General features: G+C 50.6%; 2 protein-coding genes, 1 long non-coding RNA gene and 1 other non-coding gene across 19 annotated transcripts in view; 1 reads left to right on the forward strand and 3 right to left on the reverse strand.

The window, feature by feature from the left end:
• Positions 1-990: 990 nt before the first annotated feature.
• Positions 991-28,312, reverse strand: Epha8 (Eph receptor A8). The gene is given in 17 exon segments (NM_001419265.2): positions 991-2,688; positions 2,820-2,993; positions 3,160-3,350; positions 3,436-3,585; positions 3,816-4,025; positions 4,566-4,627; positions 4,880-5,065; positions 5,234-5,398; positions 6,138-6,205; positions 6,597-6,690; positions 7,556-7,718; positions 7,818-7,942; positions 9,939-10,274; positions 11,810-11,965; positions 17,422-18,085; positions 23,521-23,585; positions 28,106-28,312. Coding segments are annotated over 17 exon segments (3,015 nt in total). The 5' UTR covers positions 28,197-28,312; the 3' UTR covers positions 991-2,573.
• A 23,163-nt stretch (positions 28,313-51,475) lies between these two features.
• Positions 51,476-118,711, reverse strand: Zbtb40 (zinc finger and BTB domain containing 40). Of its 16 annotated transcripts, none has more exons than XM_087550105.1 (21): positions 118,557-118,711; positions 107,478-107,585; positions 90,853-91,061; positions 88,612-89,361; positions 87,833-87,966; positions 78,558-78,714; positions 77,867-78,009; positions 72,095-72,287; positions 71,788-71,868; positions 70,375-70,511; positions 69,406-69,607; positions 68,759-68,892; positions 66,940-67,108; positions 66,173-66,631; positions 65,319-65,525; positions 62,476-62,640; positions 60,749-60,963; positions 59,696-59,858; positions 59,009-59,095; positions 56,539-56,765; positions 51,490-55,007 (listed from the first exon to the last, which is right to left on the reverse strand). In XM_087550105.1, exons 4-21 carry the CDS (start codon positions 89,306-89,308, stop codon positions 54,813-54,815), a joined length of 3,765 nt encoding a protein of 1,254 aa, XP_087406231.1. In that variant the 5' UTR covers positions 89,309-89,361; positions 90,853-91,061; positions 107,478-107,585; positions 118,557-118,711; the 3' UTR covers positions 51,490-54,812.
• On the forward strand, positions 96,701-96,830 carry LOC120103324 (small nucleolar RNA SNORA17). Its single transcript, XR_015621606.1, has one exon. It is a non-coding gene; the product is annotated as a small nucleolar RNA SNORA17 (small nucleolar RNA).
• A 23,197-nt stretch (positions 118,712-141,908) lies between the features above and the next one.
• LOC102552931 (uncharacterized) overlaps positions 141,909-142,623 on the reverse strand; it is a 2,841-nt gene continuing 2,126 nt past the window's right edge. The window contains exon 3 of the long non-coding RNA XR_015620508.1: positions 141,909-142,623. This exon is cut by the window's right edge and continues 513 nt beyond it. This is a non-coding gene — a long non-coding RNA (uncharacterized LOC102552931).

Consider the following 142,623-nt stretch of genomic DNA (forward strand, 5'->3'; position numbering starts at 1 on the left):
ACGGGCACAACCAACTCTGCCTTTGCAAGCTTCCCCACCCACCCCCCGTCCCCACCTTGCTCCCTACCACCACTTGCCCAGAAAACCAACCATCCAGCCCTTCTCGGCATTTAATGCCAATCAAAATGCTTCTTTCTGCAGGAACCCCTCCCCCTCGGTGGCAGCCCCAGACATCCTTCTCTCTGGCCTCCTCTAACTCTTTTGAGCCCATTTCTGGGATGCTCAGCGTGGCAGAAATTCTTCAAAGCTCCACTCCGTTTGTGGCTCGTGAGGGAATCATTATAGCCTGATGGTTGTCGTGTAAGGGTGAAGTCTGGGTCTTTTCCTTCCAGAGAACAGCAGAAGCCACAGGGAGGGGTCTGGGGCTGGGTTTGGAGTTTCCATCGGGTCTGGTTTCACATGAGACTTTTGCTGCATAGGACACAGGCCCCTCCGAGCATACTAGCCAATACTGACTCCTTTGTTCCAACTTTCTCAATGAGAGGGAGCCGAAGAGCATCCTCTCCCCATCCTCTGTTGGAGAGCCTTTACTCATTCATCTCTATGAACGTGGAGGCGTCTTCCCCAGGAGCCCAAGCCATTGGCTCAAATGGACAGCCTTGCTATGGCCCCCTGCCTTGTCTTACCATCCCAGCAGGTTGTTCCCAAGAACCTTTCTTTCCTCCCCTCTTTCTCCACTAGGTGGCGTGTTTCTTGCCTACCGGGAGTCAAGCAAGAACATCAAATGGCTGTGTGAACTGGGCTGGGAGCTGAACGCTGGCCGTAGCTTTGGGGTCAGCACCCAGCCTAGGGGAGGTGTGTACCTCCCAGTGCGTGGGGTTCAGTCCATTGGCATCCCAGACTTCGCTTTGGGAGGGCCGTTCTCTCCAGACCAGCTTCTCCTGGAAGAGAGAGCTGGAAGGGGTCTTGTTTGGTGTGAAATACACATTGCTGGTGCCTAGTGGAAGCAGATATGGGGGGAGGGGGGAGAAGAAAACCAGGATGCGCAGGCAAAGATGAGACAATTTATTCTCATCGCAAGTAATTCCAGACTCAGGATGGGAACCACAGAGAGGCCCCAGGAGCCCCAAGGGGGACCCACCCCAGGGGCCTCGCCTGAGGATCCTAAGCCCAGACACTGGGTGAGTGGGGGTGGTGGAAGACAAGGTGTCCCCACCCCTCGTGTCCTGACCATGTTTCCCACTTCCATAGGAAGGAAGGGCAGCTCGGCTACATAGTACTATAATATATAGAAGCGCAGGAGCTGGCCGCGGCACCTGGGTGGGGCTGAGGCCCCCGATTATTGCAGAAGGGAGGGGGCTCAGTGCTGGTGTCACGCGGGGTGCTGTGCTGGCTGTGGGCAGGGATGGGCAGGGGAGGGGGCCGCCCTGTCCTCTGGGCCGGGGCTCTTTGGGCCCTGCCTCCCCTAGGATGGGGCGTTCTCACCCGGGGTGCTTTGTATGTGCTTTGAAGACCATTTTTGCATTGTCAGGAGTGAGGGAAAAAAATATTCTGACATGGTAGAAAAAAAGACATTTACATACCCTGGTGGGCCGTAGGGGGGGGGAGGGGTATCAGCCTGTGGTGATGAGTCTCCCAGGCCCCTCCCGTCCTAGCTGTCTTGGGTGGGGTTGGGGAGAACAGACCATGGTTGGGGGGGGGAAGAGGGTCCCAACTCTGAAATTTGGTTGTCATGTGACATCAGACAAGGCATCCTTTTCTCTGGGCATACCTATCTGGTACAGGAAGGGGTGGGTTTGGGGCTCCTGTTCCCAGCATGGGCAGGGGGGCAGCAGGAATGGGCAGTGAGACATTGGAAAGAGGCATCACAGCCATGAGAGCGACGGTCAGGCAGTCACGGCCCACCGAGGGCATCTCACACTCTGCTGTGATCCTCTACGGAAGGCGGCCAGAGGGACTGGCCAGGAACCCTGTTTTCCTATTGAGTAGCAGGAGGAGCCAGGCAGAGCCCCCAAAGTAGGAAGGCGTCCCGGACCTGAGATACAGCCATGGTGGGTTCACCCAGGCTGGACGGTGGGCCTGGTGCTGGTATGATTCGGAAGCAGCCTGGGCTCCAGCCGCCAGGCACTGTGCGTTCCCCCACAGGTCCTGGGAACTGGGCAGTGTCGCTCACACTCTGTCACGCCTCCTCATTCATGACGTGTTATCTGTGGCCATACACACGTGGCTCCTGCCCTAGTAGACAAGCACACGCGTGGTAACCTGCACACATCTGTGCTGGGGCCTAATGGGGGAACAGAGACATGGTTACGCATTGTTTTCATCAACCGCCAGGGCCTCGAGGGGCACGCCCACACCGTCACCCGTATGCATGCACGCATGCACCCACAGCTAGGCGAGTGATGTCACCATTGGCGTCTGGTGTTGGAGCCCCAGGCTCTAGAAGACACAAGGTCCTGTGCCTTCCTCCAGAGGGCAGGTGTCCTCTCTACTTAAAGCACCAAGGTCCTTGTCCCAGGTGCCTGACCTCTGTCACTCTCCTGTGGCAGAGCTCAGGGGCTACCCTGACTGCTGGGGGCCCCCCCCCGCAGAGCCCCTGACAGTTGGTATGACCAGTGCCAAGTGGCCATGGGTCAGAGGTGCCGGCGTGGCCCCTGAGTGCAGCTCAGCTGGGACCTCATTGTCTGGATGCTTCCAAGGATTTTCTTCTGGTGGCCCATGAGGGTGATGCCGAGGGCACGAACATCCCTGTGAAGGAAGTGAGGCCCGCCCGTTTGGCTCTAGGAGTCTGGGAGCTGGGAAGAGAGCCCGCTGCCCACCCCTGCACTGCTGTGGGGTTTCCCCTGGCCCTGCACCCTCTTCCCCTCCCTGTCACTCACTGGGCGTTCATGTGAAGCACCATGCCAAGGGAGGAGTACCCGCCCGCTGCAAAGTGGTCCCGGTACCGGCCCATTCGGATGGAATCCAGCCAATCTCCCACAGTGAGGTCCCCGTTCCCATTTCCGCCTGCTCGGAGGTCAAAGCAGCTCCTGGCAAAGGCAGGGGCTGGGCACCTGGGAACAGAGAGTTCAGTAAGTAGCTTGCCAGGACTCCGCCTTTGCTAAGGACATGGGCGATGGCCACTCTCTCTCCCGATCCCAGCCCTAGGTAAGGTAGAGGATTTGCAAAGCTGGACTCGGAAGAGGGGGGGCAGCAGGGCTGGTACAGGGGTTCTGGTACCTGCTGACTGTAGCTGTGGCCCTAAGGCTCTCGGGGCTGTGGACCAGGGCCTCCAGAACGCTCACGACGTGAGAGAAGCGAGGCCGCTGGGCACGGTCCTTGTGCCAGCAGTCTAGCATGAGTTGGTGCAGGGCACGTGGGCAGCCCATGGGCGCTGGAAGCCTATAACCCTCTTCCACAGAGCTGATGACCTTGGTGAGGACACATCGCCCGGCTCAGGCTGGGTTCCCTGTTGAGGACCCACAGCTGCACCCCACCCCTGGGCCCCAGACTCACATCCTGATTGGTCATGTTCCAGTAGGGCCGTTCACCATAGGCCAGCACCTCCCACATGACCACACCAAAGCTCCACACATCACTGGCTGAGGAGAAAGTGCGGAAGGCAATGGCCTCTGGTGCTGTCCATCGGATAGGGATCTTCCCTCCCTGGGGTGGATAGGAAAATGTTGAGGGAATGGCTGGATTTGTCCCATAGTCCAAGTCAGAGTCCCACTCCCCAGCTCCCATCCAAGAGCACATGTTCTAGGGGAACCCACCTCCCTGAGCCATTAGAAAAAAATAAGCAAGACAAGTGTGCGGCACCCTGAGAGTACAAACGCCTTAGAACATGGCTGGCTGCCCACGCCCCTGCTCACAGGAGGACGTTCCCAACGCACCGCAGTGGTGTAGGCGGCCTCAGGGTCGTCCTCCAGAGCCCTTGAGAGCCCAAAGTCTGACACCTTGCACACCAGACGGCCATCTACCAGGATGTTGCGGGCGGCCAGGTCACGGTGAATGTAGCCCAGGTCCGAGAGGTAGCGCATGCCAGCGCCCACCCCTTTGAGCATGCCCACTAGCTGCAGGATGGTGAACTGACCATCGTGGGTCTGCAAGGGGACACAGAGTGGTGTGTGGGCTTTGGGACAGTGCCTGGCCCAGGGCTTGGAGATCTCCTGAGATGCCTTAGAGATCAGAGGTGACTGCGGTGGACAAAAGGAAGTGACTGGCTGCTTACACGGGCTCCTGGAAGTGTCTTCCCGTTGGGGAATGGAGGCCTAGGAAGGTCACGTTCTAGGTCTGACAGCCTCCCAGTGAATACCCAGAAGTGTGGGCTGAAAATGTAATCACCTCCCCCGAAATGGTAGAGCTGATGGCAGGGGACCCCTCTGCGTGAAGTAGGGCAGTAGGGGCCCTCGCAACCCCAGGAACTTCATGGGGTTCCAGAAAGCAATGTGATTAACTGGTTCTTGAGATTTCCCCTCACACCTGCCTCTTCCCCATGAACATGAGAAGCTAGCTCCAGAGGGGTGAGGGGTGAACTCTCAATAGAATGAACTCCCACGTGTGGACAGCAAGTGAGCATCCCCCCACCTGTGTGGCTGGTGGTGATGGACGTGCACCCTTTCCCTACGTGGGGACAGACATACCCTGAGGAAGGCATCCAGAGAGCCATTTTCCATGTACTCAGTCACAATCATTGCCAGGCGGCCTGGGCAGGAAAGGGAAGATGAAGGTGTGGTGTGTGGGTGGCCAGGGCTGCGGATCAGGGACGGTAACATACGCCCACTCAGGACTCAGGTCAGCCTTCAGGGCCCCACTGGGGTCCTGAGCTCTGAGCACTCTGGGGTCATCTAGAGACCTGAGGCACAGTGACAGGGACAGGGTGGCCCAAGGGATAGACCTAGTCCCTCTCTGGATAAGAGTGTCCCATCGGGGGAAGCTGACCTTTGCTGGCACCTACCACGGGTGACCACACCCTCCAGGCGGATGATGTTAGGATGATCGAATTGTCCCATGATGGCTGCCTCTCTCAAGAAGTCTTGGCGCTGCCTCTCCGTGTAGCCAGCTTTGAGAGCCTTGATGGCCACGGGCACATCCCGCTGTCCTGGCACCTGCAGCCTCCCATAGCATACTTCTCCTGACTCCCCTGCAGGACCCAGAAGGAACAAGCATTAACAGTGGGACACAGTTTCCACTTGGGGGCCCAGGAGCTGAACCTCCAGCACCAGGAGTTCTAGGCTGCTCCTATCTCCCTACCCTTCTGGCCAGGGTCCCCTCCCATACCACCTCCTTCCTCCTAGCCTCTGGGGCTCACCCGAGCCTATGATCTTCTCAATGTGGATCCTGGAGGCCTCGATCTCTCTGGTAAAGCTTCGGCCTGCACGGCCCGGTTCCTCATAGTTGTGGGGCTCTGCCGAGAACTGGGTTTCTGGGAGCTTCCCCGGGGGGTGGTTCAAGGGCAAGAAGACAGGCGGGGGTGCTGAGGAGTCAAGGAGAAGGGCCCTCAATCGGGATGGGACAAAGTTCCCTCTCCCAGTGTTCCCTAGGGCATATAGGGTGTCACTACAAATCCCTAGATATGATGCCAAACAGCAGGGACCCCACAGTGCTTATCCCATAGGCATAAATAGGTAGCCTATGGCGTGGCTCTGGTTCTGTGTTCCGGGTGTCTGGTTAATTCTGGCATGTACACTGTTCTCTGAACCCCAGACCCCCATGTGTCTGTGACTTTAACATTGCTCTTACGGGGTTAATGCCATCAAGAAAAGGAGTTCACATGTACGTGCCAGCTCTGCCTGAAGGCAGGTCACTAGAAAATGGCTAAACACCCAGGGCTGCACTGAGCCTAGCAGGAATGAGTATTCCCACTGACGTTAGTGGGCACAGTGCCAGGATGTAGAAGGAGATCCTCCCCATGTCTCCCTTGCTTCCTGGAATCTCTACAGGATCCTGGAAAGCTCACTGTAGCAGGGGATATTGTTTAAGATAACCCAATCGCCCACCAGAGAAATCGCGCGTGAACTATGTGTGAATGGACAAGGCTGTGCTTTTCCCTGCCCAAAGCCCCTTTGGCGTCCCCTGGGGGCTGTCAGCTGGCAAGTGGGGGTGATCTCTGTAATGGCTAGCCTTGGCATCTGGGCCCCGCCTGGCCTTTCCTGTAGACACCTGGACAAGCCAGCCCTGCACTGGGCCCTGCTGAGGCGAGGCCGGGTACCCACCTTGGCCATTCTGGTAATGCATTTTCTCTTCATCAGAGTCCTGGAATGCCTTGCTATAGCCGCAGTGCCTGCATGGGGGTGAGACAGTCACCACCCCGCCAGGGCCAGGCCACCCGAGACCCAGTCAGAAGGTGGATCAGAGTGCCTTTCTCCCAACAGGTTGGCTCTTGTCCCTCAGTAAGTCTGCATGGGAGCGGCCTTGTTCTTAGACTCAGAGTCCTCAGTTTTTGATTAATAATCTACAAAATGTCCCCAGTGCAACTGACCATCACACAGGCCATGCTTGCAAAGGCATGGCTCCCTGGCCTCAGTGTGGGGCAGTGTGGTTAGGGTAGGGAGGGTTGGGTGGGACCGGGTTGTGGCTAGGCACTTTTATGTGTGGTCCGGCATGGCTGGATGGTGGCTGAGGAGACCACTGGTGCCTGGGCTGTGGCTGGGCTGAGGCAGAGGATTATCTACCTCTTCTTGCAGATGAGAAGCAGGAGGAGTACCACCAGGCCTGTGATGAGTGTCAGGCAGATCCAGACGATGGTCCGAGTGTCATAGCGGGGCCCTGCAGGAAGGCCCAGCCCTTTGCCGCCACCAGCCAGCTCTGATCCCACCCCAGCCTGCACTAGGCTTCCCTTAGAGTCCCCTCGGAGGCTGCTGGTTTTCAAGGGACCGTGCAAGCCGAACATTCCGCTGACGATCACTTGCCCTCTCCTGACCCAAATGAAGAAGAGCTGAAAACCACCTGTGCTGTCTGTCAATCTCACAGCACCAGGAGTGTGTTGAGAGATGTGAGTGCTGGCCTCAGGGGACCCTCTCCTCAGCCCTCTACGGTAGGGCCCAGCCCTATCTGCAGCTTCCCAGGGAGGAAGGGATCTCTGAAATCTCTTACTGGAGGCCACAGGATAAACAGAATGGGAAGGACAGGATTGCCATGCTCAGTCTCAAGGGGCCTATAAATACTTAGGACACACAGGTGACAAAGGAATGCCAGGTGGGCACTTAACCCTTCAGCAGTGGGGGAGGCTGGCTGGCTGGAGCTGGAGAAAGGCAAATAGATCAGCCTTTAACTGCTAGGTTTCTGATTTTTAGCTTCTCAGGGTTCCTGCTGCAGGGCACCGACCCAAGGACTAGTGTTTCCTGCAAGGCCCCAGTGATGTGGATGCTGTGGACAGTATGAGCTTCTAAGAGATGTCACTGGGTCACCTATAAAAGTCACCTGGCAAAGGCCTCACTCAGACTCAGGGGAGGCCCGAAGGTGACAGGACCGAGCTTCACTTCCTGTCTGTAAAGATGCTACTCCACTGCATGCGATACTGAGACCAGGGATCTCCAGGGCCCAGCCAGGTAAAGCTACTGGCTTTCCCCTGCTTGCCCTCCTCCTGGTCTTACCAGTGGGGCTCCCTAGCCCTCCCCATCCTTGCACTCACTGGGTTTCCCGGTCTCCACCTCCATGGCCTGGCTGAAGCGTCCACAGCCTGCTGAGGTGCGGGCCCGGACCTGGAACATGTAGCGAGTGCCTGGTTTGAGGCCCGACACGGTGGCGCGGGTGGTGACAGCCTTGAGGGTAGAGTAGCTTTGCATCTCCTTATCCTGCCCGGAGAAGAAAGGCCGTGGGACTTTGAGGCACTCCTCACGGCCCGCAGCTCCCTGTTGGCTCCTCACCCACCCACCTCCGGAACGTTCTCGAACCTTCTCGTAGTACTTGATCTCGTACTCCAGTATGATGCCGTTGGGTTGCTCTGGCTCCTGCCACAGGAGTGACACGCTGGTCTGCCCAGCCCGCTCCTGCCGGATCACCACCACCTGGGACGGGGCTGGGGCGGCAGCTACCCATCAGGCCCAGCGTGGGCCACACCCAGGCCTCTGCCCAGTCTTTCCCAGGCTCTTCCAGGACCACAGGCTCAGTTTGTTGACCCTCCTGCTTCTACACCAAGACAGTCTGCAGCCCCATACCCTGGAGAGGCACTGGCTGCTTCCCGGGTCACTCTTTGGGGCCAGTTTCAGGTCTGGTTACATTCAGGGCCTCCACCCTAAGTAGAGGCCGGGATGTAGCAGGGCCTCAGCTATTCCTGAGGAAGGACTCAGGGCTGGAGTCCGGGCTGGGACAGCTCTTAAGAGCAAGGAGCAGGAGCTGAGCAGGCCTATGTATGTTCAGGGATTCTTTGGTCACAGGAGGTGCCCTTTCCCCTACCCCTGGCTTTATCTGCAGGTACTGTGCTCTCCCAAGTATGCTTGAAGGTCACATATAGTTATACCCAAGACCAAACAATGAAGCAATCTGGGGATGATGGCCCCCACCTGCAATCCCAATGCTCGGGGTGGAGGCAAGACAACCAACATGAACTCAAGGCCAATCTGGACTACAGAGCAAGACTCTAACAGGCCAGTTCTTCCGGAGTCTAGGAGTCCTGTTGCTCCAGCATGCCTGGATGCTCACTGAAGGCAGGGACTGCATACAGTGGTGCCCAATACATGCTGCTGCTACTAGAGACTCTGACACGAAGAGTCAAGAAGCCCCTACAGGGAAGCTGGAAGGACCTGATACGGGGGAGTCGGGTGTGGGAGCTCGCAGCTCTGCGGTGGCTTTCCCTCTTACTACTCAGGGCCTGCTAAGTCACTTACAGCAGTCTCTGCAGGCTGCTCTAAGGAGACCGGGGCTGGCAGGCAGATGGGCGGGGATACAGAACAGAGAGGGGCGTCTGCTGCATGTGGCCATGGTGCCAAGGTGGGGATGAGACTGGTGGGTGCTGTTGAGGTAGCTCTGTGAGGAGAGCCTTGTGACGGGGAAGGTCTTCGGACCGGGACAACTCGTGAGAGACCGGGTGGGTGGGGTGATGGGGTGTCTCTCTCTAATGTGGGTGCTGTCCAGAGGCTCCCGGGTTGTCTGCTCTTCCCTCACCATGGGCTAGGGAGCCTCCTGCTTCCATGCTCCTGCAGACGGGAGGCAGGGCAGGACTGCAAACCCAGGCACAGGTTGGTTGCTCTTGAATACTGCTGGCCAGGAGGATTGAACGATGTGGAGAGAGGGTGTGGCCCTGGATAGATGTCACTGAGCCACTGGAAGAATGAGTGCTGAACTCCCCTGCAGGCTGATCACTGGGTCCTGACCTCTACTTCCTATGCAGTAACAGGGGGCTTCTGAGCCATGCCTGTATATCCTTGGGAGAAGATGGCGGGGGAGGAGCTGAGGGTTCTGGGAATGTTCCAGAGGGAGTAGTCATAGAAAGATGCTCCTGGCTGCTCTTCAGGACCAGGCTACCACTCGATAGGCCCTCAGAGTTCAGGAAGAAAGAACCTTTGTGGGATGACCGCGGTCTGAGTGACCAGAAATACATGAATGGGTGTGGTCCCAATACGGCCAAACCCACCTGACTCTGGACACAGGCACTGAAGCGATGACGTCTGGGGCTGGGGACATGGCTTAGCTGGCAGGGTGTTTGCGTGGCATGCGTGCGTGAAACAGTGGGTTCAATTCTCAGCTCTGCATAAGCTGGGAGTGGTGGCTCACATCTGCTGCTCCGTTGACAGCTGCTGGACTGAGTACTCTCCCCTCTCTAAACCTCCACAGTATGGAAGGCAGGTAGTGTCACTTCCATTGCACAAGAGAAAAGGCAGGGAAAGTTCTAGAATCCAGGCTTATGACCCATAACTGAAGACTGCCTCTGTGTTTTCTGGGGTTCTCCCAGTCTCGGGCTAAGTTCCTATAGGCAAAAAAACGATCCCCTGCTCAGGTCCTGGTGGGAAGGGAGAACCAAAAGAAACAACAGCTGGGGGAGGGTGGATGGGGGTCCCTGGGGCTGCTCCGCCTACCTGCCTGGTTTGTGGTGATGTTGACCACAGCAGCGTTGCGGGGCTCGGGGCTCAGGTTGGAGACACCGTTGACTGCCTCGATCCAGAAGGAGTAGTTCATGTGGGCCAGGAGGTTGGCCACCAGCAGGCTGGCCTGCGCCAGGCTTGTCTGTTGCGGGACAAAGCGAGTTCCACTCCCACAAGCCTCACAGTGGCTCAGGGCCCAGGGGCAGCGGCGGCACACCGCGTTGTAGGTGATGTCACTGCGGCCGCCTGGGTCCAGAGGAGGGGCCCACTCCAGGGTCACAGAAGTTCCGTTCACGCTGGAGATCAGGTTCACCGGTGCTGAGGGTGGCCCTGAGGAAAGACAGCAACAATGGGGGTAGAGCTGGCCCAGGATCCCCATTGTATCTGATGCCTCTTAACGAAGAAATCACATCTCTTACGTCCTCCAGAAGTTCCAGGGCAACCTGAGTTCCCACGCCACAGAGTGAGTGTGTGTGTGTGTGTGTGTGTGTGTGTGTGTGTGTGTGTGTGTGTGTGTGTGTGTGTGTTTCTACACTTCCCACCTATAGTCGAAGGAACGCTGCACAGTGCTGGGGTGCCCGCAGGACCCACACTATGCGTAAACTGCCTGGTCATGTCCACCCTCTTCTATTCCTGCACGCTTTTGCCACTAAAAATGTCACTGGGCATTCTCTGTGGCATGAGAAGCCTGCTATGTAGCCACCAGGCTGTGGGGCATCACACACACCTGCCTATTCAGGCCCAGGCCGGCCAGCACAGATTCTGGAGAGAGACTCTTGGTTAGGCTGATTGTAGGGCTGGGTAGCAGTGTCATGGGGGTTGAACTGGAAAAGCACAGGGTCAGGCAGAGGACCCCAAGACTCAGAATTCCAGGCTAGGAATCTTGGCTTTGAGAGACTCGAAGCACACGCTCTCAGAACCATTCTTCAACCATTCTCAGGCTCTTGAACTATGCAAAGACTTCCCAAGCCAAAGGTACCAGACACCAAAAGTGCCGACCCTGACTTACGGGCGTAGGCTGCCAGGCAGCTTTGAGCCCTGTATTATGGTCTTGAGGAGAAGCCAGTCTAGCCAGATGTGGGTGGGTACATGTCTGGGACTGATAGCTAGGTTCACCTCGTGAGGAGAAATTCTTTCTGTCCCAGTAGGTCCCACATCAGGACAAAGCTCAAGTCTGGGCAGGAACCTCTAAGGAGGGAAGCTGGCACATGTAGGCACGGTACCCACGGGGATGAGCGATCTCATGGGTTGGCCTGCCTGTGCAGGGAGCCTGAGGCTGGGTGGCCATGAGAAGATCAAGAGAGAAGGGATCTGGGCAGCAACTTCAGGGCAAAACAGTTCAGGCTCCTCTGTAGCAGGCACTGAGAGCAGGGCCCCTGCTGAGGCCCTGGCCAAGAGAGGATGGGGGCCAGGGTCAAGAAACAGTAGCAGGCTCTCACTCTTCTTCCTCACTCTCACTCTTCTTCCTCACTCTCACTCTTCCTTCCTCCCTCCCCCCCCCCTCTCTCTCTCCCTCTCTTCCTCTCCTGGCTTGACACGGAAAAAAAAAAAAAAAAAGCAACAGCAGCAGTGCCAGGAGTTTCCTACGCTCCTCAGAGTCACCTCAGGCACACGGGGTGTGTGCACCTAGAAATACGCCCTCGCCAGGCACCAGACACCCCTGAAAGACTGAGGAAAGTATGCAAAGGGCCTCTTGGGTGTCCCTGAAGAGATGGCGGAGAACCACCAGACTCCAGGATGTCAAGCTTCCTGCTGTAGTCACAGACAACGGCCTCTCCCCTACACACCAGCCCACCCTTACTTCATAGACTCCTAGCTCCAGAGCACTGGGAGTCCGATCAGGAGAGCTTCGAGGCGGTACTCACGGGTGCAGGCTGCCGATGGTGGGTCCAAGGCCGCACGGTAGTAGCTGAGGTCACAACGGCAGGTCTGGGCCGCAGGGGTGGCAGAATGGCTGTGGGGTGGGCATCGGGCACACAGCTGGTCCCCGGGGGCTGACTTGTAGAAGCCCAGCTCACAGGCTGTGGAGGAAAAGGCAGCTACAGGCAAGCTAGGGGCCCACCAAAGAGCTTCAGGGTGGGACTCCCCCTGAGCTTTCTAACGTATGTGTGTCTGTCTGTCTGTCCACCCGTCCATCCTGGAGGGACGGAGCTTCCACTGTAACACAATACTGTTTTCCTCCCCATCAGATGGGATGGAGGTAGAGCATAGATAGGGGCGTTTGTCTTCCATAGGGTTGCACGGAGCTGAGCTAGGTCCTTGATATGAGTTCCAAACCCAAAGTGGACACCCCAAAGCCCCACATCTGAGCTTCTCAAATCACCCACTCTCCTTGGCCACAGATTCTGACAGGGCCCAAGCAGCTGCCAATCGCAGGGAGTGTGACTAAAGCCATGGCTGTGTGATGTGGACGAGTGAGAGACCCATGCACGACTTGGTGCCAGGCCTGGACAAACAGGGACCCTCTCCCATGAAAGTCAGATCCCCAGCCTCACCACAAACCCTGAGGTAGTAAAGCCTTTGGTGGGGTCTGATGCTTCACAAGTTCCCCCAGTTAACCTGGCACCAAGACCCACCACCCTGTCACCTCTGACAGCTGCTTGTCTCCTGGATACCTTTTTATCCTGCCAGACCTGCCACCTGCTCCACCTCATCTGAGTGACTTCCAACGGGACCTCTGGCCTGCCTGCCTTCTCACAGTCAGTCGATGGCTAGATCACTTAGGAGCAGGACCCAGGACCAGGCCCTTTTCAGAGCCAGGGGACATTGTCATGAACTGAACTGCCCAGCCCGCCTTCCAGGGCCACCATGTTGGGGAAGGAGATGCTGGCAAACATGATCAAATCATACTCAGGAGGGCAAGAGGGTCCTGGAGAGCAGTGGCAGAAGCCCCCTCCACAAGGATAAACATCTGAAGGGTAAGAGATCAAGTCAGATAGTCTCAGGGATCCCTGCTGACTCTCTACCTTAGCCTCCCATCCTCAGGCCAGACTGGGCTCCAGTCGTTCTCACATGCTACAGGCCCCAGGGCCTTTGCACATGCTGGGCTTTCTTCTCAGGGTGTCTTTTCCTATCCATGTGCTAAACTCCTCTCTCTGGATCCCTCTCAATTGGTCCTCTGTGACAGCATTGCTGGCCCTCCATGTAACACACAGAAATGACTGTGCCTGTCACTCTATCTCCCATCCCCCATCAGTCTCTCCTGGACTGGGCGGTCCTCATGGGCAGACCCTTGGTTAGTAAGGATTAGTCTGTGTGACTGCTTAGGAGGGTCAGGCGGACCCAGTGCCACCCAGCCAGGCTGCTTCCAGGTCTGTCTTAGTGGAACCTCTCTGTCACAGGGACAACCGCAGGCAGGATTCTCTCCATGCTAAATCCAGTTCTGGAAAAGCCAGTCCCCCAGCGAAGTTTTATTTAAGAATGTCATTTCGGGGGGCTGGGGATTTAGCTCAGTGGTAGAGCGCTTACCTAGGAAGCACAAGGCCCTGGGTTCGGTCCCCAGCTCCGAAAAAAAGAACCAAAAAAAAAAAAAAAAAAAAAAAAAAAAGAGAATGTCATTTCGGAGCACGGCAACCGTGGATGCCAGTCGGATCTCTTTATTATTCAAGCAAAAGCCAAGCAGATTTCTAAAATTCTATAAACTGGTGAGAAAGTGAGCCAGGGGGAAGGACGACCCTCAAGTGGTTTTGGGGGCACAGGACTGCAGCACTGGAGGGGTTTAGCAGCTGTTAGGTGAGGGGACAATACCCCTGTGCTCCGAAGCAACTGTCTCGTTCTAAGGGTCCCCAAGAAGGTTCAGACTTAATTCCATTTGGGAATCTGTCTTGGGATGCAGCCGGGACAAAGTCTCCCAAGGCAGGAGAGGATGGAGACAGCACTGTCAGCAGGGGGGCTGGCATTTCTATGCTGGACCTGCGGTTCTGCTGAGTAACAATGCCCTCACTGCGGTGAGTAGACCCCTGTGATGGGTTGGCACCCCTTTACCCATTCCCCACTCCCCTGCCCCTCCACTACAAACTAGATCAGAGGAGCTGGCTCTGCCCAGAGAACCTTTGGAGCAACAAGGGACAGACAAGTAATTCCGTGGGACATCTTGGTGTGGCAGGGCAAGAAGCGTATGTCACAGTATGACAGCCATCCGTAAAGTCCTTGGCTGTCAACAGCTCATAGCAGGGGAGGGTGGGCACTGGAGATCGACTGGCTCTCTTTCTGGCATCACTCCTTACTTGGGTTTAGTGATTTAGGGTACATCATTAGGTCCTAGTTTCTTCATCTGTAAAATGGGGACAGCAATAGTGGTAGTGTGCGGCTGCAGTGTAGGTCACCTGAGCATCAGGATGTGGCAGCACCTGGCACTGGTAGCTATAACTAGATGTATTTGGTAACTGTTAGTACAATGTTTCACCTGTGTGTGAGCCTCTGTCTGTGCTGGGGAAAGAAGGTTGGGGGGCATCGGGAGGCTGAGTAAGTGCACTGTCACTGCATTGTACCTCAGCCCACAGGACCCTTTGGCAAAAGAAGAAACACCCTCAGAGAGCTGCACCCTTTAGTCCTAAATTCTCAGCCCAGGGGTGATGCAAAGCCAGTTGGGGGGGACCTTCCATCTGGGCCCCTATCCAGCTTTCCTCACAGTGTAGAGCTTAGAGGTGGCTGTGTCTTTCTGTCACTCCCAGTTCCCTCTTGAGCCGCTAATACCCAATATGGCTATCACGTGTCAAGGCCAGATTAATCCACGCCTCGAAAATAAAATCATCTTTAATAAGAATACTAATCACTGGGCCTCAGGGAGTCCTGGATCCTGGAGGTAGGGCTACGAATTAGTGGCTAGGACAGATGGAGGCACTCCGGGCTGCAGTCTGGTTCTGCCCCGTGACCCAGGAGGCTTCCGGAGTGGTCCAGGCCCTGAGCTGCAGGCTGTGGGCCAGGAGAGGCCGCTGCCCTGCCGAGGGCACCTTGCCCAGGCTGCCTGTCAGGCCGGCAGCTGCCTGCAGCCTCAGCCACCTTTCTGCTCCCCCTGCACGGAGCCCGAGATTTGACAAATAAGGTGCCCGCCCGTGGTCGACCAAAGGAAATTAATTCTAAATCAGATTTTAAACACAGGCAGGAAGGCAAAAGCGCTCGTCGTCGTCCCTGCTCCCCTCCGAATGAGCCTCTGATATTTATAGAAAGATGATTAGGGCCCCCCGAGGGTGATTTACATTCGCATCCAGGTGATAGGAAGGACAGCAACCAGGACTGAAGAGTTTCAGACTCTCCCTGCAGCTCCTGGGGCGGGGAGATTCTCCAAGGCCCCTCTGCTTGCTGGAGGAGTTGTGGGAGGGGAGGCGTGCAGGCAAGGGACTAAGGAGGTCACCGAGTACTTCCTGCTCAGGGGATGTCAGAGATGGGACCCCTGCCAATCTGTCTTTCCTGTGTGTCCCTGGGTCAGTAAGTTTACCTCTCTGGGCCTCTTTCTTTCAGTGGTAAACTGGACCAGCTTTATAGGGCTCTGGTAGTTCCCCCATAAGTTTCTGAAGCAGGAAAGAAATCTCACCTCGTCACCTGAGGAGCCAAGTGACATGGTAGTTTACTTAGAGTCTCCAGACAGATACCCAGATAAGGCTGCTGGCCTGGCTCCCTCTGTGAAGGTCTCAGTGTGGAACCCTTGTGGCTCCTTCCAGATTCGGTGACACGGACAAACACAGATGCCACCATCAGGGGAGTGCTGGGGAATGTCCCTCTACATGGGACTCAAACCCATACCCCGCCCCCATCTCTCTGCCTGCAGTGCACTGTGAATTGATATTTTTTATAAAACCTGTAATTATCTTGCAACTGGCGTAATTATGTTGCATTATGATTTAAATGTAAAACTCAAAACACACTGCGGTTCCCTAACCCTGCCCCGTGTGTCTTTGTTATTTTTTATTAATGGGCTGGCAGCAGCAGGCAGTAAGCTTGGCCTCGGCTTCTCCCAGCCTCTGAGGAATCCTCACCAAGAGCCCTGCCCCGTTCCCCACCTCTGCCAACCAAGGGATCTGCCTAGTCTTTCCCGCAAGCCAGCCTGTCTCGGTGCACGTGGGACTCACTGGCTTATTTGTAAGGTTGCTCTAAGCATCTAAAGTTTAGAGCTGGGGCAGCGCTGAGCAGGTGCCACCGTTCGGTCTGCCTGGTCGTTATGGCATAGTTGCACCTGTCACCAGTTGTCTGAGTGTGACAGGAGGATTCTGAGGATGGCAGAGCGGCCGGCTTAGGGCCAGGTGGCCTGGGATCACATCCACTCTGCCACTCATGCCGGAGGGCTTCAGGGTGTCCCATCTGCAAAGTGGGAATGTGGCACCTCACTCAGAAGGCTATCGTAAGGATGGGGACTTCCCAAAGACAGGGTCCTCCTGCCCTGATCTCTGTGCCCTGAGCACACAGATGACTTATTAAAGTCCCCAGATTTGGCAAACATTGGAAAACCGTCAGGGAGCTAGTGTGCTCTACCGGTCTACAGGAGGTGTCTGATGCATGCGTCTCCGTGATTCCTACACAGGAAGGGCTCTCCCTGGGCCCTCTGCAGCCAGAACCAAGGTTCTCCATAGCCAGGTTTCCCTGTGCCCTGATGGCAGAGGGCCCATGTGTCCAGCCCCTAGGGGATCCAAGGGCACAAGGAAACCAGACCGAGCCCTGCACCAGCTGGTACCCCAGCTGGTGCCTATGGAGCTCCCCTAGGCACTTATGCTCAGCATGGTGGGCTGCAGTGCCCCACATTGGTCCTCAGACCACATATATGCACACACAGGCACACATATGTGCACACACACAAATGTGCATGCACACGTATGTGCAACACAATGCCTGGGCCTCCCTTAGCAATTATGACTAACTTTGGTGCGCCCAGGTACTCAGCTGGCCCCAGCAGGACTTTGCAAGCTCACTCAAATACAGACAGCCGGGTTCTGGGACCGTATGACAAGTCCGTCCAAGCCTGCTCTCCTTGGGTGGTCCTGCTCATGGCTTTGCAATGTCCCCTCCCTATGTGTCTTTACCCAGAGCACTAAGTCTACCTCTCTCTACTCCCCACATTGGAAGGCTGGCGATTTTCAGCTTAGAGGCCGGAGCCAAGAGCCCAGAGCCTATCTTTCTACTCCCTGGCTGTGTCATTTTGGGCAAGCTGCTTCTCCCCTGTAACTCTTCAAAACCAGGACAACGACAGCCCTGCTTCATTTGGTGGTGATGGGGACTGAGTGAGTTAATACCTCACTCAGTAAAGTATATTCTTTTCTGAAGCCCCTAGAACTACAGGCAGTGTCATTTCCTAACCTAGGGACGTGCCTGCAGGCCACTTCGACAACGTCACAGGACGGGCCACCTGGCTCTTACCCGGTCCCCAGATGCCCTGTGCATCTGCTTGAAAGGGAGCCAGATGGTGGGGCTGACATCTTGCACACCAGCAGCCCCACCCATACAGAGACACCTGCAGCCCAGCCAGTCCGCCTTGAGTTTTACTCACCCATACAGGCATCGCGCCGCTCCTCATAGCCGGCACTGCACACGCACTTGCCGATGGGCACCAGCCATTCGCCCTCGGCACTGCAGTACATCTTGGGTGTGTCGCGCTCCTCTGAGTGTCGCACACACTGGCCTCGAACCTCTACCAGCGAGGACGAGTCAGCCCCGGTTACCGCCTCCGAGAAGGCCGCCAGGTTGCGTACCATGGCGGGACACTTCTTGTAGTAGATTCTGAGTGAGAGGATGGCGAGGCAGGCACCTATGTCCTGGAAGGCCAGGTAGAAGCCGCGCTTGCTGAGCGGGCCCACGCCACGCACCTCCGTGTTCAGCTTGAGCCTCCGCACGCCCAGATCTGCGCCGGTGAAGCTCTCATCCGCTGCGATGGTGTCAATCTTGAGGAACTGGCTCTCTTGTGTGCTGGCCCCCAGATCCCGGTCAGACTCTAGGTAGTGAAGGTTGAAGGTCTCCTTGCAGGTGCCCAACACCCCAGGAATGCTATTGCAGTCACGCAGGGTGAATTTGATCTCGGCGTAGACACGCCTGGCGCCGTCACGGGGCACCCAGCTTGTACGCAGCCAGTTGTTCTGGTTGGGACTCATGACGTTGCACACCTGATACGTGTGGATGGGCCGAAAGGACTCGTCCACCTCGTTGATGGAGTCCCACTGTGGCAAAGAGAACGCAATCTGCTAAGTTGGGAGCCACGCCTGGTGTTCTCCCGGCAGCCCCCTGCATAGACAGACACTAGGAGAAACACAGGAGAAGATGTCTCTCGGGGAAGGCAGTCACCACCAAGGTCAGGCACCTGCAAATGAATCCTTAAGCAATGCGGATGGAAGTGTTATTGACTCACAGATGTGAGGCAGAGCCGATGTATGCCACCAAGGGATAAGGCTGGTTTCAGCCAGAGCCTAGGAGGAACCAAGCCTGCCATCCAGGCTCTGACTGCTGTGGCTTTTCCCATCACTCCCACGGTGGGGGGGGGGGGTCTTGCTCGGAGAAGCGGATGAGTGCAGTTTCCTATTAAGCTATTAAAGGGACCCCTCCCTTTAGTGTAAGAAGTGGTGGTCCCGGGTTATACCCCACGTGAAATCCCTCTCTAGCTGCCCCACCTTTGTGGCTGCTTGCCGAATGAATATCTGATCAACTGGTCAGACTACCCTGTTGTTTTCTGGCTTATTGTTTGGGGTAAGGGTCTCTTGTGGCTCAGGCTGGCCTCCCACTCACTAGTCAAAACCAACCTTGCTGGGGACAGACTCAGGGTTCGGTGTGTGCTTCTGGGGTATTCTAGCGAATGAGCTTCTGCCATTCTTGGCTTGGGTCCCCGGGGCTGGCCTGGGCTCCCTCCCTTCAGGTCAGAACAAGGCTCTGGGAAAGTTAAGCATTACTGTTTCCATCTGGCCCTACCCGAGTGAAGGAAACAGAGGTAAAGCAAACACCCCACAGAGCTGAAAGAAAGGAAGTGGGGGAAGTCTGCTAACCACGTATCAGAGGAGGCATTAATATCCACAACAAATAAAGAAATACATCCCAACCACAGAAAACTAACACTCCAATTAAAAGAAAAAAAAAAGGGAGCGAAGGACTTGAAAAGATGTTTCTCTGAAGAAGATACACAGATGGCCAAACAGCACAGGAAAAGATACTGCACGTCGCTAACCACTGGGGAAATCCGAATCAAGCCCACAGCCAGAGCCCACTACACAGCCGTTAGATATTTAAACAGAAGAGAGGTGCGGCGAGGGATGAAGGAGCTGGTGCATCGCTGGGGGGACTCGAACCGTGCAGCCGTGACCAGCAGATCTCAAAAAACCGAATTACACGAGGCAGCGGCTCTAAGAGTGTATCGCCTTGACGAGATAGATGCCTGCGTACCCATGCTCAGGATGAGGACTGGCAGCCCACGTGTTGCTGAGTGTGGTCCACTGCTTGCCCAGAACACAGCATCCCCTGGGTCTGAGCCCCGCCACAGAAAACACATAAAAATCTCAAGTAGATGGGGAAAAAAAACCTGCCTACCAACAGACAACAGACAGAGAAAATAGCACATACAGACAGTAGGATACTAGTCACGCTTAAAAAGGAATGGGAGTCTGATACTGTGTTAGGATATGGGTAAGCATGTAATGTGCATGTACATGTGTGTATGTGCATGTGTGTGTGTGAATGTGCCTATGGTGGCATGCACACCCATGTGTATGGAGAGAGATCAAAATATGCCGAACGTCACCTGCTTTCACCCTCTACCCTCGAGACAGGGTCTCTCACTGAAGCTGGACCTCACTGTTTTTCCGCTGGTGGCCAACAGGTCCAGTAGTCCTGTCCCCTCTGTCACCACCACCACAGTGCTAGAGTGTCAGGTGTACACTTAACCATGTTAGGCTTCTTCTGCATGTGCCGGAAAATTCTAACTCAGGTCTTAAGAGCTTACACAATACGCACTCTTTCTTATTTCACACACAAAAATCTCCCACCATCACCACTCTTACCACGCCGTTCGACAATAGGAAACACGCTCCCATGGCTCTGTGACATCACGTCACCACCTTCTGTCCTGCCCTTCTCTAGGACACCTTTTATCTTCCCAAGCCAGGATGCTGTACCCATGGAGGGTAACACGTCCCCCCTCCCAGCCCCTAGAAGGCATCACTGTTTCTCATCTCCACAGATCAGACTGACCTGGGGCCTGATGCCAGTACTAACGGCACACTTAACCAAAGACGCCACAGAGAGACGGACCAATGCTGCCTTATCTCATCCCAACCAACGGCATGATAAGAAAGAGGGGGGGGTGTAGCTCGGTGGCACAGCACTTGCTTGCTCTGCATGTTTGAAGGTCTGGGTTCAATCCCGATCCCTAGTATCATGGCCGCCACCACACCCTGCCCACAAGTAGGTTCCTGACCCTCCCAGCACTGTGTGTGGTGTGGTGTGGTGTGTGTGTGTGTGTGTGTGTGTGTGTGTGTGTGTGTGTGTGTGAGAGAGAGAGAGAGAGAGAGAGAGAGAGAGAGAGAGAGAGAGAGAGGTGAGGGGTGGGGAGAGACCTGAGCCCTCCTGATGTGGCACTTGCCAGCAACACCCTGGATAAAGCAAGGACTCCATGTAGGTGCAGAGAGGGAAGAGCCCTGGCTCCCTCAACCACACCGCTACCTAGCCCCAGCTAGGGACAGGCACGGGGCTGAGTCCAGAGGACCTCAAGGAATAGCAAGGACAGATGGCCTTGTCCAGATCTGTGACTTTCTCTCTGCTCTGTAGGAACTAAGGATCTTCTTACTTCGGAACTGGCGGAGGGGGCTTGAAGACCCCTCCTCCTGAGCTCCATTAAACCGAGGGGTCGAGCTTGATCTATGTGTGGTACAGCAGGGGTCCTGGGTGTCCCAACCCCCTTCCTGCCTGTCACAAGCCCCTCCATCTGGCCTCATTTCTGCCGGCTGTGTGGTCTCCACCCCAGGCAGCCACCCTCGGGCAGGCCTATCTCCACTAGGCTGGGAGGACGCCAGGGGAAAATGCCTAGAGTGCTGAGCTCAGGCCTGGCACAGGAAGGCACTCAAAGAGCAGGGCACCAGTGCACCACTGCCCTGCCAGCACACCCCTGATCTGCTGCATGCCTGCAGGACCAACGGACGGAGGGTCCCACCCACAGGCCTTCTGAGAGTCTGGCCTCACTTGTAAGAGCTTATGCTTGCTGCCCCGTGCCCCACGCTGCAACCCCAGCCCTAGGCAGTAGTGTCACATCTGGGGCTAAAGTTATTGTCACAATTAATGGAACACCAAAGAGCCTGCCAGACGCTCCCTGTCTGTTTCCTGCCAGGGGCCCAGATAAATCAACCAGCTTGATCAGAGTTCGTTCCAGCTGTCCCCACCGGTGCCAATGGCCTGGCCCTACCCTGCCAGCCCCAGAGTGAGGGCAGATGCCTGCGGTGGCCGGGTTCCTGGAAATAAATGGAAGGGCAAAATCCACTCAGTCTCCACTCAGGGCTACTCCCGCCCAAGCGGCCTCTGCAACTGACTCCCTCATGCTGTCCCCCACCTGGTTCTCTACCTGGGACAGGGCAGGGCAAAGCAACTGTGCAACCCTGGGTTTGTTACACTCCTTCTCTGAACCATGAGTGCTTCATCGGTGAGTGCTTGCTCTTTCCAGCCACTCCAGTGCATGGTGAGGGTCAAAGGTGATACAGACAATAATATGCTCCCTCTCTAGGGCAGTCTGGACTACAGCTGTTCGTTGCCAGTCAAGATACGGGACACCCAGTGGGTGTAGAAGGAAGATGCAGCCTGGTTAAGTACATAGGGTCTGGGTCTAAGCAGAGTAGCTTAACCTCTCCGATGCTTCTGGCTTCTCATTGGCCAAAGGCCCTTTCTATGCATTGCCTGATGTCACTGCACCGAGCATGCTCTACGATCATCTAAATGAGGAGGTGAGTGGCCTGAGCCATCCCACTGGCAGAGAAGGCAGAGTCCCCCATCTTGGAGCCCAGCACCCCTGCCTTTGGCTGTGTTCTGTCCAAGAGAGATAGCCCCTCTCATGCTACGCACAGCCCAGAGGAGAGTTGAGCAAGCTGCAGAATGAGAATGCTGGACCGATCCTCATGAACCAGCTCTAAAGGCTCTCTGTGCTGGGCAGGAGAACCAACAGAAGGTCCCTGGAGAGGAGTGTGTGCGCACTCCCTCCAACCCCCTGCTCGACCTGCTCAGGTCCGAGATTTGGACCCATGTAGTTCATTTCCTCTCTGGGAAGCGCCCGGCTCCAGATAGAGCACATCCTTGACTCAGTGGACAATACCGTCGCCCCTTACAGGGAGGTCAGACAAGCCCTCAGCACCTGGGGTACATGTAGGCTCCACACAGGCTCTAGTCCTAGAGAGACCTGGGTTCGTGTCTTGCTCACCACCAGAGAGCACTGAGCCTCAGTAGTCTCACCTGTGGAATGGGCTACGATCCTGCAAGGACTTGCTCCCAAGGTGATGTGAACACGTTTAATCATTGTTTTCTTTCTTTTTTTTTTCCTTCCCCTCGGAGCAGAGGACTGAACCCAGGGCCTTGCACTGAGCCAAATCCCCAACCCTTATTATTTTCTAAATCTCAAAAGAATAGGTATCTGGTGTGCTGTGAAAAGCAGAGCCTTCTGAGACCAGGTATGAGCCTCCCCAAACCAAATCCAGGTTCTTTTGTCTTTTTTTTTTTTCTCGGAGCTGAGGACCGAACCCAGGGCCTTGCGCTTGCTAGGCAAGCGCTCTACCACTGATCTAAATCCCCAACCCCCCAAATCCAGGTTCTTATTAACTGAATGGCCAAGTCCCTGATTCCAGGTAAGCCAGAGCATACCTGGGGCCAAGGCTGCCCCTTAACTGTTAAGAAGCAAGAGGGCAGACCCACTACAGGCCCTTCCCAAGGACAGCCAGGTCAAGCTGCGTTTCTTGGGTGCCTGGCCTGTGCCCTCAGAAGTGGCCATGCAGGCTACAGCTCTGGGCCTGGAGAATTACAGCATTCAGGCTTGGCCCTGCCAGTTCCCAGAATGCTGTGCTGAGGAGCTGATATTGCTCAGCCCACTGCTGCCTGTGATGAGACCCCAGAGGGGCAGAGTGGAGATTCATCCTGATTCCTAAGATAAAAACCTCCCTCAAGGTGAAAAGCGAGACCTTTCCCAGGCCTGAGCTGGTGTCACTGTCATCACTAGGATGAGCTAGGCCCATCCCCAGGGCCATGGAAGTCTGCCTAGACCTTGTCGTGCATGTCTCTGTTACCATGGTTCCAGATACCCTGGGCCTAGCCTTGGCAAGCTGTGAATATGCAGGCCCAGGGCACAGATATGAAGATCCTCAAACCAAGGGTCAGACAGACATCGGGGGCCCATGCCAGTGCGGGCTCTGTGATCCCAAGGGTCCCAGTGAGCTAAACTGTTAAGAACTATCCGTTCTATCTTCCACTTCTCTGTGCCCTTGAATGAATGAATGAATGAGTGAGTGAATGAATGAGTGAGTGAATGAATGAATGAGTGAATGAATGAATGAATGAACTTCTCGAAGCCTTTGCTTCCTTTTGATCTGTGCGATGCTGAGATTCAGAACTCCAACCACTACTCCCTCGTTCCATCACTCACCCCATGAGCAGGATATGTGAGCCAGCCCCAGTCTCCGTGGATGGTCGATGTGTCCAACAGGTTCACTGTAAAACACAAGACAAGAGGGCATTAGGCCCCTGTGACCCTTTCCCTAGCCAGAACCAGCTGCATTGGTGACTCTTAGCTGCCCCTTCCCAGGAGCTCACAGTCCCCAGCCATGCTTGCCCTATCTGGTCTGGAGTCTAAGTCCCGCCTCTCTCTTGACAGTGTCCTTCAACCCTCAGCCAACTGCCCGGTCACTATGTCACTCCTGGGGCTCATACTGCCAATGCTCTGGGATGCCTGGAGTAGCTGGACATACAGAGCCGGGTCTGGAGGCTCCTGCAAGCATAGGCTAGCGTCCTGGTTCTGCCTCTTCACCTCTCGAAGCCCTGGCTTCCTCCTTTGTGGAATGGGGGTGGTGGTGTTCACTCCCAGTGTTCCCTGAGGAGGTGACAGCATTCACATTTATAACATTAAGTCCCACCATTTACCTACACCATTAAGTACTGCTGTTCACCCGAGGACAGGCACGGTTTTAAGGTCCTCATGGTTTTAAGGTCCTCGGTGTGCCCAGGATGGAGCCTGGTGCCTGCCAGACCACTAAAGACAGTGATGGGAAGGCTGTGCATGGACAAGCGCTGCTGGCTGATGCCACCTACTATGTGCTCCCAGGGGAGCCTTAGATGCCACCTTGCCTACGGAAGTGTTTCGTAACAGACAGCAGTCCAGAGGAGTGAGTGGCATCAGTTCCCCGGGCCTTGTCACATCCCAGGTGGTCCCCACTTCTTTGAATCTCAATTTCTCTGTCTTTAAATGGATCAGTAAGACCTGGGGGTTCAGATGGCGGCAAGGAAGCCACCTGTAAAGTGTGGGGCCAACGCCAGTCCCTGCTGACACATCCTACACCCTTGCTTCCTCACTCTGTCCTGCGCAGAGCAGAACTCTAGTCCCGACTCTCTGTTCCTGCTGTGTGTCCCAAGGTAAGTTCCCTCCTGTCTCTGGGTCCTAGCTTTTTATTGCTATGGCAATGGCTGTACAAGGGGCCTTTAGTACAGAGCCCCACAGGCTGCCATGTTTTTGGTTGCTTGCTTGCTTGCTTGCTTTTGTATTTTTTCTCCATGGGTCTCCTTCCCCAGCCAACCACCAATGGCTTCCACCTACCAGGGTGGAATATGCCCTGGCCAGGTCGCAGATGGCCAAAGCTGGGCCTCTGGAACTTTCCCCCAGGGAGGTGGGGTATATCCTTCTGCTTGCTGTTTGCATAGCTCCAATTTGGCCCTCTCTGGCCCTCAAAGGTGGAGACAAGTGTTATCAGGGACTGCAGAGAGAGGATGCTCTTACAGATTCATTTTCTCCTTCCTTCCACCCTCCCACTCCAACGTCAGGAACCCGGCTGAACCAGAGAAGGCATCTCTGCACTCCTTCCTGGGTCCCTAGGGACTGGGGTGGGGGGATCAGAACCGGAACAAATGTCCACCGAGGAAGGTCCCCTCTCTTGAGCCAGCCCTACGCCAGGGCCACAGGCAGAGAGAGAGCCTCCCGTCTCCCTCCCTCCTTTGCTCTCAGGCAATAGAGAGAAAAGTGGGTCAGGCAAGCTCTTTCCTCCTGCCGGCTGGGGGGAGGGAAGGGGGGGCTGTATTGCAGCTCCCCCCAAGGCCAGTGGGGCCCCATGAGGAGAGAGGGTGGGGAAAGGGCAGTCAGGGGTGTCCCCACACTAGCCAGTATCCTGTATGTGGGTCTCAGGCCTGAGGTCCCTTCTCTAGGCACGGAACAGCCTAATTCAGACCTGTCCCTACATTGGAGGACCCTGAACAAACATCCATCTCTACAGAGGCTCCCCCTGGACACTCTGACTTCAGGACCACCTTCTGGGACTGTCTGTCCCCACGAAGTCCCCATCGCATCATCCAGTCTTCAGATAATCCACAGATAAGTCAAAAGTCAATTCTATCAGATTCACAACAGGGTACGAGAAGCTAGGGCTGTTTGCTCCGACTCCTTCCAGACCCTTCTCTGCCCTCCTCCACAACCCCCCGCCACCCTGTACCCCGTCCTTTCCCTCTGGAACGTTGCCAGCTTCTATACCTCACATTGTCATCCATGCGGGTGTTGAGGAGCGTGGGGTGAACCTCAAGGGACAGCCCATACCAACCCAGGAGGCTTGGGTGGAATCCAGTTCTGGGCCTGCCTGGTCTGGTCTGAGGCCCTTTGGAAACGTAGACCTGGTCATGCAGCTGGCTGATTTCCTCTCCTGCCAGACCGTGAGATTGATTTCCCCCTCTGGACTCATCCCCTATTCAGAAGACAGGAGACCTGGACTCCAAGGCTTCTTCCCAAACCCCTCAGGCCTCAGTTTCCTCGGCTGGAAATGCCCACAGGCGGTCCTCCTGGGGCTCCCTGAGCAGGTCATTCTGGGGACCACATAGGCCATCAGGTGCTGAACAGCACAGAATTCCTTGGCGGCTCCCGCCTGATCACGGAAGGCATTATACGATTCTTTTTCTCTCCAGTACTGTCACCTTCCCCCATTCCATTTCACTGAGACTAATACTTAAATTGATTCACATTCCCCGAGGACACAGTGCGTGATGGGGAGGCCAGAGAACCCGGGTGGCCAAGGGACATCAGGCAGGACACGCAGACTGCCTTAGAGACCACCCTGAAGTGGAGGCAGATTCACCCACAAAGACCTGGCGCCTGGTGTGGCTTGAGGAATCTGTAGGTGACTGCCCAGCAGCCATGGTAAGCAATGGGCAGATAGCCAGGCCGGGCACTGTTTCCTGGGTTTGGCCCCAACTAGGAAGATTGCCTCTTCCCTGAGTCCCAGGGGTCTCCCCAGCATATTCTGGCTCCTGTACCACTGCAAGATCCATGTCATAAGGGATTCCTGGGTGTTCCACATCCACACCAGGCCCAGGTCTCCGTCATCTGGCCATCTGTGTTGTGCAAATCACCCTAGCTTGTCTGGGCACTCTGCAAACACACCCTTGGCCATACCCCTGACTGCAGGTAGGTTTCTCCCCCTTTCCCAGGCCTGTCTTTTCTCCCGCTGTGGCTTCTCTGTTACACACATCCCCCTCTAATATCTGTCTGCAGCATGAGAGCCTGGGTAAAGTCACTACCGTGGGGGCTCTGGGACTCTGGAAGGCGCTGGCTACTCCACAGAACAGTTGAGGCAAGGATGTGTGTGGTGCAGCACTGAACTCCTGGAGGCTGGCGGAAGACCTCCTTAGAAACCCCAGCTCCACCCCAACCCTAACCCACCACAATCCACCCCACGCCACTTGGCCTAGCTCTAGGAAAACTTCTCTCAGGACACCGTTCTTCTGACCCTGACTCTTCCCTACTCAGAACACCCCCCCAATTATGTCTCATAACTAGAGAGACAGCCAGCTCTGCCTGTCCACTTGCCCCTTAGCCACCCTGCAACACCCCTCCCCCCACCCCGGGCTTTGCTTTCCTTGGGGATAGTACTTTACCTACATCGGAGTTTCACTGGGCATGAATGCAAGTCCGAGGGCCTGTTTGTGTCTGTGCTGCGTGTGTCTGTTTGTGCTGTGGCACCCTCATGCATAGGGGGTGTCACACAAGTGCATGTGCAATGGTTGCCCTGCTGTGTGCATGATGGGGGGTGGGGGATGCCGTCCAAGCATCTGAGGTTCTGCCAACCCGGGTCTGTGTGGATGAACCTGTGGGCTGAGTGGTCCCCCTGAGCTAAGTATTGGGATTCCAGAAGCTCTCTGAGCAAATAGTCCAGCTTGCTTGGGAGCAGTGGACACTGTAAAAATCCAGCCTGCCTCGTGAGATGAGCTTTAGCCCTGAACAGTGGTCTTGCACAGCATGGTGAGTCCACATGTGGGGCAGAACCCCTTGGTCTGATTGCAGTGTCGAGTGGGACCCAAGGAAGGGTGTGGGTGGGCAGGGCTGGAGCCAATCTCAGCTCTGGGCTTCCTTCCTTCACCAGAAGTCATTTCCCAGAGTCTTTTGGTCCTCAGGGCTCGGTGCCCCTCCCACCTGCCTGGGGCCCCCGAGTGAAGGGTCCACCTGGCTTTCACCCAGAAAAGACTCTGTTCTCTGAGCCACCCTGTGTCTGTCTCTCCGAGTCCATTCCTCTTTGCACCTCCTGCCACTGGTGCTTCTGGATGTAGGCGACCCTTTCCCTTGGCCAGCCTACGCCCCCACCCCACTCTCAAGACACCCATCATCCCGGTGTTTCTAAACCCCTGCTCTCTGTCTGGCCCCAGCCAGTTCTTGGCCTTGTGCTCAAAGCCATCTTCAGCCCCTTTTCCTTCAGTCCTCTGTACCTTGTCCCCGATTCTTGGGTTCTTTCGTCTCCCTGTCCGCCCGGTGCCTTCTAGTCCGTTCGGTCCTCAGTCCCCATCCCTTACCCTCTCTCCTCCATACCTCTTCTGTTTTCTGTCCAGTCCTGTCCCCTTGTCCCCAGCCTCCGATTCTCAGTCCCCAGGGCATTCTCCCTCCGCCCCTGCCCGTGCCATCCTGCGCCCAGGCCGGCTAGGGTCGAGGCGGGGAAGTTGCGCCCCGGGCAGCACCGCCCCCGCCCCCGCCCCGCCGCGCCGCTCACCTTCGCCGCGCCCCGCGGACACGCAGGTGGCCGCCGCCGCGGCCGTGACGACCCAGAGAGCGGGGGACAGGCGGGCCCGGGCGGGGGCCATGGCCGGGCGGCGCCGCGCTCCTCGGGCTCGGCCCGGCGGCCGCGCGTGGCGCGCTCCTGCCTCTCCCGCACCCCGGCCGGCGCACACGCGGCTCAGCCGCACGCGGGCACCCGCGCCCGCCACCGCCCCGGGCGGGGCCGCCCCCGCGCTCAGCCAATCAGCGCCCGGGCGGGCGGGACGCAGAGCCCGCACCGCGGCCACCGGCCGGCAGCACGTGCACACGCCCGCCCGGGCCCGCTCGTGCCTGGGGGCGTTGGCCCCGTGCCACTCGTGGACCGCACCGCACGCATGCGACCTCGCCAACGAGTCGGGCCCGGGGATGTCCCGGAGGACACACGCGGGACGCACCGCCGGCTCTCCCTCTCCTGCCCACGCAATACCTCGCGGGGGACCGCGCGTGCATGCTTTCTAGTTCACGGGCCCATAGACAACTCAGTGGTACTTGCAGTTTACACATCGCTCTGCCTCCCCACCTCCAGGACTGGGTGGTCACCGTGGTTCAGATGGACCAGACAGATCAGTGTTCCAGAGAGCTGGGCACCCTGGCTGTGTGGGCCCAGGCAAGTTTCTTACCCTGGCTGAGCAAATCAGGAATCCCTGTATTTGTGCCCCCAGGGCTGTGGTGAGAGTTCCTTGAAAGGGACCAGATAAGCTCTCAGCATCCTTTAAGGCACACAGCCAGTGGTTGAGGTTTACTTCCTGCTCCTTCCTTACATGATTCCCCTAACGCCCATCTATCCTGGGAGGGTTGCAGGCTAGAGGTGTCAGGTGGTGCAATGTCTCCTGGGGAGGACCGACCGCCATTCAACCCTCTGAGCAGCCTTTGGAAACCAGCCCGAAATGTGAGTACCAGGGAGAATGGGACCTACCAGTTCCTGATTGGCACAACCTTCGGCCGAGGTCACACAGAGTGGCAAAGACCACTTGGGGAACGCATACATATGTGCCCCATGGGTTAGCCCTTTCTTTTGGGGCATTCTAAATGCACCCGCTCTAGTTTAAGTCCCTCACACGCAGGCAGGGAGGAGGAAGGAAGGAAACTAACCCTCAAAAGACCACCATGAGTCTTCCGTCCCCCAGTTAGAAGCTAGAGAGGGATCCAGACCATTTCCCTCTGAAGCTCATTTCTTCGCTCTGTATCTTGATCTCAGAAGGGGCGGGGCAGTTCCATTTCAGAACTCTTTCCAGAAGATTGAACTGACTACCTCAAAATTGTAGTGAGCCACCTGTCACCAGAGACATTCAAACAGATACTAAACTAAAGATTGTCAAGGGGTTTGGGGTAGAAGGGGCAAATTTAACTAGACCCAGGGCGGTGAACTCAAGTACCCATGTGACACCAGCAGGCATCCTCCTGGTGACGTTGGCAGAGTGACTGGCTCCAGCCCCAGGGCCACCAGCCACATGAGCTGGGTTTCATGTCTTTCCAAAAGCACGTGTGTCTTGGAATTAGTTTCTTGACTTTGAAGGCTGGAAGATGCTACCTTAAAACCCAAGGGTGAGCAATCTTGTGAGGAGGGACAGCCTTAACCTAGCAGAGTGACTAGCTGGACAGTGATTGGGGACAGCTGGGAACACCTGAGGAGCTAGAAGAGTGCTAGGGCCATTCTTAGCCAGAATCTGCTTCATAACCTGAGTCCTCCTTAGTCTTCCCTGGGTTAAGACTAGCAGAGAGCCTGAGACGTGGGCAATCCAATGTCCCCAGCTGTCCCTGAGATACTAGAGCCCCTGAGAAGCGCTCAGGTGTGCCCTTGTTTAGGAGTCTCTCCTCCCTGAACTCTGCTGTTCAAAGGCTGTGGAGGGAGAAAGAAAGGCAATGAGTGTGCTCCTGAGGGCCCTGGGGTGAGGGTCGAGCAGCCATGGGCACTGGAAGGTCCTTAGATGGGGTGGGGGTGGGGGTTCCAGGCATTGAGCACACTCAGGCTGTGCTCTCACTCTTCTCACGGAACCTGTGCACGCAGACTCTTACCCTGACACAGGCAAGCACAATGGGAGTCTAGCAAGGGCCAGTGACAGAAGAGGAGCTCCGAGAGAGACGTGTGTGATCTGACAACTGAAGTCCTGTCTCCTCCCCTGATGTTTGCCGACCTATGGGAAGGCAGGATCTATGGGGGGGGGTCTTCCTAATACGCCACAGATGCACAGGGAGAGTTGTTGAATGAGTGTGGCTTCCAGAACCCTCGGAGAGGAGAGCCAAGCACTAGCTCTCTTACCAGCCTGTGAAACCTTCCTCTGCCGAGCTGGCAGGTGAAGAGGTGGCGGGGGGATAGAAGCCTGGGCTGAACTGGGGCAACCTCTGCAGTGGTCCCATCCCTTAGACCCACCTCCAGCCTGGTTCACCTAGGCAGGGCCGGAGGGGGTGGGCACTCCATAATCCGCACGCAAATCTCTTCCATGCCTGAGAGGAGCCTCAGATCTAGAAAGAGCTTCCTCGGGCCGGGCCTCAGTTTCCATTTTGTAACAGCCTCCTGGGTTGTTTTTAGAGTTGCAAAGGGCATGGAGGAGCCTGGCATGGAGCTTCCTCTGGGAAGGTGTCTAGTTCCCCATAATAAGACGTGACTTTGCCCTTGAAGTGTACAGAACTAGAAGGGAGGCAAGCCCGTATATGAAAGTTCCCCAGCGGACAGAGCCTGCTCTGCAGGAGACTCAAGCTGGCTTCATCCTCCACTTCAGTCCAGCAAGAGTGTTTAAAGCAATGAATACCATGTATTTGATTCAAACTATCCAAATATCATATTTAAAAAGTAAGACAAAAGAGGGAAACATAAGAATATATATACACAATATATATACTATATATACTATAATATATATATATATATACTATATATATGGTATAGAATGTTAACTAAGGAATCAGTTCACTTATTCAGCCAGCCAGCCAGGCACACGCCTGTGACCCCAGCCTTTTCGAAGCGGTAGTAAGAGGATCAGGGGTTTAAGGTCATCTTAAACTACAGAATGAATTTGAGGCCAGCCTGGGCTACATGAAACCAGGCTTCAAAACAATAACAACAACAAAACCAATTCGAGTCATGACCTTAGCAATTGTGTTTGGGCCCTTTTCTGAGGTGGTACCAGGTCTGGCCTAACTAAGCTGATTGGCCACCCAGACCCGGCTTCTATTCTCACTGAGAAGCTGTGTAACCATGAAATGGATAAACAGGCAGGCCACCGCACTCCCTCCTAACGTAGGGGATATCACAGAAGCTATAGGCACCAAAACTTAAAACCAAATTTACAATTTAAAAATACATACCTCTAAGAATCCCCTTTAAGCATGAATGTTGCATGTAATTAAGTCTTTCTCTCTTTATTTTGTTTCTCTTTGTTGATGGCTCAGAGTCACTCTGTGAGCAAAGAGTCCTTGGCTTTGATGTGGAAACTGATGCAGAGATTAACTAGTCTGAGCCATTGCATGGGGGTTGGGGGGGCAGTCTAGGACAGGTGTCCTTGGGGACACTGAGGTGGGTAGACTGACTTGTCCTCTAGCCAGGTGACCCCGGGTAGCTCTGCTCTCTCCCACCAAAGGCTGGCCTGTTCCCTCTGCTGCAAAGTCTTCTCCTAACTTGTGGTTTCTGATTCACCTCATTGCCCTTAGAATGGCGTGTAAATCAGGAGTCCCTGGGTTCCAAGCAGGAGACTTCCAAGGCCTCCTCGTCTTATACCAGGCTCGTCCAAAGATGTTTGTTCTTAGGATATCGGTCTTTAGGTTGGAGGGTGAGAGAGGTGTCGTTATAAATACATAAGAGGTTTATTAATGGCCAGGCATGCACAGACTAATTGCTTCTTCTTGTTTATGCACAATCAATCACTGGGATGGTGGGAACCCCTGGCAAGCGCAGAGTGGATCAGAAAGATGTCCAGATGGGGGACGACCTCAGCTACTCCATCCTTCAAGTTCGAGACTTTCATGTCAAAACAGAACAACAGCCAGAAAAGCCAACCCAAACATGCTCGACCCCTCTCTCTGTTCCACTCCCCGCTGCCCCGGAACAAGTGTGGATGGGAAGTCTGTTCTCACTGCGCCTAGCTCTCATCTCGGCCCCTTCTCTTCTCTCCTCGTGATTCAGTAAAGCCTCCCACATCCTCAGTGCCACAAGCCCCAGCTGTTACCCCTGGTCCCTCCAAGCTACACAAACCTGGAACTCCAGCATCATGCCCTGTGATGAGGCTAGATCACAACTGTATCCCATCTTCACGTCTGCTGCCTCTAAGCCCCCATTGTGTTGTTTCTATGTTGTACCTCTGGATCTGGGCACACTCTCTGGGCCCCTCTGGCTACTGCTCACAGCCCAAGATCATAGCCAGACCCCTCCCCTCGTCTCCTCATTAGATCCCTTCCAGGGGCAGCTGCTTTGTGTGGGTGGAGAGGTCCACCCATTATGGCTCCGGCAGGGCAGTCCAGAAGCTCTGTGCCAGCCTCTGCCTTCTATCCAACCCCTATCTGCCTTCAAGCCACAACTCACTCCAGGTCTTAGCCTTTTCCACTGACACCGAGCTCCCACTGGGAGATTTGACTATATAAAATAACTCCTCCCGCGTTGGCATTCTCCTCCCTTCTGTTCTTGCAGGACCTTAAGACAGAGGGGTCTCCTATCATAAATGCCTGGTGCTGCTTGGCCCTGGCTCCCTTTGAGACAGACCTGCAACTGAAGCTCAGCCACCTGGAGACTTCAGGCAAATCGCTCAACTTCCTCTCTGGGGCTCTGTGCACCAGGGATCGGGGTGGGGCGGGGCAGGGGGGAGCTACCGAGAACTTTCCACATCTGGAGTCACGTGACAGCTCATGCACTGTTCTTATTAATCTTAATAGCAGCCCTTTGAAGCGAGTTCTATTCTTATCTACTTTATCTCTACAGAAATGAGAACCGGGTGGGGAGGGGGGTGACATAAGTTGTCCAAGATGTCACAGCTGTTAAGTGGCAGACTCAGATCTGCCTGGTTCCACCGTGGGAGCACGTAGCCCTGAGGTCTCCAGGAAGGGCAGGGAGCTGGAGCACTGGGAGACTGGAGAAACATGGATTAGGGTCATGGAAGCCTGGGGGGTGAGCTGACACCGTGCAGGTCCGGGCTATTGATTTATGAACAACCAGGCCTACTGGCTGTCCCCTCACCCCAGCCTGCCAGCAGGGATACAGAACAGCTCATAGCCTGCAGAGAGGCCTATGCCGGGAAACCACGGGGAAGGGGCAGGGTACTGTTGTTGAGTCCAGAGAACACAGCTGGGTCTGACCTTCCTGCAGGCTTGGAGCAGAGCCAGGGCATGGGACTCCTGGGTAGCAGCTAGAGAGGTCAAGATTTGCTGTTAGGATGAAAAGAGCACATGCTTTGGCCTTAGACCTAATTCCAGCTCCAGGCATAGGCCTTGCTGTGTGGCTTTGGGAGGACACTTCACCTCTCTGAGCTTTTGTCCTGGTTTGTAAAATGAGGACATCACCACCCGGCCTTTAAGCTTATGCACATTAAAAGGGCCCCCAGCACAAAGTAGGCCCTCACCATCCTGTGCCTGTCTTTCCCTGCCCATCTGAAGACCTCCCCCGGGGATGAGGAAGGAGCAGGCCAGGGCTCATCAGCAGAAAGAGAGGCATTCATATCTCTGATATTAAAAGATAACCTTTCTGTCACCCTGCCTTGTTGGCAGAGGAGCCCACATGGCGTTCTGACAGCTGGGAGCAGCTCACGGTGTGTTGTGATGGCTTCTACAGACAGACAAAGGCAGCAGGCCAGTGCTTGGTGACAGGACCTTGCTGGAGATGGGGCGGTGGTAACTCTCTAGACCAAGGGGTAGCTGAGGAGGGGACCAAGGAGGTAGGACCTAGATTTGGATGCTAAGCAACCTGATGACCTGAGCCTGCTTTTCATTATGAATATCAGACAGGGGGTGGCGGCCTGTTACTTCTGGGAAAATCTACAGCCAGGGTCATAGCCAGGGCCAGCTACCCTGCCAGCTACTCCCACTCAGGCCTATCAGCAGCTGTCTGGAGGAAGTTTTGCCCTCAGTGGCCCTGCGGTGCTGGTGGCCATCACCACTTGGCAGTCAGCAGTCAGTGCTGTAGCCCAGGGACCCTCGTGGGCAGCGTTGCCTCTCCCACCTCAGGCGCTCATCTGTCACATTGACAAAGGCCCCCCAACTCATCTATACCTCCTTCCTTCTGTGTTCTGTGGGGCCTGACAGCCTGAGCCTCCTGGGAGGCACATAGACTCCCCTTGGGGCATGGCAGTGTGCTGGCAGCGAGGTTAGACAGACCAGGCCATCCAGTCACCAGTTCATGACAGTGAAAGACAATGCACAGGGACAATGTGCATGTGTGAGCAGAGGCAGTGACCTCAGGACCAGAAAGAGGAGATGACTTCCCTGAGGCCGCTCAGCGAATCTCCCACTCTTCGCTCAGTACAGCTAGAAACCCTCTCATCATGGAGTCACTGCAGACAGAGGAGGCCAAGCACCCATGGAGGAGGTCTGCACCCATGCCAGCCCCCACGGTTAAGAGGGGTGTGGCACTGTGAACCCCTAGTGGAGCAGAAGGACACACAGCTGAAAGGAGCTGTCATTTGGTGAAGTGTCCAGAGTGGCTGGGTGCTTTGCCTGTGCACTGGCCTGGCCCCAAGGCTGCAAGGTCCCAGGTCATTTATATTAGGCTCTGTGGAGATTCATGGTGGGAAAGAGACCTGGAGGTCAGGAAGTAGGCGGGCTGAGATGGGAGCCCTGGGGTGCCAGCCCTGTGTTTGCTCCATCAGCCAGAGGAGTCCCTAAGATTCTTAGAGTAACTTGGAAACTAGAGACCCATTCAGGTCTCCATTCTTGAGGTGCCATTTTAATTTGGAATTGCCTCAAAAACAGACGTGCACCCTGGGAAGTGTTGGAGAGTCAGGGACAGCCCTGCTCTGCCCCTCTGAGGAGCCCAGGACGTCATGGGGCCCAGTCTGAGGTCCCTGTGTCCAGGGTGGCCAAACACCTACTAAACTAAAGCTCAGCTCAGGGCTGTCTTTGAGGGAGGGAAGGCAGCTCCTGCTCACCCTTGCTGTCCCCTGGAGCTGGGGCTCAGGCAGGACTGACAGACAGCCCCTAGTGAAAGCCTGGGAAGGGGCTGGCTGGGGAGATGTGGTGACAGTCCATGGTGGCAGTGTCTCCTTGGGGAGTTTTCTGGGGCTACTGTGACAGCCTCATCTCTGGCTGTGAGAGAGTATGAGGGAGACACAGATCAGCTTTCATGGTCCCCCCACACCGCTGTGGCTTCCCGAGCAAGAGCATGGGTTCAGCACAGTGTCTCCTCTCTGGGAACCCTTGGGACTCACCCGTCCCAAGAGACCGGGGATCACAGCTATCCCTGGTTAAAACTCTGTTGTGTCTTCTCTCCTGGTCACGGCTTCTGGGGGCTTTTCTGCCTCCATCCCTGCCTCTCGAAGCGGGGCGTCTCGCTCTATCCTAGCTGCAGCAATGCCCCTGACTCAGTAGGCCCTCCGTGTCTGTCATTTGGCTTCTCCCTGGAGTTCTTCCCACACTTGCTGGCTCTAGGACATACATGTGAGGCTTCTTCTGCCTCCTAGACCTGGGCAGGTGTCCCCTTAGACACCACCGTCTTCTTGAAGCCTTCCCTGGGCTAAAGCCCTAATGTTGGGTAGAATGAGCCTGCCCCAACCCCATCTCATACCATTAGACCAGTGGCTCTCCACCTTCCTAATGCTGTGACACTTTAATACAGTTCCTCATGCTGTGGTGACCCCCCCCCCCACGCATAAAACTATTTTTGTTGCTACTTCGTAACTTTAAGTTTGATACTGTTAGGCATCATAATATTAATATCTGATAAGTACCTAACATTCGACCCCTGTTGGGGTTTTGAACCACAGGTTCACTGCCTTAGGCGATCTGTCATTGCAGCAGGGTGCTCTCAAAACCGGTGGCCGTGCTGTTTGCTGTGATGTGGAATTGCACCCCAGCACTGACCACGGTGACACTTGTTTGTTCTTTGACAGATTTGAACCACAGGCCCTAGAACTGCCCTTGACAAGGGAGCAGGAGTGGTGTGCTCAGATCAGGGGGACTATCGGCTTAGTGTGTGAGCTTCTGGGGGGTCATTCCTGGCTCAGTTGGATGCTAATTCCAGTGACTTGGACAACCCCTCGAGCAAGGCTGGCTCGCTACCACTCCCAGATTCAATCCTGGGTTCCAGCCCACCTCTAAAGTTCTCTCCCCTCTCACTTGGGAGATTCCCAGCTTCCAGATCTCACTTCCTGCTCATTTTGGATCTGCATATCCTGACTTCACGTCTCTTGCCCGGCATGCTGCTGCTGGGCCACACGGGGTAGTCTGAGAATTGACCCTAATTCTAGAGCCCACGGGGACTCTACACTGGGGTTTGGGTTTATAGAAAAGCTGGTAAAACCCATAAAAGCTTAGCTTAGGCCCCGCCTATTCCCCACTAGGGGAAGGGGCCGGGGGGGCTGAGCATGATGAAGTCGTCAGAGAAGGACGGTGCTAAAGATGTAAACGAACCCATGAAATCCCGGTTGACAGCCGTGACCGCTGTAGCTTCAGCCATTAAGCACGGAGCTTTAGCGGCCCCGAAATACACCTGGGGCGCTTGTAGCTGTGTCTGCTCGACACACAGGCACACGTGGCTGTGCATGAGCGCACACTGCTGCAGCTCAGGGGGCCGAACAGAAGGGTGAGAGGAGGGTGAGCCGCCCCTTAAGGGGGTGGGCACAGAGAGGAGCGAAGCCCTGGGCCTCAAGCCCAGAGCACCTTGCAGTCCTCTTCAGGCCTCATTTGATCCATGGCCGCACGTCCACTCATCCTCTATGTCCTTCTTAAAAGGTCATGGGTCACAGCTACTTAATTAACATCCCATCTCCTTGTCCCTCAGCCCACCCTCCAAATGTGCGGCTGATGCCAGGTGCTGGAAGAGATGAGTTAGGAACCCTGGCCATCAAGGAACAGTCTGGAGAAACTTTGTCAAATCTTACTGATGGAGCGGCAGGGCCTGGGTTTCCACCTTGGTTCTGACTCTGATTCATACCAGAAAAGGTTTTCATCCTGCCCTGACCTTTGGGACTCCTGCGAGTTTGTCTGATATCGGGTAGTGGTTGTGGGTAGGCGGTGGCTGCTTGGGCCTGGCAGTGAGCTCAGCACCTGCCTGATATCCCTGCTGAGCCATCTGATGTCGTCATTTCTGTTCATCTAGAACTAGACAGGCCCACGGAGGTACTAGAGGAAGGCTGCTAGGGTGGGGTGGGGGCTCGCAGGAAGGGCTCAGGTGCCGTGGACTGCACTGTTCCCCACCAGGACTGTTCTGAACTCACATCTTTCCTCTGGCTGCAGGTCGCCTAGGCCTTTGAGGGCCACCCTGAGCTTCCCTGTCCGATGTGGCCTCTCTCTAAGCCGGTGTGTTTTCTCTCTCACGCCCTTCCCCCGCTGCTTCTCCAGTCATTGGATTCAGCTTCAAACCACTCAAGCTTCACGGTCTGCAAAAGACTCCCCGAGGAGGGCATGGCGCCACATTACGGTAATCCCATCGCTTAGGGAGGTGGAGCTTGGGCTGCACAGTGTAGCCCTGTTCCCCAAATCCAAAGCCTCCTGTACCAACCCACCCAGGTCAACCTCTGGAATGTCCCTTCTCAGACCGATCCTGGCAGCATCGCCACGCAGTCCGGGTTCCTTCAGCCCCTCCTGGAGAACTTTTTAAAACTCAGTCTCTTCTCTCTTGCTCTGAAAGTCCTTGGAAGCTCGTCTTTCTACTTCAGGCAAGTGACTTCTGTCCTTCCCAGGGGTCGTGTGTCACAGATGACAGGAAGAGTGTGTCAGGGACTTTTAATTTGAAGTTCACAAGCAGAAAACTCCACCTCCATTTGGGCCTGATGGTAGTTGGTAATAAAACCGGAACCCAGAGGCCAGGCAATAGCAGAGGGCAGAGTCTGTCAGGGACAGATCCCAGCTGCCTCTAAGTAGGAAGCCGTCCTGTCAGGAGGGCCTGGTAGCAGGGGTTTAAAGAGCAGGCAGACATTTGCAGGGGACACTGAAGTGCAGGCAGTAAGGAAGACCAGGCTTAGGCTTAGGGCCCCTAGTAGAGGCTCTGAAGTTGTGGGTGGGGCAGACATCTGCTGGGATAAGAACTAGAAGAGCTTTCTCAGCCCATTTGTAAAATGGCCATCACGTCAGATCATCTGTTAATACGATCATCAGGAGATCAGGTCGTCTCCTGAAGCAACGGCCGGTGCTTACGATTGACTAATTGTTACTGATGACCGTGAGCCTTGCTATTGTTGTCATTCTGCTAAGGGTCCTTTTGGAGCAGCTGCCATGGGCTGGGTGCTTGTCAAATCATAACGAGTTTATCTTGGCAGCACCTTGGGAGTTCATCCTCTCTACGAAGAGGAGGGCTCCAGGGGGTGAGGTCACTGGTCTTGGGTCACAGAACAGGAACGGTACAAAGAGGACCCAGAAGCCCCAACTGACCCCAGAGTGCCCACTCAGACCTCCTCACCCTTGGGCAAAGGCTGTAAGGGCAGGACCAGAGCACCTCCTCTCTCCTTGCTGCTTCCTGCCCCCCCCCCATCTGTGGGAGAAGTATGAAGCTCCTGCAGTGGGACTGCCTTGGTGAGACTCCTCTAGTGGGAGTGACCCTCGGTGGCTGGATGAGGCCAGGGGCAAATGTCAAGAGGCGAGGTCCCCCTCTCCTGGTGAACCTGGTTGCCGCCCAGAGCCTTAGCCCACGGCTTGTTTCCCACTGGGACTCATTTAAGAGCACTGGCCAGCTTGCTAGGGGACTTCAAAGATGGTGTTTGATGAGTTTTAGCGGCTTCAGCGAAACTCTAATTTGAATTTCAGGCGGTGGTGTGTGATTTCCTCGGTGACAGCTCCGAGGGATGCGAGGGATGCGCAGGCTCGGCTGTCATCCAGGGGGCTTCTCCATCGCCTGCCTTCCCGAGGAGGAAAGGGATCTGTGAGGAACCGGGCTCCATTGAAGCTAGGGGAGGAGAGAGCTGAACAAGTGACTAGGAGGAGACATAAGAGCAGAGAGGGAGGGAGGGAGAAAGAGTGGGAGGAGGAGGAGCTGGTAGTGATAACTAGGGAAGAGAATGGGGGTGAGATTGGAGGGTGTGGGGGTAGCAACAGAAACCAAGAGAGTAAGGGGGGTGATTAGATCCAGAGGGAAAAAACGAGACAGCAAAAGCCACAAAGGAAGGGGAAAGCAGACCGACAGAGACTGGCAGGCCAAAAGCTAGACTGAAGAAGAGCCGAGATCTGGAGATGGAGGACTTGAAAGCCAGCAGAGACAGCTCTCGGGGAGACCAGGAGAACAGGAAAGGACAGGGAGTGGCAGGGGACACTATAGACAAACGGAGGAGGCTGCAAAGGATGACGAGAAGAGGCAGAGACGTTCACACAGCCAGCACGCATATGCTCAACAGTGACTCTGTGCAGTGGACCCAAGACAGGTCCCACCCAGAGGGTCCCATGCCTGTGCGCAGACAGTGAGTGCTTCCAGCCAAGGTGTCTGTCTCACCATCCTGCTAAGAGCTGCCTCGACCTGCATCCGATGCCCTGACCCCCTCAACTGGGCAGTTTGCAGACAGGAGCCGTTTATCACGCGTACACACAGAGCTCGAGTGGGGAGATTGAAGCCAGAAGGAAGGGATGTTGCTCAGGTGCAAGAACCAGAAAGGAACTGCCTGGGGCAAAGGTCTTGGGGACAGAGCTAGGACAAGACCAGTAGCTGGCTTCTACCCTCTCCCACCCTCCTCCCATTCTCTTCCCACATCTGGCAAGTGTTGGCCGAGTTTTCATTAGGACAAGATTTGAAGGCATAATTTCCCAGGGTTCAAACACCTGCCAGGTGGATTAGGCGCTTGAAAAGGCTCCTGCCAAGGCTGTCAGAAGAGCCTGACCCCAGCCGGAGGCCTCATCAAAGATGGGGCCAGAGAATTCATGACACCACGGTCTCAGAAGGAGTGTGCTCATTTTGAAAGCCACAGGGGGCTGCGGGGGGACCGGTCAAGCTGAACTGCAGCCGATTATGGGGTCTGCAGAGCCCTCCCATGGCTGAATAAAAGACGAGAGTGAAGTCCGGAAAAGTGTTACCGGCTCCATGCCTGGGCCTCAGAGGACCCAGCTGAAGGCCTTACAAAGAAATAAAGATAGTGTCTTGAGCCACAGTTGGTTGAGTGACCTTGGCAGGGCAGTGCTAGTGGGTGCCATACCCTTGTTTGAACGTGAGCTTGGAGATCAGGCCAACCTTGACACAAGATTCTGCTGCTTACTAGCCCTGGGCCAGCCTCTCGGGGTGCTGGCTTCTTCCCCTGAAACCATATACTGCCTGCTCCGAGGATGGCTGAGAGGATCAAGCGGGTGACAGATGTGGTTGGCCACGTGGTGAGGGGGATTCTCTCGGCAAGCATTTCCTGGACACCTACACCAGGCCAGCTGTGGGGACCCAGCAGAAAGATGGTCAGGTCCCTGTGCTGGTGTGTGTGTACGGGGATGTCCCCATGGTGGGGACAGATCTAAAATGTCAAGATTCAGTTCAGAGCGAAACAAAAAGCATATTGGAAGGGGAATATGAGCCACCCTGTGGGGCAGGAAGGCACACTGTCCTAGAAGGTGACATCAGTAGAATAGTGTCAGGGGCCTGCACTGTAGCTTAGGGGCCATGTGCTAGCAAAACTGGGACTGTGGGGTTGGTTTCTGGGGCTTTATGCAGTGCCACCTCGGAGTGTGCCCTTAGGCAAGTCATTTCCCAGCTTGTTTGCTTCAGTGTTGAATGGAGATGGTGGGTGTACCTTGGGGGTGGTAGCAGTCACTTTGCCCCTAGAGGCAACTTCTGACTAGGAAGACCGGAACAGAGCACAGATTCCATGACCAGATGCTGCAGCAAAAAGATACACCCCGCACCCCCTAAAAAGCCCAGAAGGGACCATGTTTCTACACAGGGAGAGGCGGGGCTCCAAGAGCAGAGCAGAGTCTCCTTGCCCAAAGTGGAGCAGCAGAACTGGGGGTGGGGTAACCCGAGTGATGGATGAGGGGAGGATAGTGATGGGGCTGGGGGGGGCTGGCAGAGGTCAGGTGGGGGGCCCTGAGTGGCTCATTAAGCTGCCAGGACCTTATCTCAGTCTCCGTGGGGGGTCCATATGAGGCCTCTGGTTTGGTCAGATCTGTGTCCAGTGAGGCTCTGACAGTTGAAAGGCTGAGAAGACAGCTCCGGCCCCATGGGCTTCCCCTTTCCCTGTTGGGGGTCTCCAGGGTCTCCAGCTGCCTCAGTCCGACTCCTTAGTGCGTGTTATGCTTGTTAACAGCTTCAGGAGAGGCAGGCAGCCCAGGCCACCTATAGGAAAGTCAAGTCCAGGAAATCAGTGGGTGCCTGTCTCCCTGTCACCTATCACCCCACCACTGCATGCCTGCATTCTTTTTTGCTCTCTGCCTGCTTTTACTGGGCTAAAATCCCGACTCAGTACCACCGTGTGACTTTTGACAAAGCGATTAACTTGCCTTTCCCCCTCACCTATAGAATGTTTTCCTCACAGGAGTGGATGCGTTTATCCCTAGGTGGTGACCATTGACTTCCATTGGCTCCTCCAGGCTGTGGGTGAAGTCTGTGGTGGAGATGGTGGTGTGGGGGCTGTGTTTACCTCCCGCACACTGGATACAGCCCCTGGTCTGGAAGTTTTACATTAAATCAGGTCAGCCACAAGAACGTCTTCTGCCATCAAGGAATTAAGCTCTGCCTGGGGACTGCAGACAAGAAGTTACCCCGAGCTAAGCCTCTTGGGCTTCACCACCCTAACTCTCCAAAGGGACCAGCCCAGTCTGTGCACTTGCCCACAGTGCCAGCCTAGATCAGGGAGCCTTGAAGCTGAGTCTCTTCTTTCCCGGCCCCTGACCTGGTAGCTCTGGCCGTAAGGTGTCATGTTGTCCAGTAGGTACCCTTGCATGCATCTCCCTAGATGGTGGGCTCAGGAGCAGTGCCCTTGAGCTGGGTCCTCTTCCCTGCACCAGGATTGGCCACTGTATTCCCAGCCCTGACCCAGTTCCTCGACTCTTGGTCCAGGCTGCTTCGTCTTCAGTGTTATTCCCCAAGGACCCTTTTAAGAATTTCCCCTTAATGAAAGTTTCGTTCTGTGGATGGATTATGTCTGTGTATGTAGTCTGTGCACATCTGTGCTTGGCGAGTAACAGGGAGCGCGATTTTCCAGCCCGGTAGCTCATTATCGCCCCCTTGAGGATAGACACTGCAACCCAGGCCGCCCTGGTCCTGAGGATGCGTGCTGGGTTGGTCTAATTGTTTCACCAAGGCTAATCACTTCTCCAAGGAACTAGAAGATGGCAAAATTGATGTCAGGGCACATTTTGCTGGTCAGCTGTGCATTCTAGGAGGACACAAGGTGCTGACACAGAGCCCTCCCTCTGCCAGCTCGAAAGATGGGGATGGGGGCGGGTCAAAGTGATCTTGTGAAGCTATGGGAGGGTTGGATTCCTGAGGCACCGGGAGACAGCCTGACCCACAACATTTTCCCGATGGAGAAACCTGGCCATCGAAGACCTGGGGGTTGGGGTGGGAGCAGAATCTGGAAGGGGAGTCTGGGGAGTCTGTAACTGGAATGAGAGCCCCTGGGGGGAGAGGGGAGGGGAAATCAGGCCAGAGTTGTTTCTTGCTGAGTCCATTGGCTGGATCTGACACAGGTTAGACATGCAGGGCATATTAGGAAGGCAGATGGATGATGGATGGATGGACGGCTGGATGGATGGGTGTATGGACAGATGGGAAAGCAAACTGACCCCTGTATCTTTCCCACACAGAGTTGGTAAGTCAGAGCTGCAGCTAGGGTCTCCAGGGGGGTTCTGTGATGCCAGGCGCCAGACAGGAGACAATGGAGAAACGCCAGCCAGCATGTTCTGTAATATTAAACAGGCACCCAGACTCCAAGTACCCAGCACATTCCTTATCTCTCCCCAAAACATGCCTTCCTCCAGGTTCTCCCACAGCCCTCAAACCCCGGGGAGTCATCCTGGACTCTGCTCTTTCCCCAGAGATCCCGCATACAACTCACCAGCTAATCGCCTGGCTTTCCTCCACCGCCCGTCACTTCCCTCGCTCACCTAGGAAAGCCTCAGAATTCTGTTGGTGCCACCGTCTCATTCCATTTGTACAAAGTGCTGCTGTGACAAGATTGCAGAAGCCCCTTACCTACTCCCCAGCTCCCACCCTTCCCCTTACATTTATTTGCTGCATTGCATCCCAGCACTTCTGCTCAAAACCCTTCTCCAGCCATACCTGTAAAATGACCCACAAGCTCTTGGGTAACTGGCGTCCAGTCCGGAGACCAACCAGTCTCCGGTTTGCCTACCCTGCCCTAGCTGCAGTATCCTCCTCAGGGCCCTCGTACCTGCTGCTGCCTCCACCAGAAATGCACTCCTAAGGGGTTTGTTTAGCCGCTCCCTGAAAGCTACCAGGACTTTGCTCAAACCCTCTGGCCGTCGAGGCCCCTCTTGGGCTTACTCACCGCCATGGTGTGCACAGTTTGAATATGTCATGCAAAAGATAACATGTAGGAAGCTCAGGCATTTCTTGTTTTTTCGTTTTTATTTTGAGGTGACCGAGTCTCACTGTGAAGCCCTGGGTAACCTGGGACTTGCTGTGTGATCCAGGCCAGCCTTGAATTCATGATGCTCCTGCCCCTGCCTCCTTCGTGCTGGGATTATACCATGCCGGGTGAATAAATCTTTTTTCTTTATAAAATACCCAGGCTCAGGCCTTCTGTTATAGCAACAGAAAACAAACTAAGACACCATCTAAAATGGTGCACACAGCCTGACACCTTCCTATGCTACCTTCTGGTTCCAATATTCTTTCTTCTGGTGCTTGGGGTTTCAATCTTCCTCCCAGGAGCTCAGCCACCAACAAGCACACTCCTCATTCCTCATCTGCCTGGTCTATTTAAACGTGAGCCCCAGCAGCAGAAGCTGCAGGCTGGCCTTCTCACAGTGGTTATCCCAGTGCCCAGTATCACTATCAAGCCATAGTAAGTACTTGGTAAATCCTTGTGAGCTGCCTGGATTCTAGGGATCTGGTGAAGCATAATGGGTGTGGTAGGGGCGCCCATGCTCAGCCGCCTACTCCTAATCGAGCACCAGGGGCTCTGCAGAGCATAGAGACCACACAAATGCTACACACATTGTCTTACAGCGCCCTGAGGGAGGGCTGACTGGTGCTGGAGAGGAGGCTTCTTTTGGGGTGATGAAAATGTTTCATGGGTACAGAGCTGAAATGTGGAAGGTTGGAAGCAGCCCAGTAGTAAGGGCCACAGTGGGAAAGGGTGTACCTGAAACCACTCGACTTTGAGTTGACAGATGTTTGTGTTACATATATTTCACCACCAAAACCAAACCAAACCAAGCATCAAGCCCCCCACACCCAAACCCAAACTTGAACATAAGTGACCATGAGCTCAATATTGTACTTGACGTTGTCGTCGGTGGAGTCCAGGGAGGATCCTGGGAGTGAGTGACTCTGGAGTGGAGATGTTTAGATGGGTAATGCAGGGTATGGAGAAGCTGGGTAGGAAGGCTGGGTGTAGGTGGCCACAGCTGAGTCAGTGGCTCTGGGAGTGTGCGCATGTTTGGAGCACCCCCATCCCCTGTGTTAGGAGTAGAGTGGCTTCCCTCTCCTTTGGCTGCCCGGGTTTGAGCCCTGAGAAAGCTTCGAGCAAATGCTGGGTCAGGTCACTGAGCCAGGTGGGCGTGGTCCAGGAGACTCAGCATCTGGAAGCCCTGAGGGCTTCTAGGTGCTCAGACCTGCCTCTCAAGCTGCCACTGAGGTTTCCGCTGTAGGTCAATGAAGATCTCCTAGCAAGAGTCTCCCACCACCCATGGGCACCAGAACCCAGGCAAGGAAGCATGACTTCCATTCAGCAGCCAGGCAGCACCATTGGCTTCACATCCTGCTGTGCTGGGCAGGATGCATCATCGCACGCACGGTGCGCATCTGTGCCAGCTTAGTGGTCACAAGGCCCCACCCGCTGAAGGGAGGTACTTCTAGAGCTGTGTGGCAGGCATGTTGGGACGCAATCCCTCCACATCTACCTGAGGACGGAGTTTTTCTTGCATCTCCTCTGAGAGCCGGGCCACGAGACCACTGGGGCACTGCACACGCATCACAAGATAACCTAGAAAGGCCTTCGCTGCACACCGGCCCCGGACACACGATCTCACTCCTCCCTCTCACTGCAAGTGGCATCGGTAGACAGGGAGGGAGATGTTGGCACAGATGGGGCACATCACAGTGTGGATCCTCTGTGTGACGGAGCCTTCTGAAGGTCGTGGGAGGGAGAGCCTACTGCCTGCCTTGTTGGCCCCTTCTCATTTCTCTTCAGCCCTGGCCCACTACTGGGATCAAATAGGATGGAGAACATGGGATTCTGTATTCACATCATCATGACCCTGAAAGCAGAGTGACCTTGAAGAAGCTAAGCTCCTTTTCAGCGTTCTGAGTGTCCATTTGGTCCCTCTGGATGAAGAAGTCTATAAAGGCAGAGCTGGTCTGTGCTTCCTGCAGGACCCCAGGGAGGGGACAGCCTTGCTGCTGACAGTGTCTTCTGAAGATCACAGCTGAACTGGTCACTCATTCAGCCAGTACCGTCCACATCAGGTGCCTTTCCTTTCTGACCTGGGCAGCAGTGGGACTGTCACAGGCTTTGGGACTAGATGGCAGTGGTGGGCTCAGCCACTTGTCATCCCAAGCCTCTGTCTAGTTCTATGCTGTCCAGTGACAGTCATTAGCTGCATCTGATGCTAAGATGGAAATTAAAATCAGGCCCCTCCGTTGTACTACATTTCAAGTACTACCCACCACGTGGGCCTAGTGATTTCCATATTGAATGACATGGTAGACTGTTTCCATTGTCATGGAGTCCCGTGGGACGCTGCTGATCCAGGGACCTGAACACAGATGTGATGCCTGCCTTGGGGAGACTCACAGTGGCAGTGACCAAATGGTGTCCCTGTCACTATACCCTGTTGCTATGCGTGCCATCGCTTTTCCTTGGGAAGCAGACTGATACCAGCTGTCTTCTCACACAGCACAGTGATCTGCTTTTCCGAAACTTCAACTTCTGCACCAGCAAAACAACTCCAGGTGCAGTGACGCCAGAATCAAAGAGTCAGTGACCAGAAGTGCCCTGAAATATAGGGGACCAGGACAGACAGCAGGGACAGCATGATGGGGGAGGAGGGGGGGAAGCCTGAGTCTGCAGTCAGGGAAGCCAGACTCCGGCTAGCTGAGGAAGCTTGAGAATGAGGCTGAGGTCTCACTCTTTGCATCTCTTTACTGCGAGGGGGAAGACGGTAAGATTCTGAATTTCCGTATTGTTAAAGATCAAAAGCACACGCGTGTGTGAACCAGCTGAAACAGCTGAGTGCTACTGGGAAGCGAGGCCCTGTGAGACATTTGTCCCATGCAGGCACAACTGTGGGTGCCTTCGATGGGCTGAGCCTTATGCCTCCCTCTCTTGCTCCACCTGCCACAGAGCCTTAAGTCTTCTAGTTGGGACAGAAACAGTGACAATGTATAGGTAAGATGACCAGTTGTGCCCGTGGAAGATAGAGGCTGAAGGAGCGCTGGCCCAAGCTATCTGCGCAATGGCCTCTGCTATACTCATATATAAACTCAGAAGTTTCCGGAGCAACACCATGTGCCTGGCCCTTGGGAAGTAAGGAGAGACAGACAGCTGGGACCAGGCCTTACTCTCTGGTACTGTTTTTCTCCTTCTCCTCCAGTCAGCCTTGCCTGAGGGTTAGAAGCATCTCGTGGAGTTTCTGTGCCCAACTCATTATGTAAACAGTTATTATGGTCGCTGGCCACCGGCAACTATACTAGAGCCTTTTATATGTCTGTCTGTCTGTCTGTCTGTTACTATGAGAGTGTGCATTACCCCATCTTACAGACAAGACCATCAGGATAGGACAGTGACTCAAAGTGACACCCAACAAAGAGCAGGACAGGGACTCGAACCCAGAGCCGAGTAACTCAAGAGCTGGGCTCTGCCCTGAGGCTTCCTTGTATCTTCTTTGGATCTGATACTCTGGTAGGATGGATGTTGCCATGGGAAACATTTGCTTTAGGAGCCCCAGCTGGGATGAGAAACCAGAGAAGCCATGAACCTTCCCCCTAAGTTTTTGGATCAAGGAACCCCCGCAGTGTGCCACACACTGTACCAGGCTCAGACACGCACATGGAGTTCTGGCAGGATCTGTGGCTATGCTGTATTCCAGAAGCCCTGACTGAGCTGGTAGGTGTCTGGTGAAGCTACAAGGGGTTCAGGGATCTAAACCAGGGACAGGTCACCAGTCAATAGTCCCACAGCAAGACACCACTGTTCGGCTAAATACAGTGTCCCACTGCCATCTCAATTGCGTGGACAAGGTGGGAAAGGAGAGCCAGTTGCCAGGCAATGCTGTGACAGCATGCAGGCTGTGATGGGAGTGGAGGCAGGGACCTGCCACTTACCTGGATGATCAGGTAGTAAGCAAGACACACAGCAAGGTCACGAACGATCTCCAGGTCAGACGGCTGGATTCAAGCCCCAGCTAAGCTCACTGCTACCGTGATTTCTCTGACTTCCTCACCAGTCACCCTGAGGCAGCAGTATCTATGCCACAGCGTGTATTGTGACTTTAGGGACTAAGGATCCTAAAGCATCCAGCCAGTGCCCACTGTGTGGGAAACATTTAACACCAATTACTAATGATGAGTGTGTGTGTGTGTGTGTGTGTGTGTGTGTGCGCGCGCACGCGCATGTGTGTGCGTGCACATGCTCGTCAGTACACATGTGAAGGCCAAAGGTTAATGTTCGAGCCTTAATCACTTCTCCACCTTTTATTCTTAAGACAGTGGTACCCACTGAACCTGGAGCTCACTGACTGGTTTTCTACTAAGTGGCCATCAAGCCCAGGATGCTGCTTCCACCTCCCCGGCCCAGGGATTACATGAGTGTGAGGATTTGAACTCACGAATTCATGCTTGGATGACAAGCACTCCCCAAAAAACTATGAGAATATTTCTAAGGAAAAAAAAAAACCCAGCACCTCCCCAAGACAGATAAATGAAAATTGTGCCACATCTGTAGCTCTCATAGCCTTAGTCTAAACTGGCACAGTATTCTTGAGCTTGTATCTGAGTTCCCCAGGTACGGAAGCCATGTATCTCTCCAGCCTCATCCCCAAATGTCCACTGCATGTGGTGTGGGATCAGTTATTCCTAGGACCCCTGGTCTAACAGGACCGTGCTGTCAGACACCTGGTGGGCCAGGCCAACTGCCTAGAGGCTTACAGTACTTGAGCAAGGACACTGCTATCTTTGCCCTTGAAGGAAGGGGTCATAGTGAGAGAGGCCTGAAGTCACCCTGTGACAATCTAATAATCTCATGCTCCCCAGCTCACCTGCACATCACTTGATAACTTCCTCCCCTACTTGCCAACAGGAGCACGTCACAGCCACCTTGTTCCTCAGCTGCGGCCCCTGGGCTCTGAGGCAGCCCCAAAGCTGGTCTTGCAAAGCCGGCTTCTGTCCCAACCCTACCTGGATCAGGCACTTCTTGCACAGGGTGAAAAGCTGCTGGGCCCCCTGCCAGTCTCCAGGGTCCCTTTCACCCCATCCACTTTTATCAGACCCTCCTGATGCCAGGACTGTGAAATCTCTCCTGGAAAGGCCTGCGGGTCCCTGGACTGACCTTGTCTGGATGTGTTTGATCAGCTGTCCCTGGCCTGCGCTGGGGGAACCTGGTGTGAGAAGAGTGACGGGCATGGTGTTTGATCAGAGCAGCTGGGGAGCTCAGGCTAGCTTGCTCAACCTTCTGCTAATCTCATCTCAGAGGGCAAAGATAGGATGCTCCCACACACTGTCCCATAGGTATCTAAGGCAGCAGCCTTGCTAGAGATGTGAAGCAGAGTGTTGGGCCCCCTTTGTTCCTAGCCCGGCGTTCTCCACTTTTCCAGAGGAACAGCCTGTTTGTCAGGTTTGGCCTCTTCTTCAAGGCTCAGAATCCAACGGGGATAGAGCTGCATAAAAGAACTGCAGCAAACCCAACTTCTGCTGCCAGAGGTTTCCATTGTGTAGCAGCTGGAGATGAAAGCTGGGCGAGCCCCACCTCTGTAGGATTCCAGCAGCACTCGCTCTAGACCAGCGCCACTCTCTGTCCTGCCAAGCTGCAGATGTGCAGGGAAGAATGGATGGAATTATAGTATATGCTGCCACCTGTGGGGAACAGCTCCTGCAGGACACGAGGCACAGCCCTCTTCCTGCTCAATGCAGTGTGCCTGGGCTGGGATCCATCTCCAGGAGCAAGCGCCCACCACCTAAGCACCCAGTGACCAGTTCTGTAGAGGGGACACAGTTGAGATGGGATCTATGCTCTGACAGCACTTGGTGGGGACCATGGAGCACAGAGTCAGAGAAAAGGGAAGCTTGGTGTCTACACACATCCTAGATGCCTCTTCTCAGAGAAACCCAAGCCATAGAGAAGGTAGCCCCAGTAATTACTTTCTCCCATTTCCTTGTGTATGTGTGCATACATGCATGTGTGTATGCCCTTGTGTGTATGCACATGCATGTCTGTGTGCATGTGTTTTGAGACAAGGTCTCACTATATACCTGGTTGGCCTTGAACTCAGAGATGCTCCTGAGTGCTGGGAGTGTGCTACTTTACCTTAACCTATATTAATTTTATATTATTTTTTTTTCCTTTTCTTTTTTTCGGAGCTGGGACCGAACCCAGGGCCTTGCGCTTGCTAGGCAAGCGCTCTACCACTGAGCTAAATCCCCAACCCCTTAATTTTATATTATTATTATTAGCCCCTGGGGTCTTGCCAAGTAGCCAAGGCTAATCACCAACTTGCTCTGTAGTCCGGCCTGTGTGTAAATCTGCAGTGTAGTGAGTACATGTGGACTTTAACTTACAATCTACCTGTTTCTTGCTCAGGAAAGCTGGGATTATAAGGCTCCTGTCATCACACTAGACTGTGGTTCTTTTTCCTGCCCAAACACATCCGCAATCGTAGGCTCACAGAGATTGCAACAGTGAACGTAACCGCACTCACTAGACTTGGTCTCATGCCTTTGCTTTGGTTGTGCTGCTGAGGACTCCACAGGCCCGTGTGTCCTAGGAAGGCTGTGGGCTCACTGCAGGGCAGCTTAGAGGTGCTGTCCTCAGCCCTGCAATCCTTCTTGGCCCTGGCTCATCTCCTGGGCCCCTTGAACCTATCATAAACATTAACAGCCATCATTTAGGAAGCCTCTGCACTGTCAGGTGCTTAAAAATGTTAATAACTTTGCACATCACTCTTAGGAAAGGCTTGTCCAAGGTGACTTTCTCAGTAAGGGGTGGGAGAGCTCCCCCTTCCTTCCCTTCTGTCTCTGCTGCTCTGCCTCTCAGCCAGCTACCCTCATCCATGTAGGAGACTGCTGGCTCACCAGGGATCCCTCAGCCCAATTTCTACCTCTACTCAAACCACCCCGGGCCAGCCCTCTCTATATTCCCCTTCCACCAGGGCCCAAGGACATGCTTCAGTTAGATCTCAGGGCGCAGACACTCAAGACCCAGATGAGACCTGAGAGCTCCAGCGTCTGAGGAACCTCTCACGGACAGAAGGGTGTCAGTAGGCTCTGGATATACCCATGTTTGTACCCAAGACTGTTTCAGAAGTGCGTGCAGAGCCTCCCCAGGACCTACCTTCTGAGCCGTGGGGCTCAGCTCACAATCGTAACAGGCCTCCCCTGAACTCTGGTCCTCCTCGCACCTCTTCTTCCTTGTCAGCTGCCAGTAATGTGACATCTTCGGCTCTGCTTTTTCAGTAATTTACTGCGCACTTGGTGCTTCAGGAGCCGCTAACGAAATGAAAAGCGATGGGTGTTGTAAGGGGTGCCAAGGGGGAGACGAGGGGGAATGCTCCTTCTATCAGAGGACACAGGAGGCTGGCCTGTGCGTAAACCTGCAGTGTAGTGAGTAAATGTGGACTTTAACTTGTTCCCCAGCCCTAAGAGTAGCCACCATCTCCCTTCTTACTGCTGGAAGCTCAGGAAGGAGCTGAGCAGGTGTCCCCTAGGGCCCCAGGTAGGACAGTGAAGGACAACTCAGGTGGTCAGAGTGCTCTGAAGTGTGATCCACACTGCTCCTCTGGAAGGAAGCCTTAGATGGAACAACCTGACTGGTTGGTGCATGCGCAGGGCTCCTGGGATGCCAAGCCCTTTGCCCAGAACCAAGGAGGATCAAAATCACCAGTCTCCTGCAGTACACAAACCACAACTGCTTCCAAAGCAGACTTTATTTCTAGCCACAGTGCATGTTGAGCAGTTCTAGTTTGCAATCCAGTTCACACATCTCCTGGGGCTGGCTGTCTTGGCCATGGTGGAAACAAGCACCAGCAGCCTTGCTCAGGGAAACCACGGCCAGCCTCACCGTTTGGAGACGATGTAAACTTGCTCATGGAATGATTTCCTCAACAACACCATCGGTCCGCAAAGAACTCACCACTCCCCTCTTCTCTAGAGGCCCAGTTAGACTGAGTAAGTTTGAGGTCCGTAGTTTTTAGCGTAGTTCTCAGTGCCCCCAAGTTTTCCACAGCAACAAAACTGTGAACCTGCCTTTGACCCCCTCAGCCCTAAGTCATTTACTCCCAATCCCTTCTGAGTGTCATCTGCTGGGACACACAGGACCCAGAACAAAGCTGGGATGGGAGAGGCTGACTGGAGCAAACCAGTGTCATCTCCACCACTGGCCGACTTTCCAGCTCCGAAAGGCACTGCTGTTCCCAACGAGCGCACGCTAAGTGGGCCTTAGTGCTCCGTCCTGTCAGCTCAGGTTCCCAGGCACAAGAAATGTAAAGGCCCACCCTCCTGTCCCCAGGACACAGAGCTCTTTCCCCTCATTTGGCATCTGTCTGCCCCTCATCCCAGCCCTAACCATCAGTGCTCAGGGACAAGGCTGAGGCCTCTCCTGTGGTCAGCATGGGCCAGTACAACACACAGGCCCAGAACTCACATCACAGGCTTGGGTACGGACTGAGCTCAAAGCTTTTCCGACGTACAGCTTAGAAGACAGAAGAGTCCAGTCTTGTAAAACACCCGAGAAAGACCTTTATCTGCCGCGCTGGCCTAGGTTCTGCTCGTGCATTGACAGCAGGTCTCTCCTGCTGACAGTAGGACAGCAGCTCTCTCCTGCTGACAGTAGGCTGCTCTTCAGTCACCAGTTTGCTGTCCTTACACCAGTGATGGGCCAACTGGACTCCAGCTTGGCATCTGCCTTCCCCTCTTTGGTGGCTGAGTTGGGGTCCCACTGCTCAAATACACAAGTTCCAAGGGACCCACAGACTGCTGGAGCTGCTGCCCAAGGGCTAGGCAGGCAGTATTCAAGAAGATGAGGCAAATGGAACCACATTTCCATTGCAAAAGCAATGTGGACTAAGGAGGCCCATGTGGCTGTTCTCTGGGGCAGTAGGTGGAGACTTTCACCTTCTTCAGAGCCACTGTAAAAAGTCAGCAGCTGGGGCAGAGGTCACACGTCACCAGCACAGAACTCGTGGAAGACAGGAGTTCTCCATACTCCACACCCAGCACTGCTGTGCCTCCAGCCGTGTGTATTCCAGAGCTGGGCATCCAAGGAAGGGCAGCAAGCCTACCTGCCCAAGGCTCTCTGTAGTGAACCATGTCTGCTGACTGCACATACGTGCACACCACCCAGGTCCCAGGAAAACGGAGACTGTTTCTCAGGCTGGAAAGGGCCTGACATTCAGGCTTCTAACTTACAGCTCTTTATATTTAAAAATGGACTTTCTCACACAGGACCTCTGCAAGGTTTGCCTGTCACCAGGAAGAGACTTTTTGGTGACACTCACTACACAGTTCCTAAGTCCTCCACAGCCTGTGACGTGCTGTTCCTGACAGGGCCTGGACACATGTGCCCCTCCGCTGTCTTTTAGTGGGTTACTTGACGCAGATGGACTGAGGAACTGTTACACCACTTAGAGATCAAGAGCTCCCCTGGTCGGCTGGCATAGGTCTGAAAGCCAGCAGGCTAGGACTGCAGTGGAGAAACCAGGGAGGTGAAGTTTTGATGCTTGAGCACCATCTTCTGGTCAGTGTTTGGTTTCTGAGGCTGACACGTTTGAAAAACATTGACTTTTAGAAAGGGAGGATTCCCTAGCTGGTAAGTTCAAACGATTTGCATCTGGAATGAGGAGGGCAGGGTTGACAGGAGAGGCTGGCCAGAGCTGGTGTCCAGCTTAGACACTCACCAGTACTGCCTGTGCCAAGCTGAGGCCAAAGGGCAGCAGCCCTTAGACACTGCTGTGGGTTACGCTGCTACTTTGTGTCCTCCTGTGAGGCAGCTGAGGGATGGGGGCAATGCACCTTCACCATGGCCACACTGGACCCACATCTCTGCACAAGCTCATGTGAGCTGCACCTGGCAGGAAGCTGTGGGCTTATCTTATAGCAGGTGGCTAAAGGTGAGTACCAAATCAGGGTGTTCCCACTGTAGGGAGTCAGCCACACAGGTGACAGGGAGCCGGGCCAGATGGGCAAATACTGTGATAACCCACTCCTCTCTTCAGGCTTCTAGAAAGGTAAGATAAATGCAAGCCCTTCTCTCTAAGCAGCAGGAACCAACATCCATCTAATTGCCCTTCCAACCGGATTCCACAAGCCATCAATTACAGACCGCACGTCAGGAACTAAGGATGAGAGGCTCTGCGACACTCAGACTTGAAAGAAGCATGGTGCTGCAGTAAGTATGCAGCCTGGGGATCCCAGAGAGCAGGCCATGCACCAGACATGCAGGCCAGTGACAGGAGAAGCAGAGGCCACCTCAGATGCTGCTAATCCATCACATGCAGGCACAGGCCTGCCCCCACAAGCTGGTTCATTAGGCTATCACACGGTACAGAGGAAGTCAGCAAGAGGTCTCCGGGCTGAGGCAGTTCAGCCTTGATTAGCAGATGTGGAAGGCCTGAAGCTCACAGGGAGGCTCTGATGAACACCCAGGAAGGCAGAGGCAGCTGGGTGACCTCACAGGAAGCGGCCCCCCAGTGGCAATGCTCAAAGCTTTGTTTTGAGAAAGACAGAGCAGGGAGGATTGGGGAAGCCAATGGAGACCTGCACTGTTAACACGTGTTTTACAGCCTCCAAAGGGAACCTGAGCTGGGGCAGGGGTGGAGGGAGGACAGCTGCCACGCTGGGGTCCCTGGAGGCTGTGTGGGTGCTTTACTGGCAGAGGCACTGGTGGTGTCTGTGGCCCCCTGTTGGCTCAGACTCAGGTAACTGCCCTGCTCCTGAGGGCGGCCAGCATGCTGTATCTCCTTGGTCACCCTGGATTCCCTCAGACTCTGACTCCAGAAGCCAGACTTCCCTGGGGTGGGGGAATGCAGGCCTGGAGGACTGAGGCTCTCTGCCACGAAGGGCAGTAGTGCTGGCACCAGTGTGGTTAGCTCAGACACTGGATCCCAGGAAAATGACAAAGCCTCTGTCTTCCCCGTGAGAGCACCAGGGTGGAGCTTAGCTAAGCAGCAGAGGTAGGCCGTGGGCATCCGTGCTGGTCCAACACAGGCTCCTCTACTGAAGGAGCAGCCACTCACTTGGCTTCACCACAGATCAAAGTGACAGTACCATCCAGCAAATCCTCCACCGTCACTGCCACAAGCTCAGAGCTGTTCTGGGAGGTCTGTGGGTCTGGCAAGGTCACAAACACCTGTGAGCCAGCAAGCTGCGTCTCCTCCAACGTGATCACCTGCTCGGCCGGGGCTGCTGGCTCTGGAGCTTGGATCACCTGAAGGAAAAGACAGGAAGGCTGCTCTGGGCAGTGTCCATAGTGAGCTACCCAGAATTTACATGGCTTCCGTCTCATGCTGTAATGATGATATTTATGTTTTCACCTGAGGAGAGCAATTACTTACACCTAATGGGAAGAGGGAAGCTTCATACACCAGCGATGCAAAAGAGAGGCAGGCAGACAATTTAAATAACTCTGTGCACTAAATTGCTATAATTTTGCTCGGTATGCCACCTCAGGGTGCGTGGACTCTATGATTACACTTCAGTGAACAGCGGCTTCCCCTGTGTCAGGGATGCAGAGTGAGTGCTGTGCAGGAGGACCAAGGGAACAGGAGTGGTCTACCCCGAGCTTGCGCCCTGAGGCTGAAAGCCTTCTTGGTGCGAATGTGGCTCAACCGAATGTGGCTCAACCGTGGCTTCTCCCACTCACTTCATTCGCATGCCTCAGTGGCTAGGGGGTGAGATGGAGGCGCCTGTCTCCTCCACATGATGGACCACAGCTGCTCCTCAAAACCTGCACACCCTGTTAACAGTGGCTTTCTCAGCTCTCCTGTGCTTCCTGATGCACCTCTGAGCCGATACGGCTTGATGTATTGATGTGTTTATGGCAGTGTCTTAATGCAAAAGGCACAGCCCCCTGGCTCCTGAGGACCAGCCGGGATGCAGACCAAGCGCTGGGGAGGAAAGTACGTTCAGCCCTGTGGCGCTGAGGGCTAACTGGTGAGTTAGGTACTTGGCACAGTGTTACTGCTGTAAACACAACTACAAACTGCCTTTCTTCCCCTGGAGGATGGAGGCCTCGCCCACCCACAAGGCACCTTGTCTAGAAGCTGTTTCCAGACAAGCCGAAAGCAGAGAAGCCCTAGGTCGGGTGGCAGCAGAGCCAGAGTGGCTTACACCTGATTGGTGTGACAGCTGGACAGACAGACCTCCACTGGTCAACAAGCCCACCCAACTCTCTAGGAACAACTGACAGTTGCTGGTTTCTTGTCCTTTCTGCTGCCTGTGGCGAAGATGAGAACGTGGAAGGCAGAAGGACAGGCTGGCTCCAACCTGGCCTTCCAGAGGCAGCTTCTCAACAATTAAGTGAAGGCACCGGCGTGGGCAGATGTGTATCCAGCCATCTGCAGTGGACTTCGGCTGAGTCACTTGTGCCGATGCCACTGTTCTCTTAACAGTGGACAGCCTGTGGATGGGACTACATTTCTCCTGTCCAAGAAGCACTTTTTTCTGTTAGTCTTGCCCAACAAAGTACAGCCATCCTTCCCCAGGGGCACCCCTCCACATTCCACATGCTCCTCAGAGAATGTGTGAGCTGGAAGGAGAAACTGGTGCTCTGTTTTGTCAAATTCCTGTTCCAGGTTCTGTCTAGCTAGGGGCCACCAACAGACTAGAGTTTCCTGTTGCCTAGAGTCTCTACCATCAGGAGAGCCCACAGAACAGGACTGGATCTTGGGACCAAGGGCCCTAGCAAAGCCCCAGAAACTTGTGCTCAAATCCTGTGCATCCAATGACCCCAGACTCACCTGCACCATGCGAGAGGCAGCTGCCTGGGTCTCAGTGCCTGTCACCTTTGGGTGCTCAGACTCCAAGTGGCCATCAAGCTGGGCCTGGGAGGTGAAGAGCTCGCCACAGAGCTCACAGGGGAAGGTGCTTTCTGACTGCTTGAAGTGCTCTGTGGTGACGTGGTGCTGCAGTGCTCCAGGGAAGCGGAAAGTGGCTGCACAGTACAAGCACCGGAATGGCTGTGACCCTGAAGGAGGCAGGAGACATCATTTGGCTGTAGAGGAATGGTGGCCCAGAGCCACCAGAGGGGAGGCAGAGGCAGGCACAGTGAGGATGAGGAAGCAGAGGCAGGGGGCATGAGGCTCACACTCTCCGCTCCCCATTATGAAGCAGCAGCTACAGAGCAGGCTGGGGGCCCTCTGGCCACAGTGCCATTTGCAGTGGATTACGTCTGAATCACCTGTGCTGATGCCCGCTGTTCACTCAACAGCAGACACCATTTCTTCTGTCCGAGAAGCACTTTCTTTCATGTTGGAAATTGAACTTGCTAGGCAAGCAACCTACCACTGAGCTATATTGTTGGCCTCAAGGACACCTTTTTTTTTTTTTTTTTTTAAGAAGCACTTCTTAGGACTTCTGAATGGAATCAGTGGCACCCCACGGCTGCAGGCTAGACTGCAATCAGGAGCCATTAGCAACAACTGTGGATGCACAAACATCAAGGCTTGCAGGTCTGAGTCTATGGCTTAGGAGAACATCTCTAGACAGGATGGGGCACACTTTTCACCTCCCAGGGTTTGTGTGGTCTAAGAGGGAGAAGGCAAGTGAAGCACTGGCTATGTTCCAAGACTGGGCACCAAAAGCGGCCCAGTTTTATAAGGTGCTCAGGAGACTAAACCAATGGCTTCCTGTGCTCGGATGGAAGCCTACAGCGTGTGCTGTATGTACTGACGCTCCGATGGGAAGGTAACACTGAAACAGACCAAAGGCTCCTCCGTGAAGCTCAAGTCTTCCTTAATTTGTTTCCTGTTTTCCTTTTTGTACAAGTACTTGAGTAGGTAATATGATAACATCAGTATCAATAAGACTAAATGTGTAGAAACTACAAATACTACAGACTCTCAGCTGGCAGCCCCCTGCCCCTCCCTTCCTGTGGCTCTTTAAAAATGGTTCCATTCCACACAGCCCAGGTGAGGAGCAAACCTGAGAAGAGCGGAGCCATGGAGCCTCGGCAAGGAGAGAGCCCGAGACAACCACCAGTCTGGCACCAGGAGACCTGGACAAGGAGGTAGCCTAAGATGCCCCCAGTGGGCAGACCACGCCCAAAATGACCCTTGTCGGGTGCCATAATGCATAAGCAGAGCGCAGCACTCCTGAGACGACCCCAGACACTCAGAGACCGCAGGGGTCACTAGGAAGAGCAAGTAAGTGGTGGAGAAGTGAAGAGAAAGAGAAGCAGATGTGGGCCCAGTGAAGGGGCAGAACTGAGACTGAGGGGAGTGAGGAACAGCCTGATGGGAGCAGCTGGTGATGCCACATGGAACAATGGGGTCCTGGCCTGTGCTGCCACCAGGGGCCATGTCTGGGTCCATGGCCCTGCAGCAGCAGGGCTCGGTCACCATCAAAGGCCAGGCAGATGCTCCTGGTCTGGGCTGCTGCCCAGGGATATGCTGATGTCTGAGGGCTGTGCAGAACTAGCCCTACCCCTTGCCTGGGCATTATGAGAGAGCTGGGGTCATGAGAACAGGGGAGCTGACCCCGCCCCTAGCCAATTGCAGTGCTCAGACAGTGGCCTGCACAACAGCCAGGAAGCACAGTATCGTTGGGTGAGCCCACCCTGAGGGCATAAGTGTGGGAGAGCTGGCCGTGCCACTCATTTCCCATACCCCGCCCCCATCCCTCACATGGCCAGAAGAGCTGGCGAAGGAAAGCTAGTGGCCAGACCCAGGGCTTTGAGGAGTGCACGAAGGGGCTGGACTTACAGATCCAAAACTATAGGATCTCCATGACAGGGAAACAACAGCATATCCTAGAGGAGTCCCAGTGAGATCCAGCATTGATAGAGGCCTCAGAAGTGTGGGAAAAGGGTCTACTGTGGGACACACTGTGATATACCACAGCTTCCACAAGATTATTTTTCTATGGTGGGGGAGGTTGTGAGGGTGGAAGGGCAGGTACCAGGGGACAGGGAGATAAGTGGGATTGGGACGAATAAAGTGCCGTTCCCAAAGAACCAATAAAAAGTCAAACAAAGGTTCAATTCCTATTGATAGAAGCATTAGCAGTGGTGGCCCTGGCTCTCATACAGAGATGCCTGGCTGCGTACAGGGCCAGGTCTGAGGCCTCCTGAAAGCCTGGTACTGATGCGCCGACTTCCGGATGAAATGGAAGACAGGCCAGTAAAGGGACTCAGGCTGCGCTGTACGGCTGTGAACGGTGGAACCAGGACTCACAGCCACTGTCGGCTCGGGCATGCTGGGGGCTACTGACCTGAATGCTGACATTTGACGTGAACCTGCAGCAGAGCTGGTGTGGGGAAGAGCTCCTTACACTGGCCACACTCATGGAACTTCAGATCTGTGAGGGCGAGAGGACAAAAGGGTGGCTCGGCCGCAGCTGGAGGGGCCAGGGAGGGCGAGCACCCTCGCCCCACACAGCATCTGCCCAGTTAGGAGCCTGTGTCCGGAGAAATCTGGGTAGCCTACTGGTAAGGAGTAATGCCGTGGCCCAGACTGTGGATGCAAAAGGGGGTGTGAAACTCAGGCGACAGCACACAGAGTGCTTGGTTGGTGCCCTGCACTTAGGAAATGCCCTGTGACTGACAGCCGCTGCGATTATCCCCAAATGTACCTGCAAGGGAGGTATTAATAACTTCTATTCTGAAGAGAAGAAAACAGACTGAGACGAGATGTCACTTGCCAAGGTCATGCAGCTGCTAAGTGCTGGAGCCAAGATTCCCACCTAGAACCAGCTGCCATGAAACCGACACCCTGCCTTTTCAGGTACTGGCTGGGTCTCCTGAGGGCTCTATGCTAAGGGGTCTGAGGACGTAAACTGCTGCTCCTGATGGGCAGCTGTGGCCTCCTCTGGTGTGCTAGGGAAAAGCAGAGGCAATCAGCATAGTGCCTGGGCAGAGGACAGGGAGTCCCTCCACCCTCAGCTGCACCCTCGTGTCACCTGCGTGCTCTGTTTTGATGTGCTTCTTGTGCTCGATGGTGTTGGAAAAGGTCTTGTCACAGGAGCTGCACTGCAGTGATGAGAACTTGGGTGACCGATGGTTCTGAGCAGCGAACACATCTGGGTGGTGTGTCCGGTTGTGGTACCATAGACCTGACAATTGCTGTAAGGTATTTGGCGAATGTTAGGCCCTAGAAAGTTTTAGTAACAAGAAACAGTTCTGAGACGAGTTCGTGGATCCAGAATCAGGGAGTGCTGGAGGCTAGAGTTAGTGGGGAAGCCCCTCACGCAAGCTTAGGAGGAGATGTAAAGATCTTCCTGGTAAGGCAGACTGCCATACAGGGGAGTTAGGGGACTGGCCTAGGGCCACAGTAGCAAAAGGCCAGACTAGGACCAAGGCCTGGCCTGACTAGAGCATGTGTGTTCTGCGCAGGAAGCTGAATCTCAGTGCTGCTGAGCCCCAGGGTGTGGAAGTTCTGCCCGGACAGAGCCTGAAGCTGCATCCCTCTCTGCCCCAGCTCTAGAAGTGCACTGGGAGCATCGCTCTACAAGTCGGCAGTCTCCTAGGGATCACACCCAGTCTTACGGCATGAGGCCTGGCCTGGCACAGAACTAGCCCTCCTCCTTTTCTAAATGAGTGGATGCCCTGCCTATACCTCTGTCATAAATGTGGGATGTTGTTCTCTAGGACCAGCTTCTGACAAGCATGGCTTACTTCTGGACCTCCGTGTTGGTTCACTTTAACTTTAACTACACACTGATCTCCACAGTAAAACCCACACTCTTCCCTGAGAGACAGACAGCAAGCAGCGACCATTCTGAGCAGCAACCCTGGGTGTGCTTTCAAATCCCCCTCCACTCCCCTGTGCTCTTCAGGCCTGGAGTCAGCTGTCCATAGAGTGCCAGCACTGAAGGAGAAAACCAACATTCGCACCACAATGATGCTGGAACCTTCTGCTAATGAACACTTCCTGTCTGCTGGGGAAGACAGGCCTCCACAGCCAATGGGGAGTGGGCAGGGATGGGCTCTGGGCTCCTGATGGCCAGGCTCACCTGATAGGCCTTGTTGCAGATCCCACAGCTAAAGGGCTTCCCTCCAACGTGGGTCACCATGTGCCGCTCCAGCATGGAAGGAGCACTGAAGATCTTCCCACATGTGGGGCAGGGGTGGTACTCCTTGGAGTGCACGTCGTGGATGTGCTTCCGGTGATCCTGCAGTGTGGAGAAGCTCATCCTGCATTTCTTGCAATCATAAGGATCTTCTATGTCTGCTTCCAGGCAGGGCATGGGGGTGGGGCAGAGGGAGACAACAGACAGCAGCAGTCAGTGACACACCCCACCTCACAGCAAGATGGAAGGCTGTTCAGACTTCTTGTGGGCCAGAGACCAAGGACCCCAAGTCAATGGGGCAATGATGTCGCCCTACTCCCTATGCCCAGGGAGGCAGGGCTCCTCCAGGCCTCTGGACTCACCATCTCCACGGCATCAAACTGCTCACCCCACCCCCACCCCCACCCACTTCCTGTCTTACACATCACACTCTGCTCCTCCTGTGTGCAGTGACATGTCTGGATCTTCCGTTTCCCCACAGACCCTCTGGAGTGTCACCGCTGTCTCCTGCCAGTGGCAGCAGGAGAACATTTCTTTGGCCCTCACTTGAGACCCAAGAGTAAAGCCTTTGCAGAGGTCCCTGGTGAATACTGGGCAGGCGTTCAGGAACCGTGTGTGTTGGCTCTCACAGCCCAGTGGATGAGGAGGCTCTAGTGTGAGTCTTATTTTAAGGTTAGAAAAATCAAGAGAGCAGCCAACATCTCATTGGGATTCCTGGGAAGAGGTCTCACATATACACCCATGGCCATGCCGATTCCTCAGTGGGCCCTCGGAAATAAGAACTACTACTGATGGGTACACTTCTGCCATCTAGATGACAGAAAACCTCAGTCTTTTTCTTAAAGCAACTTACAGCAAAATATTTTGATGATAAAGTCATTTGCCCATAACAAGGGTCCAAAGCATAAACCCGTGTGTGTATAGTAACCGCTGACTTAGGAATCCTGCTCAGCGGCCGCCTCCAGAAACACTGGCTAGTTTCCCCTGGAAATCCCAGGTCCACAGTCTTTTAAGACACTTTGATACAGTTTCTACTGGCCACACTGTGCTCAGGTGAAAGTGGGGCTTGGACGCTGGGCTTGTGTGAATGGTGCACTCTAGGGTGTGAGAGATTAAGTCTGAAGAGTAAGTGTTCCCCCCTTTTGATAGTCCTACTGCTGGGGAAAGAAGAAGAATGTCGCCCATTTCCCGAGGTTGAGAAGACATCAGACACTGGCACTGGGTCAGAGCCAAACCCCACTTATCTAGAGGTCCACAGTGGCAGGAGTAGACAGTCTTGCTAACTCCTTGAGGACATGACCTGGGAGTCCTCTCACATGTTGAATACACAGGCGCTCAGGCAAAGTCTTTGCTGGGTGACTGACAAGAGCTGTAGACACGTTTACAGAGAGCATACATTAACACTGTGCCCACAGCTAAAAACTGGCATGAGAAAGAAAGTGGAAGCAGGGGGATGGGAGCAAGGCACGTGGTATGCAAGAAACAAATGCTCGGAGGGTGACGTTTGGTACTGAACAGGGATTCTTCTTAAGGGACTGAAGGACTGTGAGTTTCACAGAACTGGAAGCAGAGGGTCCCATTGGTGCAATGCTAACTCTGCTATGACCGGGATAGACCTCCTCAGTGCAAGTGTGGCCTGCGGTGCCTGACATGGCGGTTACAGTACGTACTGTGGAAGGTGTGCAGGTGGATGGAGAGGCCATTGGCTTGCCGGAAGCCCTTTCCACAGTCCCTACAGACATACGGCTTGTCCCCCGTGTGGGTCCTCACATGCCGAGACAGCTCGATCGACTGGGCGAACACAGCATCACAGTACTGGCATGCGTACATTTTCCCTGCAAATGCACATGAGGGAGTGAACTCGGAAGGCACTCCTGCAAACAGAGCCAACTCGAAAGCACACACCAGAGAAATGTCACTGGCAGGTGACATTACCTCAGGCAATGTGGGGTAAGTCTGAGGTACTTCATCAAACGCACATTCCTCACAAGCACAGCCTATCACACTGTAGGTGAGCACAACTGGGTGGGAACAAAGCTCCTGTCTGTGAGAGAACCTGTCTGTTTATTAGGCTTCCACACAGAGGAAGACCCCCTCCATTTCCAGCAACAGAAAGGTCCTTCTGTCCAGAAATGTAACTTAGATCTTGCAAAACACAGTTTGTTCTCCTTGCAAAACAGTCTAGGCTATGAGACCCTGGCTCACGACAGAACAAAGCAAGGATAACCAAATACCTAGTGTGGCTTTCCATCATTATAGGATAAGCTAGGGAGTCTGAGGGTCAGAGCCTTGCATGGCCCACTGTAGTCAGTGCCCAGCCCAATTCCTGCACCTCCCATGTGCTTGAAAGCATGACTAGAGTTAGAGAACAGGGGATAAGGCAGCCTGGAGAACCAGCCTCTGCCACTGGGCCCCCAGCTCCCCCCAGGCCAGGAAGCTGCCACTGGGCAGGAGGGGCTCAAGACCAGCAAGCCCAATGCTAGGCCCCAGTCCAGCTAGAGCAGGTAGCCTCCTCCTTCTCATATTACGACCAGACTCTGAAGTAAGATTTGTACATGCGTGCACACATGCGTGCACACACAGAACCTGTTACTGTCCCCTTATAAGTCACTGCTGTGGCTGAGTCAAATGCCTTGTGATGACAGACTGTGCTAGCCTATCCAGGTGACTTAGAGGGAGGACAGAGTCCAAGGAGGAGGCCTGCAATAGGTGCAGAGGCCGGAGAGATGTGGCCCAGAGTCAAGGCAGTACCTAGAAGCTGCACAAGTCAAGAACTGAGTCTATCCCAGAGTCCCAAACTATGAATCCACCCCAGATGAAACCTTTAGCTTTTAGGACCCCTTTCAAAACAAGTTCTAACTCCCTGGTGGTAACATGTATTATTTTAAGTTATTGTTTTTGGTAATTCATGAGGACAGAAGAGAAAACCAAAGTTCTTTCCTTGGCTTCTAAGAAAACCCTGCAAGTCTTCACCTTTGACAGCCTAACTGAACACTGCCTCCTAACACAGTGCCTCATGATTCTGGTTCCAGCTCTCTGTGGTCCAAAGCTCACTGGTACTAAGGAGGGTATGGCCCTTCTTCCAGATGTCCCTCTGGCTGGACTGCTCCTCTCTCTGAGGGGATCCCTCATGGTGTGAACAGCACACCCAAGCCCCATTCTTTCTCATCGCTCCCCACTGTTAGTTTCTTCCATACAATGGCTCTCTCCATTTCTGTCACACGTTTGCTGTCCCTCTTCCCACTGAAATGTAAGTGCCACAGAGACAGGGCAAGCATGTTTCCAACCATCTGTCTGCAATAACACTCAGGAGAACCACTCAGTAAGTCTGTTTGTCGGTCTTTTCTTTAGGATTTTTGAGACAGGGAGGGTTTCTCTGTGTAGCCCTGGCTGTCCTGGAACTCGCTTGGTAGACCAGGCTGTCCTCTAACTCAGAGATCCGCTTGTCTCAGCCTTCCAAGTGCTGGGATTAAAGGCTTGTGCCACCACTGCCTGGCAAGCAAGTGTTTCTTGAGGGCCTTCTGTTGCCATTCACTGTTCTAAGTTCCTTGAGAGACTAGCAGCTCCGTCTTCCCAGAGCCTGCGGTCCACTGGGGCACTAACCAGGGGTGAATGAACCACACAGTGCAGATGCCTAGCACATGGTGCACATGTGGAGAAAAGTAAAGAAACAGGTGAGGGTGGTTTCCACTAAGGAGGCCAAAGAGCCGTCACAAGAAGGTGAGCCTGGAGCCGGGAAGAGGAGCAGAGTCTGAAGGGAGGAGCCCGAGAAAGGGAACAGCTCAGACGCCCTGAAGGAAGAGCCTGAGGCCTGACAAGGACCCAAGGCATGCAGATGAGCGTGAGTGAACAGGGTGGAGAGAGCAGGTGGCAGAGTGCAGTCAGGGCCTGAGCATGCTGGCCTGGCAGGCTGCAGGACTCACACTGCCACTGCAGATGAAAAGCCATCACGGTGTTGAGCAGGGGTGTGGCATGCTGAGGGTTTGCTTTAAAGTAAAGGGGACACTGAGACAGAGAGGCTGGGAGGCACTGAAACCACTCAGATGAGGCGGTGGAGGCACAGCTACCCGCACCCAGGAGCTCTTATCCAACGTTATTGCACTGGTCCCCACCATGTTCTCCTCCACCATCCTGGGATGCTTCCCTGGGATGATGCACTGACAGCAATCCACCTGTCTCTGCCCTGCCCCACCCCACCCCAGCCCTTAGGCCAGCAGTTACAGAGGCAGAAGGATTCCAGGCTAGTCAGCCAACACTCCGCATGGCCCCCCCAGAAGCACCCATCAGGCCTTTCTCCTGCTTCAACTCTAACCTAAGTGCAAACAATTGCCGGCTATACATAACTGATCACAAAGTCCTAACGCTGCTCCAGCCTGCTCTCCAGGAGCTTCAGGGGTGCTTTCTACAGCCTGTGCCAACAATGGTTACCTCTGCCTTTGCCTCCCTACCTAGGGTGCCTGCCTCACCAGTGCCCCCAGTGGCCCTCTGCAGGAAGAGGAAGGGTGTCCCTCACCTTCCGAGTGCTTCTTCTTGGTGTGGTAAGCCAGGGCCGAGGCCTGTGTGAAGGTCATGAGGCAGTGCTTGCACATGAACGGGCGGTCCCCGGTGTGGAGGCGCAGGTGGTTCTTTAGGGTAGAGTTGGCTGCAAACTTTGCCCCACATTCCTCACAGGAGAAAGGTTTCTCGTCGAAGTGCTCCGTCAGCTTGTGGTACTGCATGCCTAGGTAGGGGGACCAGGCCCAGAAGAAACACTGCAGTCAGCGTGAGGAACCCGGCAGGAGGATGCCCAAACAAGCTGCACTCGCCAGGCTCATGCTTCACCCATAGGAGGCCAGGCTACCCCAGCCCCAGTGTCCTGCCATGACACTCACATGCCACTGGTCCTGATTCCCAGTCATCTTAGCCTGGTTGAATCTGGCACAGAGATTTTTTTAGCCCATCTTCCCCATCAACCCTCTCTTAAAGAACTCTCCACTCACGAATGAGGAAACAAAGCTCATTTTTTTAAGTTTCATTAGGTTACCTGACATCTGGGGCAAGGCAAACCGATTTTGATGTAACGCCCTGGGGTTTCCATGTCAATGAGTAGATGGGATGTGGGTGTCAACAAGGCAGATGTTAAACATCTGGCTCAGTTATTATGAGTGCCAGTGTGGGTGGTGCTAAGCACTCAGTTCTTCTGTCCTCACACTTGCTGATAGCACAGAAGTGTGGCGAGGAACCTCCCTAACAGTCGGGACAGCGCCTGTGCTCTTCTCAGGCGACCATCTTGCCCCTCTGTGAACCTGTCCTAGTGCTTAAGGCACTCATGGCGCACACACTGCCAGGCCAGAACCAAGCAACAGCTTCTGCGGCCCGGCTGCCCACCTGAGGCGTGGGCGAACTCTCTTCCGCAGAGGTCGCATGTCACTGGCAGTCGCTTCTTCTTCTTCTTGGGAGCATCGGGCTCTGCACCCGCGCTGCGGGCCTCCGGCTGCTGCCTCCCCAGCTCCTTCTCCGAGTCCCTGGTGTCACTGTCACCCTTGCCCTGTGCCTGCTTGCTCTTGGCCACCCGGCAGCGCTTCATGTGCACCTTCAGACGGCAGTAGAAATGGAAGCTCTTGTCACAGGCTTTGCAGACGAAGCTCTTCTTGGCAGCGTCTGGGGAGGCAGAAGTGTCTTTTTCCTGCCGCTCTGGCACAGGCTCAGGTCCCTGCTCCTTTTGTTCCATGGCCCGGCCGTCTTCTCTGGCTGCCTCAGCTGCCTCCTCCGTTTTGTCCTTGGCTCCAGGGTGAAGCCCGTCGGTCACCTTCCACCTCTCCTCTGCATTCTCCTTGGTAAGGAAACCTGCACAGGAGAAGACTCATGGCTCCAGGGCTCGGCTGCTATTATGCTGTGTAACTTCTCTAACACACTCTTAGCGGAGACGGGAGATTAACTGGATCCTCAGGAAACTCAGAAGTAATACAGCTGTCACCTCCCACTGAACAGACAGCACCGTGTCACACCTCGCTCCTGGCCGTTAGGTACCAAGAGCACATGAAAGGAGCAAACCTCCTGAAGCGAGAGCGACATCCTCTTACATCAACTGTTTCTTCTTCTCAATATAGAAAGCGCCCTGGAAGGTTTAGCAGACCCCAAACCCTGCTTCTTACCAACATGTGCCAACTCCTGCATGAGGGGCTGCAGGCCAGGGAAAGACCTGTGGACACTGCATAGGAGGTGACAGACCACAGAGGCTGAGACGGATTTCTCCATGGCTCTGCTCAGCACCACTCTCAGGGAGGCTTCAGGGCTCACCGTCTCGGAGGATATGCTCAGCATCTAAACGAAAGCCAGACACCAGGCTGTGTTAACATCAGACTCTCTCCATGATCTTCAACATCAGGGCAGAAAATTGAATTCTAGAAGACATAGCGCCATCTTTAGGGGTTTGTATTTCTCTCTGAGCATGTGGAGAACCCTGTTCCTGTTTTTCAGAGGATAAGAAAATGAGCAAAATGCAAACCAGTGAGGTGCACACCAAGACGTGCAGAGAACAAATGGAGGCACCCGTGTTTCCTGCAAGAACGGTGGTTCAGCACCAGGCACCTCCCAAAAAGCCTTTCTGAGCACAGAAAGCCTGGGGCCGGGGGTGGGTGGATAGGATTCTAGAAGTGAGCCCAGGAAGGGGGTGCTGTAAAATCCCAGGAGTGAGCACGGGGAGTCTGTGCGGACGGGTATAGGCTTCTAGAAGTCAGCACAGGGGGATGGCAATGAGCTGGCTGCAGCACTTGGTAGCAGCTGCTTCTGTAGAGATCAAGATAATTTTTCATAATATATAATTGTCTCCACGTCTACAAGTAATTCTGCATGAAGAGTGGCTTCGTATTTTTAGACACTTAGATGTACCCTTTTAAACATCATTTTCTTTCATAAAGAAACTCAGCGTTTTAAAGCAGGTTCAAATAGGGGCTTTAAAGAGGCCAGGAAAATGATTTCAAAGCTGTCCTCTTTCAGAATGCTGGAGCTATGAGCAGAGAGCCAGCACACTGGGAAAATACAGCCAGACCGTCACATGGCCACATGGAACCTTCACTGCGAAGACATTTTACTTTCGCTCTTTTCAAGTCCACCTAAATAAACCTGATGTCCCTGCAGGCAGGCAGGAGACTAATTAGTGAGGCTAAAACGATCAACTGCAGAGGCCCCAGCTCTGAAGTGCGGCACTCTGGAGAGAGGTGGGCAGCTGAGCCTTGCCTCTGGAGCTCTGTGGGAGCCTTGCCGCCTCCTTCCCGTCTGAGAGGCACAGGCTGAGGCGGGGCTGTCGCCGGTGGGGATGGTTAGAAACTTGCCCCTCCGCTTGTGTGGATCAAAAGGACACTCCAGGTGCACCTGCAGTTGAGCTTTGTTCCTTTACCATCCTTCCCTGTACCGGATGGACAAGACAGGGTTTGGGCGTCTCTTAGTCTTCCTCAGCCCCCGCCTAGATTTTCCGGGATGCTGGTCAGTGTGAGATGCCTCACGGATTGAGCTGGCACTGTCTGCTGCCCCAGACGGGCAAAGCTTCGGTCTATCTATGTTTGCCTTGGCTCTTTCAAGAATTAGAAGACAACACGTTAGGACCAGCTTCCTGCGTCTGAGACCAGCTGCTTGTGAGAGCACAGTAGACAATGGTCACCATCTCAACTGTCCCAGCCGCTCTTAAGATGTGCCTGCTGGGGTTGGATGCCGTGTTCACCGCTTACTCGCCAGTGTCCTAGCTGGGAAACACAACAGTGCAAGCCTGAACTCTTCTGTAAAGGGGGATGACATCACCTGCCACTTAGGGCCGGGAAGCTAACGGGCAAAGGTGTTCTGAAGGGCGAGTGACGCGGACGCACTAGGCACGCAGTAGGCTCGCTGCAGAGAAGGAAGACAGTGCCAGGCACCCACCCTGCAAAGCTCTACAGAACTCCATGCCCCACAAACCTCCACCTGTCCTCCAGTGCCCACCTCTTTCACAGTCTCTGCCAGGTGCTCTTCCTCTGAAGAAAGGTGTTCACGCCCCACTGTCTGCTGGATGGCCTCGCGGACCAGCTTGCTATGCCTCAGGATGGTTTCCAACACCGTGCTCTCTGGGGCAGTTACTGAAAGAAAGGGAGGCCGGACGCTCAGTCAAACCATGGGCACTGTTTTCTCCTTCACCTCTCCACTCCACTCTTCACAGACACGGTCCATCTGTCTCCTCCCTTGGGTGAGGTGTGAGCAGAATGGCTGCCAGCACGGTAGCCAGAGCACAGTAACACACAGTGACGGGTGGCAGCACCCACATCCCTGAGCGCAACTGCTTGCCTTGCTTTTCCCTTGACACAGGCCTTTGCACGCGTGTACCTCCTCATGGTCCCATGCATGTGGATGCCATGCCTTGTTTCAATCAGGATTCACTATCTACCTCTTCAAATAACCACGTTTCTGAATGCACTCAAAATCCTTTCTTCCTGCCTTCCTTAAACACATAGCACCTTGGTCATCTACGGTCAACCCACTGTTGCTCCTGAGGGGAGGGACATGGGTGGTGACCATAAGAGAGTCTCTTACTTCCTAGGGGTCGACATTTCTTTCTATAAGGGAAACACCAAGGCAAAGGGAAGATGACTCACCTGCCCGGAAAAAAGCCCCAGCGCCAGGCTCCCTCTCTACTTCCTCTAACAGCAGGTTCAGCGGGCAGGTCTCGGTCTCTTGAGCCGCTAGCAGCAGCTGCCAAATGGCCGCTGCAGAGACAGTCTGCCTTTCCAGAGCTGCTGACATCAGGGAACTGACGCCACCCGAGCCAGAGTCCTGTTTCACGAGGGTCTGCATGACCTTCAAGATGCAGCACAAACGTAGGTGTGAAACACGGACCCTGTGTTCCCGGAGCAGAGGGCTTCTCAGATCACATGCACTTTGAGTGTCAGGGGTTGGGTATGGAGTTAGGGACACAGTAGTAAGAAACTTATCATACAACATGTCCTTGGTGTGACTTTTAACATACACTCACACAAAATAATTTTAGCTGAATGGTGTGTGTGTGTGTGTGTGTGTGTGTGTGTGTGTGTGTGTGTGTGTGTGTGTGGTGTGCATGGTTTGGTTTTCAGGCAGGATTTCCCTGGACATCTCAGGTTGACACTGACTTCATAATCCTCTTCCCTTGGTCTCCTTAGTGATGGGATTTTAGGCATGTGTTACCAAACATGGATTCAGGCAGATTTCTTATTTGTAACAAAGTTCTTCATTTGTTCTCATAAATGCCTTTCTTTATGACTACAGAAATGTCAACTATTTAGGCCAGTGAGGTGTCTGAGGTGCTGGCCGCCAAGTCTAATGACCTCAGTTTGATCCCTATAACTCACCCAGTAGGAGAGGACTGACTCCTGCAAGCTGTTCACCCTACAAACTAAATAAACGAAATTTTAAAATAAGAAACTGCATTGATTGTATTTAGCACTTTCCCTTGGAAAAGCAGTCACCTTCTAGTTCTCCTTCTTGGCATTTCTCAACATAGCCGTGTATATGTATGTATTTATAGAAAATGGAAATGAGTGTTTATACATAGTCGCATTTCCCCTTCTGGCCCCCTCCCTGCTGCTCACCTCTCTGTCTCCGGGGGCTAAGCTCTTCAGCCGTGAGATCACCTTTAGCAGCACCTGGCTGTCTATGAGAATCTCAGACAGGTTTTCATGGTACTTTCTCAACAGCTCGGCTCCGTAGGCATCAGGGTTGGGGGAGGCTGTAAGGACAGCATCGGATCAATAATGCCTGATGCACCAAGGGCAGCCCAGGGCTTCTAAGACAAGAGTCACAGACAATTGAGAGAGGACAGCAGACATGAGCTGCTTCTGCTGTGAAGTAGAGTCCCGTGGCCAGCCTGGGGCTGCACACACAGGGTTCAGATCTCCTCTGGTCTACACAGAATCATCAGTGCTTCAGGGTTGTACAAACAGGCTAGAGGCTGGGAGAAGGCAGTGACTGCCCAGCAGGCGGGTAATGAGGACACTGCGTTTGTAAGAGGCTCTGATGCACACTCCGATGTACACATAGTGTTCTTCACAATGCCCAGGGGTCACCAGTCAAGGCAGGGCCCGGGAAGACGAGGGCAGGCTGTCCAGATACCCCAGAGCCTATCTGTCAGCTGCTTTCTTAAGTCAGATTTCCTAAAGGTAAAGAAAGTACAAGCAATCTGCATGCCCTGTACTTTATATATAGTTATGTTTTTATTTTCCCCTTTGACCCAGTAAATCCACCTCTGGAAACTAAGCCCAAAATATCCTGAAGGCGAAGGACCACTGCCACTGTAGAGGCCGGTGATGAGACTGACTGTAAGGCAGCAACTAGTACTGCTGAGGGCCTACTATGTGCCCAGCACTTCATTAAATGTTTAACAGGTGTCATTTCACAACAGCCACAAAAATATACGTGACGATTCTTACACTCATTCCAGGGACAATGGGGTTCATAAAGTGAAGCTGTGTGCTTAAGGTCAGACAGACATGGGTGGAACGGTGGCCTCCAGTCTTCCCGTTACACATCTGCCCAGATCAGGGCACATGTAACATGCCATGCACAGCTTGTGATAGAAAAGTACATTGCCTTCAAAGGAGACTGGAGTATACAGAAATGCAAGAGAAGGTTTTAATGCTGTTACATGGGGCACTCGTACAACTAAAGGCTAAGGAATCACCCGGCACCACACCCTACATCACCGTGACACTGACTTGGGAAGCAAGGAAACACCTATTTTCCTCTCCATTTTGGGAGCTGCCCCACTTTAAGCATTACTATAAGCTAGAGGAAAGCTCCCATTTCTCAAAAATCTGTTTTTTCTGAAAGCTATCTTGGCCATATCTACTCTAGGATAGGGACAAAGAAGTTCCAGCTGGGCTAAGAACAGAAATAGGCTCGCTTGCTCCCTCAAGCTAAGGGACACTGGGGGAGGGGAGGGGAACCTGGGGACTGTAGCGCACAGCTGGGTAAGGGGACAATCAGGATTTGAACTTGCCACTCACATCCATCCACACGGTCCGCTGGAATGCACAATCTCTTGGGCTCCTCTGTCCATGCAGTTTCACGGGTAGCTCTGGTCAGGCCTGTAGGAGGAGGGCTCATTAATAAATCCGAACCACAGAGACCCTAGGAGGGAGCTTAATAGAGAAGAGTCCTCAGATTCCAACTGATCTGCGACAGTGAGCTTGCTTCATAGTGCCATTTCTCAACGCGTGTCTCATCTTCCCAGCGTGGGGCCAGAAGGCAGCTTTAAGCTGTGATTTTCTGTACAAGCAGATCCTGTCCAGAGAGTGAACAATTAGCTGGTACCTGTGGTGCCAGGTGATTCCGCTACTTTCTGCAAATTCTCCAGCAGGAGGCCCAGGTTTGGGAATGCTGTCCTCACAGCCTGAAGGAGTTTTACCAGACTCTTGGCAGGCAGGGTCTTCTCTTCCGTCACTCTGTGCAACAAATTCTCTACCGTCTCCTTGGGTGTTCTGCCCTCACAGCAGATCTGAATCACCTGCAGGGGGATGCAATCAAGCAGACACCAGTTACTGCAATTCAAAATGAATCTGACACACTGCCGGAAAAACCAGCAAGAGAGCCTTACAGGATGCCCTCCTCCAGCCCCCTCGAGTGGGTCTCTTGCCAGTGTGTGTGTGTGTGTGTGTGTGTGTGTGTGTCTGTGTCTGTGTCTGTGTGTCTGTGTGTGTGTTGGGGCTGAGGGGTAACAACGGCTGCCCTAGCAGTTGACAGGTTCCAGAGAGGAGAGACGAAGGGAAGGCGTGAGTGAGAGAGAACTGAGTCAGGCACAGGAGACTCTTGCAGCCTGACTAATTGGCAGTCAGGGTGTTTTTCTTTATACAGAACACAGTAGGCAAGGAGAGATTCATGGTGTTCCAAGAGATATAGATCAGATCATCTTTATCCCCGGACACATGTTTAACTTCCTCTTGCATGTCTAGTTCAGTCATCATCGATAAACCGTGACAGAGCAGAGTTATCTTTTACAAATCATTCCCCCTCATCAACCCCGGAACCCAACTTCTAAGAATCTAGAGGCATGTTTTGCCAAAGCAAATGTATATGGTAAATGACTGCCTGTTCTCAGGATGGCAGCTCTTGTGGTTTCAAGGGCACTAAACTGAAAGAAAACCTCCAAGCCAGCCCAGGCAGACTGCCATGTCCAGAGTGGTGTATTATTAACTCTTAATGCTCAGAGTACCAACTGTCATTAAACTCAAGAAAACTCGTCAGGCCAAAGCTGCCGCAGTCATTATTAATTTCAGGTATAGTACAATGTTTATATTTTTGCAGAATTTGTATCTGATCTTGGTATTCTTTTCTTCCTAGGTCATAGGACACCACAATGGCCCTGCACAAGCTCGCTTTTCTGAGGGAGGCCGACACCTCATTCTTTTATCATTTTTCCACACCATTCTTTGTTCATTAGTATAAGCCCCTGTGTACGGCAGCGATAAGTCCAGGCAACTTGACTTTGTTGCTATATCTTTTCCTGGAGGGTTATGCTATGTGCAGCCCCCAGTCTTTTATGTCACGTAATCGCCTGAGCGTACAGTAGGAAGAGGCTATTGATCTCATCTGCTGACAGCCCCTCTAGCCCACCAAATCTTGTTGACTTTTTAAAGTTTACTTTGTTCTGATTATCTTGTTCCTGAGTAAGTACAGGGGCAGATGTTTCAAGAGTTATCTTGAAGCCAGAGCCTTCTAAGGAGATCTCTGGGGTTTTCTCGTGAGTCACAACCTTCAAGGCGCAAGGAAGACCTTCAAGTAGGGCCAGACAGTGTCATCTCCCTAAGAGAGGGAGGGGTCCTATGCTCAGGACTTTCCTGGAGAAGCTCAGAAGCAGCGCTCCTGGGAGAGGGCAGAAATGATTCATAAGGAATTTCCCATCAACCCAATAACCCCAAATTGTACAAATATTAAAATCTCCCCAAGTGTGCAACATGCTGCAATGAAGACCAAAAGTGAAAGCTGGTGTGACCGCAATCGGGGTGTGCAGCTCAGCGGCGCTGACCCTTTAGCAAGCAGCGTGCTGGCTCTATGGCGTTCGCTGTGCCAGTCTCTAGCCTTGCTTTTTGTTATAGTCCCTTCTCTTTTCTGTTTAAAAACAAAAACCAAAAAGCCTCACTCTCCAAACAAATAGCTCCGTGAAACTCTTCCCCAGCAGCAAGCCTATGTGCGGTCTGCTTCCAACCGCTCGCACTGTTGAAAACCATTTTAGAAGCAGGACTGGCCTAGTACTTGTTATAGCCCAGGTTGGCTTTGAACTCATGGCAATCCTCTTGCTTCAGCCTCTCAAGTGCTAGCCCGCTGAAAGCACCTCAGATCTGGCTGGTGTGATCCAGTAAGTAGTGCACATCTGACCAGCTCTTTGGATCCTGTCTGTTTAAGATACCGAGACTGAGAAATGGGTAGGCACTTTTTATGGTTTGTATATGCTCAGTCCAGGGAGTGGCACTGTCTTAGGAGGTGTGGCCCTGTTGGAGAACGTGTGTCACTGTGGTGTGGGCTTTAAGACCCTCATCCTAGCTGCCTGGAAGCCAATATTCTCCTAGCAGCCTTCAGATGAAGATGTAGAACTCTCAGCTCCTCCTGCACCACGTCTGCCTGGATGCTGCCATGTTCCTGCCTTGATGATAATGGACTGAATTTCTGAACCTGTAAGCCAGCCCCAATTAAATGTTGTCCTTATAATGTTGCCTTGGTCGTGGTGTCTGTTCACAGCAGTAAAACCCTAAGACAGCACTTACCACTGGTAAAATCCTTTTCTATCTCTGTTCTATCGTCAACTCTGTTTATTTTCTTCTGCTTTCTTTGAATACTCAAAAAACTTAAAAGGATAACAATAAACTATTCTTTCAAATTATTTTTCTTATAAAATCTTTTGCTTTGTTTGTACAAACCTGTCTTACTATGCAGCCTTGGCTCTTCTGGTCCCCACTCTGTAGCCCAGGTTGGCCTCAAGCTCAGGGAAATCCTCCTGCTTCAGCTTCCTGAGTACTTAGATTACAGTGTGTGTCCCTAGGCTTTGAGTGGTTGTTTTGGTTTTTGTTAAATTCTTTTCATGTATACATGCCACACCCCTGTGCTGTGTGTGTGTGTGTGTGTACACGTCTGTGCACACGTGTGTGCATGCACTGTTCATGCAAACACATTGGGTGCCCTGTTCTATCAATCTTGCCTTTATCTCTTGAGACGGGGTCTCTCACTGAACCCACATCTTGGCTTGCCAGCCCCAGTGATGCTCTATGTGCCTGGGGCTCCAAGCACACACGGTGACTTTGCCCACTTAATGCATGGGTGCTGGGACCCACACTCAGGCTCTTAGGTGCATGCAGCTGTCTTACCCACAACCCATCTCCCCAGCCCCGTGAGTCTGTTATTCTCCAGTTTTTCTCATTCTCAGTGGCCTCGTGTTTCAGCTTCACTCCAGCTGAACAGTTCCACTTCCCCTGCTCCTTCTTGGTTTGTCAATGGACTTTCTGAGCGAAAAGGCCGTGGGGCTCTAGTAAAGATGGTGAATAATAAAACACGTGACAGACACTTTCTGCTGCCATACAATTACTTCTTTCTTTTTAAAATTTTTATTTATTTTAATATATGCATCGGTGATTGTCTGTATGTGTGTCTATGTGAGGGTGCTGGATCTCCTAGAACTGGAGGTACAGACAGTTGTGAACTTCATGTGGCTGCTGGGAGTAGAACCCAGGTCCCCTGGAAGAGCAGCCAGTGCTTTCAACTGCCGAGCCCCTCTCCAGTCCAAGAGATGGAGCGCAGTGTAATATGCATAGCATGGCCCTTATGGGACCGGGAAATCAGGAGACTTCTTCAGTGTATCTGATCCACAGCTCTACACTGACTGATCTGTGAGCCTTCCTCTGGGAAATGCCTGCTCTCAGGAGACAGTCAAGCAGATCCGTCATGCCACAGCTGCCTTTATCAAATTAGCTCCGTTCTAAAATAATGAATTGAGCTTTAAAACCAGTCATTTTTCCTTGGATAATGTCTAATGTCTATGGTAGATACTGACTAAATGAACCATAATTTAAAATTTAAGAGCTTGTATTTAAAACGTGTAGGAACCTCAGCAGCAACCCATCACTCTTAAGCAGCCTTCCGGTGCCCAGTGAAGCAGCACAGGGATGGCTCCTAAGGCCACACTGACCTCAGCTCTGGATTTTCATGCCCTGTGACGTTGGGCAACTTACATGCATCTTAGAAACTCGTTGTCCCCACCTGCAAACGAAGATAACCAAACCAACTCCTGCACTGTCCTTCTGTGGTTTCTGTGAGAGGAGGCTGCCGCTTCCGGAGTCCAGTGTGACTGCTAAGGACGCATGCGCACCTTCAGTACAGCAGTGGTGAGGATGCTCTCAGTGTGCTTGGGTCCAGAAAGCCCAACAGAGCCTCAGCCTCAACGAGCTCACGGAAGCAAACTTCAGGACGCTGGAAGCCTTGAACATCTCTCAGCAGACTGTTAGGCAGTGAGCCAACAGCAGCTACAGGAAGGGCTGTGCTTAGGTCCTGAAGTAAGAAATTGTTGCTTCTCAGTTTTTATAGAAAGAAGTTGAGGCTTTCACGGATAAAGCACAGAAAGCGTAACTTGATAAAAAACAAGTTCTGATAGGCCTGGTGCCCGGAAGCTGTGGCCATGGCCGAAATACTCTCTTCTACAGCGGGTTGGGCCGGGCTGCTTGAGTCTCCCAGGAGCAGCTGCTGTTGCTGTATGACCCCAGCTTAAAAAGTGTTCCTGTGATTTGCAACTAATTTAAGTTCTGCCACAGCCTGTTTTGTCAGGAAAACTGAAAGTGACAGAGGAAAATGACAGTGTGGTCTATCCTGCCGCAGAGCAGAGAGCTGGGGCTGGCTTGACCGATCTAAGTGCTGTTTTACAGCTCAAAGTCCCCTTTCAGCCTAGCTCATCAGGGCAGGGCTGGGAGGAATAATCAATGAAATCTTTCAGCAGGGAATCAGGGCTTCTAGTGCAATGAGCAACATCCCAAAGCTGAGTGCCTAAAATTTCCTCTAATCCGAAATCTCAGGAGGAAAACGCCGGCTCATTCTCCACCACCTCGGCACTGTCTATGATGCTTACAGAAGTCTGATGCATCATCACTGCCAAAGTACACTTTTGAGATTAAAAGCTGCCCACCTATCTGTCTGCCTAGACTCTCAAGCTAAGATGAGTCAGACAGACGGACCCAGCACACTACGAGCCCAGTGCTAACACATCAGCGGTTCTGAAACATCTCTCCTGGGCATCGAAGTCACTCTGGAGTTTGAAGAAGCAGTGCCACAAAAATTCTCTCTCCCCACCCTTTCTTCTAGACAGACATATTTTTAGCACAAAGTTGAAATCAATAATACCAACAAATACAGTTATCTAGTTGCCCCGAGAACTCATGCCAGCAGTTTTATGAGGGTTTTAGCAGCTAGCTGTTGGGAGAATAAACTGGTGTGACCTTCCTGAAGGGCAATGTGACAATGCCCACAAAAACTTTTATGCTCCATTCTAAAACTCCATTTAAAATTTATCATAAGGAAATAATATCAAGAAGTCTGCAGAGCTTTGCCTGCAAGGACATTCCCTGCAACGTCATTTACTGCCACCAAAATATTGGCAACAAATGCCCAAGAGTGAGGCGGGAGCGAGGCGTTGGAAGCGGTAGGACTAGACACTGTAGAGAGGTTCAGGGTAACAGAGGACCATGAGCTGTCACTGCCCCCATCTCAGGACCCAAGGAGAGGGAAGTCCCTAGCAGGGCTCTCTCACTTTTTTTTTTTTTTTTTTGCTTGTTTTCCTCTTTATCTCTATATTACCCATGTGTCATTTCTACAAGCAAGAAAAGCATCATAATTACAAATGTGCCTGAACAGTCAACTCTTGCTCCAGCTGCTTCCAGTAAAGTCAGAGCCCCAGCCGCAGTGGATCAGCCGTTCACCCATCTGCCCAGGTGCCATGTGTTGCAGTGCATGGTGTAACCTATGGCAAGAAATGAACGGAGCATGGGACAGGACCCTCGGAGCAGCCAAGGTGATTACTATGTAGGAGGCGCAGAGGAGCCACACAGTTACCCTTTTTTCCGAGTCTGGCAGGAATTCCTCCTTGGCTGTTTCCAGGAACTCCACAATAGGTCTGAGCTGTGTTACACACTGGATCAGGTCCTCTTTGTGTTCTAGTAACAGAACAGACAAGGTCTTTCCCTCTCCTGCGCTCCCTGGGGGAGAAAGAATTAGAGACACACAAGAGAAGCTAGTCAATTTGAAGAAAATGACAGCGTGGTCTGTCGAGAGAGATCTAACAGAATAGTAAAGTGCTTCTGTGCACCTGAATGCAGAATCACTTTTGGAGAGGAAAATACTTTATTATTCTGTTTAAACTCTATGAAAGGAAAAATGTTTCATTTATCTGTCGAAATACAAAGCTTCGGAGGCAGCCAGAGGTTAACTTCTGGTAGGCAAGGCCACTGCTTTGTACCTAACCTGAACGAGAGCAACTCCAGCCTTTAAGTGCTGGCTGCGAACCAGTCACTTGAGGCACTGCTTTGGACGTGCGGCTTTTTGAAAGGCAAGAAGACAGTGGCCTCAGCTGGTTGAGGTAGCAGCCTAGATAACTAGGGCAGGAATGGAGACGCACAAGGAGCCTCTGCATATTTAACATGCAGCTTCTGGGCTGGCACAAGAACCTATATGAAAGCCACCAACGATACACATTACTGGCTGAAACTCTAATCGGGGTCACCCAGGCGGTCAGAGGCCCTCCTACCTTCAATCTGAGACACTTTCTCTGCAGGTGTGGACTCCTGGCATAGTCTCATCAGAGACAGGGCCACCTGCACATCCAGGCTCCCATCATGCACTTTGTCCAGGATTCTCTGGAATGCTGAGCCTCCTCCTTCGGCCTCGAGACATTCCATTACGGTCTGTGAACCAAGCACACACGGAGAGATTAATTGCCTCTGAGAACGACCTGTGTAGCGTGAGGGCTCTGACACCTTGACCCTCACACCTCTCCATCAGCCCTTTACCCACCGTGCCAGCTTGAAGACAGGGCAACTTAACCAGCCCAACCTCCACAGGCCCACCTCTCCGTGGCTCTCCTCTGCACTGGACACACATGCTGTAGCTGTTTCATTACTGTTTTCTACACTGACACTTTAAGAAGGCTGCTATATTGCTTCCAGGGCTCTACAGTCACAGCAAGAAACACAGCCTGGCACATAGTAGGCGTACAGGATACTTTTAACAAATGCAATGCACTTCTTGCCTAATTATACCTTCCTGAATCTTATGACACTGGGTGTTTCTCAGGCAAGGCTATCTGAATTTCAAATTGAATGAACTGTCATTTTACTATTTGAGAATGCAATTAAAATCTGCGAGTTAGGAAAAAGAACACTTTAAGTCATTTACATTCTGAATGATAGACTATTTAGAAAGACATGGGCCTTATTACATTTAGCTATATTCTGTAATAAAGCTAACAATGTGTTGGCTTATAGGTGCCAGCTGTCAGAGAACATGATTCTCATATTAATTACCCCATGGTAACACTGCTTCTGCTCTAGGAAGGAAAGTGTCAAAGTTTCTTCTGGAACCAACACTCACACACAGCCTGCCTTGCCTCTCAGCACGTGTCACCTGACCTTCCAATATCACTTGGCATCATCAGCCTTGGTACCATAGCTCCCTGACATCGGCAACACTGAAGCACTGTGGTTAAAAACCCGTGTTTGTGGCCAGCCACTTTCAGACTTCTCCCAAATCCACAACCATAGCAGGACCTAAGACTGGCTTGAAACATTGTTTTGAGGAGACAGGGAACTGTCACACAGTCTTGCTGTCCCCAGCCTCCTGTCAACTATTTTTTTCTCTCCCAGACAATCCTGTAAAAAGGCTCAATCTCCAGTCCTCTCTTCCAACCTAGAGCCACACAAATCTGTGAGATATGCCTTACATCCAGGTCTCAGAGTCACAGAACAAATGAGTACTTTAGATCACAGCAAAATATCAGCCACCCCAGTGGCAAAACAACAACATCAAAAGCCTCTCTTTGGTCTGAGAGAACACCTCTGTGTAAATGTGAGAAAGTAGAGTTAACGAGAAGATAGAGTTAATATTTCTATTTTAGCAAAAATTTATTTCGAAAACACGAGGTCACCAAAACATAAGTCCATGCACACAGTTGCATGTATACTTCTCATATACATGAGGATTTCTTATGGTTTCTGTTCATCTCCAAAAGTAAGCGTGGACAAAACTTAGGTCAATAATCCTTCCTTGGCTCACAGCACTTGCTGCTCTTGGAGAGAGCCAGAGCTCAGTCCCCAGCATCCATGTTGGGAAGTCCACAACCACCTGTAACTCTAGTTCTAGGGGATCCTGAGGCTTCTGGCTTCTGCAGGCATCTGAACACACACTGCATGTGTGCAGGTACACACACATCAAAAAAACTACATAAAGATCTTACTATAACCTTAGGTAACATATCTTCTACTTTAAAAACAAGGAACAAGAAATAAAGACATCAGGCGAATGCTTAAACCCTCTTTGGCCAAATTAGTTCAACTTCCCGCGCTTTTGTTAGTTGGTCTACCGTCTCTTTAGAACATCGCTCACTGACAGCAGTAGGAACCCTGGGGTCAAGAGCATGAAAAACAGCTCCCATGACTTCAGCATTCAGATATCTACACCCTTAGGCTGAACCACGTGACTTACTTCTCAAGACGAGACCATGGTAAACCTCTGGGAGGTAGGTCACTATGCTCTTCTGTCTGGACCATGAGCACAGGTGTGCATGTGACAGTGTAAGCGTGGACTTGCTCTGCACACCTGTTGTTGCTCTCTGCCTTGCTCTGGGAGGTGCAAGCCGCCATATTTGAACTGCCCTAGGAAGAGGTGACTAGAAGAAGGCACAAGTCCAATTGCAGCAGAGTGTGGTATGAAAGCACACCTTCTGGAGCTTGCTAAGGTCCTGGGGACAGCATAGAAGACACTCTGCCACTGAGCCTGGAGACAGCAGTAGCTGGCTGATACTCCAGCTACAGCCTTGTGAGACTCAAGTCAAGGACCAGCCAGGTGCCACCCAGACTCGTGACTTGCAGAACCCGAGGGATAAGTGCTCGCTATTTCCAGGCTGCTGAATGCTACAGTGAATCTCATACAAGAAGAGTTAGCTCACAGTTGCTCTTCACGACTAACTCCCTGGGTAAACACACTGCTTCCTCTATTTTTCCTCCCCCCCTTCCTTTCTTACTGATATCACACAGTCGCCTTATTCTATCCCAGGCCAGGCTGCTTCCTTTGTTCGCCTATGGCTCTCTGAATAGTTCAAATTCTCTCTGGGCATCCACTGTGTCTGGCATTATCATCTGAGTTGAGGGGAATGGAGTTCCCACCATCAGTGGCTTCTGAAGTGCTTCTCATTATCCTCTCTGCTGTCTCTCCCTTTGCAGAACTACTGAGCGGTGAAATTAAAACATTTGTTAACTTCACTGCTCGGCAGTGGTGCTGGCTGACCACCTGGGAGGAGAAGCAGGAGTGGGCTGATGAGGGGGCAGGCCTGCCCTTCATTCCTGTACTGAGTGGGCATCCACATCAGAGCTGGCACTCCAGGCTTGCAGGCCGCCTGCAGGGCAGCCAGCCCTTCCTGCAATAGCAGCTGGGCTCACCCGGCACGGGAATGCCAAGAGGGTGTGCTATGTTGCACGGGGCTGCAGCCATGTAACAGAACTCAAAGATCCCAATGAAATACAACCTTGTCACCTTGATTCTTAAGGGGTTAAAGGTACTCCAGTAAATTCATGTTGACATATGTTCACATGTAGTCAGTGTTACCAAGTGAGATGCAGGTGGACGTATTTAAAGATGAGGTAGTTAGTTTCCCTTCTCTGACACAGGAAAACCATCCAATCTGTCCCTTCACTCAGGGCTTTTCTCTGGACTTATGCGATTATCTCAACTGTTTCCACCCAGGCCTTTTATATTTGTTTGGGTGACAATCTTGTGCACTAAGGCTCTCTCTCCCTTTGATGCTGAGAGCCAGGGGGCAGAAATAATGATGAAGACAGGGCTGGGTGGAGCTCACCGGTAGGGAGCCTGCAGAGCATCCTCAATCACTAGCACCAAAATAAATGAAAATAAAGCATAATACAGACCATAATAGTTCCACGTCGTCCTAGCCTGAGTGTGGACTTGCTGTGTACTTTACTCCTCACGCTATTCCAAGATGCATTCCTGCTGCTCTAGGTGAGCACGGAGAGGCTAAGGAACTTGCCGAAGGTGACAGGGTAAATGCATCTAATCTGGATGCTACTGGACTTACCGGAACCAGCACTGAACACTGAGTGGAACATGGACAATATACACGCCATCTTTCTTTGTCTATGCGATTACTCTGGAGACTGGTACGCAGCAGGCACCCATGCCAGGTTTAACTGAACCTTTCCCTATGACTGCAGCCTTTCTGTAGCTGTGGGGCCCAGACTTGCTGAGCCAATGGTCAAGATCTGCAAAAACACCAGCAGCCGTTCACCTCTCATTGACCTGTGTGAGTCACCCCAGCCAATAAGCGCTGTCCTTAAGACAACAAAAAGCTGTGCCAGGGGACAAGGCAGAGCAGGGCCACCCCTGAGACATCAGATTCTCAGAAGGGGAAACTAGCTTGCCTTTGACATGGAGCTGACGGAGAACACAGCTACTCGGCCCTCAGTTCCAGGAGTCTTTCTAGGACATAAAGCGAAGGTGAATCAGGCAGCCCAGAGATCAATAGTGGAAAAGTTAGCTCCTTATTCTTGACAAAGAAAACTTTGCTATATACACAATTAATTAAAAGCAGGGACATGGCTAGGAGTAGAGGAGGAAGACAATTAAAAGTTTTGGCACAAACTGAAGAAAGTGTGGGCTGGCTTGAATCATGCTTTATTCAGCCAGAAGTCACTGCTTGCTTTTTCTCACGGTAGTGGCTGTTAGACTGGGCACCGACTGGCAGGAGGTGCTTCACACGCCTGCCCCAGAAGGCTCGGCATGATCAGTTCCAGCTGTGGGACTGAGTGCAGTGCCCTGCCTCACATGTTTCAGCGATCATTGCTTAGGGAGTGGCTTTGCCGCCTTTCATCGGGTAGCTTGGGAGATAAAGCTACCAGGGCACCAGGAGCCCAAGTCCTTCCCTGAGCTCAGTCCAGGTCACTTGTATACCCTACATCTGTGTCTCAACCAGAACCCAGTGCCACTCACCAATGGCAGCAGGACTCAAAAGACCAAAGTTTTTAATGGCGTCAAGTTACATCACAACAGAAACAACAAAACATTCAAAACTCCTTGGGAGCTTAAATGTGCGAACAGGAAAAACAGCAACAGCAATGACAAAAGCCAAACCCTGTAGCTGTACTAGAACTTAAAACATGCTGTTCCAGGGAACACTTCTTGAATATTCATGGTGGGAGCCTTACAGCAAGACTCCACCCAGGAGCTAGCTAGCCTCTCGGAAGGACCTGGAGAAGTGATCGGTAATGACAGGGATCAGAGCTGCCGGGCTCAGACCAGTTGCTCTGAGAACGTCTGCTGAATGAAGGACACTTTTCAGGACACAGGCATCATGTTCTCTGTTCTCACTGTAGGAGTCTGGAGGTTACTAACCTCAGCAGTGTTTCTCAAGAGTGGTCCATGGCCCACAGGTACCAGGGTGGGAGCCCACTGGGTATCTTGCTAAAGGCAGATTCCCACGCTCTACCACAGCCTGGGAATCAGACCCTCTGGAGGCTCACATCTTAACAAGCATTCTAGACCATGCAGAACACACCATTGTCCTGGAGAGACCGAGGACTTTGCCAAAGACCCTGGCACTGCGATTCAGAGGTTGGCACCTCTGTCAACAGAGGCTTTACAGCCTCAGCCTGGGGCCACCACTGCAAACATCTCACATGTCAGTGTAAAGCACACAGCACTAGGACACCATAGCGCACTCAAGGAAAAGGGGGCCTAGAGACTGTTTAGGTCAAGGAGCACTGAGGTAATTACAAACCAAGGCGGCAGTTGCTACCAACTGAGCTCCTGCTGGGTGCCTGGCACTTTATGGAGAATACCACATAAATAAGCCTAATTATGTCATGATGACCCTATAGTACCTGGTGACACAGCCATTTTATAGTGAGAAATGAAACCTCATAAAGATGAGGTTGATCAAGGTCACGAGGAGGTTGTCAAGCTGGGCAAACAAACTGTTAGCCTTGCAGCAGACCATTACCCAGAGAGGAGGAAAGAACAATAGAATGGCAGGGTCTCCACAAAGTATGCTAAGGCAGCAGACCCTACCTGCCCCAGCTCCATCTCTGTAATACTAGAAAACACACACTCACCAGCAAATTGGTGGTTACCTAGAGCCTGGCCCAACAAGGGTTAAATTCCTGTGTGTGTGTGTGTGTGTGTGTGTGTGTGTAGTGGGGAAGTTACAAAAGATTTGGTAACAAAATGTTTCTGAACATGCAACAATAGGAGAACCAAAGTTTAGATCAAATGGAGACAATGACTCTGCCGTGTTTCTGGCAGGGTTCTGTGCTTGGTCTGACAGCATGACTTCACCGTGGCCTTGGTTCTGAATGCACATCGTGTACAGATTGTTTTGCACACACTGGCTTGCCAGGCTCAGACGCTGTGTCAGGCACACCAGCTCTGAGTCAGGACCATTGCTGCTCGGAGCTACAGGGATTCTGCTGCTCTCACCAAGGTCTCTGCTTAAAGAGAGAAGTGGTTTATGGGAAACAAAGATTTTGCATGTTTCTCACCCACAGTTCTCTCTGTGAGCACTGAATTAGTGCATCAAGGGTTGTGTTCTGTTAGAAGGCTTATGTTTCAAGTTGCTGTTTAAATTGCTGACTTTTATTTTTTAAAACAGGTTAAATGAATTTTGGCTTGGGATTAGGACAGGATTTCACACCATCTCTGAAATGGCCCTAAATGTACTCTTGTCAGTTGTGTGAAGAAGCTCTCTCTGCACTCAGGACTGTGAAGACCAGGTACTCATCAACTCTGAAAGAGCTGCGGACGCTCCCTGCATCTTGTAGTACCAAATAGTCAGCCAAGATGTAACTCTCTACATGAAAAGGACACCTATCTCATTAGTATGCAGATCTACTTCTGTCTGTAATAAATGACGAAAGCACTGTACACCAAACAGTTATTTTAAAGTAAAGTTCTTGGTGATTTACTACCAATAAATGTTAGATTTACATACATTTTCTTTTCTTTTTTTTAAAAGATTTATTTATTTATTTTATGTATATAAGTAGCTGTCTTCAGACACAACAGAAGAGGGCATCAGATCCCATGGTTGTGAGCCACCACATGGTTGCTGGGATTTGAACTCAGGGCCTTTAGAAGAACAGTCAGTGCTCTTAATCACTGAGCCATCTCTCCAGCCCTACATACATTTTCTAAACTTGTATTCCCAGGGTCACATAAACTTTCTCAAGCAAAGAGGGGTTGTGAATAGAAAAGGTTAAAGCAGCGGGGAAGGTGAGTGGGGGGTGGATTGCCAAAGGCCATGAGAAGATTGGGTACTGCACGTCTACCTTGCCTGGGACATGGCCTCTGGACATAGAGCAAACTGCACCTGAACATACGCTGTGCTCGGAAGCCAAGTGCACCTCCTACAGCTGCCTGAGAGGAACAGGAGCGGGAGACCCTGGTGCATGGCCACTCCCCAGCCTAAACCTACTCAGTAATTCATTTCTGCAGTGCTGGGCATCAAATGCAGTTCCTGTGCTTACTAGGCAAGACCTTTCCCTGGCTCCCTCCTCTGCCCTAATATTTAATCTAACCCCATGCTCTTAGAGACTGTTCCCTTCTTTCTGAAGTCTGAAGCTGAATTACGGCTATAGCAGTTTTAAATACAGCCGCCACATGGTTTGTTAGCTGGCGCTCTGACCTCCAAACTCGAAAAACTAACGTACGCCTACAATGATCTCCACCAGAACTCGGGCTTTCCCAAACACTGCTAAAGTTACTGCCATCAGAAAATCAGAACAGGAACTAGGAAGAGAAGAAAGAATAAAGGAAGTGTTCGACAGATTCACATAAAAGATATGGTTTTTGTAATTTATTTTTCTTTTACGTATGAGTGTTCTGCCTGCATGTATGTATGTATCCTGTTTGTCCATGACATGCCCACATAGGCCAGCATTACGGACGGTTGCGAGCCTCCATTTGTGGCCTGGGAACTAAACCCAGGTCCTCTGCAAGAGTAGTGAGCACTCTTAACCCTTGGGCCCATGTCTCTGGCTCTTGGAATGGGCACTTTTAGGTAGAGTGTTATCCAAAAAGAGTGAAGACACAACTCAAACAAACACAAGGGTTACAAAGAGCCTCATAGCGAGAGACACCCAGAAGGAGAACATGACCAGGTGCGTCCAGACATTATCAACGTAAAAACCAATGACAAAGGTGGAGAAAGCTGTGGAGAGAACACGCAAGTGCAGAAAATAGAAAAGCATAATGACCTTCAGGGCGATCAGACAAAGGGTGCCAGGGACTTACAACTTGAATCCCACCCTCCCAACCCCCCCAACCCTGGAAAAAGGCATCAGGGTCGACTTAGTAGAAAGCATAGCTCTCAAGGCAGTCATTTATGACTGTGGCCAACTATTTATTAACAGGGTTAAAATCAATACAGAATCTTGAATTTATTTTCTAAAAAGTAACCTACAATGAGCCAGGAAAACAATGAACGGCTGGCAGGCATTTACTGGCGGAATTAGCAGTTAACATGCCTGCAGCAGCGAGGCCCCAGCAGATCCGCCCCCCCTGCTGGGCCCGCCTGCTGAGCGCTCCGCAGGGGGATGCAGGCTGACAAAGGAAGCAGGTGGGTTCTAAGTGCCTGTGGCATGAACCCTGCAGGGTAAGGTGTGCAGAGCACAGGTGGGGATGGGTCTCGGTTGCCTGCCTGAAAACAGAAAAGGGCAGCTAAAACACAGCGTGACAACCATCTGGCGGTTTCCTGTCAGGCGAAGTGTTTACACACACATACGGGTCACTTCTGCCCTGCTGGAATCAGGATAATTTAGTGCGCAGCTCTCTCCGTCAGAATTCCGGCTGATGGTACTGGGTGGTAGAGTACTTCACACACAGGGAAGGCCCAGCTCTACCCTCAGTACCACACAGAACAGTCAGAGTCCCTGGGTTTGTGGTCTGGTTCTGAGTTCTATGCGCTCAGTGCCTTTACCAAGCTGTATTACCTCTTTGTATTCTCAGCCATAAAACAGGTCAAAAAATAGAAGCATAATTTCTGTGAGGATTAAATGAGATAAATTATTTATCAAGTTTAGCATAGCATTACCAAACAAATGTTTATTACTGAGTTTTCAATGTCTGAAAGGGCCACTATATTCCCCAGGAGATGCCACTTGCTGTGTGCTTCTATGAAATACTCTGTATGTGTTCTGAGATCTACTTCCCTGATTTGGAGTTATCTGAGACCACCTTTCTGCGTCAGTTTATCCTTAATTAACTGGAAAGGAATGGTATGATTATGGCTCAAAACTGGTTATAATGTCGGGCGTGGTGTACCCATGTTAAAAGGCAGAAGCAGGTGGATGTCTGTGAGCTGGAGGTCAGCCTGGTCTACATAGCATGTTCTAGTCCAACCAGGGCTACATAGTGACCCCCTGTCTCACAACAACAACAACAACAACAACAACAACAACAACAAAAATGGTGATAGTCTGGGCATCGTGGTACACACCTGAAATCCTAGCACTTGGGAGCCTGAAGTAGAATGGGGTTCAAGGCCAGGCTGGGCTACAGAGCAAGGCCCTGTCTCAAGAACAAGACAAAAAAAAATTGATGGAAAAAGAAGTTTGACTTTCATGTGATCACAACACAGTGTCCTTTGGAAGCACAGCACCTGGCAGCCTTTCAGGCCAGCTCTTCCGGGAAGGGAGGGAGGCCATTTCATGTGGGTGGCTTACATGTCCCTCTTTCTCACCTGTGAGGGACGCTGACTTGGACTCCAGAGATGGTGACACAAATGAAGCTCAGGGCACCTACCTCCTTCTGAGGCCCTTCAATCTCAGAGCATCCTTCCAGTCTCCTCAGCATGTCCGGGGTGAGCAAGGCTGCACTTGAGAAGACACTTTCATATTCTAGCAGGAGAGTCAGTTGGTCCTGCTTCCTCTCACACCCTGAGTGAAAACAAGAAAGAAATAACCGAGGGCTTTCATACTTGAAATGGTAAAAACAAAAACAAAAACAAAAAAGCAGTTTTTCAGCTGAGGAGAGCCCTCAGTCACAGAAGGCCCACCTAGCACACAAGTGACAAGCAGTTTGTCAGCATCTTGAGGTTTCCCCCTACACACCATCTATCTGGTGACAGTCCTGGGTCACTCTGGCAAGCAGGGCATTGCTGTCTCAGTACTGTTTCTCTGCTCTGTAGCCCACTTCAGCTCTCAATACCAACAGACAAGCCACTTGAAAAGAAGATCCAGCAATGGGCTGCAGTATACTGTGGGTTTCTATCTAATGGTGACCTTTGGCAAATTATCAGTGAAATGAAACATTTGTGGGGCATGGTGATGCATGCCTGTAACCCCAACACTTGGGAAGCAGAGACAGGAGGATTGCCATGAGTTAGAGACCAACCTGGTCTATATGGTGAGTTCCAAGTCAGCTGGGACTTCACAGAGGGACTCAGTTCCAAAATAACAAACAACAAAACAAAGAATTTCAAAAAATAAAACCCACCAAATACTGTAACCGGCAATAGAAGTATATACTTCAATTAAATACAAATTTAAATAAAATGAAATACAAAAGCAAATGATTGGTACCTGCTTCTGTACTGGCTGCCTTTGCCTCACTTGGGATCTGTCCAGCAGGGAGAGGGGAACAAACTTCGGTTGTGTGAGGAGTTGCCCCTGTGATCTCTGCAGCCACCTGAACCTCCTGGGCAATGGGAGGGTCTGCACTTATCTCTTGAGTAACCATGTGAATTACTTCCTGGGTCTTGGCTTTCTCAGTGCCTGCTGGCATGGCAGAAACTTCCAGGGAAGAAGAGGGCTCCCCAGCACCTTCAGAGGAAAGGACTTCTACTTGAGGCTTCTCTGATTCCTTGCCACCTGCCTCTGAGGACAGCACTGAGATATCCCTTACCACCTGCCCCTGGACAGAGCAGTTTACGAGGTTGGTCAGAAGATTTTTACAACAAACAGCCACGTCAAACATCTGCAGGCTATCTGCTAAGGAGATGATCTTGGAGAAGTTGTGCTTGCCCACAGGTAGCTTGCCGGTATATGTCATTTCTAACAAGAGGGCAAACTCTTCAGGGCTCACCACTGATGCATCAATGGAGATGGCATCTGTGCTATCCAGCAGGGTTTTGAACAGGAGGCTGGCTGCTGCCAGGACTGGCTTGTGGGCCCTGAAGTAGATGTTGCCGATGGAAATGGTGCAATCACAGAACCGCTGCTCCTTGCACAGGGCGTAGAGCTGCAGAAGCAGCTGCTGGCTGTAGTTAGGGAGTTCCATGGTGTGGCGCCACCCTCGAACCCTTCCTCTAGACCTTCAGACTCCACCAAGTCCTAGAGAGACCCATAAAGGACTATGTTAAACAAACAGGCATTCAGGAAAGAAAGGCCTAGGGGGAGATGCTCAACAAACCAAAGGACAATTCACTCATCCAATAACAGCAATCCATCCATCCATCCATCCATCCATCCATCCATTCATCCATCCATCCATCCAACAGTGTTCTCAGCAGGGAGGTACAGGTACCTCCTGAATTGCTCATAACTATAACAGTTATGTGACTAGTTAGGCGGGAACCATGCTTAGTGCTCTACATTCACAGTCTCACCGGAACCTCATGGTGACTCTAGAGAGGAGCCACCTTCCCTTCCCCATTCCACAGAGTAGCTGAGGGAAAACCAATTGTGGAAAGGCCTGTCACCACTACTGGCTGATCTGGGAGCTGTAACTGCTGTATTCCCCTCCTACCTCCCCACCCCCATCCCCAGGAGTACCAGCCAGCAGGAGAGAAAGACACAGAGACTGGACATACGATGTCCCAGTCAGTGCTCAGCTGTCATAGCACTGGGCAGGGACCATCACCCTCCCCCGTACATACTTGCCATGTGGTTCATGCTTCCACTGGCTCACTGGCCAGGCCTCCCTGTGCCCTTTGCTGGGCATTCATTACCTCTCCAGCTCAAGCTTCTTTTAACTCCTGGTTTCAACACACAGTATATCAACTTCCTGTGTTCTTTCTCAACCTTCCACATGGAAACCTAAAAGGCTTCTGAAACTTTATGACTCCAAAGCTCCCTGCCATCTTCCCCACTTCCCAAAATCCCATCCTAACTGTTCACACCAAAACCCTATAATGGGGGCTGAAGAGATGGCTCAGCAGTTAAAAGCACTGGCTGCTCTTCTAGACACCCAAGTTTGACTCCTAGCGTCTATGTGGTAGCTCACAACTGTCTGTAACTCCAGTTCCAGGGCATCTGAAGCCCTCCTTTGACCTCCAAGGCTACCAAACATGCATGTAGTATGCAGGCATTCATGCAGACCAAACACTTATACACATAAAATAAAATAAAACTAGAAATAAAAACCCATAGTAACCTGATGCTGGTGTTTCCTCATATACTAGATCCAATCTTTCAAAACCCCACTGGTTCTACTTGCATATATGTAAGTCTTAGCACCTCTCATTCCTTACGGCCGTCTAAATCACCATCCCCAACTATCAGGATTTCTGCAATAATTTCATAAGTGATCTCCATAACTCTTCCTGTCTTACCTTCTATTCAACACCCAGAGTGATCTACTTAGCACACAGTCAGAGCCCAGCATTTCTTTGCACAAATGCCTCAAAGGCTTCAGTGTCAGATCAAAGTCAAGGTTCTTATAATGAACCACACCGTGATCTAACTACCACTGGCTGCCTCTGCATTGCCACATTCTTCCTCCGCTCTCATCTCTAAGCACTGCCTTCTTTGCTGACCTAGGATCGCACAGAGCACACAGCAGCCACAGGGTTCCTTACATGCATGCCAGGCTGGTGCGCTCACCTCCATCCGCTTAGTGCTCGAGGGCTGCACAGGTAGAACATGTGTAATCTGAACTGCTTCAGAGTCAGAAACCACTTCATCCTCTCTGTTTGTTTGGCTTCTGAGACAGTGTCTTTCTTTATGTGGTTCAAGCTGGTCCTCTTGCCGCTGCCTCCCAAACCACTGAGATAATAGGATATCAGTTTGCAGCCGTGTGCTACCATTGCTGGCTGCAAATGAAATGGCACCGACTTGGTGTCACAGATACAGGATCAGTCAACACTCCAGTGTACTGACAAGTATCTGTGTGTAATGACACAGACAAGTGCACAAGAAACAAGAATGAATACTGTGTTTATATTCAGGGGTCTATCCTCAAGTCTCCAAACAGATCCAAAATGGTCATGTCCAGAACATCTCCAGGGGAGAACACTTGGTCAGGGTCACTGTCCGCACCTTGTCCTGCCCTGCTTTCAGCTATCACACATTACCTACAGGTATGTGATGTGGTGGCCGTGCCTTACTTGTCTCCTAGGTAATGCCTAAGCTTTACTGGGAGAGGGTCTTTACAGCCTGCTGTCTCTCAGTGCTTAAAGTGCTGCCTCACACAATACCGCTGATGACGTGGTAGAAGGAAACACCAATCAGAGGGAAATATAATGATGGGCATTTGTAATATGCACGTAACAACCTGGATTTGGACACAGGAGCCCAGGAGTCGGAGTAAAGCTTGGAGAAAGAGTATTGACTCTGTGTGTGTGTGTGTGTGTGTGTGTGTGTGTGTGTGTGTGTGTGTGTGTGTGTGTGTAGGATGTATGTATATTCATGTATGTGAATGCAAATACCAGCCTACTTGGTCCATGACTTTCCAGAGACTCTACTGTCTCCACCTCCAATCTCCCCACAGTAGGTGCTGGGAGTAGAGATGTCCCAGGGATATCTATGGAGAGTGCTACATAGATATCTAAATGCAGGCCCTCATGGTGTGTAGCAAAGACATTTACACACTGAGCCATCTCTCCAGCTCTCTGAGCTGCATCTTAAAAGACGAGAAGGTAAGTGGATGGCAAGGGCTGAGACGGTTCATGCAGTGCAGCCTGCAGAAGGCACACAGGTAAGAAGAGTCCCCCTAGCAGGGGTCTGGGGTGGAGGAAGGCTGTGAATGGATCAGCGGTGTTACAACATGACGAGGAACTGGGAGAGTCAAGAGATGGGTCTGGAGAGGCAGATGGGGATCTATCTGTGCACAGTGGTGAGCAGGCCACATGGAAGAACCTGGGTTTTCTCTTAAAGGCAAAGAGAAGCCACTAAAGAGATTTGTGGTAGGAAGTCACATGATCAAAGGTGTATTTTAAATATGTTATTTCAGTGGTGTTTCTACAGAATTTAAGGAGGATAATTCTGAAGGCAGAGTCTACCATGAAAGAGATCCAGAAAAACCAATGAGAGGCGGAAACAGAAGGAGAGTCAAGTGCTTCAGGAACTGAATGGCATGAGGAGAAGCAACACTGCAGGTTGCTGACAGGACGGTCCAGATAACACTGAAGAAGACAGGTGATGAGGGCACAGCTCAGGTTTGGGTTTGCAGACTCTATACTGAAGACAAAACTGTAGTATCTCCATGGGGTAAGAGAAGGTGGAGAATCCCTCTTTAAAAAGAAGAGAAATAGTGGCTGTCTTTGTTCAATAATCATGGCTGCTTCTCTTGGCATCTCCTGCAGTGCAGGCTTCAGGGTGTATGTGGAGGGCATGTAAGACACATGGTCCCGACACTAATCAAGAAGCTGAATGACGGAGAAACCTCGATTAGAGGAGAGACAGTTGCTCCCTAAGATGGGTGTCAGGCAGAAGCAGAAAATCACAGGAACAGAGGCCCCATGCAAAAGCCCCCGCCAAACAAGCAAGGTCAGGAAAGCCTGACCCTGGCCAATGAAGGGATGAGGGCTGAGCACCCCGTCATGGAGCACCCTGCACACTCTCGTGAGTTCTCCCTCCTAGAGCGCCAGCAGTGCTTATTCCTACCTGTAACCAGTCCCAGGGGATATGATGCCCTCTTCTGGCCTCCACAGGCACCAGGTACAAACAAAGCACACAGACATTCATGCAGGCAAAACACTCAGGCACAGAGTAAATCCTACAGAGTCGTTCCCAAGAGACTGTAGAGTTATTTCCCACTTGTAGCCATCCCGCCCCTCACCCACACCTCGGTGGCTGACATCTGTCAGTTCCTATAACCTCGATTTCCTTAAAGAGGGTGGCTGGGAGCATTAGCGCGACCGCCTGAGTACCTGTGAGGTGGTTTTAACATTTATGTTACAAAGAGGTACCTGGGCTTCAGTAGCGATACAGGCCTGCACCCCAGCAGCAAGGAAGCAGAGGGTCACCCCAAGTCTACATAACAATGCCAGCCCAGTCAGGGCTGCACAAATGCCACAGAGGAGAAAGTTCTGTGTGTTTCTCAGCGCAGAGGGCTGCGAAGCAGGAGCAGCAGGCACAGCGTGGGAACCTGTCTCCATCTCATGCTACTTAGAGCAAAAGAAAACATGCAGGAAATTTAAAATGTAAGCACTGCCCACAGGATCCTTGTAGTCAAACTATTGAATAGTCTTATCAACAAGTAAAAAGAAAAAATAATGCAGTGAGTTGATGAATAAGCAGTCAAGCAGAGTAAGAACAAATCAATCAAATTATAGGATCACTTTTAAAAAACGGGAGAGAAAAACATTTTTATTCACATTTATGCTATTTGTGTGGGTGTTTTGCCTGCATGTATGTATGTGTATCACAGGACTACAATGCCCACGGAGGCCAGAAGAGAGTGTTGGAGCCTCTGGAACTGGAGTTATAGACGGCTGTAAGCCACCATCTGGGTGCTAGGAATTGAGCCCAGGTCCTTTGGAAGCACATCACACAGTGAGTATGGATGCTAGCAATGTGGTAGAATTGATCAATAAAAAGAGAATGGAGGTAGTTATGGCCCAAAACATTCAAGGACAGGCAAGGGCTATTTAAGAAATGTATTAAAAGTAAAAATACTAAAACTAACAGGACTGCTAATTTCAGAACCGACCTTTGGCAAAACAGCACACTGAGGTGATATAAAGTCATCTTTTCTACCACTACAGACATACAGAAATGCTGGATAAAACCCACAGAAGTGCTTTTAAAATACATAGTCAAGTTAAAGAAAGTCCCCAGGCACCTGAGAATGAAAGAGACGTCAAATCAAAGCTGGGATAGCAAATGGGAGTTGAGACCGGTGCCCCTGGGCTTCCGAGCTCCCGCACAGGCTCTGGACTTGAAGGACACTGCAGTAATGCAGGCAAGAGATGTGGCTTCCAGCAGACCAAGGACAGGGAGCAGGAATTGAGACCCTGCATGAAGCCCAGGGCCCAGGCCCATCCCCCCATGCTAAAGCAGCACTGAGCACCAGGAAGTTGACATCAGGCCCTAGTCATCCAGACCTGATGCAGGGAGCCACACACCTCATAGGCACGGCAAGCATTCTGTGTCTTCCAGGAATCCCAGTCTGAGAAATTAACACAAAAACTTGTCTCTGGAATGCATCAGAAGAAACTGGACAACTTTCATAACCGAAGCAAAGAGACACACACAGAGAAACAGAAAAACCCAGAAAGGATGTTTGCCACCACAGAGCACGTGAAGAAGGCCGGGTGAGCAAGTATCAGAAGAACGTTTCAGAGGGGACCTTTGAAGTGAGAGTAAGAAAAGGCTTCTTAAATGATGCCCTAAAAGAAACTGGAGGGCTTGTATTTTGTGTGTATAGATGTCAACAGAACTCTACGCAGATTCACAAGTGGGAGATAACATCTGCAAAGTTTAAAGGCATCAAGGGATTTATAACTAAAAAATATACCAAAGTCCAATAATCCTAGGGGGAAAATGGAATGTGCAGGGAAGGGCAAGCGAAATGACTGCCAGGCAGTGATGGTATGACAGAATGAGCCATTCTGCTTATCAACGCCTTCTGTTCCCTAACACCTAAGACGCACACAGTATTCCATGTTAGTGGCAGACACTAACATTATCCTCTTTCACTGATGAGAAGACTAAGGCTCAGGAGGTGCTCGGTTTCTTCAAAATCAAATAGAAACGCGTAGCAGAACTGGGTTCAGGGAGCACTGGTGGGTCTGCCATCCACACTGTTCTAGGATGGCAGTCGGGTAAAGAGCTCAGAGTCAGGCAGTACACACATGCTTGCAGCCTGGGAAGCATTCTCCTGAGGACACACACAGGCCCACTAGGAAACGAGCCTCACTGAGCTTGGTACAGAGATGAGAGGGATTGGAAACGTCCATGACTGAGAGAATAGGTAAGCAGAAATGGAAAGTGTACACCACGGAAGACAGGCCACCACACAGGAAACAGCCTGCACTGAGGCAGACACGGGCAGATATACACAGTAGTGAATGAAAATAAAAACTAAAGCAACAGGATGAGACATAGCAGGCAAAGCAGGCAATACCATGAATACAAGGTACAAACGCATCAAAGGACACACACACACACACACACACACACACACACACACACACACCACCACCACCACCACACCAAGGGAACTAGTCACAAAAATCCATTCACTGCTGAACAGCTTAGACAGAAAGGTCCTCATTTGAAGAGAAGTCTGGGACAGCTACTCACAGCAGACAGTAGAACCAAGAAGACAGGAAATAGGAAAGGAAAGCTAAGACTGTAGAAGACACAATACAAGCCTGACAGACATCGGCTGGGCATCCTAGATGGAGACATGAGCACACAGGAGCATGTACCATTTCTGAGAATTTTCTAAAATTAAAGACAGGGCTGGGAAGATGGCTCAGTGTGTAACGGTGCATGCTGTATAAGCACAGGGATCTGAGTTCAAATCCCCAAAACTCTGTAAAGGCTGGGCATCATCATGTGTGCCTATGGCAGCACTGAAATGAAGGGAGAGGGAATAGTCAGGCAAATTCTGTTATCCTGGCCCAAATGGCAACCTTCTGACTTAGTGAGAGACCCTCCTGCCTCAAGGGAGTAAGTCAGTGAGTGACACAGGACACCCACAACACTCCTCAGCTTCTGCCACCCTTCTAAGAATATGCAAGACAAAGCAACCCCCATAATAAATAAATAAAATTACAGATAGATACATATCTTTAGAATGAAATTTTCAAAATATCAATTAATACACCGCAGATATAATACCAACTCCTCGTTCATAGCGATGGAAGGCAGACAAGTTATTCCCAATCACAGCAATGGTGTCAGAGGGGCGCTGTTCTCCCCTCTCAGGATGTGCCTATAAACCAAGCATGTACAAGAAGTGCCATTTGAGATGAGCCTCAAAGTGTGTGACGAGGAGACCATCTGTGAAGGGCCACTGTGAGAGGGAAAATGAACCAGACCAGAGACAGGGTAAGAGAAACAGCAGCAGCAAAGAAACCACCAAGTTCCCAGCTCAGTGAACACACGAACCATTGGGTGCACTGAGAACTGGACTGTCTTCTGTTGGTGAAGAGATAGGGTAACAATTTGAGAAACGGCACGTTTTCCTGATGAAGGAGAGATTCCTGTCTACACTGCATCGTGGAGGCATTTTAAAGAAACTGCCAGGGGTTGGGGATTTAGCTCAGCGGTAGAGCGCTTGCCTAGCGAGCGCAAGGCCCTGGGTTCGGTCCCCAGCTCCAAAAAAAGAGAAAAAAAAAAAAAAAAAAAAAAAGAAACTGCCAGAGAAAGCAGACCATCGGAGCACCCGACTAGCCAGTCCTGGGTTACGCTAGACAGTACAGGGCACAAATGTCGGCGAAGCTGGTCCTATCAGGTAGTGGTATCACATAGCTGTTGCTGGGCACTGAAGGAGACAGACCCTGTCTGTCTCACCCCAGCAGGTGTGGCTGCTGTGTCTCCTGTGCGTCAGTAGGTGGCAGAGAGGAGAGAGGCAATGGTTAGGCTCAGTGTTCTGACCTATGAACATCTGAGTAAATGAGCCTGAGAGATCACCAGCCCAGAATCACGGGGCCTGGACAAACTCCCAGGGCAGGAAGTCAGCAGGAGTTAAACCCCGCCTGGGGCCTCAGGGCCCAGCAGGATCATGCTGAAGACTAGAAGAACTCTGACTGGGACAGTGGACCCCAAGCCAGATTGAGCCCGAGACAAATAACCCCATACATGAGGCCTGTCCTGCCACTGGGGGCCATATCTGGGTCTGTGGCCTTGCAGCAGCAGAGTCTGTTGCCACCAAAAGCCAGGCAGATGTCCCTAGTCTGGTCTGCTGCCTGGGGACATGTTAATGCCTGAGGGCTGTATAGAACTGGCCTTACCCCTGGCCTGGGCATTATGGCAGAACTGACCTGGGGTCATGAGAGCAGGAGAACTGACCCTGTACCTTGCCTAGGCAACATAATAGAACTGACCTTGGTGGCAGGGGTGTGAGTAAGCCTCTCACCCTGAGGGTGTGAACATGGGAGAGGTGATTAAACCAGTAGACAGGGAAAAGGAAGACAAGAGAAGTGCACTAAACAGAAGCAAATAAGTGCATAAGGATTAGTGATCACACTATAAACAGACAACAATTTTTCTTTCTTTTTTTTTTTTTTCCTGGAGCTGGGGACTGAACCCAGGGCCTTGCGGTTGCTAGGCAAGCGCTCTACCACTGAGCTAAATCCCCAATCCCAGACAACAATTTTCTTATCAAGAAGTAGGAATACTCTGCTTTAACTTTTAAACATTATACTGTGCAGATGCATATGCATGCCTGCCTCTGTGTGTGTGTGTGTGTGTGTGTGTGTGTGTGTGTGTGTGTGTATTCACTTAAAATAGTGGTACCTGCAGTAAGCATTAGTGAAATTAGCTACATTTACTAGCAAGAGAGGCTCTAAATAGGTTTAAAACAGGCCTTCTGACTTAAGGTCTCTGTCTTTAAAGAAACAAACTGTACGACATTTGCAGACCACTTTGGGGGAATCCGCTACAGAAAGCCCAAGAGCTCTGGCTAAGCTACACTTGAGAAACAAACTACACAACCTATTCAACCTTCGCAGGGGACTTTCTGCTACAGAATTGTTACTAAGTAACAGCCAGACCGCTGTGCTTGGGGGTGGGAGGGCAACAGAAAGTCCAGAGGCTGAGCTACACTTCCCACAGCTTCCAACATGCTTTCCCATCTCAGTCTATCTCCCTTTGCAGGGAAGTTCCATGGAGAGAAAATAGAAGTCTGAACAATGTGGTTTGGGAGGTAAAGAAACTTAAGATCACTGAGTGTTGAAATCTCTAAGTGTTGAAGATTGACACAGGAGCAATATAAAGTGCGTTATGAAGCACTTGCAGAAATTGCTAGGCTGGGGGAAATTGTCAAAGGTCCCGTGGGGAAAACGTTTAAGCAACAAGAAAGAACTCCAGAAAGAAGGATGCTCCTCAAAGGAGCACTATTAAAGCCTCAAGAAAAGGCTATACTAACTCAGAATAAAGGCACCAGACAGAAGAAACTTAATTGGCTAAACCAAGTGCTGTATAATGACCCAAAACACAAATGGGAATTCAACACAAAGTAGAAAACTAGGCCAGCTTTCTAAAAGGGGCACAAAGAATATTTATTTATTTAAATTCCCATCCTGACTCCTTCCAAAAAGGATTTGGAAGTCCTGAGGTTCCTTATGTTACGAAGAACACAGGAGAAAGCTGGAGAAAGCAAGCAGGAGCTAAGGCACAGTTGGGGGGAAGGTGACATCTCTTTAAAGAACACGGAAGGAAGTAACGCTGTGGGTTACACTGTCCACATACACTGTTAAATGAAAAAGTTCTGCTTCCACGGCCTCAGGCGAGTTCCCTAGCAAGGCACCGGTGAAGGCATTCGCTGCACTAGTAGAGAGCGGAGACTAGATCGCCTGTACTTGCTTTCCCGTGAGTCTCAGGGCAGCAGCCCACACACCGTCATTCACTCAGCACACTGCTAGGTGTTGTGTGGGAGCCTCGTGGAATATAAATCAAGACCCATGTCCACAGGGAGCACCTAGTTCACCCAGCACTGGAACAATTGCAAACAGAACTCTCAGTGGGCTCAGTCTGAGATCAGAGGAAGAAAAGGGGGAGACCAGGGATGGGCTCTGCCCCTGCTGACCAGCAGGGGAAGGCAAAGGGTTGGAGCTGTACTTGTCACTTAGATATGACTTAACAGGTGAGGGCAAAGGTCAAGTGCTCCAGCCATAGGAGACATTTCTTGAAGGGACTCCATGGCACTGCACCAGGCACTGGTGACAGAGGTGTCACCACCAAGTGACAGCAGGTGACAGCAATATGGTGGGTGAGGCCAGACACTGAGCAGAGGACAGGGCACCGGCACTTTGAGGGAGGAGCTTCCAAAATCGGAAGAACCTAACTGAGTCAGAGCATTAGGAGAAGTCAGATCCAGGAGAGGGACCAGCAGCAAAGATAGACGACCAGACATCCTACCCATGCTGTCTGTCAGTAACCAGCTACAGGTTCCCAATGGCTGGCTTTCTATTGCAGGAAAGAAAAACTATTCTAATTAATTCTTGGTCAAAGACTGTCAGTTTGGGTCCAGTACTAATTCTACCTCTTGCTTTAATGTCTCTAGTGATAACCGTCTCCTCTGCGATCTTGCTTTCTGTCTCATCGCCTGGGCTCTGTGGCAGCCAGAGCTGAGGGACCTTGGAGAGCCCTTTTGGTTGCTTTCACGGCACAGAATTTCATTACTTTATCTGTCACGTACTCCTGTCACACGATCAGATGACCTTAGTCCAATCTCCTCCTTTTCAAGGGAAGAGACTGGGGTCCTGAGAGGCTGAGCTGCTCTCTGATCCAGGCCTGCCTTAACCCTGTGGCTGTTTAGTAGCTCACAAACAACCAGAGCCAGGTGAAGTAAGGGGCTCTCTCAACATAATTAGAGCAAAGATCACACACTCAAGACAAGAGATGGGGGACCGCTCCACACGAAGAGATGATTTCAAACGTAAGCTACCGGAGGAATCAGTCAAGTTAAAAGGGAAGCCCTGGCAATTATTTCTGAGAACTCGAGGACGGTTGGTGAGGTTAGAAAAGGGTGACTGCAGCCTTCAGCGGGCCTGGATTTCTCAAGTTCAAAAGCAGCTGTCATTTGGTATCTTCTCTAACACTGCCTGATAGGCAGAGCTGTATTAAGGAATGCAGACTCTCCTGTGCTCCTGCAAGGTTCACGGCTGTGTTTCTAATCTTACCATCACCATCGTCCTCATTCTGCCCCAAATACTAGTCTTCTTGGTTAAGCAACACCTCAATGGGCCAGTGATCTTTCCTAAGGCACACTCTGGTCACTGAGAATTCCAAGCAGCCAGAATAGCTCCCGAGAACTCCAGCATGGAAGGTCTAAGGGCTGACTCAGTAGGGCACATACCTTCAGGGAGCTGGGAGGCTACCTCCTGAGCGAGGAGCTGCGAGGACACACAGCTCGCTTATGTACTGGGATTTACAGTTCACAATCCCATTCACCTTGTGCGCAGATGCAAGCTAAGGCACAGATACATTAAATACTTTGTGAAGGAACCAAATAGCTAATAAGGGCTGAGTCCTGACGGAAGTCTGGGTTTGACACACAAACATGGCTGTGTACTCTACAGTGCAGCCTGCACTGCTAAGACTTAGCCATCCCCAACTCCTCCTACAGGCAACTCTTCTCCCACCACTGAGCCGTCAACCACTGCTTACTTGACAGAAGCACTCTAGCCTCTCCTCAAGGGGACTGGTCAGGGGACTAATCTATCTACACCCAGCAGTTCAGGAGACCCTGCTTCTCTCTTCCCTTTCACTCTCCATTTCTTCCTTGTGTGAGGTTCCACAGATCAAACTGGGGGCCTCCTGGACGCTAACTAAGCAAATGCTGTATCTCTGAGCAACAGTGTCCGGCCTCGGTTTCTTAAAACAGGTTCTTGTTACACAACCCAGGCTGGTCTCTCCGGGGCCACTGTGTCTGGTGACCAACTAAACTGCTAATCCATGCCTTCTGCAGCACTGCCAGCCTGAGCGTTCTTTCTAGTTATACTAGGACATCACTTATCAAAGAATCACCAATAGCCACCGTAATGCTGAAGCAGACTACATTTCTAAGAATTCTTAAGATGTTTAGTGCTAACAGCCCAGCAAGGCATTGCACTCCGTTTACAGTAAGACCTCGACAGTGAAGATGTTAAGTGACAGCCCAAGGCCTTACACAGGCAGTGAGTGTCTCATCCCATCTGTCTGACTGGAAGTCAAGTCCTCTCACCCACCAGAGCAACTTCCCAGACTTTAATGTGCCTCAGAATCACACGGGGATCTTGTCAAAGGGAATTCTGACCCAGAAGTTCTAGCATGAGGCCCAAGTCTCTGCATTTGAGCTCCAGGCGACACAGAGGCTGCAGAGTGGACCAGGCACTGCCTGCCGCAGACTAACCTCAGATCACATGTGCTCACATCTTCAGATCGCATGTGCTCACATCTGGTTATTTTGAAATATGTTAAGAGCAACACTTCATGTCTATGAAGTCACAAGTCTTCTGCACATCCCTCCCGTTTGCCCCGGCTCTAGTAAAAACAGAGGCAGCCACAACACCCCAGTGTCTCTGGGCATTAATCTACGGAGGCTTCTATATCTCCGTAGTTGCCAGGTGTTAGGCAAACGACTCCGCAGCCTCTTGGCAACAACCCGAGAGCCTCTGGCCTGCATTCCCATGAGCTGGTCTTCCAAGAACCTTCAGATTCCCTGGCTGCTGTCAGTCTAACTAGACCCAACAGGGTTCCCTTTCAGGACAAGCTGCTCCTTACTTAGGGCACAGAAGTGGTCACCAGGACCTGGGCAGGGCCTTTGAAGGCCACAGATGGCACACAAGCCATTAATATGTGCAGACCCAAGTACAGTGAACAGATCTTGGCCCACGCCTCTCTACATGACCTACTGTGACATTTCTTTTCTAAACAGAATGCATCTGTCTTCCTCCACACAGCTCAGCTTCCCAGCAGCCTCTTGGCCAGACCCTGAAAGCTGCCTGCAATGGCATCCGAGACCGCTATTTTGTGGTGTCAAAAATTAAAACTCAATATTACATGCTGCCTTGGAATTTGGCGATATTGAGAGGGCTTCAAAAGACCACAGTCCCCCTCCACACTCAGCTCCAGGTTACTCGACAGAACAAACTTCCTGTCAGAGACCAAGTGCAGCTCCTATTTGTCCCTCAGCAGTGGCTTCGGCTCCCCCAGAGTTGCTGAAGAAGCCAGTCACATCCTCTGGGTACTGCAGAGGGTGCCTCCCTCCACAGGCTCATACGGCTGAGCATGGTACCCACCGTCTGTCAGGTTTTCTGTGTAGGGCCATCCCTAGACTCTGCGGACAGGAAGGAACCCTTCCTTCCTCATCAAGGAGGGGAGGAAACAATTAAAATATCATTTTTGACCAGTCCTCTAAATCTTCCCCTTTCCCAGATCCTTGATTCTTTTTTTTTTCTTTTTCTTTTCTTTTTTTTTTTTTTTTTTTTTTTTTGGTTCTTTTTTTCGGAGCTGGGGACCGAACCCAGGGCCTTGCACTTCCTAGGTAAGCGCTCTACCACTGAGCTAAATCCCCAGCCCCAGATCCTTGATTCTTAAATGCCAATGCCAGGAGCACAAGCTAAGCGTTTTCTATCCCGTCAGGTAGAAAGCATACTGTCTCCATTTTACAGTGGAGGAAACTGGTATCCAGCAAGGGAACTTGCCCAAGACAGCACCATAGTCATTAATGTTAGGCACAACGCAAATGCAGGTCTGCCTGACTCTTTGCCCTTAAAAAAATTCTTTACATTTTGGGGATGGGGAAGGTGTCACAGCAAACATATGGAAGTCAGAGGACAACTCTGAGAGTCACTTCTTTCCTTTTATTTGTATTAGTTGTTAATTATCACAGCCTAGAGGAAAGGAGTCTCGGTTGGAGCACTGCCCAGATCAGACTGACCTATGGGCATGTCTGTGGGAACCGTGTTCATTATTAATTGATAGGAGGGCCTGGCCCACGGTGGACAGTAACATTCCCCAGGCAGTTGAATCTGCCTATTTACAAGAAGTCTAGGTAAGCATAAACCTGTGTGCAAGCCAGCAAGCAGTGTTGCTCCATGGTTTCTGCTTTCAAGTTTCTGAGTTCCTCCACTGTTCTCTCAATGACAAACCATAACCTGTTAGCTAAAAGGAACCCTCTCCCCCACAGTTGCTTTTGGTCGATGTGTTTTATTAAAGCAACAGAAAGGAAACTAGAAATATGGATGATGGGATCACCCTCAAGTCACCAGACTTACACAGTGAGTGCCCTTCTCATCCTCCTATCACCTGACTCCCTCTTCTCACCTAGTACCTCAGGTTCTCTGCTGCCAGGGCTTCCAGGCTCCCAAGCTTTTCCGAGCAGAGCTGAAGTGCTAGCCACCTTGTTGGGAATGCCTTGTTCTTACTGCACTTTGCCACAGACTGAGTGAAGAAGCTATGTATCTAAGATAGTGCTGCTGGCACGGATCAGCTAGCTGGCTGCCAAGAAACTTCCTCAGATGGTCTGAACTTAATTTACCAAAAGGTCTGACTTGGCTATCAGCCTTGCAGATACATAACCCCTATCCTTGCAGAGTCTCACAGTTGGCTGGGCTTGGGAAACATAAATAACTCAATATAGATCAGAGAACGGATCCATAATGTGAGCTACGCCTGTTCTTTGTAATAATCTGTGAGAAGACGCAAGTGGCTAGAGCAGACAGCATCAGAAAGCCCTTTACAAATCACAGAAGAGAGCAGAAGATAGTTGGCTATACGGAGCCAACGTTTAGATAAAGCCCCATAAATCACCTTGGTCATTAGAGTAAACCAGATGCAAGTTATAGGATTACGGTGCAAGGCCAAATGACAGTGTATCTGGTTCCTTCCACCACTGAGGTCCCGTACTCTCCTGCAGCCTGGTCTCTCCTGTGACAGATGCATGCGGGTCTCTGATGAGCTCCGCCCACGAGCTGAGTGAGGTTTTCCAAGCAGGCCCTTCACTGACTTTGGCCACTCTGAGCATCCATCCATGGCTGATCAGCCTCTCCCTGCTCCCAGCTGCCTAAGCCCAAGGAATCTCCCAACTTACTTCAGACTCAGCTTCATCCTGCTCCCTTCCTTGTCACCGACCACATGCTGGCTGCACACACAGTCCTCGTTCCCTCTGTTCCACTCAGCCTTACTCCTCCCTGGCTTTCTCCATGGGCCTCACCCCATTGTTACTCAGCCTGCCTTTCCACCATTCACCAGATTAAAACTTAGAAAAGAAATCCAGCCACCCATGTACACCACCATGAAATGACCCTTTGTAAGAAGGTGATGAAAGTTGCTGTGGTGGTACCTATCACCTCAGCACAGGGCAGAAGGTGGTGAGTCAGATGCCAGGGTGGGCTACCCAGCAGGATGCTGTCAAACACTAAGAAATAGAAGTCAGGAAACTGTGCAGTTTATTTATGCTCGGAGACTACACAATTTAACCGGATTCATTTATGGATGGAGAGACAGACAGAAACTAAGTAGCCCACTCAAGTCGTTCATATATCTAAGCAAGGCCAGAAACCAGGATCGCAGCTTTTGGATCTTATGTCTGTATTTGGGCCAAAACTAAAACACCCAACTTATAAGCAAACAACAGAGGCCCTCAGCAGGGAGGAATCTGTGTCTCAGGCTGGTACAACACTGGACATGGTACACAGCACCTTTGTTACTTTTTCTTTGACTACAATTAAAATATCAACCGTTGGGGCTAAAGAGTTAATACCAACCATTGGGGCTCCGTAGTTAATATTCAATTCTCAACACCTAAATGGCAGCTCACAAGCATCTATAATTCCATTTCTAAGAAATCTGATGTCCTCTCTGGGCTCTGTGAGCACCATGCATCCACGTGGTACATAGACAGACACACAGGCAAAACACCCATGCACATTTTAAAAAATTAAAAACGTGGATACAATTTGGAGGCAATTAATCAGAAAGCTTTTTCAATGGTAATGTTTAACTGGAGAGTAGTGGTTTTTGACATAGGACTCACTGTTAAACTTCCCTGGAAAACTGCAAGTCAAGTGGAGCCTGGCTGCTCATCCAGAACTAGAAAAATGCCCTTTAATAAGATAAGAATAGGGGCTGGGGATTTAGCTCAGTGGTAGAGCGCTTGCCTAGCAAGCGCAAGGCCCTGGGTTCAAACGGTCCCCAGCTCCGAAAAAAAGAAAAAAAAATAAGATAAGAATATTTGGGGATAGGGAGCAACGCATTTACTGGTACTGCTGCTTGATTGTTTTACCAAAATGAGTTTACATGTCAGGTATTAAGTACAGAATGAGTGACACCTGACAGGAAGAATGGATGTGTCCCTTAGATCCATTCTAGAATTCTATCAGTGCAGAGAAAGGATGTGGAATGTCCACCCGCACTGTATTCAAAGCAATAGCATTTGAATGGGTTTGGAAAAAACTCTAAAAACTTAAAACACAAGAGATTTTTAAGTAAATATAGTATAGGGTCACGTTTGGGGAATATTATGCAGCCATTCAAACAGGTTGTTGGCTGGAGGTCGTTCATCAGGAACATGCCTACTTGACTAGCATACATAAGGGCCCAGATCTATATGATACCCAAAGGCCAGTAACCAGAGACAACACGCAAACTGGATTTTATGTAATCTGAAAGATTTCAGAGCCTGGCATGGTGGCACATACCTGTAACCTGCACACCTGGAGGGTAGGGCAGGAAGATCAGGAGTTAGGGCAGCCAAAGCTACACAGGAGCTCAAAAACAAAACAACCAACTCTGGCTAAGGGTCAAAGGACACCATTGTGAAAGTACAAAGAAAAGAACAGAAACCGTCACTTAGAAACCAGCTTTCTGATAAGAGCATTATAGCAGGGTGAGCATTCATAACAATGGAAGGAGCCGGAAGCCAATTTAACGTGAGCGAAGGATTGCTCAGGCTAGGCGAGGCCACCAGACAGCACAGCAGAGAGAAAAGTCATGTGCTGCTGGGCGTGGGGCTACGAACCTATGAAGTGCAGGTGGGCGGGCAGATATTGCAGCTGCCCTGGGAAACGATCTGGAGGTTCCTTAAAAAGCTCAACACACTCACCGGATGTGGTGGTACACACCTGTAATCTACTACACAGAAAGCTCAGGCACACAGTGAGACTTTGTCTCAAGGAAAAACAAAATGTTAAACACCAAATGGCTCCACTGCCAGGATACACTCAGAGGAGCTGCAAATAGCCACACAGAAACGTCTGCAGTGGAGCATTAACCCCAGCAGGCCGTGCTAACAACCTAAGGGCATCAGCTGAGGAACGGGTGCAACACACTTCTACAGGGTGCAGCAATAGTTAGCCATAGAAAGAAGTAAGTTCTTAACACGGGCTTCCTCCTGCATGAGAATGTCCACAGAAGGCAAACTCAGAGCCTGAGACAGGATGAGTGGTTACCGCAGACTGCAGGGCAGGAAGGAGAGTGACTGAGCCGGACTGTTTTGAAGTGATCTAAAAAAAGATCCTAAAATTAGTAAGTAATGGTTACAGACACTAACCATGCAATTAAACTAAATCACATCTAAATAAATTAGATCTAATAAATTACATCTAAATACATTTTCTGAAAAAAATAATGGACACTTTAAGACTTCTTTTTTTTTTTAATATTTATTTATTTTATTTATATGAGTACACTGTAGCTGTCTTCAGACACCAGAAAAGGGCATTGGATCCCATTACAGATGGTTGTGAGCCACCATGTGGTTGCTGGGAATTGAACTCAGCACCTCTGGAAGAGCAGTCAGTGCTCTTAACCGCTGAGCCATCTCTCCAGCCCACACTTTAGGATTTCTAATAGTGTGGAAGAAATGCTGTCTCCTCCTCCTACTCTTCCCTCTCCTCTTCCTTTGTCTTTCAATGCTTTAAGACAGTGTCTCACACTGGACCTTGCTATGTAGACCAGGCTGGCCTCAAATTTGCATAGACCTGTCTGCCCCTGCCTCTGAAGTACTGAGGTTATAAGCCATGTGCTACCATACCGGGTACACTCTCTAGCATGTGCATATACACACAAGCACAGGGTTTCCTGTAGACTGGGCTGCCTCCAACTCCTGATCGTTCTGTCTCAGATTCGAAAGTGTGAGCATGCACCATCATGCCCTGTTGGGAAAGGAAAACAGCCAGTGCTCGAGTACTCAGTGCAAGTGTACTTTAAAAGCACATTTATGTGCATATGTATTTGCAGACAGAACATAAAATATGTGTTAATGCTAATGGTGGTTATTCCTAAGTACTGTCTTAAAGGGGATTCATTGTCTTCTTCATATGATTCAAAATGCACCAGTTTTATTTGTCTATTCATTCATTCATTCATTCATTCATTCGCTCGCTCACTCACTCATTCATTTATTAGTGCTGGAGAACAAACATGGGCCTCGCACATGCTGGGCAGGCAAGAACTCTGCCACTGAGCCTTACCTCATGCTCAAATGTGTGCTAAACAGTCAGGGCACTTAAAAGAAATGGGAAGCCAGGGGCTTCTGGTATAGCTGAGTTGGTAGTGTGCTTGCCTAGTAGGCCTGAAGCCCTGGGTTCTAACCCTAGCATCATATAAAAAGGCACAGTGGTACATACCAATAATCGTAAACCCGGAACTCAAGACGTAGAGGGAGGAGGATCCGAAGTTTAAAGTTGTCCTTGGACACACAGTTTGAAGTGACTCTAGGATACTTGAGTTTCTGTCTATTTAAAAAAAAAATTAAAAACATGAGAAACTAAGGTAAGTCTGTGTAGACTGCTTCAATGCCAGGGTCTGACATAGCTCACTCACTAAACATTTACACTCCAGCTATGTGCAAACCTTAGTAATCAAGACACTGCTAGGAGGATTTTCCTTACATGTAGGGTGGGATTTAAGTCCACATTATCCAGGGAAAGAGAAGTCACAAATGTCTTACATTACCAAAGATGCCCAACTGCACCTTTTCTGGGGAAGGAGTTCTCTCTCCCCTGGCGTGGTTCAGTAGTAAACCAAACTACACAGGGCTGGTGTGAACCCCAATTGTAAAACAAACTATGTTTATGGAATTTGTGAGGGGCTCAAGGTTCCTCACCTCCCAAACAGGGCTACTGAAAGGCTGGGGGAACCCAGCAAAGCACGGCCTGTCAAGAGCACAGCAAGTGCTCCTGGATCAAGCACCTGCTGATCTCAGCATCCCCACCACCTCGACAGATCGACAGATCGGCAAGGAGACAAAGCCTGGAGAAAAGCGGGCTGGGGCCAGACGCCTCAGTGCTTGGTTACACATCTGTTCTTCCGAGAGACAGTGCCTCACTACTTCGTGTGACTCTAGGTCCTGGGGATCTGATGCTGGATCTGGTGTCCATAGGCACCTGCACAAATGTACACTAACCCACACATATACACATTAATTTAAAGTAAATCTATAAAACTATTTAAAAATTTTAAAAGAAATTCACGGATCACTGAGAAGGCTGGCCTCCACAACTCTAAGCTGGGAGCAGGCATCTGACTCCTACCCTGCCTCTAACAGCCACCCCAGGAGCAGGCATCTGACTCCTACCCTGCCTCTAACAACCACCCCAGGAGCAGGCATCTGACTCCTACCCTCCCTCTAACAACTACCCTAGGCAACTAACTGCTTTTCTCAGATTCTTTCAACTTCTAACAAAAGTCTTCTCAAGGCGTTCTACAAGATACAATGAAGCAAAAACATCAAAATAGCATAGCAAACTGCTCAAACCCTCTTAGCCGCTGACTAATTCATAGAAACAAGCGATTCTGCACGGCTATTACAACAGAAGGAGGCTCTGCGGGACTTAGGTGCCTTTCTGGGCACGCTGCTCTGATCCAGTTCATCCAAGATTACTCTTCACAGACTCCACTGCAAAATCCCCTGAGCAGCACAGCCGCCTAATGAGCGACTGGGGATTGTGACTGCATTATACTTAATGCCAACTTCCCCATCTTGCAGTCAAGAGTCTCAACAAGCAATCACCGCTTTAATGCTTTCAAATCCAGCCTCTTAGGTGTACAAAAGACCCTTGGCTTTGTCACTGATAGGCCTTTTGCTCTGACCTGAAAACCTGGATGACTTGCAAGTTCTCCTAACTTGATTATCTGAATACATCTTTCTTCGGCAGGGAATACATCTGGACGACACATTTAACACAGGGCCAAACTCCAAACTCCAAATCCCCATCTAATGTACAAATGAAAGCGCCCCGGCAGGGACCCAGTATCCCACTAAGTGCTGTGAAGCCAGAGGCTGTGTGCTCAGCAGTAAAGGTCTGGAGTGTGCCCTCTAGACATAGCTGCCCAGGGGTGAACTCAGCTTGGCCCCTAACAAGCTAAGACTTGAGGCAAGTTGATTATTCTTGGGAACTCGGTTTCCTCATGTGTAAAATGGAGATGATATCAGGGCTTGCTTGGCTCATGAGGCTCTGTGAGAATAATCTATCTACATAAACAAGCCCACACATATCAACAGCTCCTGTCGCACCACAGACGCTCATCACAGTGAGCTGTTACTGCTCTGCACAAGACAACTTTTCAAGGAGAAGAATATAAACATTCTCCCGCTGAAACGTTCGCGTTTGCTACTGTGCACCACCATTTTAAGTTATATTTTTGTCTTTGATATATATTAGATATTACAATGGCTTTTGAGAGCAAAGACTTGATACATTCCCACTCTCGTCTCACATAGCTGAATTAGGATGGAAACTGGCTAGGAAAGGGGGGGAATGGGATACTGTGAGGCCTCTCCTAAGAGCCCCAGGCTAGGATCTGAGTTTCATACAGACCCCGATATAACAGGACAAGGACTTCTCAAGCGACCTGGCCCAGTTCTGAGTCATAGCTGAGAGTTTTATCTTCAAGATCTTTGTTGACAGAAGTCTAGAAGAGACCCTTCCTGTTTCCTATCTTACACATGTAGCTGTGTCTCACATCAACTGGTCTAGGACATCCTGTGGACACCTACCATTCCTCAGTGTTAGTCAACTGGTGCTGGGGATTAGGCCCAGGGTTGAGCGAATTCACCCCAGACCTAAGTCCTTGTTAAATTCACAACAATAAACAGCCGTCCTGTGGTGCATGTGTTTATTCCAGTCCCACAGTTATCAAAGCCTTTGGAGGCCCGAGGTTCATAGAATATTGTGCAGAACTCTGAATTACCTATGCATATCCTTTGGTAAACTTTCATCTCCTATGCAAATGCTTTGTAAACAGCTGTTCCAGCAGTTGTTCAGGAAAGGAAAACTCTGAACACGTTCAGAACAGGTGCATTCTTCCCCAAATATTTTCAATCCAAGGTTGGCTAAATCCATGGATGAGAAACCCATAGGCAAACAGGGCCAACAGTATATTCTAAATGGTAAGCAATGAGGAAGACAATCTGGAAAGATGGAGACAATTGTGAGGTTGCCATAGGGACCCATCTGCAGTAGGTAACACTAAGCATTTCTTATACTCTAAGCATGATGTATAAGTATCATATACAAGTGGCATGACACAATCCTGAAAACCAGTGAGTCAGTTACTAATATTAACCTCTTTCCACTGAGGAAGTGAAGGCTTAGCAAGATGAAGAGATTTGCCCAAGTACCCAAGTCAGAGGGCAGCAGTCAGGAAATGAACCCACACTGTCTGATGCTAGAGATGACAATGTTACCAGAAAGTTCTAAGACCCAAGGCTGAGAACATTCAACTAGATGGACCTAGCCCTCTTGTATCTGGACAACTGCTCAGAGGTACCACATACAGAATAAACAAGGTGCTTGTTAAAATTACCTCAGAAAGGGGGTGTGAAGCTCCCGTGCGCAGCACTTACCCAGCATACAAGAGGCCCTGGATTCCATCCCCAGCACCACTGAAACTGAGGAAATGGTAAAACATACTTAGTCTCTGCTGTTCAAAGCCCTGGCACAGTGCAGACCTTAAACGCTCTCACAAGCCCACATGCTATAAGTGTGAGCCTCAGAAGAGAGCTACTGTGAGGTGGTGAAGTTTGGAAGGTGGGGTGTATGGAGTCTGGGCACTGACAGGGACATGTCCTAGAGGGGAGAGTGGACTCTGTTCCTCTGCACGCTCCTATCCTCACCACAGGTCCCAAACCAGCAGAGTCAAACGGCCACTGGCCAAACCATGAGCCCAAACTCTTCCCTTTTACGGCTTGCTCTCTTGGGTGTTTCATATGACCCCGTCCTCAGTTTCCCAGCAGTGTCTGTGAATGGAGTGTGCCTGTCTACACAGCAGAGCTTACTCAATGCCCTTCATGATGCCCAGCACTACTTGGTAAGACACTAGGCTCTCAGGGAGCAATGGCCCAGCTGGGAAGAAGAGCACTTTTTCTGCCTAAATCTGCCTTTTCTTCTGCCTTCTCAGAGAAGGCTAGAAGCACTGAATGACTCCAGACACCTGTCTTTCTGCACCATGTCCTACTGAAATGCTCAGATCACTGGACCCTCCGTACCCTTGTGCGCTCCACAGAGCAACGCTATTCTCCTCTCCTGTGCTGTTAACTTCTTCCTTTGTCTTTGAAGAATTGGGAATTGCTTTCATCTCTAGCTTTCCCCCAGTCCATCACCGGGGAGTATAACAAGAGGGTTATCTTAAGGAACTAACAACAAAAAAAAGTGTAGCTTCTCCACTGCCTTCACTCTGGCGAAGAGCCTGTGGGATTCCATCGTTATTTGCTCAAAAATGTTCAAAGGGAAACAGGGAAAATTTCATCCTCACCATTCTGCAGCCCAGGAAAGAAACCCAGAACTCTAGGGGCCAATTACTCCACCGTCTGGACTTTGACCTTCAGAACTCTCCCTCTGGTTCTAACCTGACTGGAACTGAGGGAAACTGACAGCAGAGGGCAGCTGAATGAGCAGCTTGTGTCCAGGGTGATCCCACTTAATGACTGCCAGGCCCTCAGAGAAACGCTCCAAAGTTACAGTGCCATGCAAACCTACAGGCTAATAGAGCAAACTTCACTGTCTCTGTCTTTAAAGTCTCTACCTTCTGACATCGGGCTAGGAGCTGGGCACTCCGAACCAGGGCAGCCCTTAGAAAATCAATCACGACTGGTGGCTCCAATAAAACCAAGGGGAGGGGCCGGAGCAGGCATTGAAGCGTAGCAAGGTTGGCTGTCTGGACAGGAGTGAGAAGCATTCTGGATGGGAAGCTTGTGCCAACGCTAAGAACACAGCCAGGCTAAGGACAGTGCTCCTGTCTCCTTGTGCTGCTTATCCCATGACAAGTGGAGCTGAAAATGTATAAGCGATCTGTAAAGGCTTTATACAGAGCTAAGCCTCACTTCCCTTGGCAGTTCTGGTATGGAGGCTTCAGCGTGTGCTTTCCCAAGCCTAAGAAGGAGTTTGCCGTAACCTTATCTTCAAACTAATAGACCGGGAATCTTTCTTCATAGTTTTTAGGAATGGGAGCTAGGAGCAAAGTTGGTTGATTCTAGTTCAGTGGAAAGCACCTTTTAGCATGCCCCAAAGGCCCTACCTACTACCACCATGACAGTAATAATTAAAAAAAACAAAAACCAAAACAAACCCTAATAATTGGGACCTTAAATAAATCTGTAATTGGGATCTGTAAAAATAAATACATAGGGCAAATAGACACGGCAGGTTGTCTGTCTATCTATCTATTTATCTATCTATCTATCTATCTATCTATCTATCTATCTATCTATCTATACTAATAATTAAACAGGTCATAGAAACGAGAGGGGTCAGGGACAGTGAGGGGAGATTGTGGGGTGGAAGTGATGGGACTCACGTAGGAAATTCTTAAAAAATTAGATATTCAAATAATCAGGGCCAAAGTTCTAAAAGCTGAAGTCATTTGAGCAATGGACATGGGGCCACTGTGTGGCTTTTTGTTTGAAATGCGGATTGGCTCACAGGCTGCACAGCCTTCCTGGAGTAAACACGTATGTCCCTACTCAGCATGAGTGAAACTGGCATTCACTGGCTTCCACTTCTGGTTAGAGCCAGAAAATGTAAAAATCTAAATAAGATAGGTGAAAACTCCTTATTCAGGCGACTCTAACAAAGGGGTGGGGTAGGGCCAGCGGTGATGCCGAGTGGCCGTGAGGGCACACAGGGCATAATTATATAGTGCAGTGCATGGCCCTTTGTGCACGTTCAGCAACAGTCATTTTATTGCTGACATGGTAGTGCTGGGTGAGCTAAGGTAGAGAACGGCTCCGAGGCAGGGCTGCATAGGGGCTTCTGGTATGGAGTTCTGGCATGGAGAGCAGCTCCCAATGTCCTCTCCCTGTCACTTCTCCTTTCTAGTTTACTCGCCCACTTAACAGGTGGACACTGAGTTCTTCCTAATACAGGACAAAGTGCTAGGTACTGAACAGGAAATGGTAGAGACCCTAAAGGAGCATCTATGAACATGCATCCGGTTGCATATTAGAAGGCTGTTGCAGTGTCACGAAGCACTGAGCGACAGTAGCTTTGACTAGAGGAGAAAGGGAAGCAGAGACCAACAGACTAGGGGCTTAACCCATGGCAGCGTCTACCACCGCCTCCGGCTGACGTAAGAGGCGAGCGTGTAACCAACTCGTGGCTGCCATGTTGAACACATTAAAAATCACACCATATAAAAGATTAGCAGCGATGAAGCTATATGTGAGACTACATGCTGAGCATGTGCAAGGTTCTGAGTTTAATTCCTTGCACTAAAAGAAATACATCAAACTTTTTAAAAGAAGATACGGTGGCCCATACTGGTAATCACAGTATTGCAATGAAAAAGCAAGAGAACCAGGAATTCAAGATCATCCTTGTTGACATAAGGAACTCAAGGCACACAGGCAGGATCTGCTAACGAGGTTGATAAGAGAAACTGCCCACTTCTCACCAGTCTCCGATAAGGTCCTAACACTCACAAGGCATTTCTGAAGCATGCCCTTAAGCTTGTCAATTATGTCTGACCACTTCATACAAGAAACAAAACATAAAAAGGCACTTTCAGAACTCTAGAAGTCAAGGTCATAGACTGTACAAAGTGACTGGCTGTGTCACTTCACTCTGGTTGTTACATACAACATTCATTATCCGCTCTGCTCCTTAGAGGGGTCAAGGACCCTCTGAGATCTGATTAAAGTGATGGGCTCTCCTCCAGGAAGAATGAATAGCATTGGTGCAGATTCTTAGGCATCTTCAAAGGACTCATGGATCCACTGAGAGTCAATACGTCTCTGGAGATTAAAGATCTTGGGTTTTGTGGATCAGTTAGACTGTGTTTACTCTGGGTAAGGAAATGAGTTACGCGGTGTTGTGGTTCTGGGATCTGAGTTAAATGACATCAAGGAAACAGAAGGAAAGGAGCTTCCCTTCTTTGCCCTCCATTCCCTGGAGGGCTGCCAGGGTCTCACAGTGTGATTTCTGCGAATGAAATACTGTAGCTTGAAGAAAATGACAGCTTCATCTCTGAACATAAATGTCCTTAATATTTAACTCCTTCTTATGTGGTTAGTAGCTTGCTTCTCCACATTATCCAGATGACAGCTTTGGAAGGTAAGCCATTGGAACCAGAAAAGCACATAGCCCAACTCAATTTCCTCAGAAAACCAAAGCACTCTCAGGGTTGAGGGTTGAGAAAGGCTGAGGGCCAGTGCCTTCCCCCAGGGTGTCGGCCCAGGTGGTGCTGGGGAGGGCTTATGTGAGGAGTCCTCAGTATGAGGCAATAGGGCATACCAATTTGTTTTTCAATCTATTTTACTTCAGTTCAGAGCATCATCTCAGACAGACAGCCCAGGAAAACAAGCCGTACTTTGGTTCCTCCCAGCCTTCCTCAATCTCCAAATGCAGCTGAGTGTTGCCAAAGTGCGACTTGTTTTCCTGGGCTGCTGTCTGCACTGATGCTTTGAACTGAAATAAAATAGATTGAAAAACAAATTGGTCTGCCCTGGCCCCTCCTGCAGTTTCCTACCATGCTTCAAAGCTGGTGTCGCCACCTACTCTTTACTGAAACCCAACAGACCCAAATCACAAAGTAGAAACAGCGCAGCTCAGATGGGAAGGTCCCACCCAGACCCAAAATAGCCATTTAATTCTGGGCTTGCAGTTCAACACTGCATTAACATGCCACTCTGCGGCCAGCTCCCAGCTCCATTCTCTGGCCCGGGTGACATCTTCTGATGACATGTCCAACACGGTTACTGCATACAGTTTAAAGCAAAACCTGACATCCATTCTTTCATATGACAGCTCCAGCAAATCTGGGTTTAGCCCAGCCTGTGGTTTCTCATGCTCATTCTGTTCAAACCTATTCAAAAGGCCTGGTCCTTTTCAAGTATTCCATACCAAAGTACAGGATGCTATGTGTTTTTTTGGTTTTTGAGACAGAGACTTATGATGTTTGCTTTTCAGAGATCTGCCCTGTTCTTGCTTTTGAGTGCAGACTAAAGGTGTGTGCCACCAAGCCTCGCTTAAAGGATGCAACTTTATCGAGATGATTTTGAAAGGAAATCCACAATCAACTGCAAACACACCCTGTAGACACCATAAAGTATTTCCCCAGAAACCCCTAAGAAAATGCGGATATTGGCACTGAAAGTGTAGCTCAGGCACAGAGCACTTGCTTGCTGTGGAACAGGCCTGGGTTCCATTCCCGACACCCCCCAAAATGCAAGTGTCTCTGACAGAGGAACACAAACAGCTCCAAGCTTAAAGCACTAAAATGATTTAAACACTTTCTGTGTAGACAATTGTTTAACTTGGTTTAAGAACTAAATTCTGGGTTGATGAGGTGGTCAGTGGATTAAGGGTACCTGCTGCCAGTCCGTCATCTGAGGTCAGACTCTCCTGGTGGAACAACGTGGTGGAAGGAGAGAACCAAGTCCTGTAAACTCAATCTTCCTTCTTTCTCAATCGCACTGTTGCATTCAGACACTGTCATGGTTTGAATATGCTTGGCCCAGGGAGTGGCACTATTTGGAGGTGTGGCTTTGTTGGAGTAGGTGTGTTGCTATGGCATGGGCTTTAATACCCTCATCCTAGCTGTCCACTAGCAGCCTTCAGATGAAGATGTAGAACTCTCAGTTTTTCTGGCACCATACCGGCCTTGATGCTGCCATGCTCCTACCTTGATAATGGACTGAACTTCTGAACCTGTAAACCAGCCCAATTAAATGTTGTTCTTATAAGAGTTGCCTTGGTCATAGTGTCTATTCACAGCAGTAAAACCCTAAGACAGGCATCCACACCCGACCACCTACATTCTCCTCTCTTTCCTTCCCTCATTCCCCACCCCTTCTCTTTCTCTCTCTCTCTCCATTATTTAATGTAATTTTTAAATGATTTAGAAGAACAATTAAATTCCACTTGGAAAAGCTGTTCTCTAAACACTAAAGAGAAATCTGTCTTCCCCGCCTCAAAAGATAAAAAACCTCCTATCCTGCCACCCCTCATTTTGTTAGCAACATGTCTGAATTTGCACTGTTATTTAATACATGTGGGACCAAATTTGGGTAAGTATTTCCAAATAGATTAAATTACGTGTAATAGCAAGAACACTGTATCCAGCACTGCACATTGAAGCAGGAGGACAGGTTGCTTTACCAGTTTGAGACCAAGAAGACTCCACCTCAGAAAGAAAACTTGAGACCCATTAGGATATTTTCTCTTCTTCAGTGAAGACTTGTTTTTTTGAGGAAGCCGCACTGTCCAGACTGTAAGAGCAGACAAGGGCTGTGCGATGCACCGAGCCACCCAGCTCTGAGCTCTTGGTGTGAAACAAATTCCTAAGTATTTGCTCAATGGATGCTCAAAATTTGTATATTTACTATCCTTATGGATACATGAAGTTGTGGATTGGCTAGTAGCAGAGGCCACAAAATGTCAGGTGTGGCGTTACTCTTGTGGATCTCACAAGCTTGCAGGAAAGACAGCAGGTGGAACACAGCATGGCATTGATCTGTTGACTTCGGCTCCATGCTCCCTATGCATAAAACATGTAATACCAGCACCCCCACCCCCACCCCAACCCCCGGGGAAAATGTTAATCCTAGCACTCTCTCTGTCACAGAGTAAGTGACAGTTCATGTTAAGCCTTAGTGCCAGTACCTAACAACGAAATTGCTCACAACAAAACCACTCACCTATGATGCTAGGAGATGGGTGTGTGAAATCATTCATTCTTGCTAGACAGGCAGGGGAGATGCACAATCTTTATCCCAGCATTCGAAAGCTGAGGCAAGAAGATCTCACGTTAAAGGTGAGCCTGGGCTACACAGCAGGCCTTGGTTTTTTGTTTTGTTGGTTTTTTTTAAGGAAAATTATTTGTGTGCCTGTGCATTACCCAAGCTCTTTCAAACATTTAAATACAACAACAACAAAAACCCCATCCAACCTGTTAAGTGAAGTCAGCAAGAGACATGCCTGGAACCCCACCACTCGGAAGACAGGAGCAGGACCTCAGACCAAAGTTGGACATATATATGAATTCCTATTATACGCTATATATTATCAATATAATATTTATTTCCAGGCTAGCCTGGGCTATATGAGATCTTGTCTCAAAGCAAACAAAAGACGGGAAATACTGCCACAAAAGAATCATGTCTACATTGACAGGTGAGCATAATTTATGCCAAGCACTGAAAATTTACACTTCCTAACCCTAACCCTAGATTGCTTAAACAACTATCACCCATATCAAGATTTGGATCCAATTCCAAGGAAGAACACTCCCAGAGGGAGAAAACTTAACAGTCTGAGGCAATTTGACCTAGGCTACCATACAGGGGGTGTGTGTGTGTGTGTGTGTGTGTGTGTGTGTGTGTGTGTGTGTCCCAGAGACAGGCTTACACTGCCAGCCCTATAACCTAGCACAACCTAAAACAGCACAATCACATTACACGTTTTATGAAGAGAAAATACACTGCAAAGCTACGTATAAACATAAAATAGATGGCCAACTGCACACACTGGGCAGATGATAACATTGCAAAGAATGAGAAACTACTAGCTCGACCGTGTCATGGAAGCCAGGGTACTGTGTCAATTGAACAGTAGCTCAATCTACTTGTGCCTGGGGCCAGGTCTGTAAAGCGCCTGAGAGAAATGACTCTGGCTTTATGGGCCTTTCCATCAAAGCCAAAAAAGCAGCCAGTCAACTGCGCGCACTCCCCCGCCCCGCGGCAGGCAAGCGGCCGGACAACACACTTAAAAAAAAGCAAAACGAACAAACAAAAAAAAAAAAACTAAAAACGAACATGGCTGCGTCTCCGTGCAATTTCACTTCTGGGAACTGAAGTTTTATTTTCTATGACTTCTGTTTTCCCATAACTGTTTTAAAACCGATAAACCGGTCTTGTCTCGCAGTAAACAAAAGCTGAGAGAAGGGAGGGGAGGGAGTCCTCGGGGCGCCGGTGTGGACAGCACAGCCCGGGAGCGGAGTAAAAAGGGTCGCAGTTGCCAGGCAGGGTCCCGCGTCCTCCCGCGGGACGCTACGACCGAGATTACGCCCGGAGTGAGGGCCGTCCCCGGGGCACGTCCGGAGGACAGCGGGTTGTGGCGGCTGCGACCGACGCGAGCCTAGCGGAGCTGGCTACGTGCGTTGCACGCGTCCCGCAGGGGTCCCGGGGCGCCCCTCACTCAGGGAGTCTCTGGAGCCTCCGCCGCAACAGGGGTCTCCACGCGGAGTCCCAGCGCCGTTTCTATGGTTACCTGTTCAGTACCGATTCAAACTGCCGTTCTTTATTGACAGCGCCATAGAGAACACGAACACTCCTGCCCGAAGGGAACAATAAAGCTTTCTCCATTCAACAGCGCTGGAGACGCCAAAAGGCAGCCATCTTGGGGCCGGGGACGCCCAGGGCCGTAGCCCGGATGTGCGCACGCCATAGTCACGTGTTGGGAGACGGTCTCGCGAGAAGGCGGTGGCTACATCACGTGCAGGCTCTCCACCAATGGTAGGCTCCCAGAATTAATTGGTGCCTGGACTGCTCTTGACCTCTGACCTTCGCAACTGTACCTTGGGAGAACTTTCCTTTGCATGATCACCCCTTACCCTGCCACCTCTGAGGTTAGCAGCGAAGAGACAACAAAGATTTCTTTCCTTCTTTCATAACAGTCATGTGCGGGGCAGGGACGAGACTGACTTCTGGACTGGTCTTGGTGTGGGTGTACACAGCGTTTCTTTTGCCATTATTTTGACTCACAGCACCCCAAGCTGCTTTTGAACCCGGGCCTCAGCGTCCTGACAGTCAAATGGATGTGAATCAGATCCAGTTAACATCAGCCCCATCGGCGCTGGTCATGAAAGTTGTCATTGAATCACATGGAGACCTAATTGTCCCTGCTACCGATGCCCAGATCCAGGCTTCTGGTTGCAATGTCAAGCTCCCAATGTGATTACAGCTGTTCAATCTCGTCCCAGCACTGCTGCTGTCAGCTTGACTCAATGCAACACCTTTAAAACAAAAACCCAACCTATTGATCAGAGCTGCCTCTCGAATCGCTGTCACCTAATTTGAAGCTAGCGCCACGAACTATAAATTAGAACAGTCTGGGTCATTAGAGTACTCTAGCCAGCTATTCTATTTCATTTCTGTTGTGATAAAATACCCTGACAAAAAGCAGCATACTGAGTCGGGCTTGGTGACTCACCCTCTAAACCTGGGACTTTGAAGGCAAAGGCAGGCAGATCTCTGAATTTTGAGGCTAGCTTGGTATATATACACCGACACCGGGACACTCAGAGCTACACAATAAGACCAAGAAGAAGGAGGAGGACCAAGGGGAAAAAGATTTATTTCAGTTTACAATTGCAGGTTAGTCTATTACTTTGGGGGAATTCAAGGCAAGACAAAGACTTCAAACCGCTGGTCACATCACATCCACAGTCAAGAGCAGAGAGAAATTAATACATACATGTTCTTGCTTGTGCCCAGTTGGATTGTGGGCACAGTTCAAAACCCCTTGTCTGGGAATTGGTGCCACCCACAGTGGATAGTGGGTAGTCTGACATTGGTTAACTCAAGAGAGGGCCCCATGTGATTCTAGGTTGTGTCAAGCTAATAAATCAGCATTCCATGCCCCCTATCGGTGGTTTGTCAGCACTTGGCTACTTTTCTTGCCACAGTCAAACCAGTATTTGATAGGGCCCTCCCTGCCTGGTGAGCAGGCACCTGGTCACTGTTACCCAGGCAGATCACTGTCACCTTCAGCATCAGATTTATCATGTTCATAGCCTCTAGACCTTCACCTACAGCTGCTGTGAGTACCAATCCCCCACATCTAGCAGCCCCATACCCACTTACAGCAGGAGCCCCACAATGTGAGGCTGTCAGGTTCAGGAAATACCCATGACAGTGCTCAGCACATAGGACTCCCACAAGTAGGCACTAAATTACTGTGTTTTTAAAGAACAATATGGATACTGGCCACTGTTCTGTATAGACATGGAGTTGACTTGCATCTCAAGCAATAGGAATACCTTCTAAGCTCCTCTGTTTAACCAGGTTCTGTATCACATAAGGATTAAAAAGAGGAATCACAAGGAAAGAGGCCACCATGCACACAGAGTTTTCGTGACCATGGTTACCAGAGGATGGATTCTTTTTCAGTGCCTGGGTCAAACCCACATCTTGCAAATGGCAGTCAGTAGCTCTTCTGCTGAGCTACACCTCCCAATCTCAAGAGGGGGATTTTTAAAGCTTTCTTCTTATTTTAAAAGGAATATATGGTATCAGGCTGTAGGTTGGTGTCCTTATTCAGGTGAAGGCAGGTGAGGCCGTCACTGTGGGAGAAGGAAGGATGGGCAGGAGAAAAGTTTTAGAGAGGCAGAGGAGACCAGAAGGAGGAGAGAGGGCAGTGGAGAGAAGATGGTGGCAGATGTTAAGATTTCTCTCTGCACATTTATAGGTTGGTATGACTATTCTTAAGGGATGGATGTGTACAGGATTCTGTGCATCTAGATGAGCAAACTATATCTTATCTAGGTGGACACTTTATATCCTTATCAACTGGTTGTAAGTTAATTATGTGGATGTATTGTATATTAAGCATTTGACATATAAATCTGTTTGTTGGTTTATAGTTTGTTGAGTCATGACTTCACTGGGTTGTTGGGAGTGTGAGCAGAGTCCGTGACAGGAAGCCGTTTTAGGCTACAGAATGCTTGGGGCTAGGACAGCTGGGGGGCTGCGCTAGCACAGCCTGTGAAACTTGATGTGTGTATCAGGCATGGTAACAACCCACCAAGGGGACAGCATGTGAAAGTGGCTGACAGAGAAACAGGGCGCCTGAATCCTCATGGAGTAGGAACTCGCAGGAACCAGTTGTGCGCTTTTTTAATTATACCACAACATCAGGCAAAATAAATGTGAAAGTCATGGGTGCCTCTTAGATTGAAGGCTGCTTAAAATCAGATTGTCAGTGTACTCGTGTGTGTGTGTGTGTGTGTGTGTGTGTGTGTGTGTGTGTGTGTTTGCATATATGTCAACATTATATGGGTACCTGTTACCTGAGGGGGCCAGAGAGGACATCAGATCCCCTGGATAGGAGTTACAGATGCCTAGGGCAGAGATGAGCACTGGGAAGGAGACAATCTTCTGGAAGTGACTCGCCTACAATTCAGGAAGAAGAGCACCGCACCAGAAGGCTAGAGGAGGGTCCATGGTAGGATAGGGTAACAGAAAAGACCGCCCCTGGCTTCTGGCTGGTTGCCCCCGTGGAAGAATAAAAAACAATGTCTGGACCATCCACTACAATGCATCACTTTCTCAGAGTGGCAACAGCTTTTGTAAAAATAGCATGTGCTTCCCTATGTGTAGAAGCTTGGCCTTGACAGGGAAGACACTTGGGGACTTTCAACTCTTTCCACCTTAAAAGATGTGGTCCTTGGGCCACTACCCCATGTAAATACCAGGCATGGTTCCAGTTAATTCATCACTGTGGAGTCTTAGGAGGGCGAGTCAGTGCTGGAACACGCAACTGTTATTCCAGTGGTCCTGAGCTTGATCCCCAGCACTGAAAGACGAGCTGCCAAAATGAAGAGCTGCCATTCCCACTGTGTCAAGCCCATACCAAGGACGAGGACACCGGAACTAAAGCCGCCACCAGCATTCCATTGCTCACTAGAGCAGTTGTCATGTATCTCTTTATATACCGTGTACTGTGCCACACGAGTGTCTATACTATCTCCTTTAACTGTCATAACCACTCAGGGATTGTGAGGCTGGAAAGATAGTTTACCGGTTAAAAGCATTTTTGGTGGGGCTGAGGAGATGGTTCAGCGGTGGGTAAGAACACTGACTGCCCTTCCTGGGGACCTGGGTTCAACTCCCAGCACCCACATAGCAGCGCATAACTGTCTGCAACTCCGGTTGCAGAGAGTCTGACACCCTCACACATGCAGGCAAAACACCAACGGGCATAGAAAATAAAATAAAACATTCATGGCTCTTGCAGAGAACTTGAGGTTGGTTCCCCATCCCTGTAACTTCAGCTTCAGGGGATGTGATGCCCTCTTCTGGCATCTGTGGGCACCTGTGCTCATGGACACATAACCCCCATCACATCACACACACACACACACACACACACACACACACACACACACACACACACACACTTAAAACAATTTTATTTTTAAAAAGAGGAAACTGACTCAAAGAAAGACAGTAATTTGACTACAAACACACAGCTCTCCAAAGAATTAGAGCTTCCCCCAGGAGGTCAGACTCCAGAGTCTGTTCATTCTTCAGCCTTGAATATTAACTTTTGTTTTTTATGTATAATGAGTGTGTTCGCTGTAAGGAATGGAAAGATTACAGGGAAACACAAAGGAGAGTGCAGGAGGCCAGTGGGCGGAAAGCTCACCACTCAGCTATACTACCCCGTCCTTAGAGCTGAGCCTCTCCCCGTCCCTGGACATGTTTACATGAGTTGGTGGCTGCAGAGACAGCGATGACAACGATGACAGCTTCTACCCACTGATGGCTGCACACCACACATTATCCCAAGCCCTTTCCACGAACCAACACACTCAGTATACTCGGAAAGAGGTGGAGGAGGGACATCGTTTTATTATAATGAACTCATCGAGCACATTCAGGGTTCACTGTAGCCACCCACCTGCTGATGTTCCCTCCCTCCCCCATATCTGGTTCTCTCCATGGAGTTGCAGCCTTCCAATCAAATACCGAGCCCAGGGTCCTGTGCTGCAAAGGCTGAGTCTTTAAATAGCATTTTCCATGCAGCTGCTGCCGGGTCAGCTATCTTGCTGCTCCCCAAGGCAGTGGTATTATTTGTGGAATCAAAGTCAGCTACATACAGGCTGCACGCGCGCTTTGCGGTAGTTAGTTAGAGCAGGTATCGGGGCTTTGGGTCCCCCTTCCTGCCTTTCTAAGCATTAGTTTCTCCTCTCTTCCTTCAGTCCCCAGTGAAGTCCCAGTCTTCAGATCTTGCCCAGTGACCACCTCAGTCTCAGATGGCGCCACCGTTGGAATTTGCCCAATACCTCAGAAAGGTCAGCTGCCTGCTCATCTATCCTAAATGACAAAAGACAAAAGGGCGAGCGTCTTGCTCCAGCTGCACTGCCCAGCCTGGGGCACTTCTCGAGCCCTGCGCCCGCTGATATATTATAGATGAGTTCAGTGTTTTGTTTGGGCCCAAGGCCAAAGGCACTCTCACATTCAGAAAGTTGGAATCAATGTGTCTGCTGACACAGTGCACAGACCCCCTCATGTTCCTCTCACCCAGGACCCCAGGGCTGGTTTCCCCCTCAAGCCTGTTTCTCCCTTTCAGCTCAGAGATGATGCCTACATCCGCCATTCTCTTCAATGTTTTTCTTTCCAGCCTTCAACCAGTCTTCAGCTCCTGTGGATTTTCAGTCTGGCTTGATGTCCAACACTATAGGCGTGTGCACACATTCATGGACGGACACACACACACACACACACACACACACACACACATAATGGAGAGAGACTGTTTAAAATCTCTTTTATCATCTGAGCCATCATCGATCTATCTGCGGAAGGGTTCTTGGGAATGGAATTGGCAAGCGTCCACATGCTCCAAGCTCTACCTTCCAACCCAACGTATAATCTTTTTACCAGTGTAGGGTTTTGCCTTGGTGTTGACCGCTGCTGGATGGTCAAGGTGGTCACTACTGATGCTCAGAGTAACAGTTTCTTAGAACAAGGCAACAGTGACTACCCTGGCTAGTTTCATGTCAGCTTGACACAAGCTAAAGTCATCTGAGAGAATGAAACCTCAATTAAGAAAATGCCTCCAAAAGATCAGGCTACAGACAAGCCTGTGGGGTATTTTCATAATTAATAATTGATAGGTGAAGGCACAGTCCATTAAGGATGGTGTTACCCCCATAGTCCCGGGTGCTATAAGAAAGCAGAGCATGAGCAAGCCATGATGAGCAAGCCAGTAAGCAGCACCCCTCCATGCCCTCTGCATCAGCTCCTGCCTCCAGGGTCTTCCCTCACTGCTTTTCCTGAGGAACTGTGAGCAAAACGAACAATAGTAACCTGACTAAGACAGGGACCTTCAGTGTGTTGATTGACTTACAGTGCTAGGAACTGAAACAGGGGCTCCTGCATACAGACACATGCTCTACCACTGAGTAACTTCCACGGCCGTCATTTCACAGTATCAACATTCACACAGACAGCATTAATCTCATTGTATGTCTCCAACAGAGCTTCCGAGTATCTGTGTGTGTTGCCAATAGTGATATCTTGAAAGCGGTCTTTTTTTTTTCCTCCCTTCAACGGTGGGTTTAAAATGTTCAGAAAACCACATTGGAAACAGATGTGCACTCCTCAAGGCTTGTTCTGTACCTACAACACAGGCAGAGGAGAGATTTCCTATAAGCCTTTTAAAAAGTATGTTTATAAACTTTATCATCAAAAGCCTTGCATAAAAACATCACATACCCAAACTAGCCAGACCCAAAGTCTATACGGCCCAATGAACTTCTATAGGGCATGCAGAACAGATGTGGGGCTTCACCTCAAATCGTGTGCATTTGGAGCCAAATACATCTTACGCTCTTATCCTCCACTAAAACCAAACCAAAACAATCTTTGATAGATTTAGAACAGGAAAAACAATTACGTTTATGTCCTCTGTCATAACCGTGTCTGTTCCCTGCACCCCGCCCTTCCTCACCTTCTAACATTTATCCTTTCTCATTCTTCCTCTATTTTACACTGTAGCCACCTGCGCATTTGTTTACATACATACATATATTATTGGCTAGATTTCACATAGGAGAGGGAGCATGAGGTTTATTTCTGAGGTTGCGTGATCTTGCTTAATATCATACATTCCAAACCACCTGTTTTCCTGCCAAGATTCTACCTTCATTTTTCTTGAGAACTGAGTAGTGTCCCATTTTTATATATGTGCCAATTCCCATTACCCATTCACCTGTTGATGGGAAGCTAGGTTGGTTCCAGTTCTTTCCTCGTCCTTTTCAACATTTGTCATCAGATGTAGTGATGACAGCCATGCTAACCAGGGCGGGGTCGGATCTCACATTTCTAGCTCGAGTTCTCCAGGGCACTAAGGATAATGAATGCCCCTCCATGGGTACCCTATTTAAAAATAGCTATTGGCCATTTGTGTTTCTTTCTTTCTTAAAAAAACAAAAAACAAAAGCAAACAAACAACAACAAAAACCTCTCGGGCTGGAGAGATGGCTCAGTGGTTAAGAGCACTGACTGCTCTTCTAGAGGTCCTGAGTTCAATTCCCAGCAACCACATGGTGGCTCACAACCATCTGTAATGGGATCCGATATCCTCCTCCTGTGTATCTGAAGACAGCTACAGTGTACTTATATATAGTAAATAAATCTTTAAACAAAAACCTCTATTCAGTTCATTTGTCCATGTGTTGATTAGCATTTAATTTGTGCATTTTCCGTAAATCCTACACTTTAGTCACTGTCTGAAGCAGAACTGGTTAAGATTTTCTCCCACTCTCTGGACTGTCGGTCTGTTAACTCTGCTGTTGTGTCCTTTTCTATGTAGATACATTTTATCATCATGTATCTGTTGATATTTGAGTTACTTCCTATTTAAAAAGTTCTTACCAAGCTGGGTGTGGTGGCTCTGACCTTTAAGCACAGCACCCTGGAGCAGAGACAGGTCAATCTCTGAGTTCAAGGCCAGCCTAGTCTACAAGATTGAATTCCAGGACAGCCAGGGCTACATAGAGAAGAAACCTTGTCTCAAAACCACAAACAAGTAAGTAAGTAAGTAAGTAAAGTAAGTAAGTAAGTAAATGAAACGTTCTTGCTTACCACGACATTTTGAAGTTTCTTGTGCTTTCTACTAAAAGTTTAAGTGTTTCGAGTTTTTTTTAAAAGATTTATTTATTTAATGTATATAAGTACACTGTAGCTGTTTCAGACACAATAGAAGGCATCCCATCCCATTACAGATGGTTGTGAGCCACCATGTGGTTGCTGGGATTTGAACTCAAGACCTCTGGAAGAGCAGTCACTGCTCTTAACCTCTGAGCCATCTCTCCAGCCTGTGTTTCAAGTTTTAAGTTAAGATCTTTAATCTATTTTGAACTGATTTTTGTGAAAAGTAAAAAAAAAAATCTAAGTTCATTCTCCTGCAGGCAAAGTCCAGTTTTGTCAGCACCATTTGTTGGACAGGCCATCTTTCCCCCAAGGCACATTTCTGCCCCCTCTGTCACAAATTAGGTGGGATAGCTTCAGACTCCTGCTGCCTTGATTTCCCCACCTTAATGGGCTACACTGTGAACTGCAAGGTAAAATACTCCCCTTCTCCCTTAGGTTGGTTTTGTCAGAGTATTTTTACCACAGCAACAGGAAAAGGAAGAGCTCCAATTGGAACCAGCCACATTATCCCCTTGTCTGTCAGTCTATGATGTATGCAGTGGCCCACAGGGACTGGAACTGTTAGGAGGTGTGGCCTTGTTGGAAGGTGGACTTTGAAGCTCCACCCAGCCTGGAAGAGTCCATTTTTCTCCTGGTTACAGTCAGATCGAGATGCAGAATTCTCAGCTCCTCCTGTGCCACACCTGCCTAGGGGATAATGGACTGAGTCTCTGAACCTGTAAGCCAGCCCCAATTAAATATTTGTCTTTGTAAGAGTTGCCTTGGTCGTGGTGTCTCTTCACAACAACGGAAACCCTAAGGCAAAGTGTGACCGTGCTTGATGACTTCCTCCAGTGGAAGTCACTTCCCCTCCGTCAGGACCCTCTTGCCTACTATGGTGGCTATAATCAGTGATCAGAGCTACTGCTTCTGGGTCCCTTATACCTGTGGCATCACCTCGTTCCTCCTTTCTCTATGGTGGTGGTTTCTTTCTTCAAGCCACATAGTTCAACCTCTGCGAGCTTCTCGCCCCCAGAATGGATGCAATTAGGCCCTGGCTCTGGATTAGACCTTGGCTCAGGGACTGTTGTGGTCGTTTGATCTTTTTTTCCAAACCATTAAATTTCTCTGTCTCAACAGTGAGGCTTTCCTGTCTTCTGTTTCTTGCTCACTGAAGAGGTGGATCTATTTGTAATCTAATTTCTGTCATGCAAGTTAGCATACTCAGGCCAGAAGCCTACATTTGGCCTGACATAGTTTTCAGCCCTTTCTTGGAGTTGAACATTCAGAGGCCATGTAGAGTTAATACTGGCCTGAGTTCAGTGTTGTCTTAGTGAGTAGGGAAGCTGGAAGGGAGAGAGGGTGGGAGTAACAATCGTGTGTGGATGCAGAGGTCAGGGGATGAACATTCATTGGCTCAGCATGTTATCTCTTCTGGGCACAGTCCATAGCAACAATTAAAACAGCAGCAGCAAAAGGTCAGTCATCAAAGGTCACCACAACAGACACAATAAGAGTGAAAAGGCTAGGACTATTTGAGAATTACCAAAGCATGACTCTGAGACCCAAAATGTGCACAAGCTGTTGGAGAAGCGGAGCTGGCCAATTTGTTTAAGGCAGGGATGCCTTACACCTTTGACTGAGAACAAGAGGCACTTCCGCCCCAGGGTCTCAGGACAGCGAAACTGATCCTAACTGCCGTAGAGACATGCACCCAACCTGCTTATCTGTGCTCTTTTCACAATAACAGGGGGCTAGAGGTAGCCTAGCTGCCCATCCGCTGATGGATGGATAATGAAAACAGGGTGTGCATACACACACATACATGCACATGTGCATAAACACACAAACACAAGCACAAACACACACAAACATGCACACACAAGCACAAATGCACACACACAAGCATTTACATATACATACACACATACATATACGCACACACAAACAAGCAAAACAATGCACACATACACACATTCACATATACATACACACACATGCATGCACACAAATATGCACGTAAACACACAAGCACACATGCACATGCATGTGCACACACACACAGAGACTGGAATTTCATTAAGCAATAAAGAAAAGCTGAAATGAAATTGCATGAAAATGGATGGAACTAGGAAACACATTAATAGGTAACTAGCCTTCAAATGACAAACCCCATGTTTTCTCTCATGTTTTCAATGGTTACATGTGTGCATTTGTGTGTGAGTGCATAGGGAAAAGTTAGGAAACTAGAAAAAGGCCTATTAGATATGGGAATAGAAATTTTTTTACATTTTCTTTATTTTTAGGTGTCTGAGTATTTACCTGTATGTATGTATGTATGTATGTATGTATGTATGTATGTATGTATGTGCATCGTGTATGTGCCTGGTGCCCTTGGAGGCCAGAAGAGGTCATTAGATCCCCTGGAAACTGGAGTCATAAATGGATATGAGCTGCCATGTGGGTTCTAGGAAGAGAATTCAGATCCTCTACAAGAGAAGCAAGGGGTCTTAACCACTGTGTTCTCTCTCCAGTCCCTTCCAGCATAGCTTCTAATGTTATTTTGTCTTTTCTTTAAGTAGACTTTCTTAAGTAGCTACATGGTTAGCATACCTACCTCCTATATGAGAAGTGACATTGTATCATCTCCTTCTTTGGAAGACAGTCACCATCCTCTCTCTGAGCTCTGAGACTCAGTTGCTAACCTTGGTTATCCCACTTTGTCAAGTACTTTATCCAAGCTTACCACGTTACAGTTTGAATCATGTGAACATATTTTATTTGATTACTTGGTGCATTAATATATTTCATATACATCAAGTAATATATATACACACACTCTGTAAATGAAAACAGAAGAAAGTTAGGACAAGAATGTATCCAAATGAATCCAAAGGATCACACGGATCCTTGTTATTTTTCTAAAGTCCTTTCTCTGAGACAGTGGCAGACACCATGCAGGAGGAACCGCAGTGGGCAAGTTAGCTTCCTGGAGACAGCCCACCACCATTTGCACAGCTGTGATGGATGTACCTCAGAGAGGCACAGCCTCAGGGGTTCGTCTCTAGATTGCTTCTTGCTGCTGCTCTGCCTTCTCATGTTTCTCATTGCTGTATTCCTCATACATCTAGCATGGTGCGATTGGGTGTGGGGAGACCCTCACTGCCTTTAATCTGATGTGATTGTCTCCTGGGAGATGAAGCACACTCTTTTTTTTTTTTTCGAGCTGAGGACCGAACCCAGGGCCTTGCGCTTGCTAGGCCGCAAGTGCTCTACCACTGAGCTAAATCCCCAACCCCGACGCAGCACACTCTTTTGGGGGAATTTCCTGCAGATCAATATGAAAATGAACTTTTATAAAATAATATTATTCGGATGAACTAATAATTTCACAGAATTCCTGATTCGATTTAAATAGTTTTGGGAAGTTAGGGCAGTTGATAGAAAGTTTAAGGAAATGGTTTTAAGTTATTTTGCCAGAAAGTTATAATAAAGTTAGAATTAAAAATAGAATGTGCCTTTCCTTGCAGAATAGTGGGGGCTGCAAATGTTAGAAAAGAAGGACAATGGGTTTTCATGCATTACAAGAATGTAACTGTACAAGAGAGAAAAACAGACTCGGGACAAGTTAATGATCAAAGGAAACATTTCATTCTAGGTTGGGTTTGAGTTCCCAGATCTTGTGATCTAAAGATGTGGCCACAGGTTTCAGTGTGCACCGTGAAAACACAGTTATGAATAAAGAGTAAATATTTTTATAAGAATATAGGATGGATAATTAACCAGGTTAGCTAAACAAGACTTTAAAAATAAGATGTAAGATTGATGTGTTTCTTGGTAACACAAACTGTCCTCGGCTAAGCATAGAAAAAATCTTGCTACTATAGACTGGCTTAAACTTTGTTAATTAATGACCAAAGAATTATTGCTTTGGGGTTACAATGAACTCGTGGAGAGAAAGATAGATGGGAAATGTTTAATTAGGTATGAGTTTCAAAAGAAGAATATGTATTAATCCTGTTGTAATTTCCTTTTGTGTAATGATTTTAATCTGTCCTTGAAGAATATGCCCTTGTGATTGTTTTTAGAGAATATGTAACTTGTGTCTATAAGGTAATCTTTTTTCTTACTTAGAAAATTTTTGTCTTAGGTGGTATAAAAAGGTTAAGAAAAAAAATAAAGTTGTTGGACCTTGCTTGTTGGAGTTTTCTCCATCCATCAAATGTATATATGTGCATATGAGTATATGTGTATATATGTATATGTGTATGTGTATATTGTATGTGTATATCTGTGTATACGTGTATATATGTATATGTGTGTATGTATTATGTATATATGTATATATTTTAAGTGTGTATATATGCATGTATGTGTGTGTATGTGTATGGTTGGTGCTTTGCTCCTCCACTCAGTGTGTGAATGTGTATATATGTATGTATGTATGTATGTATTTATGTATGTATGTACGTACATATGTATGTGTTTGTGTGAAGTTGTTGAAGCTTGTTTCATCTACCATGTATGTGTGGGGGGGCTTCCAGAGCAGGCAGGCAAACTCATAGTGGTAGCTGCAGATGGGAACACATCCTCTCAGAAACTGACAGACAGCAAAAGCAAAGACATGGAGTGTTTGACTCCTTAGCATAAATAGACTTAAAAAGACTCACCCCAAGCCCAGAACACTGACCTGTCACCAATCACACAAGATTCACAGAAGCCGGTCACATGCTAAGCTCCAGAAGAATGAAGGAGTTCCTAAGCGTTGAAAGAGTCCTGAGCAATTAGCTGAGCCAGGAAGAATCAATAATTAAAAGTTGCACCGGTCTGGAAACCCAGACTCATGCTTCTGATCCCCAGGGCAAAGATGGTGTTGTCAGGGAGATTAATATCTAAGACGGAGATGCACAAAACCAGTGAAATGTTGCCAAGGCACTTTCACTGGGAATTGAATGCATTTTTTAGAAGTGGGAAGGCAGAAAGAGGAGGGTTGTAGAGGATTCCGTGCCAACTTGGGCTACATGGTCAGACCTCATCTCAAAAAAAAACTTTTACAAAGGTACACTTTTTATGTGTCAGCCTTAAAAGGAGGTGAAAATGGAGTGAAGTGAAGATAGGGAACAATAAATTAAAGCTATCAATTATGAGGGAAGGGCAATAAACGGGATTAATGGACTTGGGGGCTTTGGGTTTTTTTTTTACTTTTTTTTTCAAGATTTATTTATTTTATGTACATGAGTACACTGTAGCTGTCTTCAGACACACCAGAAGAGGGCGTCAGATCCCATTACAGATGGCTGTGAGCCACCATGTGGTTGCTGGGAATTGAACTCAGGACCTCGGGAAGAGCAGTCAGTGCTCTTAACCGCTGAGCCATCTCTCCAGCTCTTTTTTTAAACGTTTAATAGATTCTTTGTGAATTTCAAATCATGTACCCCCATTCCCACTCATCTCTCTGCCCCCTCACATCCGTCCTCCACTCTTGCAACCCTCCCCACCCCTGGAAAAGGAAATGAAAAACTACCACTACCAAACCATCTCTCTGTGAATGCTGCTGTGTGTCACAGTGTGTCTGTCACACAGTATACCCTTTTATCCACACATCTGTCCTGGCAAATGTTCGAGTCATCTGTCCGGTTCGAGACCTCAGGCTTCTGCTACACTATCAATACCGGGTCCTCACTGGGACTCCTCTCGGGTAGCCTGTTGTCATGTGTCATGGAGATCCTGCAGCTTTGGATCTGCAGGACTGGGCCCCTTCACTCGATCCAGCAGTTCATAGATGGGGTAGATGTTGGAGTGGGCTAACCCAGAGCTCTGCATCTGCCTGGGCGGTAGCTGAGTTGGTCAGCCAGCCAGCTCTTCTGCTCCCACACCACCAGGGCAAGCTCCCCAGCACTGCCAGGCTAGCTCATCCAGTGTCACAGCCAGCAAGGGGTGAGCCAGCTCTCCCACTCTCAGGCCTTTGGTCCAGCTCACAGGTGCCCCAGCCACCGTGGTCAGCCCCACTATACTGCCCAGGTAAAGTGCAGGGTTCTATCTTCAAGGGCTACAACCAAGGAGGGACAGGGAAAGCTCTCCAGCTCTCATGACCTAGGACTGGCTCTCCCGCCTGCCCAAGTAGGGCAAGGGGTGAGGAGGGGAGAGCAGCTCGCCCTCACCCACATCACAGCTGCAGACAAGAGGCGGGGCCAGCTCTACTGTACTGCCCAGGTGAGGCGCAGGGCGATTTTCCTTAGTGCTTCAGTTGGGGGTAATATGGGCCATATCGACACAGAACCCTGCCGCTGCACGACCACAGGCCCAGACATGACCCTCAGCAGCACAGGTTGGGATTTCGCCATGGCCTCAAGTGGCAGGGCAGGCCACTCGCATCAGGCTCTTCCTCTCCACCCTTGCACCTCCAGTTCTGCCTCCCTTCATAGTGCTCAAACCTCTCTGCTTCCTTTCCTCCCCCATCTCTCCACCACATTCTCGCACACCACAGTAGTTCCTACTTCGGACGGGCATGGCAGGTGGGCCTCTAGGCCGTGGGCAGGCTTCTCAATGGACTTGTGTATTAAAGAAGGGTCTGCTGGGTTGGTTCAGTGGGTGTTAAGTTTACTTTCCATTGCTGGGATAAAACACTATGCCCAAAAGCAGCTTGTGGAGGAAAGACCCTGTTACGTCTTGTAGGTTGTCACACTCCAATCTGCAAGCAGGAACTCGTGCAGAGACAACAGGGAACACCACTCATTGGCTAGCTTCCTGTCTCGTGACGATGGGAGAACACCATTCATTGGCTAGCTTCCTGTCTCGTGACGATGGGGGAACACAACTCATTGGCTAGCTTCCTGTCTCGTAACGATGGGAGAACACCATTCATTGGCTAGCTCCCTGTCTCGTGTCGATGGGGGAACACCGCTCATTGGCTAGCTTCCTGTCTCGTGACGATGGGGGAACACCACTCATTGGCTAGCTTCCTGGTTCATGTTCATTTCTGCTGCCTTTAGTATACCTCCCAGAATACCAGGGGTGGCACCACCCTCATTGTGCCAGGCTCTCCCACCTCAATCAATCAATCAATCAATCAATCATCAATGAAGATGATGCAAACTCTAGTTTATGTCAAGCTGACCAAAACCAACCTGCACAGTAGGCAAAGGTGCTTACCAGGCAAGTCTAATGCCAAGAATTTAATCCCAGGGACCGAAGGCAATTTCTGACACAGAGGGAGGGGGAGGGGGAGGAGGAGAAGGGAAGGGGGAAGGGAAAGGGAGGGAGAATTGAGTGCGAGCGCAAATAAAGCACAGGATGGGAGCCGGAGAGGTGGCTCAGCAGCTCAGAGCACATGCTGCTCTTTAGAGGGCTCAGCTGAGTCCCAACACCCATACTCCTGTAACTCCAGCGCTAAGGGAGATTGGATTTTCTATTCTAGTCTCCTACGGCCCCTGCACACACATGATACGCACAGGTATATTTAAAAACATAAAAATAATCGGTATGACAGAACCACTTGTACACAACAGCAACAGGTTTGCTGCGGCAGGATGCTCTGAGTACAGATGATGATGGGGGTGGTGGTGGTGATGGTGATGATGATGATGGTAGAGTCTGTTATAAATCCGATAACAAGCCCAAAAATAATGTAGTTTAAGGACTTGTGTTAATGTCATCAGCATCAAGTTTCTTTCTGTCTTCAGTGTATGACTTTATTTGCACACTGGCTCCTCTTAGACACAAGATGGCTGCAGGAACGCCAGACTTCCCATCACCACTGCTATGTTCACTACCAGAAAACAGACTCTCTGCTGTTTGTTTCCTTTTTTTGTCAGAGAGTTAAAAAATAAATTAAATTTAAAAATTAAGAAAAAAAATCCTCTCTTCCTAAACTCTGTCCCCCGAGCCCTCCCCTCACATGTCTCCTTCTTCCGTTGATCTGACACGCACATCTAAGCCTGCCACTGGCTAGAAAAGGGGCCACCGTTTCCACAGAAGCGGAATCTTGGATCCTCTCCAAGACTGAGGGGTCCAAAATCTCCCCTGAACTGTGTGAGTGAGTAAAGGAAGATGGAGAATATCGGAGTGGCTTCAGGAGAAGCAGTCGACCATGCGAGACACCGAGAGTACCAACATCTTATGAGGATCGAAAACAGTGGAAATATTCTTTGGGGACAAATAGTGAAGTTGGTGCAAGGATAAAATGAACTAAAGCATCCTTTGCTCTATCCGTGACTGAGAGCCTGCTAAATTCTAGCTGCTATTTCAAACACGGTCAGCAACCATTCCCACCCCTCATCAAAATGTTACCGGGCCACAGAGATTTTGCAGGCGAATCCTACCAAGCTTTTGGTAGAAAAGATCACTTCTATTGAGGTTTTTGCATAGAATAAAGGAGACAGTCTCCCAACTGATTTTCAAATCTAGTTAAAGCAAATTATAAATAAATAGGTACAGCCTGAGAAGTCTTATAAACACAAGTAGTAAATTAATAATTTAAAAAACGGCAGGATTTATTTAGAATCAGATAAATCTGCCAAGAATCGTTAGAGAAAAATTATAGTAGACACAAGAACATCAAGTTGTGGTTGAAGTAGCTTCCATACCCTTATACAGTTTCTCTATCAAAAGCCTACAGAGGGGTTAGGTGTAGTAATGTACGTTCATAAGCCTAGGGCTCAGGAGGCTGAGGCAGGTGGATCTCTGTGAGTCTGAGGTCAGCCTGGTCTACAGAGTGAGTTTCAGATCAGTTTGCTCTGGGCCATTGTACACTGGGAACATTTTAAACTCTTACAGGGGATCACAGCTACAAGTTTGCCTTAGATCTCTGAAGAGTCGGTGGACTTTTTGAATGGTGCTGGGACTCTCAGGACCATGGAGACTTGAAACTGGGCGGGATGTACTTTGCATTGTGTGATGGCCGTGTGCAGGGTGGGGTGTTTTGCTGTGCAAAAGCCCTCCTTTCTGCCATGTGTAGGAACACCAGCTAGAGGCACTGTTTTAGGAGGCCGTGGGACCTTTAGAAGGTAGGATCTGGCTGGTGGAAGTGTCACTGGGGATGGGCCTTAAGAGTGTCATAGACTGGGGTTGGGGATTTAGCTCAGTGGTTAGAGCGCTTGCCTAGGAAGTGCAAGGCCCTGGGTTCGGTCCCCAGCTCCGAAAAAAAGAACCAAAAAGAAAAAAAAAAAAAGAGTGTCATAGACTGGCTGTGCTTACTCGACTTATGTCACCTTGCACAAGCTACAGTTGTCTGAGAAGAGGGAACCTCAATTGAGAAATGCATTCATAATATCAAGCTGCTCTAATGCTCTAATGTCTTTAGGGCATTTTCTTAATTAATGATCAGTGTGGGAAGGCTCGGTGCATTGGGCTGGTGGTCCTGGGTTCTATAAGAAAGCAGCCTGAACAAACCATGGGGAGCAAGCCAGTAAGCAGCATCCCTCCCCGGCCTCTGCATCAGCTCCTGCCTCCGGGTTCCTGCCCTATTTGAGCTTCATCCTGACTGCCTTCAAGGATGACAATGCTGTGGAAGTATGAGCCAGATTAACCCTTTCCTCCCCAAGTTGCTTTTGGTCGTGGTGACCCTGACGAAGACACTGGCCCTGTTTGGAGTCCCATCCTCAGCTTCCTCATCCACACCATCTCCCCATGCTCCCGCTGCCACAAGACAAACCACATCTGCTACTCTGGCTTCCCCGTGGTGAGTTCCAATAAACCTTTCCTTGATCAGACTCTTCCTGACCCATCAAGAAAACTAAAAGAATCCACCGCTGGGAGGAACTGGGCCAGCCAGTTTGGAGAGCAGTTTAGTGATGTGCTGTCTGGTGGCGTGGACCACTTTATAGCACAGATCACAGCTGTGTACCAACCTTGGGGAAATGTCTGACCTAAACTCACCGAGATGTGTCACGGCCTTCTTACCCCACACACTTGGATGTGACCTCAATGTTCTGCAGTAGAGCATTACTCAGTAAAACACAAAGTGTGTGACTGAAGGACTCAGGGTTACTGTCTAAAAGGACTAACTCCACACCAGTCAACTTCACCACACCTCAGAGAAAGAGAACAGCTGAGACAGCCACACACCAGTTGTATACGCTAAGCACACACGAGCAATAGAGCAAGTTGTTTGGCTAAGTGGATATAGTTAAAATGTCAGTGCATCTGTAAACACAGACAGAATGACAGAGGACCTGGGAGTCGTGCTTATGGGACAGGAGGGATGGGGCTGGAAATAAGAGACAAACAATTAAAGATGAAGTTGAAGAATAAGACAGTAAATCAGATGCTTAGCCTGGAACCAGACTGAAGCCTCGACAGAGCAGATACGAGTTCTGGTCACCTTTCATTTTTAATCTGAGATGGGATCTCAAGTGGTCCAGGCTCCGTGCAGAGCCCCAAGTCACTGTACAGCATAGAATAACCTTGAACTTCTGATCCTCTTGCTCTGACCTCCCCAGCACTGGAGTTGCTGGCATGCCCAGTTTCTAGGGTGCTGAGGATGGAACATGGGGCCCCATGAATGTTAGGCATGCACACTGCTAGCTGGGCCCCAGCCATGTACCCTCTGCTTATTTTCCAAGTCAGCAAGCATGGAGTCTTGCAGACACCTGGCTGCTCAATTATAGCTCCTCTTCTGAGAGAAAGAGAGAGTCTTGCTATGAGGTCCAGACTCACCCGGAACTCATAATCCCCCTGTCTCAGCAGTACACATGCTGGTACTGCAGGGAATCACCACGGTGCCCAACAAATATTTCCTGTATGAGCCTGTCTTAGTCAGGGTTTTACTGCTGTGAACAGACACCATGACCAAGGCAACTCTTACAAGGACAACATTTAATTGGGGCTGGCTTACAGGTTCAGAGGTTCAGTTTATTACCATCAAGGCGGGAGCATGGCAGCATCCAGGCAGACGTGGTGCAGGAGGAGCTGAGAGTTCTACATCTTCATCCGAAGGCTGCTAGCAGAATATTGGCTTCCAGGCAGCTAGGATGAGGGTCTTAAAGCCCACACCCACAGTGACACACCCACTCCAACAAGGCCACACCTACTCCAACGAGGCCACACCTACTCCAACGAGGCCACACCTACTCCAACGAGGCCACACCCACTCCAACGAGGCCACACCTACTCCTACTCCCTCTAATAGTGCCACTCCCTAGGCCAAGCATATACAAACCATAACAAGCAGGCTCTCCCCCAAAGACCATCTCTGACTGGGTTGTGCCTCCAGCTGGGATCTTGTGATGACTTATCCGAATATCTTCCTCTACAGAGCTCCAAGCCATTTGCCTCCGACTGTTAAATCTCATCAAGAGGGGCGCTCAAAACGTCCAGTTATTTCGCGGGAGGCCATTGTCACGGCTGTCTTTCAGTGCTCTTTTGTTTTCCTCATTTGGAGTTATATTTCTAAAGCATCTCTCTCCCCGGCAGGTTTTGAGCCATAAAGGAGGCACTTAAGACTCCAGTAGCAGCGAAAACAGATTAAGCAAAGGTTTGCCTTTCATGTGGAGTGTATTTCTGTTCCGCTTTCAGGTCTGCACCTCAAAGAGCCTTTATTTTGTTTCAGTCGATTGAAATTGAGGCCCGGGTACCGGATGAAATGCCTTCGCGCTTCTTTCAACTATTCCGAGCGGGGAGGAAATCTCCTGCCTCAGATATCCACATGGCTTCCTTCATGTCTCTGCTCTAATGTCATCTTTTTTATTTTGGGACGTCAGGGCTTGAGCCCGGGGCCTCGCACATGCCGGACAAGTGCTCCACCACTGAGCTACCCTCCCAGCACCAATGTCGTCTTCCTTCTTTTTAACGCTGGGATCTCACTTTGTCTCCCTGGCAGGCATAGGACTCTGAATCCTTTAGCCTAGGCCTCCCAAGTCCTCGGATTACAGGTAGATGCTACCACACCTGGCTCAAATACCATCCCCAGAGAGGCTATTAGCCCGTTATAATAGCATCTCCATGACCCCGTCATCTATTAGCCTTCTCCTGTGTGTGTGTGTGTGTGTGTGTGTGTGTGTGTGTGTGTAAGTCAGAAGTTGGCACTGGGTGTCTTCCTCGATTTCTCTCCACTGTATTTCTTTTTTTTTTTTAATATTTTTTTTCCGGAGCTGGGGACCGAACCCAGGGCCTTGTGCTTGCTAGGCAAGCGCTCTACCACTGAGCCAAATCCCCAACCCCCACTGTAATTCTTGAAACGAGATCTATTGCAGAACCTGGAACTCGCCAGTTCGCCTAGACTGTCTGGCCCATAACCTCCAGGGATCCTCCTGTCCCCCAGCTTCTAGCATAGCATGGCCAGCACAGGTCACATCTGTCTTTTTAACATGAGTGCTGGGGATTCGAACTCAGGTCCTCATACTGATACAACAGGTGCTTTGCCACTGAGCCATCTTCTCCCTGGCTCCCTTTGGTTTTCTTCACAGCACCTCTCATGTCCCAGTGCACGGTTATTATTGTTTAAGATCCACTTCCCCATGTGGGAACGTCAGTCCCTTGAGAGCAGGGACCTTGTCTTGCATCAGGAGTCAGGCCTGGAGCAGAGAACTTGCTCTCACTAGGTATCTGCTGGAGATCAGGGGTGCGTCGCCCTGTGGAGAGACACCAGCCTCTCCATCTTACACAGTTTCTGTCCCACGTACTCTCTGTAACCAACCCAGATGGCACGACTCCTTCTGCCAGTGGTCATCTTCCCACTGAGTGTACGTGCGGTCCGTTGATATTTACTGAGCTCCTGCTGTGGGCCAGCTGTTGCGAGTTTCTGTGGCCAATGAGGGACAGCAGGCCTCAGGGACTTTCATTTTAGTGGCATCTATGACCGCCCCTTTCTGAAGCTGGCGTGGTTATTAGAAGGGCTGGCTAGATGGCTCCACAGGTAAAAGTGCTTGTGGCGTAAGTTTGCTGGCCTGGATTTGATCCCTGGATCCCATGGTGGAAGAAGAGAGAACCGAATCCAAAAAATCTGTTTTCTGACCTCCATGCATGCACCATGCATACATCACTCTCTCTCTCTCTCTCTCTCTCTCTCTCTCTCTCTCTCTCTCTCTCACACACACACACACACACACACACACACACACACTCTCACACACACACACAATTTTAGAGTTGACATGGCGTCACACACTTATAATCTGAGCAGCGAGGAGATAGAAAAGTCAGAATTTGGCTAAAGGTATATGAAACTCCTGTTGGGTGAATGCTGAATTCAGGTGTCCTGGGAGGCACCCAGGCTAGGACCATGTATAATGGCTTTAGAGCCCTGTCAGCGTCCCGTTCTTCTCCAGTCTCCTAGATTGCTTCAGTGACTGTCTCTTCCCAGGGGTGGCTTCTGTTGGCTTCTCTCTCCACTAGACACAGACACAACTTGAGAATGTATTTGACCTAGACCCTCTTTCCACGACAGACTCAGCACTCACTGCCCATTTGCTAGAAAGGATTCAGGAGACACCTAGTTGGTGAGAGTCTTTTTATATAGTTTGGTCTAGCCTTAAACTTGCAACCATCCTTTGTGTGCTGGGATTACAGACAAAACCCACCGTGTCCAACAGTCTGGGGTTCTTTATTCCACTTTAAAGATAAAGACATCGGATATAGGTAAGTTTAGAAATTTCTTCAAGGTGGGTGTTAGTTTTAAGGATCACACCCAGCCTGGTCTATCAATCCTCCACTGACTACGTTGTCCCTAAGACATCTATGGAGTCCTTCTGTTAACTGAGTGCCCACCTCTGCTGTTGTGGAAGGCAAAATAGTTACTGTAGTACTCAACAAGGGTTCAATGCAAAGACCACAGCCCCAACTCTTCTTCCTGGGGAGCCATGCTGCCCTTTCCAGAGCCACACTCTCTACAGAGGCTCCCAGCCCAGCAGGGAGCAGGCCAGTCTAAATTCCATTCTCCCGATTTATGGACCACATGAACCCATACATGGGCACATGAACACACCCACCTAAGTAAGCACGCATGCATTCGAGCACATGAACACACCTTGACTCAAATCAGAGGTGATCCTCCCGTGATCCCAAGGAGATATTCCAAACCCACTGTAAAAGGTCTGACCTGGAGCTAGGAGGAGCCCACACACCCAGGCAGGCATGAGGTACGTCAGCTGAGGGAGGTCTACAGAAGATGCCTTCAGGACTAGGCTCTGCTTCCAGGATTTCTCAAATAGTTAAGAAAATTCAGATTCCATAGGAGATGATGGTTGGAGGGCCTTCTTGGTCATTAAGTCCTGAGAATATTTTCCCATCTTATTAATCTTCTTGGATTTTACTTTGGGAGTGTGTTGATAGAAACGCGTCAATACAGGTGATTAAAACCCACCCTGGTTCTTTCTCTCTGTTCAAATCCAATCTCCATGTGAGGAGCGCTCCACCCGTGCTCTCTAGCTCAGACAGCTGTGCATCTTTGGCCTGCACGTCACCGAATCTGTTTCTTGAGGTAACAGGTGTCCATGCAGAGGCGTGCAAGTGTGTAAGCGTGCGAGCATTTCCGCCCTCCGCCCTCACCTGGATGGATGCCTTTTCCATGCAGGCCTGCACACTTCCGTTCCTCAGAAAGCTCACAGACCTGAGCTCTCCACAAATGCCCTTCCTTTGGCCTTCTCTCTACCTCAGCGGCTCTGTTGCCTTGGCTAACACTCATCACTGCTTGAGAGCATACTGGATGTTGGTGTGGCTCCAGATACACAGGCATTTGGAGAGCCATGCTACAGGAGGGCTGGGACTTGGTCTCGGTGTGTTTCTAATGATGGGAGTAAATGGGACTTGGGGGTGGGGGGTGGGGGCTCTTCTCAAGGACATGACAGAGACCTGGGATAGGGGAGACATCTATGGGGGTGACCTTAGCTGTGACTCACAGAATTGGGGATATGAAACCTGAAAAGGCCACCTCCTGTAGCCAGGCAGGAACCCCACTCACAAAAACATTCGACCCAAAATTTATCCTGCCTATAAGAAGTGCAGAGACGGGGGATGGAGCCAAGACTGAGGGAACAGCCAACCAATAACCGGCCCAACTTGAGACCCATCCCATGGGCAAGCACCAATCCCTGTCACTATTAATGACTCTGCTATGCTTACAGACAGGAGTCTAGCATGGCTCTCCTCTGAAAGGCTGCACTGAGCAGCTGACTCAGACAGATACAGACTCCCATAGTCAAACACTGGATGGAGCTTGGGGACTCTTATGGAAGAGTTGGGGAAGGAGTGCACCCCCGAAGGGGATAGGAACTCCACAAGAAGACCAACAGAGTCAACTAACCTGGACCCTTAGGGGCTCTCAGAGACTGAACCAACCAACCAAAGAGCATACAGGGGCTGGACCTAGCTCCTCCCGCCCCCACCACTGCATGTATGTAGCAGATGTGCAGCTTGGTCTTCATGTGGGTCCTGAATAATTGGAGGGGGGGGCTATTCCAAAAATTATTGCCCATCTGTGGAATATGTTCGTCTGGCTAGACTGCCTTGTCTGGCCTCAGTGGGAGAGGATGTGCCTAGCCTTGCAGAGCCTTGATGTGCTAGGGTTGGGGAATATGCAGGGGATCTTCTACCCTCTCAAAAGAGAAGGGAAGTGGGTGGGGAGAAGGATTGTGGGAGAGAGTGACCAGGAGGGGGATGGTGAGTGGGGTGTAAAGAGAATAAATAAAAATAAGTTTAAAAAAATCAACTTACCATTCATAAAAGTTTGCAGATACTTTGTATCTTCTATGTATACAGGCAGTGTCTATGATCGGTAAGAGTTTTAATTTTTATTACTACTTATATAGTTTCAAGGAGAACTATTTTATATGAAAATACTTAATATTTTGTTAAGAATCACTTAAATACTTTCATACATATTTTAACGGGGGCATTTCTATTTAAGAGTGTATCACATTTTTCTTATGCAATAGAAGTTTTCTGTTTAAATAAATAAATGGGCCGTGGTGTGTGGGAAACTCCATAAAGATCTGCTGACGGAGTAAATGCGCGCGTTCATGTGAAGGCTCCCACATCTTGCTCAGCACAGCCATCATCAGGCAAGCGCTCACAGTGGGGTATCACCTGACTTCCTTCTCCTGCTGCTCAGACAGAAGCACTTGAGGGAGAACAGGCTTACTCTGGCTCATAGTTCAAGAGTACAGGCCACCACGGTGGGGACATCGAGGCAGCTAGAGCTTAAAGCTGGCTCCTTGAATCTGCAGCCAGGAAACAGGAAGCCATGATGCCTGCGGCTGTTCAGCTTGCTTTCCTCATTAATACAGCCCAGGAGCCCAGTTAGGAACTATCTACTATGTATGGGGCAGCTCTTCTAACTCACGTGCTCAAGATACTCCTAAACACACAGACCCACTTCCCAAGGGATGCTTGAGTCTGTCAAGTTGACAACCAGCACTAATCAACAAGAACATTGCAGGCTCGATGGCGGCCAGCAGCTCCTTAGAGACTGAGAACAGTCT

The sequence above is a fragment of the Rattus norvegicus genome, chromosome 5, assembly GCF_021556685.1.
Source record: "Rattus norvegicus strain SHRSP/BbbUtx chromosome 5, alternate assembly SHRSP_T2T, whole genome shotgun sequence".
Classification (NCBI taxonomy): domain Eukaryota; kingdom Metazoa; phylum Chordata; class Mammalia; order Rodentia; family Muridae; genus Rattus; species Rattus norvegicus.

What these genes read in the sequence shown, in the direction of transcription:
- Zbtb40 (XM_087550100.1), bottom strand. Translation starts at nt 89,308, where the DNA reads ATGGAACTCCCTAACTACAGCCAGCAGCTGCTTCTGCAGCTCTACGCC. An exon ending in TCTGCAACAAGGCCTATCAG is followed by an intron (nt 59,859 to 60,748) that starts GTGAGCCTGGCC and finishes AATACCTTACAG; the next exon opens with CAATTGTCAGGTCTATGGTA. An exon ending in CATCAAAACAGAGCACGCAG is followed by an intron (nt 59,096 to 59,695) that starts GTGACACGAGGG and finishes TCGCCCTCACAG; the next exon opens with ATCTGAAGTTCCATGAGTGT.